This window comes from Panthera uncia, assembly GCF_023721935.1.
Source record: "Panthera uncia isolate 11264 chromosome B3 unlocalized genomic scaffold, Puncia_PCG_1.0 HiC_scaffold_1, whole genome shotgun sequence".
Taxonomy (NCBI): domain Eukaryota; kingdom Metazoa; phylum Chordata; class Mammalia; order Carnivora; family Felidae; genus Panthera; species Panthera uncia.
In genome coordinates, this window is record NW_026057582.1 from 31,759,651 (window position 1) to 31,899,300 (window position 139,650).

General features: G+C 52.0%; 1 protein-coding gene and 1 non-coding gene across 5 annotated transcripts; one reads left to right on the forward strand and one right to left on the reverse strand.

Annotated features, from left to right (window-relative positions):
* Positions 1-319: 319 nt before the first annotated feature.
* TRNAK-CUU (transfer RNA lysine (anticodon CUU)) lies at positions 320-392 on the reverse strand. Its single transcript has one exon. It is a non-coding gene; the product is annotated as a tRNA-Lys (tRNA).
* A 12,280-nt stretch (positions 393-12,672) lies between these two features.
* ACTN1 (actinin alpha 1) lies at positions 12,673-111,368 on the forward strand. Of its 4 annotated transcripts, XM_049612592.1 has the most exons (22): positions 12,673-13,084; positions 62,298-62,412; positions 67,094-67,213; positions 74,269-74,355; positions 76,691-76,778; positions 77,292-77,370; positions 81,337-81,418; positions 83,282-83,367; positions 90,552-90,644; positions 91,963-92,193; positions 94,712-94,859; positions 98,108-98,258; positions 98,749-98,857; positions 99,338-99,478; positions 100,283-100,465; positions 100,768-100,902; positions 102,054-102,233; positions 102,978-103,124; positions 104,031-104,111; positions 104,551-104,616; positions 105,820-105,978; positions 107,377-111,368. In XM_049612592.1, the coding sequence occupies exons 1-22, from the start codon at positions 12,980-12,982 to the stop codon at positions 107,533-107,535; spliced, it is 2,745 nt and encodes a 914-aa protein (XP_049468549.1). In that variant the 5' UTR covers positions 12,673-12,979; the 3' UTR covers positions 107,536-111,368. The 4 variants fall into 4 exon arrangements, with proteins under 4 accessions (XP_049468549.1, XP_049468547.1, XP_049468546.1 ...); XM_049612590.1 differs by lacking the exon at positions 104,031-104,111; XM_049612589.1 differs by lacking the exon at positions 104,551-104,616 and having other exon boundaries at positions 12,679-13,084.
* Positions 111,369-139,650: the final 28,282 nt, after the last annotated feature.

Sequence of the window (139,650 nt, forward strand, 5' to 3'; positions counted from 1 at the left end):
CAATAAATATGAAGGGCCTGAAGCTCAGTAGTATCATCAGTTTTGGGGTGAAGTCAGAGAAGTCTTCACAGAAGAGGTGACATATGAATCGGGTTTTGAGCAGAGCTTTACATGGAGAAGCTAGAACAGCATGGACAAGGGCACGGAGATGTGGAAATATGGCATATTCAGAGAAGAGCAAGCAGCTAGGAGGGTCTGAAGCAGGGAGGTTTTAGGAGGGTGGTAGGGAGGGTGCGGGGAGCAAGCTGTGGTGGCTATGTGCCCGATGTAAAGAAATTTGAACTTTATTTTTAAGATTTTTTTTTTTAAGTAATCTCTACACCCAACATGGGGCTCGAACCCACAACCCTGAGATTAAGAGTCTCATGCTCTACCGACTGAGCCAGTTGGACCCCCTCAAGAAATTTGAACTTTTGGACCACAACAGCCATTGGAGGTTTTTGAGCTTACCTAGGACAGGATCGAATTGGCATTTATAAGATGTACATTGGTAGCACGTTATAGGCGGCTGGGTTTTTGTTGCTGTTGTTGCTTTTGCCGAGAGCCATGTTGTAACAGCCATAATACAATTGTGATAAACTCCTGAATAACTGTCAGAACTCTAGTGGTTGCGAGTGACAGAACATCAAGGTTAAGCCAGGTGTGGTGGTTTTCAGATATGTCCACAAATTCTTTGATCTTCCTCCCTTCAAGAGGAGGGGCCTGCTTCCCTCCCCTTGAGCGTGGGCTTGAGGTAGTAACACTTCAGAGTTGCTTCAGGGACGAGCTTCTAAAGGGCACGCCTCACTTGCTCTCTTGGATGTCTCTCCCTCAGGGGACGTCAGCAGCCATGTTGTGAGGACACTCACCCAGCCTCTGCAGAACCCGCGTGACAGGGAACTGAGGGCTCCTGCCAACAGCCATGGGGTGAACCACTGTGAAAGCACATCCTTCAGGCCCAGCCAGGCCTTCAGAGTCCTTGCTACCACCCCGCCTGAAAGCCTGCGAGAGACCCTGAACCAGGATCACGCAGCTTCGAGCACTCCCAAATCCCTGACCTAGAGAAACTGTGAGGTAATAGATGTTCTTTTCAGTGACCGCGTCTTGCAGCAATTTACTGTGCAGCAATAGATAACTAACACACCAGCTTATGCAGCAAAACAGGGAATTAATTGGTGCACATAAACTGGGAAGTTCAGAAGTAGATACAGCTTGATACAGGGGATCAAAATATGTCTCCAGGATTCATCCCTGTGATCTTCCTCTGCACTGGCTTTTTTCTCAGGTTCCAAGTGGGTGGCTCCGGAAAGCTCCAGGCTCCTATCATCTTTACTGCTTGGATCTCCAGGGGGAAAAGACTGTGGCTCTCTCCCAAGGGTGCCCGCAATGCCATTGTGTGTTATTCATTCTGATTGGGTCCCACGCCGAGGCCTAAACCAATTGTTTTGTTCTGATTGGTCGGGCCCATCATTTGCCCAGCCCTAGTGGTTAGGGGGTGGGGTCATTCTACCAGCAGGGGAGACCAGGGACAGGGGAGGTGCCTCCCCAGAGGAATATCACCGCAGAGTTGCCAGGAGGGGAAATGGTTGCTGGGCAGTGAAACAATGGTATCTACTATATATCCAGGTTTGCATTGCGCGCGCGCGCGCGCGCGCGCGCGCACACACACACACACACACACACACACACACACTCGTGCTCGTTGTGTGTTATTCCAAAATAGACACCTGACCTCCTGGCTGTTCCTCAAATGCTTTAGCTTCCTCCAACTCGCTTAGGTCTTAAATGTTACCTACTCTATGAAGCCCCCCCAGAACATGCCATTTTAAAAATGTAACCTCCCTCTACTTCTCCCCTGAGATATTGTGATTTATAAGAACAAATATATATTTGGTCTTTGTCCCCATTTCTGGCACAAAGCTCTTCATACCCTTGGAATTTCCTATGTGATAAGAGCAAGGAAGGTGTCTTGATATTCACAACGAACCCTTTTCAATAACACCAGAGTTTGTGTTAATGGGGTGCCTTTTATTTATTTATTTTTTATTTTTATTTTTTAACGTTTATTTATTTTTGAGACAGAGAGAGAGCATGAACGGGGGAGGGTCAGAGAGAGAAGGAGACACAGAATCTGAAACAGGCTCCAGGCTCTGAGCTGTCAGCACAGAGCCCGACGCGGGGCTTGAACTCAAGGACCGTGAGATCATGGCCTGAGCTGAAGTCGGCTGCTTAACCGACTGAGCCACCCAGGCGCCCCATGGGGTGCCTTTTAGAAAGCCCCTAGGAGTGGGGGCTGGTTGCCAAGAGAGCCAACCATGTGGTGGAAGGCTTAGAACCTTCAGTCCCACCTCCCTGACCTTCTGAGAGAGGAGAAGCGTTGGGGATTGGATCAATTGCCAGCAGGCAATGATTTAATCAGTCATGTAATGAATCCTCCATAAAAGACCCCAAAAAAGATGGTGTTTGGAAAGCTTCTGGGTTGGTGAACATGTGGAGAACCTAGGAGAGTGGCACCCTGTCCCCATACCTTGCCCTAGGCATCTCTTCGATCTGGCTCTTCCTGGATTATATCCTTTTATAATAAGCCAGTCATCTAATAAGTAAAACATTTCTCTGAACTTTGTGAGCCACTCTGGCAAATCAGTCAAACCCATGGAGGGAGCTGTGGGAACCTGGGATCTATAGCCAGTCAGCCTGAAGCAGAGGTGCGATTGGCACCTGAACTCTTGCAGGCCTGGGCACTTAACCGGGGGGACCTGATGCTGTCACCAGGTAGACAGTGTCAGAATGGAGTTGAATTGTTGGGCACCCAGTTGGTATCAGAGAATTGCTTGGTGATGTCAGAAAACCCATATATTGGATCCCCATACTCTGTTCCCATCCCTGCTTAATTTTTTCCTTAATATTATCCTATTATTTTCCTCATTTCTCCTATTATCAGTCTCTCCTATTGGAATGGCAGCTCCACAGGGAAGGAAAGCTCTGTGCCTAGAACATTGTCTGGCACATAGTATGTACTAGATAAATGATGATAGGATGAATGAATGAATGTTCACAGTCATCCTGTGAAGTAGGGAGAATCAAGGTGATTCTCCTTCTCTTGAAGGTAAGGACAGTGAGATTTTGTTTTAAAGATATTTTAATTTTTTTAAATGTTTACTTATTTTTGAGAGAGAGAGAGAGAGAGAGAGAGAGAGAGAGAGCACTAGAGCAGGGGAGGGGCAGAGAGAAGAGAGGGAGACACAGAATCTGAAGCAGGGTCCAGATTCCACATTGTCAGCCCAGAGCCCGATGTGGGGCTCAAACTCACGAACCTTGAGATCATGACTTGGGCAGAAGTTGGATGCCTAACTGACTGAGCCACCCAGGCACCCTGAAACTTTTTAAATAAAAAAAAATTTTTTTAAGTAAATTCTACCCCCAATGTGGGGCTCAAACTCATGACCCTGAGATCAAGAGTGACATGCTCGGGGTGGGGAAAAAAAAAACAAAAACAAAAACAAGAAAACAAAAGTCACATGCCCTACTGACTGAGCCAAACAGGTGCCCCAAAATTAAAAAAAAAAATTAATTGAAGTATAGTTTACATATAATATTATGCTCATTTCAGGTATACAACATAGCATTTCAACAATTATATATATTACTATATACTTAACCATAAGTGTAGTTACTGTCACCACACAAAGTTATTATAGTATTATTGACTACATTCCCTATGCTGTACTTTTCGTCCCTGTGATTTGTTTATTTTATAACTAGAAGCGTGTACTTCTTAATTCCTATTTTGCCCACCCCCCACCCCAGGACATTGAAACTTGAGAGAAGGATCCTGTTGGGAAAAAAATTAAAAAGAACTTAAAAAAAAAAAAAAAAAAAGGAAACACCTTTAATTGTGGAATGCTAATGAGAACACAGGAGAAGGGAACTTAACGCATAACGGTGTGTTCCCTCCAAGGGTTAAGTGATGCCCTGATGCAGCAGTTCAGAGACAGTAGAACAGTCACGGGAAGGCACGCGGGAAGACAGGCGTCCTGAAGGCAAACGGGCCACCTACTCTGTCACCGCCAGAACTTCAGTCATGCTGGGAGGAGCAGTTTCATTTGGGCAAATAGCAACAGTCAAATTTAAATTAAAGCGGCTAAGGTGAGTCTTACTGCTTTTATAGTTTCTTTTAGATGGGAATTTGTAAGCTTGTTTTTATTCTATGTTACTTGTAAACCTAAAACCTTAATGAGTGTGTACCTAGTTTTCTGTTTGTATATATTTAAGGAACATTAAAACAAAAAGTAAGTAATTTTGTGATACTCTGTATCTTTTATAGAGGAACTTGCTTATTTTTTTGTCAATGTTTATTTATGTATTTTGAAAGAAAGAGAGGGAGAGTGAGAAGGAGAGGGGCAGAGGGAGAGGGAGAAGGAGAATCCCAAGCAGGCTCCACACTCAGTGCGCAGGCCAACGCGGGGGCTCAGTCGATGGATCCCCCAACCGTGAGACCATGACCTGAGCCAAAATCAAGTCAGACGCTTAACCAATTGAGCCACCCAGGCGCCCCTAGAGGAATTTGTTTATATTCAAGATTGGACTCAAACCCACTTGTCATTGCAATATAGAGAAGGAGCCTGAGAAAGATGTTCTTAGGGTAGGGCTCAGGGCTTAACCACCATCTGGTGAGTCCAGCCCTCTTACTTTGCAGGTGAATAAACCAAAGCCCGGGGGGCACAGGTCTCCTGGCCCCGAGTCTTCTTCTGAGGTTACCTTGCTGCCAGAAGATTTTTCTCTCATTTCTAGGAAGCGCCCTGGGCAGGCCTCTGGGGCTTAGCTTCTGTGGGAGACCAGTGGGACCCAGTTGCTAAGAGAGGGAAGCTGAGGTTAATCAGACTTCCCTGCAACGCATTCCCCCGGCCTGGATTCTGCCTGCCAGCTCCTAAAACGGGGCAGGGGAGTGTGTTACTCAACAGGGATTTCCTAGCTGTGATTTGCTGGGAACTAGAGGTAGCTGGGGGAGCTAGCAGCCCTCCTTGGAGGACTCAGGTTTGGCAGCTATCAGGCGTGACTATCTCTTGCTCACAGAACCCATCTCAGGGTAACTATCGGAAGTGAAGACTTCTGAGGGTCCTGCCTGGATTTCCTCTGGAATTTGGGGTAAAGATATATGCCAACAGATGAAAAAGAGGGCACCAGAGAGGCCAGATGTTCCATCACTTCGCACCTAAGACCTGAGAATGAGGCAGAGCATGGAAACAAACTTCTGCGTGCTCTAGGCCTGTCCTTTACTAGAGATTCTGCTAGAGGGAAACTGTGTTCTCTCCTCCCCTGAGCTGCGTGTAGTGGGAGGGGCAGGAGCTGGCCTAGAGGCAAACAACCTTTCCCTGGTGGTGAGGAGGTAGGCCTGGTGAGGGCTGGGAGCTGCTGGCTGAGGCATGTGAGCTAGATGGCCACGTCCGTGTCTCCAGCACTGGCTCCTTGGGTGGTCAGAAGACTTAGGAAAGGCTTACATAGGCTATGGCAAAGGACTGGACTTCCAGGGCCTCCTACAGGTTGATGAGGGAAGCTGAGGCACCGAGATGGAATTTGCCTAACGCATTCTTTCATTCAGCAAAGATTGAACTGGAGCACCTATGGTGTTCTAGTCCCTGTGTGGGGGAAGGAAGAGGGATGAAACCACAGTGTGACAATAGGAAATAACATGGGGACAAAGAAGCACAATAGAGAATGCTATAATATATGATATATATTAGAGAGACAACCACAAATGGTGTCTATGGGAATTCAGTGACAAAGGCGTGCATAAATTAGACTGCTGTTGGGACCGGCAATGCAACTGAGATCTCTGACCTATGGAGCCAGAAACCCAAGAAACCATGGTGAGTTCCCTCCCTCCTTTTAGCCTTCTGCAAATATTACTGTCCTTAGTTCTCTTAGGAAGAGCCAGTAAGGAACCCGTGACCATTAGGGTGTAAGGTTAGAGATTTGGGACACGCTGAAGGAAATCCCCAGAACTCCGGGCTGGGAGGTCCACAGAGCTTTTACTTTCCAGAATCTTGCAGATGCTGCTTTTTTTGTGTTTCCTCATGGGGACTTGCACGGCCAATGAATGACACATAGTAGGGTAAGAAAAAGAAACTGCTGAGCATCTAGGTGGCCTGGTGCATGTCAGGCACTGGGCTGGTACTCTACATTGTTTATGTCATCTCACATGGCAGTCCAACTCATTTCTATTCTCTCAGCCTGTCAGTAAGTATCTGATGGATTCTTGGATGATGAATTCTAGAGGCGGAAGCCCATTGTTTGGTCGCAGCTAGTCCAGAAGGTTTGGGAGGAATAGGGCTCTCCTGTGGGTCTCCTAGAATTCTGCCTGGCACAGAGTAGGTGCCCAATAAGTACTCCCAGAGCTCATAGACATGATTTCTTCTTTCCAAGGAAATTGGGTCATCTACTCCAGACCTAGGTCCTTTCAATAGCAAAGCACTTATGGCTTTCTGGGTGACTCATTACCGACTAGATTGGGGCAGAAACGGTTGTCTGCAGTGCTGGTGGTGGATTCGGCTAGTCTCAGAGCCTGTTGCTGCTGAGTCAGGAGATCTCCCATCCAGGGAAAGGCCTGACTGGTGCCTGAAGGGACATCAATGTTGTCTGCCCTGCCATGACTTGAGCAAACTTCTTGAGCCTCAGTTCGTGGCCACTGGCCATGGCAGTGAATGGCAAGAATGGCAAGAATTCTGCCCTCGATCTCCGTTCCTTTGTCATCGCACCTAGAGAAATGCAGAGAATGAATGGAAAAGGGGCAAAAGAGGCCGAGCCTCTGGAAAGAGAGGAGTCAGGACTGCTTCCCAGATAAAACCTCCAATTTTCCTTCATGATCTTACCTCACTCCATTTTGGCTGCCCACATGACCCCAGGGATTTTGTTTTGTTTTTAAAGAGCTGTTTGGAGGGCACCTGGGTGACTTAGTCGGTTAAGCGTCCAACTTTTGATTTTGGCTCAGGTCATGATCTCACGGTTGGTGAGTTTGAGCCCCGAGTCGGGCTCAGCTGACAGCACGGAGCCTGCTTGGGATTCTCTCTCTCCCTTTGCCCCTCCCCTGCTCCCTCTCTCTCTTTCTCTCTCTCTCTCCCATTCTCTCTCTCTCTCTCTCAAAAAAAAAAAATCTGTTTTTTTTCTTAAACTTTGAATTGAAAAGTCACATGAAATGGCCATGGCTTCCCACCAAAACAAGTCCAAAACAAAACAGCTCCCACTAGGGGCTGAATAGCCTCCGGAAAAAATTATTCATGGAATATTTATTAAGCATCTACTGTCTATTCTAAGAGGGACATGACCACTCTTGCATCTTTATTCTCCAGCGCGGTGCAGGGCATAGAGCAATTGCTTGCTAAATATTTGTTGAATGAATTAAATTTGGTGAAATCGATACAATACACATGCCATTGTCTCCTTATCTCAAGGAGCTAATACATTAAGAATCAACTGCTATTAATGACAGCAAGAATGGAAGTTTTTTATTCAAAAGGTTGACAAGCCTATGGCAAGATTAAACCCATAAAAAGAGACCACTCTTCACCCACCATAATGGCTAAAATGAAAACAAAAATTGACAATAGCTTGTAGTCAGAGGATGTGGAATGACTGAATTCCTCGGACCTTGCTGCTGGAAATTCAACTGTTACCGTCAATTTGAAAAAGTGTTTTGGCAATAGCTACTAAAATGAAATATAGACCCACCCTATGACCCAATCCCTTCGTAGGTGTATACCCAAGAGAATGAATGCGTATGGTCACCAAAAACACACATAGAAATGTTCATGGCAGCTTACGTATGGTAGCTCCAAACTATAAACGAGGCAAGTGCCCGTCAACAAGAGAGTGGATACATTACTTGGGATATACTTATGCAGTGAAATACTACACAGCAAAACCAGAAAAAAACAAAAACAAATGAGCTATGGGTACAATACACAACACACACACAAATCTCATAGACATGAAATCGTGTGAAAAATCCAGAAACCAAAGCATACACGCTGTATGATTCCATGTATATGAAGTGCAAAAACGAGTGAGGACAATCACTGGCAGTAGGAAGTCAGAATAATGCCTTCCTACGTGGATCAGGGGTATAGATTGGGAAGGGGCACGAGAAAACCTGAGGTGCTGAGAATGTTGTATCTCGAGCTGGGTAGTAGTTTCATGGGTGTAGACCCAGGAGACATTTCACTGAGCTGTATGCTGAAGATGAGCACCCTTGGGGAATGCATTTTACTGTACATTATACCCTGACTGAAGGAAAAGAATGGATGTTAGAAACACGCATATACCTTAGTATCTGTAAAAAAAATCAGCATGTTTAGTAATTCTGTTTTCTCTGTGGGAGATGGTGTTATATGGAACTAGTATCACAGTGTGATGGCCACCAGTGAGTCCTGGATGGAAAGATCGGTCAATTCCACACCTTCAGTCCATCCTGCGGGGCCTCTTCCCTATTGAGAAGACCAAGATCATCAGTTATTGCTTCAACCCACTCCCGTACCCTCTTGAGATTCACTTCTGGACACCCTCGCCCATCCTCGTCCCCCATCCCCCTACTCAGAGCACCAGGGCCTTTTCCTCTTTTTTTTTTTTTTTTAAAAAAAACGTATTTTTTTAAAGATTTTATTTAAAAAAATTGTAATGTGTATTCATTTTTGAGAGAGAGAGAGAGAGGGAGGGAGAGAGAGAGAGAATGAGCAGGGGAGGGGCAGAGAGAGAGGGAGACACAGAATCTGAAGCAGGCTCCAGGCTCCGAGCCATCAGCACAGAGCCCAACGCGGGGCTCAAACTCACAAACTGCGAGATCATGACCTGAGCTGAAGTCGGGCGCTTAACCAACTGAGCCACCCAGGTGCCCCAAGATTTTAGTTTTAAGTAATCTGTCCTCCCAATGTGGGGCTTGAGCTCATAACCCCAAGATCAAGAGTCATATGGTCTACTGACTGAGCCAGACAGGCACACCCCCTTTGCCCTTTTTATGGGCCCATCTTTTCAGCCTGCACCCTTGAACCCACACGGTCTTGTCTCCTCAAAACTGTGCCACCTCTCACCTTTCACTTGCTTGCCTTTTCAGTTCTTTCCTCTCAACGGAATCCTTCCTCAAGTTTCTCCTATTCAAAGAAAAAAATTCCTCCTTTGGACCCCCGTCTGGGACTTCTATATTCACTGTTGTCCTTTATTCCTGGCTAGTGTCTCTTTAAAGTCACAGCTTTGGCCACATTATTGAAATTCCACAGGCAAAGGACACCAGTGAATTTTCAATGATCACATGCAAAGAATACTTCATTAAGCCTTATTTTCCTGATATATCTGATGTTGCTGACTCCCCTCACTTTGAAACTTCACACCTTTGACTTTTATGACACAGAGTGGGCCAGGCTGTGTTCCTGCTGACCCCTTCCTCTGTCTCCATCAGGGGACCTTGTTCTTTATACTTCCTTCTAAGTGCTGCTTCTCCTGATTCAGCTGTGGTCCCTTCCCAGTCCCGCTTAGGCATTCGTTATTCTTCATGGGTGGTCACATGGGGTCAATACCACCTGTACACAGATGACTCTCAGATCTGTTTCCTCTGAGGTCAGGGCCATGCGGTCACCTGCTTGCCGGACCACCGAATCTGAACATTCTCCGACCCCTTCAAGCTCTGTGTGTTCAATCCGGGATTCCATTCCCAAATCTGAAATTCTTTGTCAGTTGGTCGTACTGCCACCATTCACCAGATCATCCAAACTAGAAACCAATAATTAAGGCAGGGGTTCTCAACCCTAGCACTGTTGATATTTTGGGCTGGATCATTCTTTGTTGTGGGGAGACTGTCCTGTCCTGCTTGTTAACAGATGTTTAGCTTCTGTCCACTGCATGCCAGTAGGGACCCGCCAGGTGTGACAACTAGACAGTGTCTCCAGATATTGCCAAATATCCCCTGGGAAGGAGGGTGTCAAACTATCCTAGGGCTGAGAAACACTGGGGCCAAAGCATGGGTTTAGGTGTCACATGTATGTGTGTTATGTGTATATGGGGCTAGTTAGCTACCTCACTGAGCTTTGGTTGGTTTTCTCTGTAAGGCAGAGACAGCCCTCATCTCATAGTAGAACTTACCTAAGATAATATAGATAAATTGCATGGTCTATTCCATATGGGACATTGGTCGAGAGCAGCAAAGACTCCTCTGTTCTCACACTGAAACTCTGAGGCTGCTCAGTTTTATTTTCTAGGTATTTCTCGTCTATCCACTCTTCTCCATTTGCAAGAGACTGAAGTTCATGTCCCGTCCAAATTCACATGTTGAAATCCTGCCCCCCGCCCCCCCCAGAGCGACGGTATTAGGAGGATGAGTGGGTGTCATGAGGGCAGAGCTCCTACCACCACATGAGGACACAGAAGATGGCTGTCTAGGAGCCGGGATGTGGGCTCTCACCACACCGAATCTGACCTTGGACTTCCCAGCCTCCAGAACCCTGAGAAATAAACGTTCCTGTCGAAGCCACCCAGTTCTACGGGATTCCGTTACAGCGGCCCAAATGGACTAAGGGGCCATGCCTACCCGGATTATTGCAATTGCTTTGCACTTGGTTCTCAAAGCTTCTGTACAGCCTCATTCCCCTCAGATCCACACTTCACACAGTGCACCAGGCCTACGTGGTCTGGCTGCTGCCCATCTCCACAGCCCCATCTCTTGCCCCTCCTGGCCTTGGATTTCTAGTCTAGCCGCAGTGAAATGTTAGGCATTCCTTTTATACCCTGCAGTTTCCTGCCCCCATGTACTAACTCACACCGCTCCTTCTGCCTGGAATAACCTCCCACACTCTTCATCTGGCTGACTCTTGTTTTCAAGGCTCACTTGAATTTCACCTACTCCAAAAAGTTCCACCTGGAGCCTCCCTTCCCCTGCTGGGCTCAGTGGTCAGAGCTGTCTCCTTGCAGTATATTTTTGTTTCTGTATCTGTCTCGGCTGGGCTGCATGGGGAAGGAATTGTGTCTTTTTCATCTGTATATACATAACATCTAGCACATCCCCTGACACACAGACGGTGCTCAGCAAATATTTATTGAGTGAATGGATGGCTACAGCACGATATTACCCTCTATGTTAGGTTTAGAGCCATAGTTCAGAAATGGTTATAAAATAGTCTATAAATCTACCCTCTCTGGCTCCGAGGCAATGCTTCCTCAGCCAGGGGCTGGTGGCAGGCACGGTGCTGGCCGCTGACCGGTAACACTTGCAGAAACGTGAGGCTGACTAATGATACAGGGAGTGACAGCGCAACAGACAACGGCTTACAGCAGCATCAGCTAGCTGTTCTGAGAGTCGGAGGCACTTCACCTTTTCCCTCTGTGGCCTTTCACGTATCCTAATTCACCGCCCTACCTGGCAATGCACTCTTCTAAGTCCTTCACTCCCCTCTGGGGTGACACGCTGGAGTCCCTGAGTTGGCTCAGCTAATCCTCAGGGCACCAATATAAAAGCCCCACCATGCCCATGACCTGTCGGAGGTCGGCTTGCTCCTACTGTTCTTCGATCTGGGATCCCTCAGAGGAACCCACCAGGAGGTCAGGGCTGCCTCTTCCCAGTATCTGTCACAGCCGGGGCAGTGTGTTTAGGCCCTCCTTACTAGGCCTGGGGAAGGAAGCCCAGGCAGGCACCAAGAAATGAGAGGTGTTTAGCCAATCCCGCCCTCTTTCCTCCACCAATAACAATAAGGCTTTGTTTATCAGGCCTAAGGTTACAGGTCAGTGTGTGGAGTCCTGAAAACCTGCTAAATCCCTTTTCGAACCCAACTCTTTGAGCCTCGGTCTCCCCATTTGTCAGGTGTGTGTGTTGGGGGCGGGGCGTGGAGTGGGTAAACCACTCAGGGCCCTCCGTCCCAGTTTTCAGGGTGCTGCCCAGGTGTATACGAGGGTAGATCCGGCCCGTCCGCCCGCGGGGACCGACAGCGGATCCCAGAAAGTTGGGGGACGTAGGCGCTGCCCGGGAAGCCCCTAGGCAGAGCGGTCCCCTGAGACCGAGGTCGGGCCAGAAAGGAGCCGGTGGCGAGGCGGGAAAGCTCTGAGGCTCCCGAGTGCCATTCAGTGGCAAGATACGGGCTCTCTCTCGTAGGGCAGGGGTCTGCCCGGTCGCGACGGGCGGGGCCGGGCGGAGGCGGGAGGGATGGTCAAGAAATTCCCGGGAAATTCCTTTCCATTCCAGCATTCCCTGCCCCCTTTCCTTGGGTGCTGACCTCTCCGGACCCCGGGAAGGAGAAATGAAACGCTTTCCGGGTTTCCTCGCGTCCCTTCTCCAGCCGCGGGCCGCCTGGGGTTTGGAGCGCGTCGGGGGAGCAGTAAGGCCGGCGCGCCGGAGTTCGCCGCCTTCCCGCGGGCGGGGAGCGTGTCCAGTCCCAGGCGGCGACTGGGGCTCCGGGGCGCGCTGCCGCTCGGTCCCACAGCTCGGGGAGGCGTCCCCCGGCTTCGGTCCCGTTCGGCTTAAGCCGGTGTCACATGAGCGGCGGGGGAGTGGGAACCCGGGGAGTGGGCGGGGGCGTGCGCGCCGGGAGGGGGCCGCCCAGTCCACCTATATGCGCCGCGGCCCGGCTGACGGATGCCAGGAATTCCCAATGAAAGGCGATGGGGGGAAGTTTGGGCAACTCGGCCTGGCCAATGGAGAACCTCGGGAGGGCTCTGCCCCTTCCCCCCGCCCCCGCCCGCCTCTGCTCCCGCAGCGCGAGTGTGTCCGCCTCGCTCACTGTGCGTGGAGATTAGGTCCCAGGCAGGCAGTCCGCGAGCTCCAGCAGCCGGCCGCCGCCACCGCCGCCAGCAGCAGCTACCGCGAGCAGCGCCGCGGCGGAACCGGGCGCAGGGGAGCGAGCCCGGCCCCGCCAGCCCAGCCCAGTCCGGCCCGACTCCCTCCCCACGCCGGGGCAGGAGCAGCAGCCGCCACCGCCGCCCCGAGAGAAGGTGGAGGAAGAAATCCAGCTTGTAGCACGCGCGCACCATCATGGACCATTATGATTCCCAGCAAACCAACGACTACATGCAGCCCGAAGAGGACTGGGATCGAGACCTGCTCCTGGACCCGGCCTGGGAGAAGCAGCAGAGAAAGGTCAGCAGCAGCCCCAGCACGCCGTAGCACCCCGGCCCGGCCCGCTCCGCTAGCCGCGCTCCCGGCTCGGAACGGATTCCAGGCTCGCACGAGCGGGGGCGGGGGATGCGCGGCCGCCGCGAGGTGGGGTGTTGGGTTACAGGCGCGGGCGGAAGCGGGAGAGCCCCTTTCCCAGAGCCCGCGAACGCCGGAGCCCAAGCGCGGGGAGGTGGGGCCGCCGGCGGGCAGGTCGCCTTGGGGTCCGCGATTCAGGCCACCCGGCTGCAGCCGCACCGTCCCCGCGTGGGCAGGGGGTGGAGGGCGGTGCTTGGGAGGCTGGGGCTGAGCCGTGGCGCGGTGGCTGCTTGCTCCGGATCGATTTTCCCTTCCCTTCCCCGCCCCCTGGCCGCCTCTCCATCTGGCGTGCGGTGGCAGCGCGCTTCCTGGGCCACCCTGGGCTCCATACCTGCAGGAGGCGAGCTGCACGCGACTCTGCACCTCCCAACCCCAGCCCGCAGGCCGAGGGGAAAGCGGGCGCCGCAGGGGTTGGCAGCCGCCTCCGGGTCTGCCTGGAGGTGGACCTGCTGGAGTGGGTTGGGGCTGAGGAAACTGGGGGGGCATAAGCGGGTTCTCCAGCTGGCCCTGTGGGGGCGGGGTCAGGACGACCAACCGTTTTATTGCTTAACTCAGCTGCCGGCGGAGATGGGGGTTTTGCGTCTGCGTCCTGCCAGTCCGACCCCCGCTTATTCTCGGGAGAAGGCGAATTTGGGCAACTTGATCTGAGTTGAAGGGCTCCAGGGCAAGAGGTTGTTTACTGAGATATTTGGGGTCAGTCAATGGGGAACCCCTGCTCAGCCACCTTCCCCAAGAGTCCCAGACGAGGTGTGCCGGGTTCGCACCCTCCACGGGGGCTGGGCTCAGAGCTGGCGATGGGACCTGGGCACAGTGGCCAGCGGCAGGAAGAGGTCAGAAACCACTCTTGTGGGGAGGGAGAGGAGGGTGCCCCAACCCTGCCTCTGCTTCCTGCCCGCGCTGTGAGCTCTTGCCCCAGGCGGCCACGTACCCTGAACACCCTCCTCTCCCCCCCTCCCCCGCTGTCCGCTCCCATCCGGTCCCTCCTCATTTCATACCCCCCCCCCCCCCGGAGATCTGGGAATGGGGGGGACAGGATGGCGCGTCCCTTTGGATAGTGCGGTTAGGGCTGGGCTTGAGGGAGAACGCTCATGTCCAAAAATGGTAACATTCATTCCCTTTTTTAAACTTAAAAGGGGGGGAGTTTAGGGAGCCGACTGAAGTTTTTTTTTTTTCAGCCAAAGGCATCCTGTATTAGCTCACTCAGGAATCCTAAGCCCTGAATCGGCGCCCTTTTTACTCACTTCATCAGACAAGCAGAGGTAATTTAAAACACACGCACAAAGGGCTTCCTCAAAGCCCTGCGACCTGAGACCCAGGCCGAAGCTTCTGCTGGGCCCAACCCTATAGGGCAACGGCAGAAGGTCCCCGGCTTCCAGCTGACTTATTTACAGTATGGCAGTTGCTTAAACACCCCTCCCCCTCTTCCTGTTGTCCCCCCAGGGGGAGCTGCGGAGAGGCTGTGACAGCCCCCCACTCTGGGGGCTTATTTCCTGGGGCATTCGGGCTGTTGGTGGAGGCTGAGAAATGGAGTGGTAATTTGGAGATTATCAAGAGGCCAAGGCAGGGGGCCCTTTTTAAATTTCAGGGTGAGGCCTTCATGAGACTAGATTTTAAATTGGACAGGAGGGGGAGGGATTAGGGGGGTGGATGTCTTGGGATCTTCCATGGGAGTAGAAGAGACATTCCTGTTTACTGAGCACCTACTGTATGCCTAGATGGGGCAGGAGTGACAGGACTGTGGGATGAAGTTCCTGGGGGGCAGAAATTCCTGTCTCCTCAGCGTTGCCACTGGACCTGCTCACAGTATTCCGTGGTATCGAATGAATGAATACATTAGATATAGTTGGGGAGGAAAATTGTATTGTTTCTATTTGTGTGTATGTATACACATATAGACTCACAAACCCCTGATCAGGGTGGTGGGGGTGTGCACCAGGCCTCTGGGTAGCCAGGTGGGATCAAGGTCATCTGGGAAATGTGGTTATCTGGAGGGCAGACTCAACAGTTGTAAGAGCTGGCTCTGGCTGATGTGAGCCTGGCACACCTGAGGTTGAGGAAATGAGGGGCAGAGGGAGAAGGGACCAGCCCCGAGGCCCAAATGGTGCATGATGGGACTGGAATGCAGCCATGTCAGGGGCAGGAAGCTTCCCCTCACTTGTCCCTTGGTGGCGAGGAAGGCAGGAAAGCTGGGCTTGGCATCCAGAGCCTACAAGGATCTCTGGACCAAGGGGAGTCAACCCGTGCTTCGGTGGGTTGATGGGGTGGGGGCCGGGGGGGCGTGGCACAAGCTCCAGGCCTCACTTTGAAAATCCAAGGTTTTTTTTTTTTGGCCTGCCATTAATTCTGTTACCTTGCATGGGCCTCGGTGAACTTGTCTGAAAATTTCACCTCGTTTTCAGCGGGGTGGTAGGTATATAAGGAAGTGGTATTAGGTGTGGGGGATCGGATCTGAAGTAACTGGCTGCTTTTCACAGCCTCCCTGCTGATCGTGGGAGGTCAGAGTTGAGTGGGATCAGAGCAGACGGGTAGACAGAGGAGGCTGACCATTGCAGATGGAGGCAGCAGAGTGAGTGTATGTGGGTGGGTGGGTGGGAGGACCCAGTGCGGTAGGATAGGAAGGCCTCTGGGTGGGAGGCAGAAGGCCCTGTTTTTAGCCCTGGTGTGTTCACAACAAGAGAGACTTTGGTCCAGTCGTTTCACTTCTCTGAGCTTTTATTAGACTATTCAACACATAACTTTTGAGCAGCTACTCTGTCAGGCCTAGTTCCAAGGGCTGAGGATAGAGCGCTGAATGGTACAGACAGGTGCTTCCGATCTGTTTCCTCCTCGGTAAACGGGCCACATTCCCGTCCTGCCCTGCCCTGCCCTGCCCTGCCCTGCCGATCCCCAGGGCTCTTACGGGCATCAGATTAAGTGATGTGGTAGGAAGCACTTCCTTGGTGAATGGTTAGGCCTGATGCAGATGCAGGTAGAAGTCTGTGCAGGCAGGAGGCATGACTCAAAGACCTGCATTGGTTGGCTGTGGCTTGTCCCTTCTTCAAAGAATGCTTTCTTGCAGCGTTCCTTGGGCTTGACTCCCTGCCTCCAGACATAAAATGCAGTGGATTAGGGAGTTTGCTGGCTTTCACAGTCTTCCTGACCTTTGAGGCTGAGCTCTAAAGCCACCTTTTAGAAGGTAGCAGGTCTGAACGCTCGTCTTTTCGAGATGACTGTAGCCCCCAGTTTTTTCCCTCACCCACAACCTCATGTGAGGCCTGCTGGATGCCAGGCTAGCTGGAAAGAGCATGGACTTTGAGTAGCATCCTGGCTCTACACTTTCAGGCTTGTGACCTTGGGCAAGTTACTGTAACCTCTCAGCCTCCGATTCCTTATTCATAAAAAGGAGCTAATACCCCCACCTGCTGGGTTGACGAAGATTTGTAAAATGGCAGCTTTTGGTTGTTAAATTTTATTTTCTCTCTTAAATCTTGGAGGCTCTGGTTTAATGTGGATTTCCACAGGTGCCAGTCCTGTTTTTTTTTTTTTTTTTTTTTTTTTTTTTTAAACATACGTAACTTAATCAATATTTGTTGAGCTAATGGTGTTGAAACAGAGAGGCATTCACCTGGCAGGTAAATGAAGGTGGTTGTAAATAGTTCCGGCTCTGGAGTCTGTACCCACATCATTCCAGGTCACAGGAATATGTACCACCTTGTTTTTTGTTTTTTTTTTTAAATGTTTTTTCAATGTTTATTATGTTTGAGAGCGAGAGAATAAGCAGGGGCAGAATGAGAGGGAGACACAGAATTGGAAGCAGGCTCCAGGCTCTGAGCTGTAAGCACAGAGCGCAACGCAGGGCTCGAACTCACAGACCGCGAAATCGTGACCTGAGCTGAAGTCGGCCGCCAAACCGACTGAGCCACCCAGGTGGCCCTGTACCACCTTGTTTGTACTCACTGCTGGTCTGCAGGACCATCACAGGAGCTAGCTGATGAAGGTGGAGGCCTGCAGAGAGGGGAGGCCTGTTTTGGAGGGGTTTACATGGGGAGGAACAGGACATCCACCTGCCTTGGAGGTTAGGACTGCAAAAACCAAACTGATGCCTGGTGGAAGTAAAATGTCCAGGAGGAGAGAATTGGCTCTTGTTCCCATCCTCCTACCCCTCACTCTTGTGCTCTCCTGCCTGCTTCACTCCGTGCCCATGGCCATGGGCCCAGCGCTCAGCCTGTCCTGTTTTCTGCTGAATCCCTAGTGCCTCCTGCGGGGTTAGGCCTGTAGGGGGTCAAGAAATAACACTGAATAAATAATTGGCATCAACCTGGGGCTGTATCTAGACATGCTCTGGGCACACTGGGTTCAAATCTCAGCCCCTCCACTGACTACCTATGTGATCCTCGGGGGATCACTTACCTGCTCTGTGCCTGATGATGCCAATGGGGAAATGAGTCTAATAATCGCTCCTGCCTGATTTAGTTGAGTGGAGGTTTAAACCAAGTAATGTGTGTAGGGAATTTAATACAGCACCTGACAGTGCGTGCTCAATAAAAATGCATGTTAACTATTTTGAGGAGCCAGAGTTTCTGTGGCCTTTACCCTGTATTCTTTGAGATAAGGTGTAGTATATAAACCCATCTTAGAAGGAGCCCACTCCTAGTTGGCTAGGAGTGTATGGAGTTGTGTTCTCCTTGACCTCGGACCCTGACGTCATCTCTGGCTCATTCGGTGTCACTTGACCTTTCTGATTGCTCAGTCCCTTCACTATAGAATGGTGTAGAATCCCTTGCTTACCCTTTGCCTACATTTTGGGTATCCAGGAGAAACAAATGAATGTGACATGCTCAAAAGCTTTGTAAGTTGGTCACAGTACAGGTAAAATGACCTCAAAGTATGAGTGTCTTCTAAAGGAGACAGCCTGAGGGCCCCTCGGTGGCTCAGTCGGTTAAGCGACTGACTCTTGATTTCAGCTCAGGTGATGATCTCACGTTTCATGAGTTTGAGCCCGGAGTTGGGCTCTGTGCTGACAGCGTGGGGCCTGCTTGGGGTTCTCTCTCTCCCTCTCTCTGCCCCTCCCCGGCTCACGCTTGCTGTCTCTCTCAAAATAAATAGGTAAACTTAAAAAATACACTAAACTAAAATAAAGGAAATACACTAAACTAAACTAAAATAAAGCCTAGAGTGTCTTCAGGCCCTACAGTCAAATAGCTGAGGGCATTCTTTAGCCCCTGCCCAAACCTCCCGGTAGCCTACCAGCCCTGCTTTGCCCCAGGGAGCTGTCTCTGGCTGCCACCCAGCCTACCCTGGGACAGATGTGAGAAGGCCTGGAGCTTCCTGAGAACCAGCTTGTCCAGTTTTGAGGAATGATGAGATCTCCAGGAGCTGTTGGTCACTGAAGATGGGCTTGTAGGAGTGACAGGCTAGCAGGCTCCTGCAAGGTCCCTGGTCACCAGCCTTTTCAAACGAAAAAGGAGCAAACTTGTTTCCTGAAGCTCATTTCTTGAGAAGGGGCTGCTAAGGCTGTGCTCCGTGGAGTGGGGGTGGGGTGGGAGGAGGCCTGGGCCCCCGGGCCCTTCCTTGTGGGGCGGTTTTAAGTGTGAAGAGGTCAAACCAAAGGGGTGTCTTGTAGTTTGTTGTTTGTGGTTGGGATTTGGGTCTCCCCTTTCTTTCTCCAGGAAGGCCTGGGGCTGGGCGCCTGGCCAGTGGCCACAAACCGTAAGCCTGGCTTGAGGACTTGTCACACAAGACCTGGTGCCTCTTGTGGGTCTGGAACCAGGGCGGGGCGGCCCAAGTCTGAGACTTGAGATCTGCTGCTGGGTGTCTCTGGAGAAGAGCCGATGTCTCTGCTCGTCTACCTTCTAGTCCCTTCTTTGTGTGAGAACATCAGTAATTTCTCTTGGTAGACTCAGTCAGTGAGCATTGGTTGAATCCCTGTTGGGTATCCGATGCTCCACCCACCTGGGGTCGTGGAAAACCCATGGTTTAGATGGAGAGGGAACTGGAAAGGTAGAAATCACACCGGGCAGTGCCACAAATGGCCAGAGATGTGGTGTTGGTCTCTGTGGGGCAGGATTCGAAGGTGCTGCTGGGAAGCCTCCCCTTTCCCTGACATCTGGGCTGTGTGCGCGTGCGTGTGCATGCGTGCATTCGTGTGTGCGTGTGTGTGTGTGTGTGTGTGTGTGTGTGTAAAAGAGGGTAGGGCAGTAGGAGAAAGGAGAAGGCTGGAAGGGCAGACCAGAGGGCAATGATGTGTAAGCTGCTGCAGGCTAGGGAACACCCCCTCCCATTGTTCTCATCCTTTGTCCTTCTTTCCCGGTCAGCTTTGTCCCTCCCAGAGCTGAACTCTCACCTTTCTGAGAGGCCAGTCTGTTTGTACAGCTCGAGAGCCCCACACCTGTGCAGGTGTTGTTGGGACTGTCCCAGCCAGTTAACCCCACCTGAGCTGCCCCAACGTGTAACCTACCAAAGCCTTTTCTAGGATGGGGTGTGCAGCCAAGGGGCTGTGGTCTCAGGGCACCTTCCCCACCAGCCCTACTTTTCTCCCCTTTGTGTTTGCTCCTTGGGCACACAGCTCTGCAAGGGCCCAGGGAGCTGGGCTCAGTTACTCACCAATGACTCTGGAGAGGTGAGGTGGGCACTTTATCCACATTTTACGGATGAGGGAGCTGGCTCAGAGCAGCTGCGTAACTTCCAAGATCACAGAGCCCGTGAGAGGTGGGCAGTGTGGCTCTGGCATTTCCCTCCTCACCGCTTTGCTGCTTATAAAAGAGAGAGATGCTTGCGTGTCTGGAACACTGACCGGAGAAGACATATACAAAAACAAAACCCAGTGATGAAAACATTCTGGAATTAGATAGTGGTGATGGTGGCACAGCCTTGTGAATACACTAAAAACTATATACTAAGTAAACTAAAACTTCCTCTAAATATGTATACACTAAAATATATGTAAATATAATCTAAATGTATCTAAATATACTAAAACCCACTCAAACGGATGACTTTTATGGTATAATTCAATCTTAATTTAAAAAGCCTCAGAAAATGCTAAGTAATACAGAGAAGAAAATGACAATTACCCATCCTCCCACCTCTGAAGCTAAGGGACCTCACGGGAGCTTCTGGTGCTCTCTGCCTCCTTGTCCCTCTTCCTCATTCGTGTCTGTCCACCTGTTCTCTCCTGCTGACCGTTTACTCTAAGGTCGGGGATCCAGGTTCATGGTGTGTGAGTGGGAGAGCCGCCGAAGAGGTAACTAATCAAGAGGGCAGCTTTCATAAAAAGCTTGATGTGACCCTGTGCTTGGAGACTGCTTAAGAATGGATCACAGATAAGCCCAGGCAAGTAGAAGGCTGGGGTGGGGAAGGAGGGGGTGGCTTTCCTCATTTCCCCCAGGTAGAGTCCCCACTGCACCTGCACCTATAGACCCTGTTGGTCTGGGAGTGCTTCTCACCTTCTGCCATTCCCAGGGTTAATGGGGTCCACGTGGGGCAGCTTTCCCCAGTCCCGAAAAGTGGGGGGGGGGGCGCGGTCCTCCCCCAGGAGGCAGCTGCACTGTGCTCAGGGTTGCCTAGCAATAGTAGGAAGAGGTGACTTAGCCCACTACAGAGGCGGGAAGAGAATTAAAAGCAGCTGGGGATGGAAATCCGGAGTAGGTGCAGAGGATGCTGTTACCCTGGAAACTGCCTGCTTGGTCCTTGGCTGTAGCGGGCTACTTTTGGGCTGGTGTCTGCTCTTTATTGAGAGGTTTTGGGGTCCTGTCCAGGCCTGTCATCTCTCACAATGGGGGGGGGGGACCATAGAGAAGCCCTTGTTGCACATGGCTTGTATGGTAGATGTGTTCTGTCGATGGGCCCCATTTAACATTCACAACAGCCTTGTAAGAGATGTGGGATGCTCATACCTGATAGACGAAAATCCTGAGCTTGGAGACATAACATGCTCAATGACTGCAGAGCAAGAAGGGCCTGGGAATGAAGGTACCCTCGGTCCTTAAGGGGAGCCTTACGTTTTGGTTTAAAGCATTGCCTGGGGCGCCTGGGTGGCTCAGTCGGTTGAGCAGCCGACTTCAGCTCAGGTCATGATCTCATGGTCTGTGAGTTCGAGCCCCGCGGCGGGCTCTGTGCTGACAGCTCAGAGCCTGGAGCCTGCTTCGGATTCTATGTCTCCCTCTCCCCCTCCCCTACTCATGCTCTGTCTCTCTCTGTCTCAAAAATAATAAAAACATTAAAAAAAATTAAAGCATTTCCCAAACCCATGATAGGAGATAATGTAAACACTGTCCACCTCCCAGAAAGGAAAGAGAAGGTGAGAGAAGGATGACTAGAAAGGAGAGTTAACTGTTTTGTACCAACCGACCAGTATTTGGTAAGAATGTTCCCCAAATAATAATAGTTCATACTGTTTGAGGGTTGCATGGTTTGGATTACCTCCATCCGTCAACCCTTTGAGGAAGGTACTGTTACTTTCCTTTTTGCAGACAGGGAAACTGAGACTCAGTGAGGTCAAGTGTCTTGCCCAAGATCAAACAGCTAGTAAGCCAGGTTATGCATGAACCCAGGCACACTGACCTTGGAACTCGACCCTTCACTAGAAACGGACAAACCTTTTGCTATTCCGTAGTTTATGTTTTGAGGGACAAGGCTTATATAAATGAAATCGTAAGGAACGATTAAAGGTGCTATATAATCAAGTACTCATTACATGATTCATGATGTTTTAAAAATAAACTCCACCCCCAATGTGGGGCTCAAACTCACGACCCTAAGAACAAGAGTCATGCGCTGTACCCACTGAGCCAGGCAGGCGCCCCATGATTCATGATTTTTAATATTTATGCTTTCACACGTGGTTTTCTCTTCGTTAATCACGATGAGCAAACTTGTCAGGCCTTCTCCCCATTTTGTAGACAGGGCAAATAAGGCTCAGAAAGGTTCAGTGACTTTACCAGGGTCTCCCCTGCAACCTGAATGGAGGGGTAGAGCTGGTTTTGAATCCAGGTCTTTGACTGGAGGGTCTGTAGTCTAAGCCAGGTGAGCAGGACCTTTCTGAAGTTACTTTTCTCGGTTGAAAAGGTAGGGGAGCGTTCTAGTTGTATTTCTACCCATCTAAAGAATAACTGACGGGAATACACTCAGGTCCCCTGAACCTGGAGGGCCCTAGGTGTCCCTGGTGGCCCCTGTAAGAGCTGACTCCAGCTTTTGGGGACTGGCTTCCCTGCTTTCAGATTCAACCATGTCCCTCCTCTGTTCCTTCAGCCTCACCTGTTCATCTTCCCTTTGTTTGGTCACCAGGGGAACAACAGGCTTTGAACCAGGTAGCTGAGGTGTTTGTTTTGCTTTTGAAAGCTTGTGCACATGGAACGTGAAGTTGGAGGTTCTTGTTTAAGCCTTGAGGCTGGTAAAAAGTTGGTGAGGGAAAGTTGGTGAGGCTTAGGTTGTTGGGAGTGAGCCGTTCTGGCTTTTCCGCGCTGTGGACCAGGCCACAGGACGGCACGGAGGGTAGGGCAGTGTCCTTCCTGGCCCCCGGTGTTGAACCTTTCGTCTCAGGGTCTAAATCAGAGGCCCCGGGGGGTTCAGCTGATGGTGGAAAATCGATCCTTGGGGGAAGGGAGCTTTTGACAAGCTGCCTCCTCTCTACCTTGTTTTTCCTGTTTCTTCATGGTTGATACTGTGGGGTTGTTCAGAGCCCAGTCACAGGCCTGTGATTTGAGGCCAGGCCGGGGCTTGCAGGGGAGCATTTTTATGGGCCCAAAGATTTATTTTTTAAAAGCCATGTGTAAAGCTGATTATAAACGGATGGGAACAGAATGGAGTGATGCTGAGCTCTATTTTCAGATCCTCTGTAGGTGAACCGACAGGAGGTGGGGGGGGCACGTCAAGGTGGGTGGCCTGCTTCAGGCAGGTCTCCTCATGGAACTTGGCTTTGCATCTTGGAGGACAGGCCGCAAGCCTTGTGCTCTGGTGGGTGGGGGCTTGTTCCAGCCAGACTCTCTTTTCTCCTTATGTCCAGCGTGGGAATGGCCACACAGCCTGTGGCTTGGGAACGGACGGAAGTGGGGCTTTTACTTCTAAGTGCCAACACCAGGAAGTAGGGTCCCCGCCTGCCCCCCAGTGCAGCGTCTGCAGGGGGGTGCAACTTTATGGAGGTTCTGTGGTCCCGACAGCAGTGTCTGTCCGGCTGTGTGAGCACGGCTGTGCGTGTCGATGTGAGTGCAGGCACACGTGTGTGCCTCTTTGGCTCTGAGAAGCCCCCCTGTTGATTTTGGCCACTGATTTGACTTTGGCAGAGGAGTGGCTCCCTTTCAAACGCCGCAGACATCCTCCAGATAATACATAATGGCACTTTCCAGTAGAGCTCCCCATTTTTCGGAAAGGCCTTTCTTTCCAGGAACCCGAAGTGCTTTTCCAGGCTTGGCTCTGGGAACCAGGAGGAGGCGGCTCATGAATCCTGCATTCCCGGAGCAGGGGAAGCGGGGCCAGACCCCCGGTTTCCTGCCCTTTATCCTGGATCCTGGCTGGGACTGTCGGGAGGTAGCTTTGCCTGCATGAAGCCCGGAGGCCTCTTTTTAATTTAGATGTTTCCCCAAACTTTCGTCTCAGGTGAAAGCCACTTTGTTGTTGTGGTTGTTGTTTGTCTTAAGCTATAGTTAATTGAGAGGTTCATTCTATAATTAACTTTCAAAAAATTAAGGAGTGCCACTCTGGGGTTTCAGTTCAGTGGGCCTGTCTGGAGCTCCTCTACTAGGGGTGGTTGGCACAAGCATTAAGGCCACAGCGGGTGCAGGGGGGTCAGGCTCGGGACCGGCCCCTGATTACCTTTTCATGGAAGCCCCTGGCTCGGAAGGCCCCAGCTTAGGCCCAGGCCCAGGCCCAGGCCCAGGGAATGCGGAGCTGAGCACCCACCCCCAGCACGTGCCAGCCCAGTTCTGTGCCGTGGGCCACGCACACTCTAAGTGTTTCCCAGATATTAATTCATTTAGTCTTTGCAACACCTTATGTGATGGCTTAGCTGGAGGTAACGAAATTTAGAAAGGTTTGCAAAGGCTCAGTTGGTTACAGCTGTTTTTCTAGGTTTTCTGCTTTGGAGGCCAGTTCACAAAGGCCTTATAGGCAGAGGTAGGGTTCTGGTGTTCCTGTCCCCAATGCTGTTCCCTTCCTCACTGGAATTAACCGCTGTCCCGCATTTGGTGTTTTCTTTCCTCAGCGTTGGTTTATACAGCTCCTGCCTGTGTAGTTGTCTGTATCTTTGTGCCTGTTGAAAACTACATAAATGGGGGCGCCTGGGTGGCTCAGTTGGTTGAGCGTCCGACTTCGGCTTAGGTCATGATCTCGCGGTCTGTGAGTTCGAGCCCCGCGTCGGGCTCTGTGCTGACAGCTTGGAGCCTGCTTCGGATTCTGTGTCTCCTTCTCTTTCTGCCCCTCCCCAGCTCATTCTCTCTCTCTCTCTCTCTCTCTCTCTCTCTCTCTCTCTCTCCCTCCCCCTCTCCCCCTCAAAAATAAATAAACATTAAAAATTAAAAAAAAAAACCAACTACATAAATGGTGTCATACCCAACGTAGCAGCGTGCTCACATGCTGTTCTTTCTGCTCACACCGTTCCTGTGGCCTGGAGCTGTGGAGGTTGGCCTGGCTCCGCCCTGTTTTGTGGATGAGACAACGGTTGAGGCCCAGAGGGGCTGGGGGACTTGAGGGACTTGTCCGAGTTGCACAGTGGCTTACAGATGGCAGGTGGGACCGGAGGCTGCAGGCGGCTCTCTGTGTTATACCTGCTGCCATGAGCCCCCTCGGGGTTCGGAGACTCCCTGGTATTTGAGGAGGGAGGGCAGAAGCAGCCAGCCTCAGTTTCTTCTTTTCTTTCTTCCCACATGTGTTTTTGGCACCTGGCTCCCATTTCCTGGGTGGGGGGTTGGGGGGACCTACACCCTTGCCCGCTGCCCTCTTCCTGGGGCTCCAACAGTCAGCTTCTTAGGGGCTCACTGCTTTGCCAGTTTTTCTCCTCCCAGGATAGCAGTTGTGCTTTTATTGCTTCTTGATGAAGCAAATCTGTAATGACAGAAAGCTACTGTGAATTTGGGAATGCTTCTAAATGAGTTTGCATTTTATGTCTCACAGTGGTATCTTGCAACATTTGGAAGTCAGTCGTTCTCTGCACATAGAGTTTTGGAAGAGGCAGAGGTGGGGAGCCACAGCTGAGCCCTTCTTGGCCGGGGCCGGGGGGCAGCCAGTGGGATTCCAGTTATGTCTCCCTGTCCATGCCTGGTTTCCTGGCTCTGGCCTTTTCTTCCTTCTCTGCTGGCTCTTGGCCACCCAGCCCTTGCCTCACTCACTTAGCGCCTGGGTAGAGGATGGGCAGGAGGGAGCTGGAAAGGACAGGCGAGTTGGCAGCCTCTTGGCAGTCCTCATCAGAGTCGCTTTGGGCATTGTTGTGAAACTCTTGGCCCTGAGGACATTTGGAGGGTTCTCAGGGGATATCACCGATCTATGAATGACTTGGGGCTCCTTGGATGATTGGAGGTGGGTCTGGGGGTCTCGTGGGAGCCCCCCTAGTAGGGGGCTTCTGGAAGGCTATGCCACCGGGATCCAGACACATTCAGGCCACCTCATCTCAGAGCCTTGAAGCCTAGAAGGGTGGTTCTCAAACTTGACCGTGCATCAGAATCACCCAGAAGACTGCTTAAAATACAGATGCTGGACCCCATCCTCAGGGTTTATATAGGTCTGGGGTGGGGCCTGAGAATTTGTATTTTTAACAAGTGTGAGGGCACTGCAAAGCTACTCGCAAAGAAGATAGATACAGGCAAGGGAAAGCATTGGGGCTACTTTTGCAATCTGCCCTAGAGGTCTTTATGTAGATGGTGACTTTGCTGGTATTTAGTACCTCGTGCCTCCTCCCTCTTCCCCCCCTCCCAAATAAGGGGAAGTTGCGTTCTTTCTCTGTGGGGGGCGGGGGGGCCTGGACCTGGGGTGGGAGATGTGCTCCTGTACCCTGCGAGGGCGACTCCTCAGGAGCCTCCTGCTGGCACACAGTAGGTGCTCACCAAATATTAGATATGCTGAGCGGTGACCGTGGGTGCCTTAGAGGGGGTGGGGCAGCCACAGTCCAGCCGGAAATGTCTGGCGGATGCTGAGGTGTTGGGTGGCGATAGTCCAAGGCACCAAGGGCCGCTTTGGTGATGGGGCTGAATTGAGGTCCCAGAGGGAGCCCATGCTGGCTTCGCGGGCTCAGAAGTGTGCCCCGGAGTCCAGAGGAGGCCGGGGAAGCTGGTCTTATGCTTGAGCTGGGGTCCGAGCTCAGGATGACCTCAGCCCTGCCATGCTGCTCGACACCCCCTCCCAGGTGTCTGACCGAAGCAGGGTGGCCGGGAGCCAGCGCACCCACCCCCCTCCCCGGCTCCCTGGCAGGCAGTCCAGCTGTGTGTTTTCTTCTTTTGGCCAGCGGCCCACTTCAGATTCCTCTCCTGAGGTACTGGCCATGCTGACACGTCCTTCTGTTCCCTGCCCTTGTTGGATTTGGCTACGGCCCCTACTTCAGAAAATCTTAGGGAGTTTCTGGTCCTCTTATGTGGGCTTGGGGGCCTCAAAGGAAATAAAACCTTCCAGCCCCAGCACTGAGGGTTCTCTCTTCGGCGGTGGACGTCAGCAGCCTGCTGTCTTTAGCCACAGCAGCCGGGGGGGCATGGAACCAGACAGAACCTTCAGACCCCCCCAGCTCCCCAGCATGTGGGGCCCAGCAGGACCCTGGTCCACCTGCCTCCTGCTCCCTTCCTGTTGGGACCCTGGTGGGTGGCATTTAGGAAAGGACTAGATATGGAAAAACTGTCCTCTTTGAACTGTCAGTCCAGAGAGCTGCCTGGGAGGACCCTGTTCTGTCCCTTCGGAACAAGGACAGCAGTTGTGCCTCAGGTACCAGGGCCACAGGAGACCCGAGGTCTGTTTTTAGAGCTGCTTATGGCTGCTGTGTGATGCTGGATAAGCCACACCTGATCCTTACCTATAAAATGAGAGGACTGGGTTGAGGGGAGTGCGATGTTGGAAATGCCTTGCCTGGATTAGCACATGGAGATGATCTCTAAGGTCTGGGGCCAACGCCAGCTTTCTGTGTTTCTGTCCCCTTGATGGGGGTTGCTCAGTAGAGCCAAGGGCTTCTGGAGGTGATCTTGAGGTTGATTCCTGGGCTTCCCAGCCTGGCCCTGAAACTAACTATTCTGCTCATACACGGACTCTTATCTTTAGGAGTCTTCTGTGTCCTCAGCTGTCAGGAATTTGTTCCTACCCTCTAGGGAGGGTGTGGGTGGGGCCCGGTGAATGAGCTTCCCTTACGGGATCCGGTGGTGCTCTGTGTCTTGGGATCTGCATGCACTCACTTATTCTGGAAATGCCTGCTTAGGGTGTGGCCATGTGGGAAGCCAGGTGCCTGTGGAGGGTAGGCAGCCTTATTTGGGATTGGTGAAGGGTCTCTTAGCTCTGCCTTCTAGCCTGGGTGCTCCAGGTGTGGTCCTGGGGTGGGGAGAGTATCTGGGCCCACTGCAAGGTGGGCTGCTCATCATCGATCCGTCTTTGGTGTAGGCTTATCTGGGTCACAGGATCGGTGTGAGGTAGGAGAGACTGCAGGCTGAGCGGAGCCAGGGAGCAAGGATTTCAGCCTGGAATCTGCCCAAGGGACTGGTGTCAATAGGCAGCCTTGTCTTCTACTTTGTTTACTCCCAGGACCCAGCTCTAGCCCTTCTTTCTTCTGGAGCAGTTTGAAGAAATCAAGTCACAGAATGCCAGAGCCCGAAGGGAACTCTACCGTCACCTGGTCCTCCCCACTTAGATGAGGAGACTGAGGTCCACGATGGTGATCTGACTTGTCCAAGGATGCTCTGCCATGAGTTCATTCCTTGTGGGGCTGGTTTTGTAAGGACTGTTTATTCCAGGCACATATAAACCCTCTTCTGAGGTCATACTTGTGGGTGGGCTCCAAACACCTGCTGACAGACAGGCAGCGTGAGCCTCTGTGCTCTGAAGGCAGATGGATGGAGCCGCTGCGGTTCTGGCTAGTGTGTGGGTGGTCGAGTTCAGGTGAGTTTCACACATGATGGCAGCTGTCCTCTGCCAGGTTGGAGGTGGTGAATGACAGGTGGGTCCTTTGCATGGCTGCCCTTGTACCCAGATGTTCCCGGGACTGGCTCCTGAGATTACAGCTGAGGAGGGGAGCGAGAAACGAGCCAAAGGGACAGGTGCCGGTCCTCACATTAGCAGCTAACGCTTACTACATGCCCAGCCCTGTGCTAATTCCGTAACGTGCATTATATCAGTCATCCTAACCGCACTGTCAAGTGCGAGTACTGTTTCATTTTCATCTCCACTTTGCAGAAGAGATGGAGCTTTGGTGAGATTAAACCGTTTGCCCCAAGCCACACAGCTCTTGAGTGGTGTTCCAGACTTTGAACTCAGGGCTGCCTGGCCAGAGCACACGGTCCTCGCCAACTGCCCTGGCTGTCCCCTCCCTGCCAGGTTCCCTCTGCTCGGCAGCGAGCACCAGCTGTCTGCCCTGACTGCAGACCGGAAGCCCCTCACTAGAGATAGAACTGGGTCTCCACCCTCCTTGGGCCCCAAATACCTCTCTTCTGACACACACATTCCTGCACTTGCCTGTGGAACCCGGAAGTGGTCCGTTCATAAGAGCTGTGCCTGTGGCTGCTGTGCGATGCTGCACAAGCCACACCTGATCCTCACCTGTAAGATGAGGGGACTGCGTTCCAGGATGGTGGGCATGCTCTGTTGTAAACGCTGCGGGTTCTGGTCCCTGACACTGCAAGCCCCGGTGCCATGCCAAGCCGTGGAGGTGGGGCAGCTCAGGGCTAGATGGGGGCTGCTCCTTCGCCTCTTCCTTTCTTCCCCGTGTCTCTTCTCTTTCCTTCTTGCCTTGCGTGGCACCCCAGGCACTGGCCACCCCCAAGGAGGGTCTTGGGATTGAAGCTGTACTGGGGAGGGGCAGATTTCCTCGCCCTCCTGGGAGCACGGGGGTGCTGGTCATGCCTTTGCTGGCTGCCCCCGAGTATGGCACCTTCTTGGCCATGACAGGGTTGGGCCGGTTCTGTGGCTGTGGGCGTGTTCCAGGCTCCACCCTCTGACATAGTCACGGTGGTTGTAGGCCCTGTGCCAGCTGTTTGTTTGTTTCACATCACACTATTATTTCATCCTCAGAGCAAGGTAGGAGGCATTAGCTCTGCTTACAGGCGAGGGGCTCAAAACCCTGAGAAGTCAAATAACACGCTGAGGCTGGCATACTGCAGGCTGAGATCCGCACCCAGGTCTGTGGGGGCTCAAGTGCTCCTACCACCTAATGCCCAGGGTGAGCAGAAATTGACAGCTGGCTGAAAAAGACAAAAGCCCTGAACAGCAAGGACACAGTGCTCAGCCGGGCTACAGCACCCTGGGTGTGGGCAGGCTGGGGGTGATGAAGGGGCATTGCTGGCTTCCTCTGAGAGAAGAGGCCAGATGGAAAGCATTTGCAGGCTCGTGGGCACCATTCACCCATTAGGCTGTGGCTGCGGCTGCGGCATTGCTCGGAAAAGCTCAGGCAGACGAACATAATGGTGCAAAGACAATTGGAGCCAGTCTGTGCCTGTCTCTTGAATCTGGCCTTGCCTCTATGATTCCTTCTTTGCATTTCAAGCTCCACTGTCACCTCTGCCTGTTAATAGGCCGTGGGGGCCTGATGAATAATACTAATACAGGAGTCATAACAAAGTAGCTCTTCTAATGCTGCGTGCCTGGCACCGTGCTTAGCTTTTTGCATCTAAGCACCAGGATGAGAATTTCCCATGCGCTGACCCATAAGATTCTCACAACAACCCCGTGAGGCGGGCAGTATGTCCCCATTTTACAGATGGGGAAACCGAGGCCCAGAGAGGTTTAGTAATTTACCCAGCGTCCTGCAGCTGGTAAGTGGCAGGGCTAGGATCTGAATCCTGGGATTTCCAGTCACTAGAACCATGATTCCCTTAAGTCAGGGATGTCTGTGTGGCCTTTATTTCTATCTCCGAAGCCGGTCTCGTACCTGATACTGAGAGGGCTTTAGGAGAAGTTGTAATGACAGAATGAAGGGTGTTTGGATCCTGCCCTTTGAGGGGAAAGCTGTCTTTTGCAGGCTTCCTGGGGGCTTGTGAGATCTGCAGCAGCTCTGAGGCCCAACCTTGGTGCCCTGTGGCCACTTTCTGAATGGGGGGGTGCCCCAGTACAGGGGGAGACCCTGTAGGTGGAGGAGGCAGGGCTGGGGAGACAAGCCCAGGGGACACAGTTCCCAAAGCCCCTTATCGGTCTTCTTCCCTCCGGGGAGATCAGCATCGTCTTGTCACAAGTGTGGTTAGATGTTAATTTTCAGGGAAGGTTAAGATAGTAAGTAATATAGAATTAAAAAAAAAAATGTTTATTGATTTTCGAGAGAAAGAGAGCCAGTGCAAGCAAGTGGGGGAGGGGCAGAGAGAGAGAGAGGGAGACAGAGGATCCCAAGTGGGCTCCACACTGAGCGCCGAGAGCCCAATGTGGGGCTGGAACTCACGAACCATGAGATCATGACCCCAGCCGAAGTCGGACGCTTAACCAATTGAGCCACCCAGGCGTCCCAGTAATTTAGAATTTAATAAAGTTTCAATTCATGGCAGGGACGGGGGAGGGTTGTTTCTTATTTCTCTCTTTAGCCCTGATGTCTGAAATGTGGGAGGCACTTAGGGGATATTAGTTGTGTGAATAAGTTAAAAAAACAAAACGAGGGGCGCCTGGGTGGCGCAGTCGGTTAAGCGTCCGGCTTCAGCCAGGTCACGATCTCGCGGTCCGTGAGTTCGAGCCCCGCGTCAGGCTCTGGGCTGATGGCTCGGAGCCTGGAGCCTGTTTCCGATTCTGTGTCTCCCTCTCTCTCTGCCTCTACCCCGTTCATGCTCTGTCTCTCTCTGTCCCAAAAATAAATAAAAAATTAAAAAAAAAAAAATAAAATAAAATAAAAAAAAAAAAAACAAAACGAAACCTAATTATCATGGAGAATTCAAGTGCAGGAGTAGAGGATAGTATAACGAATCCCGATTTCCCCTTTCCCCAGCTTCAGCGCTTAGCCACAAAACCTCCCTGTCCTGTTTAGCCATCTGGGCTAGCATGCAGTGAGATTAGCTGGGGTGAGCTGTGTTCTCGCGAATGAAAAGGACAAGCGGAGGTGAAACGATACGCCAGGACCAACGCAACCTCGCCCGTGGGGCCACCACTGTGCCGAGCACGATGCAGACGTTCCAGAAGGTTTGAACGGACTACTTGGCAACTGGCCAAGTGGCATTCCTCCAGCCCCAGGGTGGGGGGAAAAGTTTCTGAAGGATGAGTTCAGCCAGATATTTGAGGTGGGCAGACATAACCCGCACCAAAGGCACGGCTGCCGACGATGGTCTACCCTCTCAATTCACATTTACTGTGGATCATTTTATTTTTTTAAATGACATTTGAAATATAAGAAAAAGTGTAGAGAACACCACAGCAAAGACCTATGTGCTCACCACCCAGGTTTAATAAATACGAAGCACTTGCTCTTTCCAGGTCAGGGCAAGGTGCTCCAGAGGCCAGTGGGTGACAGACCTATGAACCGCATTTCCTTGTCACAAAGATGTGACGTGCAGTATAGTGAAGCGAGCCCAAGGAAGGCCCCATCCCACCTTGGAGGAAATAGGGAAGGCTTCCTGGAGGAGATGATAAAAGTGAGCTAAAAATCAAATCTGGAGTATGTCTGGGTGAGTCAGGCAAGGGGGGTGGTGGCAAAGGGCGGGGGAGGTGGGCCAGGCAGAATGTGACCAAAGGCATGAACAGTGAGTATGAAGCTCTGGGAAGGGCGGGGCAGGGGATGAGTGAGAAGGAGTGGGCTGGGAGCAGCTGGAGAGAAAGAGGCCTGGGGGTGGGTGACAGTGGACCCGGTGAATCATCGGACGAGCTCGGCCGTCATCGGGGCAGCGGCGGGCTCTAGACTTGTCCTGAGTCCTGCTCAGTGCTCGGCTGTCTGAACTGGACCCTGGACACTGGACACTGCCCGGTGGGGTGGGTGGGAGCCGTGTCAGGAGTAGTGGAAGGAGCCTGGCTGTGTAGACAAGGCTGCAGACCACGTTGGGAGGCCCAAGGGGGCAAAATAGTACTTGTGGGGGTTGTGTGGGAGATGGGAGTCTAGCTCAGAGCTTCTAACCGTCAAACTTTCCAAAGAAGGAATGAACTGTGGGGTCATGAGTTTCCTGGTCTCGGGTGTGTTGGGTGGACTTGTCGAAGCCGGTGGGGGCGGTGGAGGGGGGAGGGCTCTGCCGTGCCTGGCCCCCAGGGCCCCGGCTCGCTCTGTGCTCTCGGGATTCGGGCGGCGGAGGGTGGGCTAAGCGACCCTTGGCACAGGGCGCAGGCGCTCCAGGGAAGGCGGCTGTGGAGGAGGCGCTGGCCAGTTGCCATGGGAACCACCTCTGCTGTGGGCTTCTGGTTCGAGGATGCCCTGGAAGGGAATGAGCTCACTCCACCTGCAAGGTGGTGAGTCAGCCTCCGAAGACCTACTTGCTCTCCAGGGCTAGGCTCCCCTGCCCCACGTGGGCTGCTGTCACTGGAAAAGAGATGGGTGCAACAGAGACAGCGGCCAGCCCCTCTGGCAGCCCCGGGGATCCTGAGTCCAGTGGAGGGAGGAGGAAGCCTCTAGTCCAGTCGCCCAAACCTTGGTCCTCAGCAGAGGCTGAGCCATCCTGTCTGCCGGCCATTTGGCTCATGTGGCCCAGGTGCCATCTGCAACTGCGCCGGCCTTGGGCTCGCAGTCCCCTGGGCTGGACGCACCGAGGACGGGGTTTCAGGTGTGTCAGGGGTTCCGAAGGAGACGTGCAGGCTGTGTGTGAATGCCCATCAGTCAGGTGCGAGGGTCTGAGGATGGGGGATGGAGGAGGGATGGAGGGGACGGAGGAGGAAACCTTCCCGGAGGGAGCAGCGTTTGATCTGACACGGGAAGGCTGAGGGGTCGCTAGTTTGCCCATCGAGTCCTAGGCATGTAGAGGTCAGAGGTCGTGGCTTATGGCTCCTGCCCCTCCCCCCAACCATGTGTGCAGGTGTCTAGTTTGTTGTTCTTATGAGGGTGTGTTCGGAACATGCCCGCTGATGGGTAGTGAGGACAAGAATTTCAAACCGCTGTGATTTCAGGGCACCGGGCATCTTCTTCAAGACCCTAAGAAGTCCAGCCCACCACCTACTGGGTTCCAGTCTCTTAAGGAGCCACCTATTGGGGCGCCTGGGTGGCTCAGTCGGTTAAGCGTCTGACTTCAGTTCAGGTCACGATCTCACGGTTCGTGAGTTCGAGCCCCGCGTCAGGCTCTGGGCTGATGGCTCAGAGCCTGGAGCCTGCTTCTGATTCTGTGTCTCCCTCTCTCTCTGCCCCTCCCCCATTCATGCTCTGTCTCTCTCTGTCTCAAAAATAAATAAACAAAAAAAAAAAAAAAAAAAAAAGGAGCCACCTGTGGGCTTGTAGCCTGTCTCCACCCCCCAATGTGGCAGCCTTGGGGACAACATGGGAAAGGCCAGGGAACACTGGCTTTTGCTTGCCTACTTGATGCACCTACCTGGGCCTCTGTTGCCATTGGAGAAGAGAAAGCACTTCAGAGGGGGCAAAAAAGATGACATTTTAACCCTCTCACCTACACACCACGATTTATCGTTTCAGAAACCTATTTTCGTGTTTGTCCTCATACGTGCGTTACTTTCATAGTGGCAACCATAGCGCGTACGCAGTTCAGTTCCGTTTTTTTATTTCTCCACGTGGCTTTTTATTAAAGATTTGTTTTTTCATATATAGGAACACAGCCTTTGCGTTCCTCCCCTGATGAAAGTGAGATCCGGGGATAGAGTTTATTTCATGAATATTTTTTTATTTGTGCTTTTCTGCCTCTTTCCAAAAAGCATTTGAGGAGAGCACATCCAAAGGCTCATGTATAGCTAAGGTTTAAAGTCGGAAGATCTGAGCTTTGTCAGGGTGAGGATGAGGTAACTGTTAAAAGAGGTTAGTTTTTCTTAGTTTGCCCTGACCCTCATTCCAAGCTTCCTGGTAGCCACAGCAAAAGGGGAAATTGGAATTATCATAACATTTATTTCCTAATGAAAGGAAGCATATCAGTTCATGGGAAAGAGACACTTCTAGTAATGACTGACCACCAGGGACTTTTCCATTTTATTTTTTTTTTAATTTTTTTTTTTTAACGTTTTTTTTAATTTTATTTTTGAGACAGAGAGAGCATGAACGGGGCAGGGGCAGAGAGAGAGGGAGACACAGAATCGGAAGCAGGCTCCAGGCTCTGAGCCATCAGCCCAGAGCCCGACACAGGGCTCGAACTCACGGACCGCGAGATCGTGACCTGAGCTGAAGTCGGACGCTTAACCGACTGAGCCACTCAGGCGCCCCAATCCATTTTAGAGTCGTGTTGTGCTTAATGCTGTTGGTCGTAGTTTCACGGAACACACAGAGACCTTTTTTGCATATCGGTTCTTTCTTTCTTTTTTTTTTTTTTTTAAGGTTTTTATTTTTAGGGACACCTGGGTGGCTCAGTCAGTTAAGCATCCGACCTCGGCTCAGGTCATGATCTCACGGTTTGTGGGTTTGAGCCAGGTGTCGGGCTCTGTGCTGACAGCTCAGAACGTGGAGCTTGCTTTGGATTCTCTGTCTCCCCCCCCCCCCCCCGCCCCTCCCCTGCTTGTGCTCTGTCTCTTTCTCTCTCTCTCTCCGTCAAAAATGAATAAACACTAAAAAATAAAAATTAAAAAAAAGATTTTTAGTTTTAAGTATCTTTACACCCAGCATGGGGCTCAAACTTACGACCCCGAGATCAAGAGTCTCATACTCTGCTGACTGAGCCAGCCAGGCGCCCCTGCATATTGGTTCTTAAATCAACCCTCAGTAGAGCCAAAGGCATGGTGTTAAATCACACTTGTGTGAAGGCATTTCTGTGAGAAGCTGAATAATGAAATCTTGTCCTCCTGCTTCGAGAGGTCCAGCTGAGGCGAGGCCTCACCCCTTGCTTGTCACTGGAGACCCTCCCTCCCGGTTGTTTGCCCAGGGCTGGGCTCCTGGGCCCTGCGTCTGTTAGAGGTTTTCCGAGGCCTGCACAGAGAAGGGAACTGTTTGAGGTACCAGGCATGTGAGGACCAGAGCTGCTATTTTGTTAGGAAAATGAGAGGTCGGGGCTGGGCCTGGCATCTACCTTTTCAGAACGAAGGTGGTGGAGGCCAAGGCTGTCTTCTGGAAGCACATTTGGATTTGCTCCGAGTCTCAGCAAGGTGCTTCTGGCCTCAGGCTCTTGGCCACAGAGCAGGGATGAGGTCCCCCCGGGAAGGAAATGGCTTACCTGTCGGGGCTGGGCCTGGCATGTCACCTTTACTGGCTGCCTCTCTCCTCAGTGAGGTGTTACTCCTCTCCTCTTCATTCTCCCGGCATTGGACATCTCCATGGTTTCCAGTTTTTGGCTATCCTAGGTAATGCCTCTATAAGTAGTCCTTTCCTGTGGACGTTTTCTTGCCTTTCAGGTTCATATCTGGGATCTGAGTTAATTGGTCAAGAGAGATGACCATTTTACGTATTCATCAGTTGCCTTTCTAAGACGGGCTGACTTAATATGCCACCGGCAATACACAAACCTGTTTCTTTAATTAAGAAGGAACGTAATGTTTATTGTGAAAAATACAGCACAGTACAAGGAAGAAAATAGAGATTGCCTGGAATTCTCCCACGCTGAGAGCATGGAGGTGTCGGTTTGGGGTGCTGCTGTAGTGACCTCCTGCCTCTTGTCAGGCAGGAGTAGGAGCTGTGGCGGTCCCGTTAGTCCTACGTGCCCTCCTGCTTGGCAGGGAGGGCACCCGATTTTCCTCTGACCCAGAATATCTTAGCCACTGGCCTGCCTGGCTGTGGGGCTTAACATTTCTAACCTGAAGTCCCTGTTAATATTTCAACCTAGTGCTAGATATGTAGAAGGTGGTTCAGAAAACGGTCAGGACTTAAATATTTGGGAGGAAAATGTGAAATATGATCCTCCGCTGGCAACTTAGTAGATTCTTCAGTAGCTACCACCTGCCAGGCGCTACCTCAGGGGCAGGGCACAAGGCTCATGAGCCCCAGTGTCTGGGAAGGTTCGCCCTCCCCCCGGACCTGGCTGTTGACCACATTGTTGCAAGTTCCTGTCTGTCTGTGAGGCTTGTCAGAAGAGCCAGGGTTCTTGGTAAAGTTGAAGGGAAGTGGGAGAAGTCCTAGAACAGAACCTAAACCTGCCGGCTCTGCGCCCGGCTCTCACTTCCCCCCTTCACTTCTCTGAACCAAACATTCCATGGCCCAGGCGACCCTCTCCCATACTTCCATCTGTAGGAGGAAGCCTCAGGGTGGAAGAGACCACTTCCTGCTCTGGCTGGGCCCTTGATGAACTCTCGACTGGGGTTGCCGGCACTCCTCAACCCGGCAGGGTTACTTCTGTCCCCGGGCAGCTCCACCGTCCCCTGAGCAGTGACGTATCTGATGAAATGCCCCTGATGCTGGGCTGGGAAGAGGAAGCTGGACTGTTCATGAAATGGCTTGACCTGAAGTAGGGAACGAGGCCTCAGTCTCTGGGAACTCTTAAGAGCCAGCTGAAGATTTCTCAGGTGGCTTCAAATGCCAACATGGGTGAATGCATGAGGGCACCTGGTGCTGTGCCCACACTAGTGACACACTTGGATGTTTGTGTCATTTTCAATATGGAAGAGGTGATGCGCAGAAGCTTCCTTTCCCCTGCAGCTGTGGCTCTCCCCTTGTTTCATTTTAACCTAGTGCTAGACGTATGGAGTCAGGTGCGCTTTGGTTGGGGATCATACCTAGAGGTCCATAGATGGAGTTGCAATGGTGGCTTCTTCGAGCCACCCTAGCCCCCATACCCACGTGTGGGACTCTCAGGCTGTCTTGGAGGTGCACCTAGAGCATGCTTGATGTCCCTAATGCTGAGTGTCCTATGGCCGGCCCCTCCGACACAGTGGCAGACTGTTTTCCAATGTCCAGGGGCTGTGGATGATCAGAACTTTGGAGCCGTTTCTGGATTCACCAGAGGGATTCTCGGTGTTGGGGGCACCGAAGGGGGAAGCCACTGGAATGTCTCAGCTGCTATTTGAGTTGGTTAGGTCAAGAGCTCCCTGTCAGGGCCTCATGGTACTCCAGCTTGTGGCCATGTGGACAGGCTGGGATTGATTTGTTCTGTCTGGTTTGTTAGACACTCTACCCTCTCTGTCTCTCCCTACCCAGAAACCACAATGAACTGTAAAGGCTGGTCCAATTAAGACTCATGGTCGTTGGGAGGGCAAGAGGGACTCCTGAGGAGACAACAACATGTACTTAACTTTGCTCTGTGAAGGAGAGGTTCCTTTGCTCTGAGGAGGGGAGGTGGGCAACAGCAAAGGACGTTCTGCCCACACTGTATTAATTGAGCACCCGCTTCAGGTGACCACATCTTCCAGTTCTGGTTCCAGTGGGCATGTCCACTCTCTACCACCCAAGTGGAGAATTTCACTCCGATGCCATATTTACTAAAGGGTGGTCCACGGCCCACTGAGGCTTCATGTATGAACTGTAGCCTCCTGAGCCTTGCCCAGACCTGCCGAACCAAATGCTCTGGGCTCAGAGCCCAGGAATCTGCATTTCTAGCAAGCCCCCTACTTAATTTTTAGAGAACATCTAGGAAGGCTTACGTGGGAGTATCGTTGCTCTAGTCTGAGTGGTAGGAGTATCCCCAAAATGTGAACCAAGTGTCTCTTCTGGACCCTGAACCCATATTATTACTTAGAGGGAGAGTAAATAAGGAAAGGAAAGAAAATCTGTTCTTGCTTCCCTGACCGTAAATTGTTTTTGGCTTTGGAGCAAGAGGGCCAATAAGGCTGCTTTAAAGCAATATTGCGGTGCTAATGGTGGAGGCCATGTTTTTCTCACCCTGGGCATTCTGAGGGGCCACTTCTATCAGACAGGTGGCCCTCCCTGCTCACCCAGCACAAACATCTGTGTCCTTTAGTGACTGTCCAGCTCTGTTTGGTTTCCTGTGGAGAGAGGGCTTTTCAGCGCCCCATATGCTGCCTCGCCCTGTCCCACCTTAGTGACCTCTGACCCTGTAGTCTCAGTTGAGCCAAATTCTGACTGTGCACTGTTGTGTGGGTTCTAGCTTTCATCCAGACAGCGTGACAACAGGGGTTTGGGTTGGCTCTAGACTGTGGACGCCTCCTCATTGCCATGCTCCTGGGTCTTTTCAGCCTGGGGGTCTGCCAGCTGCAGTGTGTTTTGTTGGCATAGACTCCAACTGGCCCAGGGAGACAGGCCCAGGCAACAGGGAGCTGAGAAAGCACATGAGACTCAGTTTGACAGGGCAGTTCCACATCCCTGGGTGTCATTTTGGGGGCTGTAGGTCAAGAACCACCCCCTCTGCCTCTCTGACTATCCGCAGTTTCTCAGGGGGGATGTGGTACCGTGGGAGGAGGGGCACAGTGTAGAAGGGAACCACGACTCTCAGAAGTTGAGGGGGAGATTGAGTTTGGTAGAGCAGGCCTCAGGGGGCCACAGCATGCCTCTGACATCAGAAAGGACTAGGGTTACAAGGGTTGGTATAGAGAAGGTGGGCCTGAGAGCTAAGGTATAAGAAAAAGGACCCTCAGAGCACTTATTCTGGAGTCCTAGAGGTGATGAACTCTTCCAGGCAATACGTGTAACTGAGACACAGTTTTGCAAAGAGAAAAAAATCCAATCAAGGCAAGGTTTTAGATGAACAGGTGGATGGACTCCTTTCTGAAGGCTCTAGGGATTGTTGCAACTTGTGGGTTAGCATCGTGGCTCATTTATGTAGCAAAAGCTGTGAAAATGTTCATATCCTTTGGCCTGGTAATTCCACCCACCCACCCCCCCCGCCCCCTCCCCCGCTCCACTGGCCTCCAGGATTTTGTCTGAAGAAAACTGTCCAACTGAGACAGAAATGCCTAAGAATATGCTCTGTGCCATCTGGGGAAAAAAAAAAGCTTCCGTGTCTAAGCAACATTAGGGGAGGAGTTTAACAAACCTTCCTGATACATGGTAGTGGTGGGACATTTTTTTTCAGCCTTTAGAATGACATTTATACAGATTATACAGGAATAGAATATCCAATAGACTGTTGAATGTTAGAGTAACACTATATGCTATATGCATTATAATCAGTTGCAACCATAAAAACCAGTGTAAACAGGTAATACGCAGAAACGAAAAAGACTATGTTGAGGTTGTAGGATGAACTACTTTTTAAGAAAAAATAGTATTCAATTTAATAGCAAGTCAGGGAATTTCTCTCTGAAGCACCATCTCTCCAAATATATATATATATATATATTATTTATTTATTTATTTGTTTATTTATTTATTGCTGTAACCTGTCCTTTGCTTGAGTAATGGCAGCTGCATGAGATTTAACCATCTGTTCTGAGCACGCTCAGTGTGTGTTGTGTGCTGCTAGGCGCTGTGGAGTGCATAGAAGGTGTAAGATGTGGTCCCCTGAGCTTAAAGGCAGGGGATGGATGTGTCCCCTTGCTGTGGAGACAGGATGTGCCTCTGTAGGGCCAACTGATTAGTGCTGGGTGCTGAGGCCTGACCCTAGCATAGGGGGCATGGGCAGGTGGGGGGGCGGTTAGGTGGATGGGTGGATGGGATGGTCTGGGACTTCGGCTGGGGTTGGAAGGATCTGTAGGACCCAGGTGAGCTTTTAGGACAGGGGAGCGACCAGCCTGGCAGCCCAGCAGAGTCCAGGTCTCTTGAGGTGGGCTCTGTCTGGACCGTCACAGCCTTGCATGAGATCAGAGATAAATCAGATACCTGTTATTCATCCCATTTCTAGAGACTGCAAACTCGAGTCCTGGAAATGGACTCTTCCAGGAATCTCCAGAGTCCCCTAGGGACAGGAGTGATGCTCCCTGTGAGCTGACTGCCCCTGCATGTGCAAACCCTCTCTGTGCCGTCCCCAGGGGCAAATCCCCAGGCGCGGGAACCACTCCTGGAAGGTACCTTTGGTACCTTCTGGGCCAGTGATAGAGGATCAGCATTTCTTCTCCAGTGACCTTTCCTTTTAAATCTGTCCCTGGCCTGCATGGGTGCCAGGCACTCCTGGGGGGCCGCCCCATCCACACTTGCCATTTGGGTACTTTGACATTTTGTTTAAGCGGGGATGTGATTGAGAATGTGTGAGGGTGAGAACCGGAGGTGCTGGCTCTTTAAGGCTCGGCCTTCAAGTGAATTTTGGCAGAGGAGACACTGAATGTTTAATTTTAGGGCCAGGAGGGGGTGGGGGAAAGTCCCTACCACATCTGGTTTATGTTAAGCCCTTCCCTTCAGAAAAGGGCTGTGTTTATGGTTCAAATCCGGCAGAGATGGGGCGGGAGGGGCGCCACTTTCCCCTACTAGGCAGTGCGGCACCGAGAATGCAAGAAGCTTCCTTCTGGTCTTCTGACCCCGTCCCGAGCTAAACAGTTCCAACTCTGAGAAAGCCGAGACACCCATTTGATCCTAAAGTTACAGCAGACGTTTGCCTTCAGACGGCCTCTGGCAGCTGGGCTTTGCAGGGCTGAGCCTCTGTCCCTGGTGCCGCATGACTCTCCGGAGCTGGCCGACCATCAGCTCCGCTTGTCTGGAGTCCACGGGGCCCAGATGGTCGGGGTCAGTGGTGCTGCTGGGATCCCGGGATCCCAGAGACGCCCAGGCTGTCTGAGCTGGAAGGTCGTGCAGAGACCAGTCCCAGGCCTCTCTTGACAGATCAGGAAACTGAGTCCCAGCGGGCTGAAGAAGCTAGTCCAAGGTCACACAGCAAATTGGCGGCCGGTGCGGGATTCAAACCACGCTTTCCCTGGCTCTCAGTTTGGTTTGGTGCACTTCTCAGGGCCCCGTATGGCTTCCCCTTCTGCCGACTGTTCGGATGACTGTTCCAGGCTCTGCTTCCTCAGAGGGCTGGCCTTGGGGACAGGGGGTGGGGTGGACACAGTCACGAGGCTGTGAGTGCCTCGAAGGCTGGGCTGCTCGCCACTGTTTCCCACTGCTGGCTCGGCCCCTGGCCCAGGGTGAGAGCTTAGAAAATATGAAATGAATGGCTGGGCGGTGTGGTCTGAGGGTGGGGGTGCTGGTGCTCCAGTTAGAAGCGCTGCGTCCAGGAGGGAGACCAGGCATGGGTCCCTGGAGGAGGCTCTCCTTGCTCCAAGGCCATGTCTTGTCTTCCCCAGCCCTTTCCTGGTTCGGGGACATCACCAAGCTCAGATGGAAGCCTTCAGTTTCAGAGCTGAAAGGCAGGAGCCGCTGAAAAGAAGCATTCCATCCGTTTCAAGTTACAGATGAGGAAACTGAGGCAAGGCCACATGGCCAGTCAGTGGAAACATCAGGACTGGAGCCTGAGTCTGCATCTCTCCTGGTGTCTTCATGGCAGGATTGAGGGTAGAAATTGGAAAGGCCCCTCTTGTCCTTTGTGCCTCCCCCATCCTGTAAGGCACAGGATGGACGTTTTCCTCCATCAGGTGGACGTTTTCTCCGTCTCCCTCTTCGCTGCAGCTTCCTGTCCCCCTGCGGTGGAGGATGGGAGGTGATTTCACCAGAGTCCCGTGGAGGAGAAGGCCGGGCATGTAGGGACTGGGCTCAGTCATTCCCTTGTGCCTTCCTCGAAGGGGAAATAGGGCAGGGTGGCTCATTTCCTTCCAAAGCCAGAGTCACCTTGGAGTCAGAGCCTAGGGAGGGGCACACCAGTTACCCATCGTCTCTGGCCCTGGGGGCATTTCCCTACTCCTGTTTTCGTGAAGTGGGGAGGGCTGGGGAGGCCCCGTGCGTCATTGCTGGCCCCCACCCCAAGTCTGCCTTCACTGCTTTCAAGGGGGGTGATGCTCATCCCTGTCCCGCCCGGCAGGCTGTCGCTGGTGGCAGAGAGGAGTCAGGTGACGACATTGCCTGCAACATTGTGTAGAGTGGGCAGTTCTCAGACACCGAAATGGGTCACGATTCGAAACGGTTTTGTTGAGAAGTCTCCAGGGTCTCTTTTGGTTTTATTAGGAAAGTGTAACATGTTCACGGTAAAAACAAACAACCCAAAAAATGCTTCCCCACAGGTAATAGGGTTATTTTCCGATGCCCACATGCAAGTTTATGTTTAACCTGCATCTCTATGCATATATATATATATATATATAGAGAGAGAGAGAGAGAGAGAGAGAGAGAGGGAGAGAGAGAGAGAGAGAGAGGGAGAGGTAGTTTGTGGTAAAATATATATAACATGAAATTTATCATTTTTGCCATTTTTAAGTGTGCAGGTCAGTGACATTAAGCACATTCCCACTGTTGTGCAGCCATCACCACCGTCCGTCTCCAGAACTCTTGACGTCTGGCCAAACCGAAACTCTGTACTCATTAAACACTCACTCCCCATCCCTTCCTCCCCCAGCCCCGACAACCAGCATCTACTGTCTTTGAGAATTTGACGGCTTTAGGTACTTCATCAAAGGGGAGTCAGACAGTATTTGTCCTTTTGTGTCTGGCTCATTCTCTTAGCATAATGTCCTCAAGGTTCATCCATGTGATAGCATGTGTCAGAATTCCCTTCCTTTTTATGGCCGACTAATATTCCATTGTGTGTATACACCACATTTTGTTTATCCCCTCTTATTTATTTATTTATTTACAAGGTGTGAGTGGGGGAGGGGCAGGAAGCAAGGAAGACAGGGAATCCCAAGCAGGCTCCGTATGGTCAGCGCACAGAGCCAGATGTGGGGCTCAAACTCATGACACCATAAAATCATATAACCTGAGCCAAAAATCGAGTCGGACGCTTAACTGACTGAGCCATCCAGGCGCCCAGCTGTTTGCTTATTTTTGAGAGAGAGCAAGCGAGCAAGGGAGGGGCAGAGAGAAGGGGGACAGAAGATCTGAAGTGGGCTCTGCCCGACGGCAGCGAACCTGCCAGACCCTTGGGGTGCCCGAGCCCCTCACTTCTGTGCCAGGCATTCTGGCTCAGAACTCTCCCCCAGTTAAGTTGCTGTGTGATTGTGCCTTAGGTGGGTCCCCCTACCTTCCTAGTTTGCAGACTCCAGGATCCCTGTCTCCCTCCTATTTGGGGACAGGAAATAGCAGCCTCCACGTCCAGGCAGTGGAGCGCCCCTTTCTCCTGCAGGATAGAGTGGTGGGGACCAGCCACGCATGGGTCACGTCCAGGCTCGGAGGAGGGGAGGGGGGCAGTCCTGCCTGCAGCTGTCTCCTTTCTAACCCCTCCTCCCCTGCCCCCCTTCTCCGCAGGAGAGTCCATCTTGTGGGGGCCACAGGGTGTTGAGCAGAGTCAGCTTCGGTGTTGGCACTTCTGGGGCGAAGAGAAGCCCTCTGCCATCTTACTCTTGTGACCTTGAGCAGGTCCTTACTCTGAGCCTTGGTTTCTTTTTCAATCTATCCTGTAGGGTCGTTGCCAGGACTAAATGGGATGAGGGATGTAAACCACCCAGGTTAGTGTCTTGTGCCTGGTGGGCTCCCCAAGTGTGGGCAGGGTGGTGATTTTATGTGTGCACAAAGCCAAGGAGGGCTTTCCGCAAACTCCTCTTGTCCTTCTCTACGCAGGAGGGGAGGTGATAGAGACTTCCTCCATGTTTCTCCAGCCCAGAGTTGCCCAAACTTGCTCGATTATAGGATTCGCTTGGAGTGCTTGTTACTTGTTAAAATTCTGATTCATGGGTCCCACCCAGAACTCCTGAACCAGAGTGCCCATTGTTGGGGTGGAATCTGCATTTTCAGCATGTTTTATAATTAGGTCAATTTGGGAAACTCACATTCGCTGCTCTCAGAGTCCTCTCCCAGTGGTGGTATCATCTGATTTAACAAGAGCCCATTAGGGCAGCTGGGAGGCAGGTATGGCCCCACATAAAGTGGGAGACTTTGAAGTGAGAGTGTGAGGCTTAAGGGGCAGACCCGAGGCCCTGCGCTCCCTTGTGGTGGAACAGAATTAGAACTCAGATCTTCTAGTGCCTGTGTCCATTGTGTCTGCAAACATTCTACTAAGGCATGGAAAAGGTGGGGGATGAAGAGAGGTGGGGTGACAGGAAGGAGGTGAGTAACATGCCCCAGTGGTGGCAGAGGGGGAACAGGGGCATCCTTCTGCCCCTCGAGGGAGGCCTGCAGAGACCAGCCATGGTGCACAGGTGGTGGGGTGGGGGGGCACCCACCAGGACGCTTCCCCAGATGTGCCTTCTGAAAGCCAGGGCCCACGTGAGCAGGGTGAGCCGTGGGCTTTGTCCCAGAGCCACTGGGATCCACAGATAGAAGGAGGGTGGGGAGGCGGCACGGGCCAGGTGGACTGGGCTCAAACACCTTCTCAGGGACATTGGGGGAATCCTGGAACTCCTGAGGGTAGGTAGTGACCACTTCTCCTGCCCTTCTCCCATTACGGTTCTGTCCAGAAAGACTTCTAGAAGCACAGGCAGGGCCGGCCCCCCGGCTCAGATGGTGGAAGCAAAGTGTGCAGGAAGTGAGGAGTGGTATTGCCGGGGTCAGCCAGCCACTCGAGGTGCAAGGGCTATACTGCCTCTCCTGCTTCCTTATTCCCCAGGCTGGCTTGGTCCGTTAAAGGAAGACCAGTTTAGGTCCTTGGCGTTCCCCCCAGTTTCCAGTTTCCCCTTTAGAGGCTCTTAATGATTTCAGCCTGATTTTCTCTGGGTTTTGATGGAGAGGCTTCCAGGGGAGAGGGAGGCCCTGTACTTGTTCTCTTCAGGCTGTTCTAAGGCCAAGGTTGTCCGTCCTGACCACACAGTAAGATCACCTCTAGCTGGGAGCTTCAGGCACTGCCTGTGCTGGGCCCACTCCAGGAGGGTGATCTGCCTGGGTTGGGGTGAGGTGGGCTGGGGGTGGGGGGCAGTGAGAGGGGAGGAGCCTCACTCTGGGCTTGTGCATGTGGCCTGCTGCTGGGCCTGGGCTGGCAGGGGAGTCGAGGGAGCGGAGGTCCAGGCAGACTGAGCTTGTGGTTAGAAGCAGGGGCTCTGCAGCCTGAATTCTGGCTCCTGTGTGTACTGTTCGATGTGACCTTGAGTGACTTTGTGAGCTTTCTCATTTGTAAAATGGGATTAATGATGCTACCTACCTCATAGGGAGATTGGGAGGATTGAATTGTGCTGCTACTGACAGAGCCCTCGACAGTGGGCTTGGGACGGCGTTCTGCTCTCTCAGATCCTTCCATTCTGACCTTCAACTCAGACTGTCCGGCTGAGGGCTGTGGACCCTCTTTTGTAGCCGTGGTGAGCGGCTTGCAGTGTCTGGGTGGGCAGGGGAGTGTGGTGGAGAGCTGGGCTTTAGTGGATGACATCTTCGCCCATCCATCCATCCATCCTTCCATCCATCCATGCATCTTTTGGCTCAGGTGCCAAATCTGGGGGTGAGGTCCCTAACCCCCAAGTGTACTTGTCCGCCTGCTTCTCTGTCTTCACCCTCCCCACGCCCCACCCCAAGTCACCTTTATCTCTTGCCTGGATATTCGTATGGTCTCCTGATTGGTGTCTGCTGACATTCTTGTCCGCCTCTGATCTGTTGTTCACGCCAAAACTAGGAGTCTCTTTCCAAGGTGCCAGCGTAGTATTTGTAAACCAACACCTGATTCCTGGACCCGCCTCATTCTCACCCCCGACCCTTGGCTGAAATCAAACAGGGCTCTCCAGTGGCTTCCATTGTTCTCAGGAGAAACCGTCCTAACATCATGCACGAGCGTCAGGCCCCTGCGGCCTGCTGACCTCCAGCCTCTGGCCTCCCTCTCCCCTCCTCCTGCACCAGCCCCATGGCCATTTTCTAGTGGTTTGAGCCGGTGTCGTCCCTGAGGACTTTGCCCTTTGATTTCCTCTGCTTGGGCGGCATCACCCTCCCGACCATGCCCAACCCCACACATGTGCGTAGGGCCACCATATGTCTTGGTTTGCACCTGTTACCCTGATGTAATTATTAATAGCCCCTCCTTTTGTTTTTAAGTGCCCTGGTTTGGATGATAAATTATATGATCTCTCTTCACATTTACAGTCTTTTCATCTAATTAAAATTCCTCGGCTTTAAAAATTCACTGACTTCCTCAGGGCAGCAGTTGGGTGTGGGTACACACACCTGCTCACACACACATACGCACGACGGGGTTAGGGCCCTGTTTTAGCCTTACACCTTCTGAAACTTTTCCCGTATGCCTTTAAACTCAGTTTGCAAATATACAGTCATTGATACGAGGTTGTTTTTTTTTTTTTTTTAATGTTTATTTTTGAGAGAGAGTGCACGAGCTGGGGAGGGGCAGAGAAAGAGGGAGTTAGAATCTGAAGCAGGTTCCAGGCTCTGAGCTGTCAGCACAGAGCCCGACCCAGGGCTTGAACTTGTGAACTGTGAGATCATGACCTGAGCCAAAGTCAGATGCTTAACCAATTGAGCCACCCAGGCGCCCCCATTGATACAACTTTTTGATTAACATTTGGCATCCCCGGCAGACTAAAGGCTCCTTGAATTAGGAGCTCATCGTGTGACCCCCATGCGAATCTGGCTCCTGGCTCACAGGCCGGGGGATCCTGGAGCCTGCGCGAGTCAGGAGCACCCACAGTGGACCGCTGTAGGGGAGGCTGCTGACATCAGGCCAGTCCAAGCCCCAACAAGCCAGTTGCCCACACTCTGGCATACACACCCCCGCCTTGGCTGTCATTTTGATTATATTCCTGGTCTCTCTCAATGGGCTTTGTGTTCAGAAAGCCAAAAGAGACAGGAGTTCAAACCTCTTTCCCCCTCCCTAAAACTGAGACTTAGAAGAAAAACTTGCCCAGCCCATTCTGCATCCCTTGGGAGCCACCAGGTCCAGGACCTTCTCTCGTGGCTGGATGAGCACTGGGGGGGGGTGGGGGTGGGGGGGGGTGGTGATTCTTAGCCTGGTGTCCTGGGCTGCCCTTTAGCTACCTCCCTGATCCAGGCCCAGGGACTGCCTGAGGACAGCCGCACAGGTACCCGCGTGGCTCTGAGCAGACCCGGGACTGGTGCAGGATGGTGGGCAAAGCTGGGTGGTGGGGGCAGGTGGTGCTGTCAGATCCCTCATTACTTGCCACTCTGAAGGTAGAAGGCTTGCCTGGAAGCCTCAGCACCAGCATAGTGGACAGGGCTCAGGCTTGGGTGTCCTATAGACCCCTGTTCAAATGTCAGTTCTGCCTCTGCCTAGCTGTGTGACAGGGAAGGTTGTGTAACCCCTCTGACCGTCAGTCTCCTCCTCTAGCATAGGATTGTTGAGCAGATTTGCTGAGGTGGTAAATGCCTCTCTGAGTGATAATAATAGCCAACATCTTTGATCTCCTTCCCTCTCTCCTCCCCTCTGGACCGAGGTTTGGGGACGGCTGTGGTGCCCACTGGCTGTCCCTGCTCCCTGCAGCTTTTTTCTCCCACTGCACAGTTTCTGAGGGTAAGTCCTGTGCTGGGGGACAGAGGGGTGTAGATCTCACAGCTTCAAGGAAGGCTCTGAATACATTCACTCAGAAGCCCCCCGTGTCCTGCGCTGTCCCAGCAGAGTTGGAGGGTCCTGGTCAGATCTACCTGCAGCAGCCCTTTCTCACCCTTCTGGAAATGTGGACTTCTCTGCAGACACATTCCTGTTCCCCAGCCTCCTGCTTCCTGCTTCCTGCTTCCTGCTTCCTGCTGCTGAACCCCTGGCTGCCCTGTCCCTCGAGCCGGGCTGGCCACGCTGACTTGTTGGCTGGCTACCTGGCCAACAGGCCTGCTGTGCTGGCTGCCGGTTCCCACACTTCTGACAGGTCTAGTGGACAGGCTGCAGGGATAGTGACGGCAGTAGGCCACATCGGTCTGGGCCTGGGTGGGGTTTTCCTTGGCTCACGTGTTGTCTTTGGCCCCTTAATAAAGGGGTTTTGGGATTTCTGTGTTGCTTTATGATGTGCTGATCTGTGTTTGGGTTTGGGGAGAAGAAACTATTTTCTTGGACTTCAAGTAAAGAGAACGGACTTAATTAGGCCCTCGGCTCGTGGCCCACTGTCATTGCAGGTCTGTGCAAGGTCATATGAGTCACATTTTTACCCCACGGTCTTCCTACAGTGAACACGGAAATCGTCCCCGAGCCCTCCCCTGCCAGCACAGCTAATGGAATGATGAACATTCTCCTACATACCCAGCGTTCCCCACGGGAGGATTTCTTGGAGGGGGATGGATTTCCTGGCAGGAATTGTGGGTAGTGGGGTAGGTGCACATCCTATTTCACAATATAGTGCTAGACTGAGCTCTAGAATGGCTGCAGTGTGCCCTCCAGCAGGGCGTGAGGGCTCCTGGGTCCCTCCACCCCAGTGACATCCTAACTGCTTACCAGTCTGTTCCGTGTAGAGAGATAAATTATTGTTTTATATGCAACTCAGGAGGAACTCAAAGCGCCACGCCTCTTGTTCCCTTCCTCCATTCAGTGCTTCAGGAACCAGAAACTTCCTCTTAGGCAGAGGGTAATTGCTGTCATAGATGAGAATTATGGAGGTTTCTGTCACAGGGAGTGGCAGGGTATAGACACGGTCTGTTGATGCCTCTTAGGAAGTCTGTGCTCCACCCCACCTGCCAGGCCGCCAGTCACTGGGGTGATTCCTTGTGGCTTGTCACACTTCCATACTTGTGGGGCTCTGAGCTTGTGCCCCAAACCCTGCTTTCTTCGCGGGGTGTCTCTGCCTTCCTGAGGGCTCTGGATTCCCCCGGAGCTTTGAGCTTTCCCTTGGGAGGCCATGTTTCTACCTGTGTTTGGCGTGAGGTCCTGTGGCTGCTGGGTGGCAGGTCCTGAGGAGGGAGGTGGTAACACTGTGGCATTGGCTTAAGTCTGGGGTCCTATTGGTCATGTGCCCTTGACTGGGTCAAGGAGTCTGGGGCCGGGAGGAGCTGGGGCACAGTGCCTGCTAGATCCTGCTGGCCCAGACTCAGGAACACTCCAGGCACCGAGGTGACCTTTTGGCCAGCTGACCATTTCGAATACAGTTTGCTTCCTTCCTCTTGCAGGACCATTTCTGCTGAGCGTGCTTTCACAGATCGAGGCTCTGAGATATGAAGTCAAGGGGTCACCCCTCAGCTACGCAGAGGAGTCCAGTTAGGGTCCACTCAGTCAGACCACAGATCCCCATATTTTCTGAATGCCAGGCTGGGCCAAATCCTTTGTCATCCGGGAAGTTTTCTGTGGAACCGAGTGGCCCATAGCTGTCAACATCTGAGCCAGAAAAACCAAATGACCTCACTTTTGGGTGGCTTTTCCTTCTTTGGGAAAGGAATGCGTGGGCTACTTCTGTGAGCTATGGCCTGCCGAGGCCTGTGCGTTATCAGACCTGCAAGGGCTCCAGACGTTGGACTCCAGACATGGGGGAGGTGTTACAGGCGGGACCAAGCCCAGGGGCAGCGGTGGGGGCAGGTTAGGTTGTTCTCACGGTGGCCTCCAGAGCACGGTGTCGCCCTGCTGTGGACTGGTGTGAAGTGTGGCCCGAAGGAGGAGATGCCCCGGGCTGTGACCTGCCCTTCAGAGTAGTTCCTCCTTGGGGAGGCTTGGTCAAGGCCAGTGGTACCTCAGGCTCACAGTTCAGGCCTGGCTCAAGTGCTCCATGTGGCCAAAGATGAGAGCAGCCCCTCTCACCTTGGAATCTTCATCCTCGCTTGCTTTTGGGCCACTGTCAGTAGCTGGGTAGTCCCATCAGTGACCTCAGTGCCTGGAGAGGGGGATGGTCCAGGGCCTGCCTTTTTGGCTGGTTTCTTGCCAGTGGGACTAATGGGTAAAGAACAACAACAACATCTTGGTAAAAGGCTTAGTGGGGTCTGGATATTTTATTTTATTTTATTTTATTTTATTTTATTTTATTTTATTTTTTATTATTTTATTTTATTTTATTTATAATAACTTTTTTGAGATATAATTTACATACGGTTCACCCATTTGGAGGGTATGGTTGAATGGTTGTTAGCATATTCATAGCTGTGCAACCAGCACCACTGTTCGTTTGAGAACATTTTCATCACCTCAAAAAGAGACCCCGTGCCCCTTAGCTGCACCCCCTTTCTCCCCTGCTTCCAGCCCTAAGCAACCAGTACTCTGCTTTCTGTGGATTTCAACATTTAGTGAGCACTTCATGTGTGTCCAGCACTGGGCTAAGACCATTGTAGTAGCTCACACAACACTCCCTCACAACAACCAAGTAGGAGAGACACTCAGATGTGTCTTTGTCTTACTGATGTGGAAACAAATCAGTGAATCCGGTTTACAAAGGCCATAGTTGACAGAGCCTGCTGATGGCTAGATTGTCGTCATTTGGTCTCTGGAAGAAGCCAGGCCAGGCTGTGGAGGTGGTAGATTGGCGGGGGCAGCCGACTCTTACTGGCTACGAGCTAAGAGGACAGTCCTTGCTGCTTCACTGAGATCATGTGCCACCTGACTTTTTTTTTTTTTGAAATGTTTATTCATTTTTGAGAGAGAGAGAGAGACAGAACACAAGTGGGGGAGGGGCAGAGAGAGACGGAGACACAGAATTTGAAGCAGGCTTCAGGCTCTGGGCTGTCAGCACAGAGCCCAATGCGGGGCTCAAACCCACGAACCGCAAGATCATGACCTGAGCTGAAGTCGGACACTTAACCTACCGAGCCACCCAGGTGCCCCACCACCTGACTTTTAAAACGGCTCCAGATTATCTCAGGAGCCTGCAGGTTCCATCCACACTGGCGGAAAGGTGCTGAGCTATCCAGGCCACGATCTACTTTCTGGGGTCCTTGTCAGGAAGGGGGTGCCTGGGCTCTCTAACCGGAGCGTGTTCGTTAGGTCAAACCACTTTGCAGGATGAGCCATGTGGCCCCCTTACTCCGTGGTGACCCTTTTGTCTCCGGACATGGGCTACAGGTGGACATAAACCAGGAAACAGGTTCCTGCTCCCCTCTCTAGTCTCCCCACTCTGGCTGGGAGGCTGGTCTCGAGGTTTCCCCATCAGTGGTGAAATAACAGGACCTCTTTCCTTCGGCCTGTGGAGCTCTGTGAATGATTAACCTTGATTGAACAGAAAGGGATGGGAAGTGAGAGCCGTGTGACCGCGGACATTTCTGGGCTCTGGCTCTGTTCTGTTTTGCTTCCATTGCCCTCATTTTGACAACAATCTGCAAAGTAGGGATATTATGTGTCCCCATTTGTCAGGTGAAGCGACTGAGGCCTCGACAGGTTAATTAAAGTCACGTTGCCAGCGAGTGACAGAGGCCAGCTGGGTGAAGATTTTTTTTTTTAATTGTATTTAAATCCAAGTTAGTTAACGTATAGGGTAATAATGGTTTCCGGAGTAGCATTTAGTGATTCATCACTTGGATTTAACACCCAGTGCCCTAATCCTAACAAGTGCCCTCGTTAATGCCCATCCCCCATCTAGCCCATTCCCCATCCCCCACGCCCCAGCAACCCTCAGTTTGTTCTCTGTATTTAAGAGTTTCTTATGGTTTGCCTCTAGATTAAAAAAATTTTTAAGTGCCTGCTGTGAACACAGCACCAGGATGTCTTTAATTGAGCTTGTGAGATATAATTTGGTCCTTTCTGATGCTGGGCTGTGTAGGTCTTGTTATTCCCATTTTACAGGTGGGCATCTTGAGCCTGAGACTGAGAATCCTGTCCAAAGAAAGCTAGTGAGAGGTGAACCAGCTCCGCCCAGTTCGAAAGTCTAGCTAGCTCCCTTGGATGTCCCCGCCGCCCTGAGTTTCCAGGACCCCAACACTTAGATGACCTGGGGCGGGGGGTGGGGGGGCCAAGCTGTTAGAGGTACCCTTTCCAAACAGAGGAAACTGCCTGGTGGTTCTCAACTTCGTCAGCAACCACTCCCAGGTGGGGAGAAAGTAAATAGATCTGGGTGGAGATGTTCTTGAAGACTCTGCTTTTCATCTTTGAGCGAGCCAGCTGACAGCTTGCTTTGAAAGGCTGGCAGTGTGCCCTTGATCAGTTAACCAGATACTCCTGTTTATGTTACCAGAACAGCGGGCATCTGAGATCACTTCCGGGCAGCTCTTCGCCTAGAAACACCAACCAGTGCCCACGCCCTGGCGGCACTGGCAGCGTGTGGGTACCAGAGGGTCTCTAGGGTGGCCCGAGGGAGAGAAGGTACCCTGGCTGTGCCGGCAGCTGCTGCAGAGAACTGAGCCCTGTGCACGTGTGCTGGCCTGGCCCTTTCAGGGGGGCCCTGGCCTGACGCTCTCCCACTGCAGCCAGCGGCGGCAGAGGAGGGGTGGACCCAGGCTGGCATCTGAGCACCCGCAGGGCAGGGGGGTGGGGGTCTCGGGGTTGAAGACCTGACGTTTTACTTAGAGCCTAGATCAGGTTCCTGGTTGTTCTACTGCAGGGAGGGGGATTGAGAAGGAGAAGCCATATTTCATCTTTAAGACGCTTAGATCCTAGATGGGGGGTTTTCTGGGGCCACTTGGCCAGGGGCGTTTTGCCCTTCATCTTCCTCCGCAGTTAACGGGTACTGACTATCAGGGGGGTGGATGGTTTATCCTCGTCTTCGCCCCTAACGATGACTTTCTTGGTAATAGTTGACCCTGATGAAGCACTTGAAAGTTTTTCACATCCATGGGATACTTTTTTCCTTTTTTTTATCTTTTTTATTGTTCTTTTTTATTTTGGAAATTTCTGTGTTTCCCTCCCCCCCACCCCCCGATAATACATGAGCACTGATCCCTCTCCCCCACAAAAAAAAAATTCCCAGAGAAATGGGAAGTTCCCTATATCCTACCCCAGAGGTCTGACTTAGATAAGTGTACATGTTTTCAGGCAGACTTTAAAAAAAAATTTTTTTTTTTATTTTTTTAGCATTTATTTATTTTTGAGAGACAGAGAGAGATAGAGCATGAGCAGGGGAGGGGCAGAGAGAGAGGGAGACACAGAATCCGAAGCAGGCTCCAGGCTCTGAGCTGTCAGCACAGAGCCGGACGTGGGGCCTGAACCCACGAACTGTTAAGATCATGACCTGGATTGAAGTCGGATGCTCAACCGGCTGAGCCACCCAGGCTCCACCTCCCCTAGGCACACTTTTCTAATATTTGCGGAGCTCTTTTTTTTTTTTTTTTTTTTTAAACTAGGTAATGACTGTGTATGGTATAAAATTCAAAAGAAACAAAAGGGTATTCTGTGAAAAGCAAATGTCCTTCCCTCCTCAGCCGGGAGGCCCCAGATCCCTTCCCTGGAGGGAGCCACTGTTGCAGGTCCTTGTGTGTCCTTCCAGGGATACTCTGGCGTAAAGCCTTCGTGGATGATCCTGTAAACTACTGACAGTGTCCGCTTGTGAGGGTAGGAGCTCGAGGTCTTGAGACTGAAACACTGATCATACTTTGAGTCCTTTGAGATGAGACTATCCCTATGGAATTTATTGGCCTCTTTTGATAAGCAGTGGAGCCCGCCCATCAGAATCAGCCCTACACAGGAACAAAAGATTGTCCCTGGTGCTCTATTTGGCTGTGCTGTCTTTTATTGTTTAATTGAAGTCTAGTTGACACACAGCATTCCATTAGTTTCAGGTGCACAATAGCGATTCTTGATAATTCTATACATTATGCTGTCTATACATCACAGTGTAGCTCCCATTTGTGCTGCTTTTATTTTTTTTATGTTTATTTTTAAATTTTTTAAAAAAATTTTTTAACGTTTATTTATTTTTGAGACAGAGAGAGACAGAGCATGAACGGGGGAGGGTCAGAGAGAGAGGGAGACACAGAATCTGAAACAGGCTCCAGGCTCTGAGCTGTCAGCACAGAGCCCGACGCGGGGCTCGAACTCACGGACCGCGAGATCATGACCTGAGCTGAAGTCGGACGCTTAACCAATTGAGCCACCCAGGTGCCCCTATTTTTATTTTTAATTTTTAAAAATGTCTCTCTCTCTATATATATAGAGAGAGAGAACGAGAGACAGAGCACAAGCTGGGGAGGGACAGAGAGAGAGAGAGAGAGACAGAGACAGAATCTGAAACAGGCTCCAGGCTCTGAGCTGTCAGCACAGAGCCTGACGCAGGGCTCGAACTCACAAGCCGTGAGATCATGACCCGAGCTGAAGTCGGACGCTTAACTGACCGAGCCATCCAGGTGCCCCTGTGCTTCTGTCTTTTAATCAGGCATGTTATGCTGGGGAAAGTTGCTGGATTCCAGCCTGCAAGGTGTGAGGGACTTATTTGGGGTCCCGTAGCTGGGAGGGGTGGAGGTGACTTATCCGGGATCGCACGCACACCTGGCTGACCAGGTTTCCTGACCCCTGTCCTCTGAACAATAGCTCCCCCAGAATGATCCCAGGAGAGCAGGAGGATGTGCCTGGGAGAGGCGTGGTCAGCACGTGAGCCTGGGCCCCGGCGGCTCAGTGAGGCGGCGCTGCTCTCCCCCCACCGCCGCCAAGCCGGCCTTATTTGGCTGCAGGTGGGTTATCTTGTTTACTCTGTTGTGCCACCAGTAGAAAAGGCACCTTTGTCAACGGAGGCTTCTCTGGTGAGGTCAGCCAAGAGCGGACGGCCTGGATTGTGCGCAGAGGTGAGTAAACATCAGAAAGGAAAGTGCTAGCAGGGGGAAGCAGATCGTTAACAACCAGCGACGTTTGCGGACGCCTGGACAAGGGAAGCAGACAAAGTCACGGACATTAGTTACTGGAGTGCCAGCACTGTGCACGTTCGGATGTGTTTTGTTTCAGGTGCTTTTCCTGCTTGTGTGATCACTCACGTAGTTTCAAACCCGCAGCACACACAGTTCTGTATCCTGCTTTTTGTTAATTATATCTAAGGTTTTTTTTTTTTTTTTTCCCATAATAGTCTATGATTTCAGAACCCCTCATTTTGGCTGTATAGTGTTCCACTGAGTGGATGAATCATAATTTACTGATACTTTATTAATATAATTTGGGGCCATTTCTAATCTCTTCCTCTCCAGTAATGCTGGCAAAAACATTTTCACACGCGTGGTCTTTTCTGTCTTCAGCGTCATTTGCCCAGAATAGTGCCCCCGCCCTGGGCATGAGCCCATTGTAGTTCTTTCCCCGGGGGTTGTACCCAGTCGGCCCACTGTGACGTGTTGAGGCCTCATCACTGTACACGCCCTGCGGTGGGAATTAGCAGAAACTGATTTTTGCAAATGTAGTAAATGAACATTGGTTCCTTTGTTTCAGTTCACAAAGTGTGGCGGTGTGCGTGGCACATCTAATTGTCATCCCTGGTGACAGGGATCAGTCCTTGATCAGGCCCAAATGAGTGGAGCCCCTGCTACCTCTGACAGGAAGTCCCATCAGCCTCTACTGCCAGATCCCTAGATGGCTGGTGTCAGCTGTGGTGTGAGAAGGGGACTGTGCTAAGCACTGCTGTGTTCTTGTGGTCAACACACTGGATGTTCCTGCGTGTGCTGCTGCTTTTGTTAGGAGACTTACAGAGATTTCATGTTTTCCCACTGTGGAGCCAGAGACCCTGAGTCTTTTCTTTTTCTTTTTTTTATCAAAAAAAATTTTTTTAATGTTTATTTTTGAGAAAGAGAGACAGAGCACCAGCAGGGGAGGAGCAGAGAGAGAGGGAGACACAGAATCTGAAGCAGACTCAAGGCTCTGAGCTGTCAGTACAGAGCCCGATGCGGGGCTCAAACCCACGGACCGCAAGATCATGACCTGAGCTGACGTCGGACGTTTCACTGACTGAGCCACCCAGGTGCCCCTCCTGCCTTTTAAAAAAACATTTTATTTTTAAGTAATCTCTACATCCAGCATGGGTCTTGAACTCACAACCCCAAGGTCAAGAGTTGCATGCTCTATCGACTAAGCCAGCCAGATGCCGTGGGACCCTATGAGTCTGAATTCAGAGTTATCCTGGTGACAGCTTTTTGGGGGCTTGTGGAATGTCTTATTTTTAAATGGTATGAGCATTTAAAAACTAGGGGATTCATATAAAAGGGCCGGATTTCTAGCTCCCCTTCATTGGAGAGCTGGCAACCGAGGGCCCATGTTCCCATGTGAAATGGGGCAGAGGCTGCTCCTGTCCCCTCGTCACCCCCACTCTCATACTGAAGCTGGGTTCCAGTTGTCACCTGCCGTCTTGTACCCTGGCAACCTCTTCTCTGTGCCCATGTTGCTGTCCCCAAGAGGGCCAATGTTTTAAGAAAGACGCGTGAGCGTACGTGGCGGTGAGGACTAGCCAGTCCTACTTTTCTTACATTTGCCCCTTTTGCTCATGCATTCAACCTCCTTGAGCCTTGGTTTCCTCATCTGTAAAATGGCAAAGAATAATAGCACCTGCTTCGCAGTGTTGCTGTGAAGATACAGGATTTAAAGGGGGTACAATACCCAGAAGTAAGTAATGTTGCTTAGGCGACGTTAGCTGCTAATCTTATTATTTAGGGCGTATGTTTGTCTTCTGTAGGTTCTCAGCTAGGGGTGAGTTTTGTTTGTCACAACTTGAGATGGGGAGTTGTTGCTGGAGTCTCACAGGAGGGGCTAGGGATGTTGCTGAACATCCTGTGATGCATAGAACAGGTCCCCCACCCCTAACAAAGAAGTCACCAGCCGCAAATGTCAATAGTACGGAGGCTGAGAAGCCCTGTTTAGACATTTAAGTGTGACTCTTGGTAACTGAGCTCCTTAAACATATCTCTAAGGGAACAAGGACTGCCTTGGTCTCTCAAAGAATCAGAGTTATAAGGGACCTTAGTACGGCCCCCAGGGGTGCTTGGATCCTTTCCTAGCACCCTCACCAAGCACGTACCTTTGGCAGATAGCACACTGTACATCCAACATTAGGTCTGTTTATTACATTGAACTCCAGCCTTCCCGGAAACTTCCTGTCCTCCACCTAGTGACCATTCATTGACCCTGATGTGTGCGTGGTTGTACTTAGCAGTTGCCACGTGTTGCTGTATTGATCCTCACCATCCTTCAAGGTGGGTTCTCTTCTTATACCCATTTTACAGATGTGGAGATTGAGGGTGGGAGAAGTGACGTCCCTTGTTCAGGATCACTCAGGGGCAGAGCTGGGACTAGATGCAGGTCAGGCTTGCTCTTTGCTTCTGCCTTGTCCCGCCTGGGGCTGCACCCAGCAAGCTGATTTGCTCATCCACAGGAAGATCTTTCAGCTATTTGGGGTGGCCTCTGAGCCCTCTCTTCTGTCCTCCTGGTCAAAGAGCCCCAGTTCCCAGAGTTCCCTGCAAAGACGTGTTTCTGATCCGCTCACCATCCAGAACGCTTTCCCATGTCTTGGTGGTCACCTGCCTGTGTTGTGGCTCTGCTCCCCTCACCTCTCTCCACCACACTGCCCCCGGCCCCCGGAGAGGCTGCCCACCCCACGCCAGCTCTGTTGACATTTCATCAGCTCAGACTCTGTGCCAGTGCTGACCGGAGTCATCCAGATCCTGTCTGGTTGGTATTTTCACTTCATAGTGACCCATTTTCAATGATACTCCACAAGATTCAGCCCACCTGTACCTGAATCTGAAATCTACGATGTCCTGGTGGAACAGAAAGTGTGTGGGGTTGGGAGTCAGGAGGCTGGCTGGTTTGTGAACACACCCAACTTTGTGGCCTGGGAAAAGCCACTTGCCTTCTCTGGTCGTGTGTCCTCCATTGTGAAGTGAGGCTTTGACTTGGGTGATGTTAGCGTCTTTCCCAGCTCTAACATTCTTTGGTGAAATATGTTGGGCAGCAGGAGCTTGCAATAACTCCAATTAGTGTGGTAGCAGTAATGATAGGTAATTATTAAGCAGTCACTCTCTTCCAGGCTCTTTTCAATGTTTTGAACAGATCGTCTTACTGGCCCCTCCAACCCCATGCTCTTATTACCCCCATCATATTACCCCGCATTCTACAGATGAGTGCCTTGAGGCAGAGCCCTGTTGTGTCACTGGCCCAAGGTGCCCACCTGACCAGAAGTGGTTGCATTGTCTTCTTTAGAATGAACCCTTCCAGGCTCTTAGATGCTCACTCTGTAGAGTGACCTTCCAGTGCTTCAGCATCTCGTGTTTTGCACTCCCTTCTTCCACCAAGATCAAGGCTGTGAACGCCGCTGGACTTTAAAGGTTCAGCCTCCGAGTCATGCCTATGGGGTAATCCAGATGGGATACGGGTAGATAATTCAAGGTCAGTGAGAGGTTGAACGGGGTCCAGGTTCTCCGCTAGCCCCCCTCTCTCTGTCCAGCACCCTCAGAACTTGCCGCAGGGCTGGAGGAGGGTGAAATGGGAAAGGGAACCTGCGAGCACTTCCAGCATGGCGCCCCAAGCATGTTTCCCGAGCCCATTTCTGCAACTGCGTGCATCCACAGAAAGCCCACTGGTTCCCTCTATCTCTTTAGTCTGTGAGCCAAAGAGGGACCCAGTGATGATGCAGTTGGAGCAAGGGGAAGGTCCAATGGGGCCTGGCCTGGTGGGGACTAAGGCAATAAATGGCCCTCTGCCCTTCATTTGAATGAGACTGGACCATAGCCCTGCTGGGATAGCACTGCTCCCCGTGCTTGGGGTCAAGGGGCCCTGGGTCTCTAGCCATGGACGTCCATTGTGGCTGCTGGTTTTTCCTCCTTGCTGGACCCCTGGGGCACTGCTAAGGGGCAAGTGTCCTCCTCGGTCATAATGTTGGAGCTTGAGCGTCAAGACCAAGGTCTGTTCGTGCGTCTTCACCAGCAATTGAGACACCTCCACCCTTCGTGTTTCTTGTGGAAATTACTTGAGCTCTGGGCTTTGAAACCACAGTTTAATAAATCCTTTACTAAGGAGCTCCTGAAGCGCTGCCCTGGCCAGGGAAGCGTGAATCTTCAGTGTCTCAGACACAACAGGTGGGGCCATACGCTGGAGGAAAGAATATCACTGCGTGGTGTGCCTGGATGCCCACGTTGCTGGTGCTGTACTTCCCCCACCTTGCTCCCCCGCGCTCCCCCCCCACACACTCTTTGCCCTATTAGTCTCTCCTCTGTTGAGGAGTCACAAGGCTGCTGTCAAAGTCACATGCTTTCTGCACCCCACACAATGGTAGTCCTTTCCCGTAACACATCCGCGTTCTCAGACACACTAAGTGTCTTCTTGGGAACCCAGGGCCGCACTTTTGGGGTGGGCCCCAGGCAGAGTTTGGTGGGAAGGCTGCAGGCTGGGACACAGAGTGGTGGGTCCACCGGGAGGTTCAGGGGAGCTACCCTTTCTCCTCCTTTACCATTGATTGTGCACTTTTCTAAGTGACAGGCACTTTCTAAGTGTTTTCTAGTGAATCCTCCTGACTTAAAGCATGCCGTCACTTTCTCTCTTTTACTGTTCAGGAAACTAGAGTTTAGGGAGGGTAGTCTGAAGGTCACGCAGCTTGAAGAGAGTAGATCTAAGCACTGAATCCAGATCTGGTATATCTCGAAGGCATGTTCTCGGTCACCAAGTTACCTCCGCCATTTCCTATGTAAGCCTGAGTTGCGTGATGGGTGCTGCTTGTTGGTGGAACTGTCTTATTTGGGAGGTGCTCAGACGCCCCTTCAAGGCATCATCAGTGGGGCCCGGGATGCAAGACTGAGGGTTTTAGCGAAGCGCAGTCCCGGAGGCCTCAGAAGCAGGGTTTTGTGTGGGAGACGTGAGCAAACACAGGTGCATTTCTGTCTCCCAGGGCTCTGAGCCTGGCTTCCCCAGGAAATGGGGCTGGCTGCTTTCAACAGCATTTTCCTCTTGCAAAAGCAGTGTCTTTTTTCAAAACCAGCCTCTTCCTCTCATCCCCAACCCCTCTCCACAATTGGGTGATAAACAGTGAGATTTCACAGGCCCCAGCTGTGCTGGTGATTCCCACCAGGACTCTGGCCACATTAGGACTGAAACTGTCCCCTGCTTGGGGGGGGGTCGGAGGGGTGTGGATCCACTTACCCTCCGGTCTGTAGAAAACTCCAGGCACTGGCAGAGTGCGGGCCTGGAAGGGAGATGAGAGCAAGGCGCTGTGGAAATCCAAGATGGTGGTAAATGAAGAAAGACTCCCACCCCCCCCCCCCCCCCCCGCTAACTACACAGTGTGGTGACATCCGGGCAGTAGTATATGGACAGGTGCAGCTGGGGGAGAATATGGAACCACAAAATAAATTATCTTCAAGATAAAAAATTTCTCTAACACTCTAATTTTACAACAACCAAAATAGTCTTAACAAAATGAAGATAAAGGCTAAGTGCCCTCTCATTTCCTGCCAGGTTGTAGCACCAACACAAAGGAAGGGCACCCAGTAAATATTCCTTCTTGCCCTTTCCTCTGAGCTGTCGTCTCACACTTCCGGAGGGTCCCTGAGGGCACTGTGTGGCCCCCTGCTCTGATACCATCCGGCATCACCCACAGGCGCAGTGGGATCATCTAGGCCCCCTCACTTCACATCAGCTTCTCACTGGCTCCTTCCACAGTTGCCCAATTTTCCACTAGAATGTCCGTTGCACAGGGCAGGGGTTTTTGCTCTTTTGGTCACTGCTGTGTCCCTGACTCTGTGCCTGGGACTCTGGGGAGAGCATTGAGTCCACACCTTCAGGAGCTCCCATTCTGGCAGGTGGCCAGGCAAGGAACATGCAGTGGGATATGGGCAATGATGGAGTGGGTGTAGGGTGCTTTGGGCTCTGTGCCCCAACCCAGATGTGGCAGTTGGCTGTCAGGAAGGCTTCCCGGAGGAGGTGATATCTTAGCCTGATCTTGGGAGATGAGCATGAGCTAGCCAAGCGCGACCTAGAGGATATTCCAGGCTGAGGATTCGTCTAGGCCCCCTGCCCACCCTTAGCCTATGTGCCACCTTCGCAAAGCTTTTGGAGAGCACATACGCGCCTCTTCTCTCTCACGGGAGCAGACTGGCCTACAGAGTGGAGGTGTGTTTGCAGAGACAGAGAAGTAGCCCATGTTGGTAAATTCCTAGTGAGGCATGGTTTAAAGGTAAGGTCAGAACTGGGGGTGTCATAATACTGCCTCTTCTCCCCACCTACGTGAACGGTTATCCCTTCTTCCTGCTCACAGGCTCTGTAATTCTTCCCTATAAACCTAAGCAACCATTTCTTTTCCCCTGATGGTCACCGGTGTGGCGATCTTCCCTTCTGCCAGTTCATTGCCACTTAACTGTTCCTCCGGGGCAAGAGGAAGTGGTGGGGGAGGGGGGGGTCATGAGTCTGGTGACCTTGCTGAGGAGGGTAGTTCTGGGGCGGCTGCTGCTGCTGAGTAACACACTGCTCACTGTTGCAACTTCGCAGGGCAGGTGGGAAGAATGCTGACTGGCCCTGCTGTGGGGGGCTGGACGTTGGCTCTTGAGCCCCCATGTAGTTGAGTGCCGTTTGGTTGATGCATGGAAGTGTGGAGTTGCCAAGAAGTGGATTGGATCTGAAGCAAGAGAGTTCGTCTCTCTGTTTCCCGTGGAATGTGGCAGCTGGGGAGAGACCCCTGCCCAGATTTTAGGTGGGCGTGGGAAATTGAAGCACGCGCTTTTTTTTTTCTCTCTGCTTGTTGAGTCACCCTGTTCCTTGTTTGAGCCACAAGGTGGTGCTGTTGGCACAGGACTGCTTGGTTGCTACAGAAGAGGCTTCAGTGTTGCTGCTCTGTCCCCACCGGCTAGAAAATTACAATATAGACGGTCTTTCATTTTCTCTCCTTAGATAACCTTCCTGGAATTCTTCCTCATGCTCTTGCAGCTTGAGGTGGCTCTACATCCCTACCCCAAACATACACACACGCGGGCATCAGGATGCTCACCATTTTCTCCTTTATCCTGATCCCGGGCCTCTGAACTCTGATCCCGACAAGACTTACTAAGTCTTTCCCTTGTCCCTGCCAAGTGGACAAGGATTTAACGAACTGTTTTGCCCTAATTAATTAGTGAGGCTTAATGTGTTACCTCTGGGGTAATCTGCCTTGTAACTGTGAAGATCGAAACTAAGCCTTATACCCCAAGAGGTAAGTTGCTGGCCCTTCTGCTGTGGACGGGGTGGTGTTTTTGGAAGAAGGTTGGTTGGGGAGGCGTTAAAGGACGTGTTGCTTTGTCCATCCCACTGGTGCCAACACAGCAGCTGGAAAGGGCATGAGGCAGGTGGGTCCTGGGGACCCCCGGAGGCCCCTGTGAGGGCTTCAGAGACCATGGGGCCTGTGGGGAGCCTGACGGCCTGCTCGTCTTTCCTTTGCCCAGACGTTCACGGCATGGTGCAACTCCCACCTTCGCAAGGCGGGGACGCAGATCGAGAACATCGAGGAGGACTTCCGGGACGGACTAAAGCTCATGCTGCTGCTGGAGGTCATCTCAGGTGAGGTGGGCCGCCCTGGCCGAGACGGGGTGCTGCCTGCTGGGCTCGGCCGCTTTGGGAGCATTGTCTGCCACCTGCTTCTGCTCTGCCTTTGGTCGTGGTGAGCTGTGGGTCTCTTGCAAGAACTCAGGGGCGACCTGTGTGAATTAAGACGAGGAGACCGGGTTTGCTTCCGGCTCTGCTGCGGCCAGCCGTCCATGTGTCACTTGGACATGTCACTGCCTTTCTGCCTTAGCACCCTCATTTGCAAAACGAAGGCGTATGGAGGGTGGTCTCGGAGGTCCCTTCCCCTCCAGAGTGCTTGGACTTTGGGGTCATTATGTAACCATCTCCAAACCTCAGCTCCACTAGAACTCATCTGCCTATATCCAGATGATCCCACTCGCTTATCTGGCCCCCCGTGTAGAATTTGGATGTCCAGAAATCTGGAGGGGCAGCTCCCTTTGAATGCACATTTCCACTTTCTTATGAATACCTTTCCTCCACCCATGCCTTAGGGGTCGGTGGTTCCAACATTCTCACCTTGGTTCATACACTGGGTAATCATAGCTACTCTCTTCACTTTACCTTCTACCTTGACCCTAGTGAGTCCCAGACCTGGTCTCAGTCCAGCCTTTTCTCTCAAACCCCATCTCCACCCACATGCCCCCCAGGATCTCCTCAGTGTGTCCCAAACTGCGCTGACCAGCCCTGGCCCCGGCAGACCTCTTTCCTCTCATCATCTCCATCTTGTCCTTCTTCTTTTTTTTTTTTTTTTAATGTTTATTTATTTCTGAGACAGAGAGAGACAGAGCATGAGAGGGGGAGGGGCAGAGAGAGAGGGAGACCCAGAATCGGAAGCAGGCTCCAGGTTCCAAGCTGTCAGCACAGAGCCTGACGCGGGGCTCGAACTCACAAACTGTGAGATCATGACCTGAGCCGAAGTCGGTCACTCAACCGACTGAGCCACCCAGGCGCCCCTCCATCTTGTCCTTCTGAACCTAATGTAGGAATCAAAGACCGCTCTTCCTCTGTCTCCAACTGGGCATTCGAGTTCTGTCCGTTCTGTTATCCTTTCTTTTTTTTTTTTTTAATGTTTATTCATTTTTGAGAGAGAAAGAGCGGGGCAGGGGCAGAGAGTGAGGAGAACAGAGGATCCAAAGCGGGCTCCGTGCTGACAGGAGCAAGCCCAGTGTGGGGCTCGAACTCACGAATCGTGAGATCATGACCTGAGCTGAAGTCGGACGGTCAGCTGAGCCACCCAGGCGCCCCTTGCTGTTATCCTTTTAACCTCTGCTACCGTGGTATCAGTGTGGCCCTGGGTCAGCTCTCACCTAGGTGGTCCACAGAGGCCTGCAACCCCCACCTGGCTCCTTCCCCGCCGCTGCAGTCCATCACCCACAGTGCAGCCAGAGGGACCATCTGACGGCCCAAATATGGTCTCCCTGTTCCCTGCTCAGAGCCCTTCAGTGCCTCCCCAGGGCTCGAAGCCTGTGGCCCGCATTCCTTAGCATAGCTTGAAGGATCCTTTGTGAGCTGGCACCTGTTTTGTTTTCAACTAACTTCCCAAAAAGGTATCAGACCTCAGACCCTCTGCCACCCCAAGAGACATGCAGTCCTCACCAATGACATGCTTTCTGGAAACCTCTGGGCTTTTGCATAAGCTCCAACTGACTTTTCCCCCCCAATACTTCTAAATAACCCCTTGCAGGTGAAATCTGTGCATTGGGGGGTGGGGTGGGGAATTGTGTGTGTGTGTGTGTGTGTGTGTGTGTGTGTGTGTGTGTGTGTTAAAATCTGCATAACATAAAATTTAGCATTTTGAACATTTTTAAAGTATTTATTTTGAGAGAGACAGAGACAGCATGAATGGGGGAGGGGTAGAGAGAACGGGAGAGAGAGAGGGGGAGAGAGAGAGAATCCCAAGCAGGCTCTGCACCATCAGCATGCAGCCTGATGCGGGTCTCAAACTCACGAAACTGTGAGATCATGACCTGAGCTGAAAGCTTAACCAACTGAGCCACCCATGCCCCCAACATTTTGAACATTTTTAATTGTACCCAGAAGTAGTCAGTACGTTCCCAGTGTTGTGCTGCCATCACCACCATCCATCTCTAGACTTTTCCATCATCCCATGCAGAGACTCCAAGCCCATTAAACACTAACTCCCCCATCCCTTCTCCCTCGAGCCCCTGGAAGCCACCATTCTTTTAGTCTCAGTGTGTTTGCCTGTTCTCAGCACCTCATAACAGTGGAATCATACAGGACATGTGTCCTTTTGCGGCTGTCTTATTTCATCGTAACGTCTTCTGCGCTCATCCGTGTTGTACCATGTGTCGGAATCTCCTTCCTTTGGCAGGCTAATATCCCACTGTATGTACGTGCCACGTTTTGCTTATCCACTCATCTGATGGGACATTTGGACGGACGGCTTCCACCTTGTGGCTATCGTGAAAGATGCTGCTGTGAACATGAGTGGATGATGTCTGTTCAAGTCCCTGCTTTCAATTTTTTGGGGGTATAAACCTAGAAGTAGAAATGCTGGATCATATGGTAATTCTATGTTTAACTTTTTGTAGGAACTGCCATACTGTTTTCCTTTAACTGCCTTTTAGAGCATCCTTCCCTGCCTCCTCTTCCAGCATTTCTTCGTTTAAACAAACCTGGTGTTGTTCTTTTTCATTCTTTAAAACTCGGCTCGGGGTTTCCCTCCAGGAAGGCTTTCACCACGTGAGTGGCTGCCCTCCTCTGGGCTCCTGTCACACCCCATTAATTCCTCTATTGTGTTAGTTTCCCCGTGGCATGATCATTTTTGGCTCACTTGGTTTTTTTCCCCCCTTTCTACCCTGAGCTGTTTGGGGACAGGGATGGTCTCATCTCTGTGTCTCAAGCGCTTCAGATTGTACTCGGCATGTAGGTGATGCTTGGCAAATAGTAGAGTGACCGGATGCCCTGAACTGGGCTTTTCTGCATAGCCGCCAGTGTGTCCCCACTGAACGGGACCGGTGTGCGTCCGTGAAGCAGGCTTGTCTCTTCCCATGGAGTGGGAGGAATGGAGTCACTGAGACGTTGCCTTTTCTTCCTTGAGTGTCTTGAGGTGCATAGAGTGACGGAAGGAAGGGGCTGCTGCCTGCAGAGGTTCTCTGAGAAGCGTCCCTGGGCCACCCACACCAGAGTCCACAGGACTGCTTGTCAGCCTGCAGATTCCCGGAACACGCCCCAAACTTCCTAAATCAGAAACGTAGGAGGCAGGTGAAGGCTGGGTGTCTGAAGTTCGAGAACTGCTGGCCTGACCGCCTCCGCCGTCCTGTTCCAGCCGGTGTGCACAGCCGTCAGCTGGCTGGGGAGCCCGGGCTTGGTGGGACCTAACGGCTGGGTCTTTAGCAGGAGGGCCTTCGGGGCGGGGGGCGGGATGGGGTACCGCTTCCATCCATCCTGTGGGAAGATATGGCGTGTCATCCTCCCGGGAGGACGGCGGGGTACCTTGCTGGAGAGGCTGAGCAGCGGCCACGAGTGGAAAGTCCTGATTTAATCACAAAAGCCCAGCTGTGCTTCCCTGGGAACTGCCTCATCCCATCTGTAGCAGGAAGTCTGTTCCCTAGAAGCTGGGGGGCCGGGAGGCCCCCTGCAGAAGCGCTGCTCTGACCTTGTGGCCGCCCAGCCCCTTGAGCTCTCTCAGCCAGGCGGCTCACGTGCTTGGTGTGGCACAGAGGGGTGTGCAGCTGGCTGTGCTGGAGACCGTGGCAGGTGCAGGCATACTGAGTCTGGGGCTCTAGGATTGTACTTCTCAGCCCTTTGGTGCCCCTGGCCTCTTAGAGACTTTACTGCTCTGTGCCCTTCCCCCAGTATGGGCGCGCATGTTAGGCATATGAATTTTTCAAATAGTTTCGAGAAGGCCCCAAGTGCCTCTGTTCTGAGCCGAAAGTGCTCTTAGTGGGCTGTTGGGGGCACCATCCTCTCCCCACAGCTTCTGAGCCTGACACCTGAGTTGGAGGAGGGGGTGGAGTGAGGGTGGGGGGGTTGACTTGGAGCCAAGCCAACGATGTCCCTGCGGGAGGCAGTGGTTTCAAGTGAGAGAGGGAGGCTGTGGGCAGCTCCATTCAAATGCCAGGAACTTTTCCAGAATATTCGAGAGTGCCGACACACCTTCCCAGGCCAAACGTTCCAGACTAGAAGGGATTCAGGGCCTTTGTATGTGCTGTTCCTTTTCTGCCTTGAACATCACTCCCTGCCGTCCTGGCCTGGCTGCCCTCCCAGCCTGGCTGCCCTCCCACTCACAGGCCTTCCCTGACTTCCCTAAGCCCTTTGTCCTCCTCCTGTGCTCCTCTGCATCCTTTTGTTAAGTATTTATCCTTCTTGGTGTTTGCTCATTTGCATATACTTGTGTGTTTCTCTGTTGAATCTCCTCCTGGTCCGTAAGTGCACAAAGGCAGGAAACAGTTTCATTCACCCCTCTATTCCTAGCACCCAGCCAAGTCCCTGATTGGGTGGGGGGGGGGGGGCGCTTACTACAGATCTGCTGGGTGGAGGCAAGCAGTTCAGGTCTGAGAAGTGGCAGAAAAGAAGCAGGGTCGGCTCTCTCTGTTGTTTCCTGCCAGCGTGGCCCTCGCTCGCAGCCAGGCGAGGGGGTCGTGAGAGCAGCATCCTGGTCCCCGGAAACAGCATCTCACCCTTCCTGCCCTCCCTCTTGGTCTGTATTCAGGGGAGCGCTTGGCCAAGCCGGAGAGAGGCAAAATGAGAGTGCACAAGATCTCCAACGTCAACAAGGCCCTGGATTTCATCGCCAGCAAGGGAGTCAAGCTCGTGTCCATTGGAGCTGAAGGTGAGTGAGGCCTGCTGGTGGGCTGGCTCCTCTGAGGAGCCTGAGTTTCTGCTCTCTGCTCTCCTGGCCTTTTCTGCCCTGACTCCCGGGGTCCCGCATCGCTGGGGGCATTTGGAAGTGAGGCTGCCAGCACCTCCATCTGGTCGACCTGTGGATTCTGCATGTAACAAGTACGCTTTCCATCCAGTCTCTGTGCCCCCCACCCCCGGGTCTGCCTCCTGGAAAGCCAAGGGCCAGCTCCCTGGTCCTCACCCCAGTGCCAGCCCCTCCTCCACACTCCCAGCCTAATCCTGGTGCCATGGGGTCCCGTGTGAGCGGAATGCTACTTCCCTCACCCGAAGGCCTGCCTGCACTTTGCTGCCCGGGGTGGGGAATCCTATTGCCTGGAGAGTGTCAGACACGGACTGGGTTGGACAGCGAGGGCTGCTCCGAGGCCCCACAGAGTCCCGGGAAGACTGATGTCCAGAAGCCTTCCGGGACATTCAGGGACATTCCGAATAGCATTCCTCTGCCTATTAGCTTCTTGACTCTTTTTTTCTTCACTTGAGAAAAACAAAAAAAAAAAACTTTAAAGCTCAGTATAAATTGTTATTAGCTTGTTCTTAATGGTTTAGAAGAGGCAGTGCAGTTTCTTGTGTGCACTGGAGCGGCTCTGAAGGATTTGGGGAGGGTGGAGGTGATTAGAATAGGACACCCTAACCAGGTCGTGTCAGGACTGTGTCCCAAGGACTCAGCCGGGACTCAGCGGGCACCTGCCGTGCAGCACCAGAAATCTAGAGATGGAAAGAGTCTCCGTCCATTCATTCACGATTGAAGGTGTGTGCACGGCTGCGATCGCTGAGCACATACGCTGGGGAGGGGGTGTGCCAAAGCCCCGTGTACCAGTGATCTCATTTAACCCTCACAGCGGCCCTCTCTGGTGGCCCCAGTTATCCTCACTTGATGAGAAGGAAATGGATGCCCTGACGAGATGAAATAACTTGCTTAAGGTCCCAAGGGCAGTAAATGGCAAAACCAGAACTCAGACCCGGTCCGCATGACCCCAGAGAGATGCCCCTGGAGAGCGGCCTTTTCTTAAAGAGGGTGGGGGACTTGCTCCAGTAAATCACAGGAGCAGATCTCTCTTCTGGTTGATGAATTTAAAGCCCCTGGCGCCCTTCTTTTCTAGAAATTGAGGGATTGAATATTGCTATATCAAACACAAATGTTAGCACGGTGTTGGCAAAGTGTAGTCCATGATGTCAAATGCGGCTGACACGGGTTTTTGTAAATACTGGAACGCAGCCACACCTGTCTGTTTGCATATTATCTGTGTCTGCTTTCCCGCTACAATTGGCAGAATAGTTGCGACAGAGACCATATGGCCTGCAAAGCTGAAACTATTTCCTGTCAGGCCTTTTACAGAAAAATGTTGCCATCCCCTGCCTTACTGGGGACTCAAGCTAATGCTTGAGCGGTCATGGGTAGGGCCTTGTGTGGCCCGGCACACCTTCAGCTGTGGAGCAAAGACTGCATCTTCCACATCCGTGTGGCGCCGGCTCCTCACAGCGTGATGCACATAGTAGGTACTCAGTAAATGTTCGAAGGACTTGCACACGGCAGGGTACCTGGTTTTCTGAGTGGGGACGTATTCTCTGCTTTTTAACAAGAAGAAAAGAAAAGAGCAGGTTGGTCTGTTAGGGAGGAATAAAGACGTGGCAGAAAAAGTTTCAACCAAGCAGGGCTGGGAAACCAAAGAAAATGGCACTCAGCTGGTCTGGAACAAGCACACATGTCCCCTGGGGCCGGGAAGTGAAGGATGGAGAAGGTGGGTCAGGGATGACCGTAGGGATGGGTGGGGATTGTGGAGAACTGGGAGAGCATGTCCTTCTAAGCGGGGCACCTGCCATGCATCTCTAATTGTTGCTCTCCGGGAATGTGGGTTCCAGCATCGCCACATCTTTCAGTGTTTTAAAAGAAGCCAGAAATCCAGATTTTTAGAAAGAAAAATTTAACAGCTATCTAACAACAACAAAAAAAATGTTTGTTTTTTTTTTTTTAAACTCTGAAGTCCAAAGGGGAGGAGGGAAAGGGCAGATGGGAGGGAATAGCGCTTGGTTCTGGCTCTTTGCCTGGTTGGACAGGATGCTTTGCATGGGATATCCCCTTTGACCTGAGGGCAGGCCTGTAGGGTGGGTATCACTGGCCACATTTTACAGTCAAGGCAACAGAAGCTTACAAACGTTGCTAGGGTTTTGAACCCAGGGGTTCGGGCTCCAGAGCTGAGGTCTGAACTTCTTCCTGTCACTCCGGACACCCTTGGAGTCCCATGCGGGGGCCAAGGATAGGACTGTCCCATCGGCAACCAAATGGCGGGTCAGGTTGGCTGTGCTCCCCCCAGCGGGGGGTGGAGAGCAAAGACAGACACTGGCTCAAACTCCACCCAGCACCTCTGGCCTTCCCAGAAGTCTGTTAACCAAGCTGGCCACAGTTACCAATTTTTTTCACATGGGCTCACTCCTCTAAAGATTTTTATTATTATTTTTTAAAGTTTATTTATTTGAGAGAGAGCACACCCGAGCAGGGGAGGGGCAGAGAGAGGGAGAGAGAGAATTTCAAGTAGGCTCCATGCCATCAGCCATCTGGAACAAGATGCTGGGCTCGAACCTGTGAACCATGAGATCATGACGCAGGCTGGAAGCTGGACACTTAACTGACTGAGCCACCCAGGCGCCCCTCCTCTAAAGATTTTTTAAAGGGTCCTTTAAAATGAGATCATCCTTACCTTCTCTCTGCCTGCAGGAGTCAGGGCTTCAGGCTGAGCCTTCCGCTTTGAAATCCTCTCTCCCGTTTCATGGTGAGCACTGAGATCATGCTGTGATGGCTGCCCTGTGGTGCCAGGACACTGGACGAGGCCACACGTGGGCTTTGTTTATTTTAATGAAATGAAGTTTACCGCTGTAGACTATATAACAAAACGCGGTGGAGGGGATCACCCGGAATGAGCTCTCCTGGGGGCTGGGCTGGGGTGGGGGGAGGTGTTGCTGGTTGCCCTGAGGAGCCATTCTGGGCCGAGGGGAGCAGGCCTGGCGTGGGCAAGACCTTTAAAGAACTATCATGTGGTGCAAGGACTAGACTCTGGCCGAGCCCTGAAGGGCAGAACCAGGCCCGGGAGCCCCCCTGGGCAGGCTGATTCTGCATAATGGGCAGAACCCACGGGAATGGAATGGGTGCTCTCCAGCGGGGGGGCATATGGCCCCTGTCCCTGAAGGTGTTCAGATGGAGGCCGAAGGCAGGGAACTTCCGTACATCCCGGAGGGATTAGGATAGGTCCTCACGGTTTCCTTTACCAGACTTGGTTTAGTGTCCAGACTTCATAGAGTTGAGGTTTGTCCTAGGTGAGTGGTTGGGATTTAAGCAGGTGAGAGGACCCGGAAGGATTTATGTTAAGATCTTTGGGCAGGGAAAGCTTGATGGCTTTGGGGGCCAAGAGCCTGGCGGTGCTCTTGATGATCTCTCACGTGTCCTCACGGTGGAGGGGGTAGTGGGTGCAGTAACTAAAGCATCGGTCTGGGAGGTGGTGACATCCAGGTCTAGTTTCTGTCAGGTGGAACGCCTTCATTCTGCCCTCTGAATCGTGTGCAGGCGACCGCATCCCTGGAGTGGGGGCAGGGGGTAAATGCAGGATGTGAGCAGCTCCTTGGCTGACCGTAGACCAGAAATTCGGAAACATGCCGCTTCTTCCCACACCCGTGGCACACATTGTAGTCTGTCATTGTAGTTTTGTCCACAGGGCCCAGTGGTGGCCTTGGGACCCTCCTTTTGGACCCAGCATGCGTGGTAGCCCCCTGCTGGTGAGATGGGGTGTCCCTGCTCCAAACATACAGATGCCTGGGAAAAGGGTTTGTTCTGGCGGTCCTCTGGGAAGGGCTGTTCTCTGGGGGTGGGACAGGGAGCCAGTGGGCCCTGAGGCTGGGGTGGTGCATGGGGTGGTAACACCCCCCCCCCCCTTTTTGCCTGTACTTGGCTCTCCTCTTTCCCGGAGGATCTGGTATGAGAATTCAGGGAGCAAAACTCCCTGGGGGTTTCTAGGGGAAGGAGGGAGAGAGGAGTAAGCAGGCAAAACCCAAGAAATAAGGCACTCTGTCTCCCTGAGCTTGTCTCCCTTAGTGCTGGGAGGGCGCTGAGCTCCAGGCCAGCAGGAGGCACGGGTGTTTGGCCTTCACGATTGGGGCAGAGGCGGGAACCCATGTAGCAGCCTCTCTTCCGATGGGAAGGTCACGTGGCCCTGTTACCACCAGAGCCTCTTCTAGGCTTTAAAAAAATGCCCCCTGTATTTGAAACACCGTCCCTGAAATTTCATACTTGCTTTTTCCACTTTCCATATTACAAAGATTTCTTCAAGTCATTAAAAAGTCATGAATGTAATATTTAGTGGCTGTGTTAATTGTTGAGCCCAGCTGTGCTCTGTCCCAGACCTGGGTCCTGCCCTGGAAGAGCTTGAGTGCGGTTATGTTCTCCCAGCCCCAGGCCTGGGTGACCGCCACCCATTCACCCACATGTGTGTAGTGACTTCCAGTATTCATTCATTCATTCACTCATTCATTCATTCAGCAAATGTTGATGGAGGGCTTTCTCTGTGCCAGGCACCATGCTGGGCTCTAAGCAGCGATGCAAAACAGAAAGATTATTCCCCCCTTGGAGCTTATGTTCTGGAAGGGGAATAGAGAAAATACACACATACATGCGTCAGAAGGAGAAAAACCAAGCAGGGAGTAAGGTGGGAGGTTTCTAGGAGAAGATGCAGTGGAGATGGGAGGGAGGTGAGGGACAAGTCACATGGGGGCCATGTGACTGGAGGAGATGGGGGGACCGTGAGGGCCTCCCTGGCCACTGGCTTTGACTCCGAGTAAGGTGGGAAGCTATGGAGGTTCTGAGCATGGGGGTGCCAGGGGCTGGGGATTTACTTAGTCACACCTCGAACTTGGTATATTCTTGAAGTTTCCAACTTGGGGCCATGATAAATGACCCTATGACAAACTCCTTTATGCAGTAACCTTACTCTGCATTTCAGATCATTGGCTAGGGACAGATTCCTAAAGGTGGATTTCACGGTGAAAAAAGTCAAACAACTTCAAGGTGCTTGATCCTGTTGCCAAATTATTTCCCAGAAAGTGTTTTTTTCAACCAGTTTATACTTCTAGCCACAGTGTGGTAGCCTTGTTACCATCATGGTGTGTGTTCCTTGTTTTTTAACTTTGCTTATTTAGTAGCTGGGAAAATGTTATCTTCTTTTTTTTTTTTTTAATTTTTTTTTCAACGTTTTTTATTTATTTTTGGGACAGAGAGAGACAGAGCATGAACGGGGGAGGGGCAGAGAGAGAGGGAGACACAGAATCGGAAACAGGCTCCAGGCTCCGAGCCATCAGCCCAGAGCCTGACGCGGGGCTCGAACTCACGGACCGTGAGATTGTGACCTGGCTGAAGTCAGACGCTTAACCGACTGTGCCACCCAGGCGCCCCAAACGTTATCTTCTTTAATTACAGGGAGAAGGAACATGGTTATAAATTGGTTATATTTCATATTTTGTGAAGTATTTATTCATGTTTTTTGCCTATTGTGAATTTAGATTTTTTCCTTATCAATTTATATAAACTCTTTTATTTTTTAAATTAAAAAAATTTTTAAATTTATTTGTAATGTTTTATTTATTTTTGAGATAGCGCAAGCAGGGGATGGGCAGAGAGAGAGGGAGACAGAGGCTCCAAAGTGGGCTCCGTGCTGTCAGCACAGAGCCCGATGTGGGGCTCGAACTCACAAACCAGGAGATCATGACCTGAGCCAAAGTCGGACGTTCAACCGACTGAGCCACCCAGGTGCTCTCCCTGTATAAACTCTTTAAAGTTTACAGATACGAAACCATTGGAAGTCACTAGTGAAAAGGCATTTTTAAAAAACCAAATCTTTATGAACTGACTCCTGACTGATTAACTGCCTCCACCCCCCCCCCCCCCCTCCCGCCAGCATGCTCTGCAAAGAGCTGGCTGGTTCTCTTACCTGTTAAAGAAGATGGTGGTATGCTACTCAGTTGTCTGTCTCTAACCCAGGTTCTCCGACTCGGGTCTGTGTCCCGTGGGTATCTGGGGCTCTGGGAAGGGCATTTAAAGCCGTCGTTAGCAGGAAGGGTTACATCCTGTCCCCTGTCTGACGTGGACACTGTTCCTTCTAGACCCCACCCCCCATGCAGGCTCCACAGAGTTACCCCCCACCTCCCGCCCCCCGCCAGGGAGCAGCAACACTGCTCTGTACCTTCTTGGTCACATGGCAGCATGCAGTTTTGCCCTCACTTTGGAGGGGATAAGATGTTAGAATCTTAGAATGTCATCTCCTTAATGGAATCTACTCTTGTTTAAGGGGTTTGTGGGAAGCAGACCCTAGTGGACATGGGCTCAGGATATCGGGAGTTCCTGGAACTTACTCCTTCTCATGGTTCTGGTAGGTTTGTCCTACAGTTAGCTTTTCAGGTTGGAAAAAAAAAAAAAATAGATATTCTTTGGATGCCAAACTCTTAGCTGAGAGTACCTTGCCATGGGGCCGGGTTACTGTCTCCTGGTGTGGAAGCAGGTGAGGGTTAGGGATCTATGTTTGTTGGGTTGATTACCTTCTGATGTGGACACTGGCTTTTTGGGTGTGGGTGGCTATTTTGAGAGCTGTGATCGCCCAGACTTCCCTGACTCACAGAATTGCCAGAACATTTGCGATGATTTAGAAACATCTCCCTTTTCTCTGTCAGGCTGGTGAAGACACCGTGTCCCTTCTCTCTTGCCTTCCCAAATGTACCCCATTGGAATTGATCACACCTGCCTTGTGCTCAGGGTCACCTCCAAATAGATTTCTCTCCTGTCACCTGTGGTACCTGGTTGTACTTTAAAAACCCATACCCACTTTTCCCTAGAAGTGGAGCTGTGTGGTCCTTGATTTACTACATGGTACACCCATGGATGTGGGCACTCGGGAATTTTAACTCTGTCCCTGCCAAGAGCCATCCTAACATGTCCTGATGCCATTTCTGTAGAAATCGTGGATGGGAACGTGAAAATGACCCTGGGCATGATCTGGACCATCATCCTCCGCTTCGCCATCCAGGACATCTCTGTGGAAGGTGGGTCTTCTGCTCTGTTCCATTAGTCCCTGAGCCCCCTCCACTCCCCTGCCCTTGCCATCACATCTTCTTTCCTGGACTCAGCCTGGAGAACTCCCTGACCCCTGGCAATGGGGGCTTAATCATGGGCCACATCTTGGGCTTCTGACCCTTTGCTGTTATCTGCCCTCCCTCCTAGTCTGTAGAGAAATAAGAACTGATTGGGGTTCTGGTTTCCACTGGTATGTTGGCCCCTGGGGAATCCCCCTGACGCTAAGCCTGCCTGAGGTTGCTCTGGGGAACTGGAAACCCCACCTGGTTTGTGGGCTATTAAATCCAAAAAGGTAGGGAGATAGCAGCGTGGAGGGAGTGTCTTGGGATTCTGAGTTGACCCCAGGTCCTCCATTTTGCTCCCACAGCACCCTCTGGTGGCCACTTCGCAGATCTTTAAGAGGCCACCATAGTTTGGGGCTGGGAACTCTGAACTTTTGGTTTTCCACACTCCAGCAGTTTCTGAGCTTTATATCTGATATGCGTGTATTCATTTTGTAATAAGTTATATTTGTGTATTGGAATTCATATTATGAAACCTATACCAAAACAAATCTCAAAAAGATGACACGAAGATAATATTTTTAAAATATTTTTTATTCATGGGGCGCCTGGCTGGCTCAGTCATTGGAACATGTGACTCTTATCCTGGGGTTGTGAGTTTGAGCCCCACATTGGGTGTAGAGATCACTAAAAAAAATACACTTTAAAATTTATAATTTAAATTCATTTTATCGGCCAGGAATCTTTTTTTTTTTTAATCTTTATTTATTTTTGAGGGAGAGATCACAAGCAGGGGAAGAGTAGAGAGGGAGGGAGAGAGAGAGAGAATCCCAAGAAGGCTCCACACTCACAGCACAGAGCCCGTTGTGGGGCTCAAACCCACGAACTGTGAGATCATGACCTGAGCCAAGACCACAAGTTGGATGCTTAACCAACTGAGCCACCCAGGTGCCTCTATGGCCCAGGAATCTTATAAATATTTTTATTCAAAGTAATTTTTTTAATGAGAATAATGTGGATTAAATTGTTTTCTTATAGAAATCTTGGTTTGACACATGATGATACAGCCATGTGAAGGTCTGAGTTTGATTTATAGATACTTGGTATTTAGGGCTGAAATGGCTAAAAATGTGTCCACAATAGTCACTTCGAACATGGTTCTTTTTAGTAATGATGGATATAAATCCATTTTCAAGTTGCCTTCTTGATAAGTTTGATTTTTTTTAAGTATTTATTTATTTTTGAGAGAGATAGAGACATAGCACGAGTAGGGGAGGGGCAGAGAGAGAGGAAGACACAGCATCTGAAGCAGGCTCCAGGCTCTGAGCTGTCAACAAAGACCCTGACACGGGGCTCAAACTCATAAACCACGAGACCATGCATGACCTGAGCGGAAGTCAGATGCTTTACTGACTGAGCCATCCAGGCGCCCTGATTAGTTTAATTCTTTGGGGCTGACCTTGTTGGCTCTGGTTAAATTGTCGTTGTTTTAATCTTGTAATATAGCTGATGAAAAGCTGGAGCTGAGTAGAAGCATTAGCTTTGCTGATTTTTTAATTGTGTGCTTGAAATATTATCTTTGCAGGAGTCATTTAATGTCATTTTAAAGTCCATTTTGTGAATTGAAAGGAAAGGAGATCATTCATGAACCCTCTTTGCTGGGTGCTGTATCTGCAATTCACAGATGTGAACACGTGGGGGCAGTGTCGTTTGCAGCCCTTCTGTGTTGGGAGCTCCTGCGGTCCCCTCAGATACCTGCCTGCTTTATCTTACAGGCACCTGTCTGCTTCACACGTGCAGCAGTGGTGTCAATCCGTGCATTAAATACAAGGCAACTTTATGTTTTAGATGATCCTAATGCTTTTGCCCCGTATAGCTGTGTGTACTCTGCATGGCCTATGTACCATGTACCCCTGTCTGGAGATTCTGGGACTTCAGATTTCATAGACCAATCAAACATAGACCTGATACAGCTTGCTGATTGATTTTGTAATGCTCCCATGTCTTTGAATAACAGGGAATGATGGGGGAGACCTGAAAGTTTGAAAGGTCATTGTCTCAGTGTTTGAATGTGGAACGTGGCCAGCCCTGAAAAGCTGCCTAGTTTGCTTCTTTGTTTCTCAAATAGCTACTCAGACTTTGTCAAGGAAATAGACTTGATGGCCTGGAAGCAGCAGGGTTGCCATCTAGGGGGTCTTTGTACGGACCCTGGGGTCATGGTGGGGCCTCCCCATGAACCAACACCCCTCCCTCCACCAAGCCAGCCCGCTGACCTCTCTGTCCTTCATCTCCCTCCTCACAGAGACTTCCGCGAAGGAGGGGCTGCTCTTGTGGTGTCAGAGAAAGACCGCCCCTTACAAAAACGTCAACATCCAGAACTTCCACATAAGGTGAGTGGCCAGGGGCGGAGGGGCTCTTGCAGAGCATCAGCTGCTCCCCCAGGCCCCTTTGGCTGGGTTAGCCTCAGCTCCAGAACAGAGCAGGGGTCCTTGGGGAAGAAGCTGCTATCTCAGGGTGTGCCGCAAACCCTTTGATGTGGCTGCTTGTACGCACTTTGGGTCGACACCCCAGCTGCTGGAGAGCTCCCCAAGGAGCGTGTCCTGTAGGTTCCAGCCTAGGGCACTGGAACAGAGCAGGAGGGACAAAGACCTTGGCGGAGAGGATAGTTGGATATGACAGGTGTGCGAACGTCCCGCGCCCCACAGAATCTTGACTCCAGAGCCTGGGATTGTGGCCAGAAGGAGTGTGCCTTCCCATCCTGTCTTCTCACTCCTGCTCCGAAGCACTGTGGGTTCACCTCTGGTAAAAGGGAGGGGACCCCCACGTCCTTGTTTAGAGATTTACCCTTAGAGCCCGGCCCTACTCACCAGCTTGCCCCCCACCCTTCTCTCTCCCTTGGGCAGCTGGAAGGACGGCCTCGGCTTCTGTGCCTTGATCCACCGACACCGGCCTGAGCTGATTGACTATGGGAAGCTGCGGAAGGTATGTGTGCTTCCCTGACTTCTCGCTGCCAGAGCCCTCTTGCTGGGTCCCTGCCAGGGGGTGGGGGTGAAGCGCAGGACTAGGCCCTTATTCTGAGGGTCCATGGCCATGGTAAGGGGGGCGGTTGGTCTCCTTAGACTAGTCCAGGAGATAGCCTACAAGAGAAAGAGAAAAACACCTTCCCTGTGAGGGCCGCCGGGGTACCCTCTGTGCACAGCACGCATGTACTTGCTTGACCCGAACAGCTCACAGAATGTCCGAACCCCTGCAGCCTTTTGCTGGGGTATTGGAACACTAATCAGCATCTCCCCCTTCTATTTCCTGGGTTTTGCAAAGTGGATATAATATTTTAAATTTAAGCTGTTTGCATATTCTTAGAGGCCTTTACCCCCATCCGTGTCCAAGAGTTGCTGTTGGACGGTCCCCACAGGTTCCTGTCACTGTTGACGTTTGGCTGGACGATTTTCTTTTTTTCTTTTTTTTAAACTCTATGTATTTTGAGAGAAAGAGAGAGAGCACGAGCAGGGGAAGGGCAGAGAAAGAGAGAGAGAGAGAGAGAGAGAGAGAGAGAGAGAGAATTCCTCTGCACTGACAGTGCAGAGCCTGACTCGGGACTTGAACCCACGAACCATGAGATCATGACCTGAGCCGAAACTAAGAGTTGGACGCTCAACCGACTGAGCCACCCAGGTGCCCCATGGGTGGGGGATTTTCTTTAGCTGCTTCTTGATTTCACTTAGGGTCTTGACATGAAGCTGGTGGATTTTCCTGAGCACACGTATGTGTTGTGGAGCAGACCAGGGCGTGGGAGCTGTGTTTCTAACCTCGAGGTGGTTCTCGTGTCTGGGCCGGCCAAGACCTTGGAGAGGCCTGTCTGGGACCACTCTGACCTCACTCACCAGCTTCCCTCTCAGCCCATCCCAGCACCAAGAGGCCACCCCTGGAGCCCTCCCCACACCCCCAGTTGATGATCTAGACCTTGGGTTGGAATGTCACCTGTCCATGTGTGTGAATCTCTTGACAAGGCAGCTGCTAGGAATGGCTCTTCTTGTATTTCTCCACTTGACCTTGACACTTGGAGAGCACAGTGTTCCGTGAAGACCCCCATCTGGCCTGTGCCCCCAGAAGCAAGGCTGTATGTTGCCAGTACGGGAGCTGCTCTGGGAACTCCATGATGGTGTCAAGCCCTCCGTTTCCAGGGTGTCGGGGAGGAAAGGAGCAGACTCCCACCCCCTCCAGTTTCTCTAAGTCAGGCCAAAGCCTGAGGCTGGGGTCTTGGCCCACCTGCTGAAGGAGAGAAAGCCTCCCCGCTCCTGCACATGGCTTTGGACAGCTACCCTCTTAATGGGTAGGAGGGTCCCTGCACTCTAAGTCAGCTGCCTTGCAAGGAAGAAAATCAGGTTGAGAACCCCCTAACTTACCTGAACGCTGTGTGGCCACATCAAACAGAGCTGAGGCGAGAAACCCTAGAAGCAGTGATTTTTTGCTTTAAGTGGCACCCTCACATACTGGGGCGCCTGGGTGGCTCAGTCAGTTAAGCGTCCAACTTTGGCTCAGGTCATCATCTCACAGTTGGTGAGCTCGAGCTCCACATTGGGCTCTGTGCCTCTCTCTCTCTCTCTCTCTCTCTCTCTGCCCCACCCCGACTCGTGCTCTATATCTGTCTCTCAGTGAATGAATGTTAAAAAAAATATTTTTAAGAGGCATCATCGGGGCGCCTGGGTGGCTCAGTCGGTGAAGCGTCCGACTTCGGCTCAGGTCACGATCTCACGGTCCGTGAGTTCGAGCCCTGCGTCGGGCTCTGTGCTGACTGCTCAGAGCCTGGAGCCTGTTTCAGATTCTGTGTCTCCCTCTCTCTCTGACCCTCCCCCATTCATGCTCTGTCTCTCTCTGTCTCAAAAATAAATAAACGTTAAAAAAAAAAAATTTAAAAAAAAAGAGGCATCATCACATACCTCCTTACTGTTTGCCTGATGTGCTTTGGTGACAAGCATGCATGGGGTGCTTTGGTGACAAGCGTGGGGTGACAGCCACTTAATCCAGAGCTGTTGGCCACCCCATACAAAGTGAGGTCCTGCTGGCTGTGACTCTATAGTCCCTTCCCCCATTCCACAGACTCCAGGAGCCTCAGCCATTCCAGAGGTGAGGGTCTAGGGGCCTTGGTCTGATACCTAACCAGCCACCCACCCCCGTGTGTCTTTTCTTTTCTCCCTGTTTCACTGTGTCTCCCCTCTCCTTAATTCAGCAGCATCAGTAAAATCCAGCCCAAATCCTAGCACAGACCTGCTCCCACTGAAGTGTGGATGCTTTCCAGAAAACACAGGTTGCCAGAGCCAGCTGGCATTGGGACACAGGGGAGAGCCATGGGCTCTTGACTGGGAAGCTCTTCCTGCTGTGGCCTTAGGTGGGCACGGGGGCCTGGCGGTCCCTGGGAATCGAGTGGGGCAGGCGGGTGTGCAGGACTGCTTGAGGCCCTGGACGGAAGTGACTTTCACTGCTTGGCAGTGGTTTTTAAATCATTCTGGAAGCTGTCAGAAGCTTTCCCAGAAGAACTCCACCTTCTCTATTTTAAGCAGTTTCTTCCTGAAAGTATCCGGAGGGAATGTATTGATTTCTTTGTAACTTTGTGATTCTCATCGTAGCAAATGGGGAAACGGGGTCCCGGGCTGACAAAACCAGGGGGCACCGAGACGTGGAGGGGGGAGGGTCAGCAAGGAACTCCCATCACCGAGTTGTGTGTTTTCCCACGTCAAAAAAAAATTCTTTTAACTGTGGTAAAATGTATATAACATAAAACGTAACATACGTAAAAACGCAGAACACGTATAATCTAAAAGCTTTAACTGCGTCGAGGCGTATGGGGTAGTGACAGTGCATTCACCTGACTGTGCCGCCATCACTCTCCGCCTCCAGGGCTCTCTGCATCTTGCACAACTCCAACTCGGAACCCGCTAAACCATCACTCTCCCCTCCCCCTCCCCCAGCCTCTACCTTCTGACTCTATGAATCTGACTGTAGATGCCTCGTGTAAGTGGCATCGTACGATATTTGTGTCTGGCTCATTTCACTTAGCGCGATGTGTTCAAGGTTCATCCTGCTTGTGCCGTGTGTCAGAATTTCCTTCCTTCCTTTTTCAGGCGGAGTAAGAGTCCGTTGTATGGATCGCACAGTTGGTTTATCTCTTCATGTGCCAGTGGGCTTTTGTGTTATTTCCACCGTTTAGCTCTTGTGAATAATGCTGCTGTGAATCCGGGGGTACGCACATCTGCTTGAGTCCCCGCTTTCAATTCTTGGGGAGATACGCCCAGAAGTGGGCCTGCTGGGTTACAAGGAACCCTGTGCTTCACTTCTGGAGGACACTGTGTTCCACAGGGGCCGCACCGTTATATATTCCCACCAGCAGTGCCCACGGGTTCTGATTTCTCCACGTCCTCGCCAGTCCCCAGTTGAGTTTTCTGGATGTGGCGGCAGAAGCCAGAATAGTCAAAGGTTGTGGCTGTGCGAAGGTGCCCTCAGATTTTGTGGAATGTGAGCACCAGAGGGGCTTGAGGGAACCTAGTCCAGCTCTTGAAAAACAGCTGGGGAAGCTGAGGTCGGGTTACGTACCAGTCCCGCCGGCTGGTGGCAGAACTGAAGCCAGGAGCCAAGAAGGACGATGCCCAGGCCAGTGCTCTGCTCGCAGCATGTAGTTCCTAGCAGTTCTTTCTTGGGCTGTAGGCCAGTATTCTCCATCCCGTTTCTGACAAACTGAGGCTTGAGGGGGAAAGATGGCATTTTAACTGCCCACACAACAAGCCCCGGAGGTGAAGCGAGCCTTGTACACACAGAGCTATACCTTGAGGACCACACCTTGGGGGAGAGAGGACTGCAGAAGTCCCCTCTGCCTCCCAGTCTTTGGTCACCTGCATGGGGGTAACCAGTGACTTCTTGGGCCTCTCACATGCCTTCATCCTCTTCTCCCTCTAGGACGACCCACTCACAAATCTGAACACAGCCTTTGATGTGGCAGAGAAGTACCTGGACATCCCCAAGATGCTGGATGCTGAAGGTAAAGGCATCTCTCTCTGTGCCTCTGGCCCTTTTCTCACCCGGGAAGGGTGGGGCCCGGCAGCCCGAGGTGGGAAGAGAAGAGGTCTGGTCTCTGGGACCTCATCTGGGGAGCCTGGGGGTCACCTGCCGCCGGGGATTCCTCGTTTCCCTGGGGTTTGGAGGGGAGGCTAGCTGGCGCTGAGAAGGGCTTTGAGGCCGTTTCTGCATCAGCTGCCTAAAGATGGTTCTCATCTCTGTCTTGGACTTGAGGTAGAGGGTGCTGGGGTGGGGCACCGCGTTCCTCTGTTGTTGTAGCCAAGGGAAAAAATCTTTCCCCTTACCCTCTTAGGCTGTCCAGCTGGGATCCTGCACACTAGACTGGCAAAAGACGGATTAACGGGAAAAGCAAACAGAGATCTCTTAACAAGTGCACCGTATACACATGTATACACATGAGAGCTCTGGGTGATGAGTCCTTCATGGGGTGGTTAGGAGTTTGGGGTCTATATCCATACCCAACTTGTAGGGGAAATGGAGGGGACAACTGGCATTTATAGAAAAACAAGTGACTTTTTAGAAAGATAAATGGGCCCTTAGGAGAATGGGAGGGAGGGTTTGTGACAATGATAGTTTGTGACAATGTGTGTCTGGGACCGTTTTCAAATATATGCAAAAGCAGGGGGATAGTGTAGGAACTTCCATTTACCCAGCATATAGATAAAACAATTAGATTTTGTCACTTTTTTTCCCTTTTGTTTTCTTCATTGGAAGATTACCAAATAAATCCCAGACATCACAGCATTTCACCACCACATACCTTAAAAATATTCTTACGTAACCATAAAACAAATGTCATGCCTAGGAAGGCGACTGTAAATCCTTGATATATATTGACTGCCTAATCCAAAATCAAATTTCCCCGACTGTTTCTTTTTAGAGTTTTATTATTTTATTATTTATTTTTTTTTAATTTTTGAGAGAGAGAGACACAGCACAAGCAGGGCAGCGAGAGAGGGAGACACAGAATCTGAAGCAGGCTCCAGGCTCTGAGCTGTCAGCACAGAGCCCGATGTGGGGCTTGAACTCCTGAACAGTGAGATCATGACCTGAGCTAAAGTCAGATGCTTAAGATACTGAGCCACCCGAGCACCCCTTAGTTTTTTTTTAAGCAGCATTTTAAATAAAACATACTTTAGAATTCATTTTAAATAAAACATACTTTAGAATTCCCTTAAAAATCATATTTATGTAGGGCACCTGGGTGGCTCAGTTGGTTAAGTGTCCAACTCCTTTTTTTAATTTCAAGTTTTTATTTATTTTGAGAGAGAGAGAGTGCAAGAGGGACAGAGAGAGAGGGAGAGAGAGAGAATTCGAAGCAGGCTCCACACTGTCAGCACAGAGCCAGATGCAGGGCTCAAACTCATGGACCGTGAGATCATGACCTGAGCCGAAGTCGGACGCTTAACCGACTGAGCCACCCAGGCGCCCCTAGAGTTGGTTTGTTTTAACCAGGATCCAGATAAGGTCTGCACATGGCGTTTAGTTCTATTTCTTATGTCTTTTCCAATCTGTAGTACTTCCCTCCTTCCTTCATCCCTTTTTTATTCCTGCCATGGAACTTGTTGCACAGACGGGGCCAGCTGCTCATGGAATGTTCCTCATTCTGGGTTTGTTGTTTGCTTCCTTGGGTCACTGTTTCTCTCCTCCCTCTACCTCTCATGTTCCTGTAAGCGGAAGGAAGCTGAGTCCAGAAGCTGGTGAGATTCAGGCTCAGCCTGTGGGCCAGAAGACTTGGTGGTTCTGCAAGCTTCTTTCCACATCACATCAGGAAGTGCATCATGTGTTCGCCAGCTGGCTTTTAACTCCAGATTTTTCTTGACAGACATCGTCGGAACCGCCCGACCGGATGAGAAAGCCATCATGACTTACGTGTCCAGCTTCTACCATGCCTTCTCTGGAGCCCAGAAGGTACCCGCCCCCCCCCTTCCCCTCCTTCCTTGCGCAGCACACCTCGGGCCGGGACCCAAACCATGCGCCCCCGCCCCCTCCCCCCCCTACCGCCCCCAACCCCCCCGCCCCCCCCCCCCCCCCCCCCCCCCCCCGCCCTCCCTGGCAGCAGGGTCTGGATGGCGCGTCTCTCTGGTAGAGTTAGCTCCCGGTGCCAACGCGGCGTGCTGCTCTCGCTCGGCTCCTCTCCCGCCCTGCCCCTCTGTTCCTCTTCTCCTCTTCCCCTGCAGTCTCTGAGAGGACTGGGCTCGAGCTCGCCTTCTGGGGCCCAGAGGGCTGGCTTGAGCAGGAAGAGCTGCATGTGTGGAATCAGCCTGGGGGTTCTGGACTCCTGGAAGCTGCAGTAGGCAGCAGTCCCTCCGCGCCCACCTTTGTTGAAGCCACAGGCTTTTTAACACAGCAGCCGGGCTTCCATTAGGGAGGCGTCTCCTGTCCTCACTGACCTGTTTTGCAAAGGTGTCGTGAAGCCCCCACCTTTCTCCCACTCATGGGCATGATGTAGCAAATCTGTCCACAGCTTTGTTTTCGGGCCCTGATGCCTTCTGTATCCTGCCGGAGACCCACATGTGGGGTCACTCTGCATGCTGTATTTACAGACATAAGCACAGCCCCTTGGAGGGGGATGGGAGGAGGTGGGCCGCTGTGAGCCCCTTCAAATGTCCCGGCCCAGTTTTGCTCAGGGAGGCCTGAGTTTAAAGTCCAGTTGTGCGGGTTGCACACTGTACAAGGGTACCACAACTAAAGAGCGCTGAATATTTTTGTTACCAGGCTTAGCTCAGGCAGCAGAAGCCTCTCTCCCAGACCCCACTCACAGGCAGGACCCTGGAAACACAACATGCAGGTTGACAGGACCACAGGCTGGGCCTTCACGGTGTCGAGCCGTGGACCTGTCACATCAGGTTGGATGTGCTCAGGCCAATTTCCCACCCTCCGCATGGAGTCTGAGTGACCTGTCTCCAAATGCATGATGGGGGCGCTCCCCCCTCCCACCTCTGCCCAGCCTTCCCCTCTGCTCTCTCTCTCCCTTTCCTGTCTCAGCCTGTGCCCCCCACCTCCTCACCCTTCTCTCCTCCCACCATCTCATTTCGTCTCTCTCTGCCCGTTCCCTCATCTGCTGTCTGTGCGTCTGTCTTGCATTCTCCCTGTCCGCCACGGCTGTTTGGGTTTATTCTGTGCCGCTGCTCCCTTTCTCCTCTCAACCTCTTCTCCTTCTCTGTGCAGATGTGTAGGCACGCTAAGGATGGGAAGGCCATGTGACCTAATGTTTCATGTCACTGCCACGCCTTCTTGGGTGCGCAGAAGGTGAGCTCTCCCTCGGCCTCGACCGCTCTCCCTGCCGCCCTCCGCCCACCTCTTCCTTCCTCCCTGGATGCTCCGGCAGCAGTCCGTGGGGCTGCAGCCCCTCCTCCTCTTGTAGGAGGGCAGGGTGCTCTCTGAACCTTGGCCGGTTGAAGACGCCAGAGAGCCCCAGCCTCTGGATGGCCCCTTGTGTCTCTGACCATGCACACTGGGCTTAGTGGAGGTCACAGATGGGAAAGAAGCTCGTGGTCTCAGCTCCTTCCCTGGACCCTGAGTCAAGAGCCCTTATCCCAAGCGATATGGCTCTGGGCTATGCTTCCTAACTATTCCCTTAAACATTCAGGACCCCTTCATTTTCTCTCCTTCCCGCTCAGTCACAACCATCCTTTCAAATTACCCAGCAGACAGGGCAGGGAGAAGCCTTCCTGCCTTCTCCCTGGTGTCCAGGCCAGAGGCTCAGAGCCCTTCCCAACCAGGCCTGCCATGGACGTGGTGCGGGTTGCGCACTCCACAAGCCTGCCATGTGTGCACCATAGACCATGGAGATTTGGATATTTGTTACAGAAGGAATCCTGCAGATGGCAGTAAAAATATTCTCTAACAGATCAGTATGACAGTTTTCCAATAGGAATGCCTTGGGAAGAGGTGCCTTTAAAAAGTTACACAGAGGCACGTGGGCTTGTAGCAACCCCGTCCCCTGGCTGGACGGGCACCAGAACCCTCCTCACCTTCCTTGCAGGCCTCACTGGCACTGAGACAGGAGAGCTGCCCCTCGTGGAGGCTTCCGTGACTCACAGGTGTCCTGGCCCTCCCAGGATCCCCAGCCCCCTCCAACCCCCTCTCTGGCCTGCCTCTTGCTTCCTCCTGTTTCCCTCTGTCCCATCTCTGCTGCTGCTCTCTCGTCAACTTCTTCTGGCCCCTCTGAGCCCCCACCTGTCAGCCAGGTTGTGAGCAGCATCTGTCCCCTTCCTTGGTGGGCCCCCCCAGCCCTGATAACCACAGAGGGCCTGCTTGCCCGCCTCTGTAGCTAGACTGCTCTCTGCTCTGGGGTTTTCCAGCTCCTCCTCTCTGTCCCCTGTCCCTCCAGGGGTCCTCTCCTGGGCTTCACGCCTGCCGACACTGGCCTTCCCTGTGTCTTGGCTGATGATAATGCTCGGACGGGAGTGTGTGCGTGCGTGTGCGAGAGTGTGTGCACGTATGTGTGCGTATGTGCGTGTGCATTAGCAGCCTGCTTTTCTCCCTCCCAGATCTCATACCACCTCTCCCCACGCCCCTCTTCCCTCCCTCTCATCCTTGTTGCAACCATTTCACACTCCTTTTGTCCACATTCGAGGACAAGGTCACCAGTGTCGGGCTGGGGGCGGGGGGGCGGTGGCGATCATCTCATGTCCTGGGTCGGCGGCCTCTCCTAGAGTTGCCCGTAACCACTTCTAAGGATTCAGGCAACTGCTTAGAGCCAAGCAGACCAGGGGGAGGGGAAGCTCCCTCCTCTCCTTGGAAGAAGGACGATTCATTCTGACTCACACACTCTTCGTGTCTTGGCTGTCTCCGTGTCTGATGCCAGTGGGGGGCCATATTCTGAAACCCATGCTCAGTACATACATGCATGCACCATACGATGGTACACACATGCATGCACACGTGTGCACGCGTGTGCACGCGTGTGCGTGCGCGTGTGGCCGTCCACACACCCAGACAGGGGCGCGTCGTTGGTTTTCCTTGTCAGGTGAGGACCAACTTCTGTTTGACATGTTGGTTTGGGTTCTGACTCTTTCTCAGTTTTCCTTTGCCCTCCTCGTCCCCCGTGTCGATTTAGAATCAACAGAAAGCAGCAGATTTTTGTTTATGTAGTTTGTGCCTTAAAGTTCACGGTCTATTGGGAATGTTGGAGAAACAGCCATTTAAAGCACAGGCTAGATCTGCTGCAGGTGTTTCTGGACGCTTTCAGGAGTAGATGGTGACGTTTGCATCTCTTCGTTTGGCCCCTTGCTTGCTTTTGTCACATCGTGAATCTCCTAAGGGAAGGAAACAGCCATTTGTGCCCTTGAAGGATTATGGTCCATCTGGGGAAACCCTGAAACCTGGAAGCCAACAATGGCTGCGGTCTAGTCAGTGCCTGCTGTGCTGTGGGCCTGAGCAGGGGACGGGCAGGGGGGGAGGGCCACGGGGCTGCACACACGGAGGCTTTCTTGAACAGGAGGCACCTGGTCTTGGGGGTCTTAAGGGTGGAGTAGGGGTCCTCAAGTGAAAGTGTGGCAAAGATCAGGAAGGCGGTCACAGCTTGTGTGACAGCTTTGAGATGTCACAGGTCAGCCTGTGAGGAGACAGCGAGTTAGCCCTGGTCCTCTCCCTGGGGTGAGGAGCACAGGGGGAACCAGAGACAGGGAGCAGGCTGCATGCCTTTGCCTGCGGGCCTGGCTGGCAGGGGTACTGGGGCTGGGTGCTGACTTAGGCACAGGGAGAGGCTAGGCTGTGGGAGGAAAGAAATGGGCAATTCTAGATAGATTTGGGAAATTCTCGACTAAAAAGGTCACAGATGACATTTTTGTGGCATTCATGTGAATCTGTGGCTTGTGGGTGGCAGAGCCATTGTGCGTCATTTGGCCACATTTGGGTGTTAGATGTTACCTTAATTAACTACCTTGTACCAGCGAGTTCGATGCTGCGTGTTAGCACAGCAGTGTGGCTCTGGGATAGCAGAGTTTCAGTTGGGATAGCTAAGTTATTAGTACTCCAGGAATAAGAGTCCATAACTTAAAAAAAAAGTTACTAATATAAAGCCAAACAGATTGTTCTGTGTTAAGCTGTATAATAATATAACTTAAAGTAAGTCATGAAAATATAAACCAAGGGAAGGCAAATGCAGATTTCTAGAAGTTTCCCTTTTTTGTGTGTGTGTTTAGAAGTAATCCTTTTGCCTAGTGTTACAGAATATTTTCTCAGCCCATTTACGATATTTACGCTTCCACCCCTTGTGCAAATTCTGCCAACATCAGAAAGGCCGGGGCACTCTGGTTTTGCTTCTTGGGTTCTGGAACAGCCCATCTCCTCTTGCGGGAACTGCCCGAGGCCAGGACTCTCCTACGGTTGTTTTTCTGATGGCGTTTCAATTTCTGTTTCTCTCAGAGAATGAATCTTTCCTCCCCTAGAACAAATCTCTCCTTTGGGCAGTCTCTTTAGGAGCTGGTGGTGCTAAGTACCTCTCTCCTAAATCCCTCATGGTGATGGCGTTCTTGTGGCCATGGAAGAAACAGTTTCTAGAAAACTACAAAGTGGGATGCTAGGATAAGCCTGGGTCCCACGCTCAAGAGTCCCGCTTGCCTTCCACCCCAGGGATTATGTCCTTCAGGCCTTACCACATTGGTCTTTCCTGCGTGGTCTCTGTGACCTCCTGGGCTGGTGGTGGTGGATGACTGAACCCTTCTTTGTAAAGGGACCTTGTAAAGGGTGAGACTGCCAGCCTGGGGGAGGGAGTTAAGCAGTGAGTGAAAGAGATGGGTCAAGGTCTTGAGGTTTCTACCTTTTTTTTTTTTTTTCTTTTTTCCCCTAACGTCAAATCTGGGTTCCAGGAGTCTGCTTCCTTCCTAAAGGTAACCGTGGAAGCTGGGGTGTCCCTTGAGGGCAGAGGCAATCCAGATGGAGTTTGCAGACAGCTCTCTTAAAGAAAGCTCTCTTGTTCCATGATGCCCGTGCTTTCTTTCCAAAGACAGTTTTCCTGGTTATAATGAGTGGTTTTCTCAGTCTCTGCTGGTGAAGCCACCTAGGAGTGGGGCAGGCTGAGCCGCAAGCTTGGGAAAGAGGTGGGTCTCTGCAAAAAGTCCCCAGGTGGCCCACTTGGGAACGTCCCCCAGACAGCATCCAAAAGGAGCCTCTGTTGATCCTAGAACAGTTCGTCAACAGGCTCTGCGGATGGGCGAGGCTCCTGAGGCTCAATGGATTATCTCCTAAAATCCCATGAACGCAGGCCTCACTCAGTCTGCCAGTTTGACCGACTGACACACAAGTCAAAGCTTATGACCACTGAGCCCAGGTTTCAAGATGCATCGGGGGTAACGAGGCCAAGGAGGGCTTTATCCATGAGACATCACGGTGGCAGCCGCTTCTTGCCTATGATGCGTGGCCACCTCTGATTCTTACCCACTTGGTCAGCATGCTGGGCATAGCTTATGTCAGCACAGAGACCACTGGCCCCTGTGTCCCCTTCCCCGGCCTTCACGGGAAGTGGCCCTGGTCGCTTCAGGCAGATTGCTACCCCCAGCCCTCTTCATGGGGCACATTGGCATGTTTCCCATGACCTTGCTCTTTCCAAGGGCCCCACGTCTTCTGGCACAGTCTCCGGGAAAGAATTTCTCTCCTTGTCACCTTCTGGTATTCCCTGTGGTTACTTGTTAGTTCTTAAGAGGAAGGACAATCAATCAAGAGCTCCATGGAAGAAATGGTCATGGCATCTCCAGGGCAGAGTTAGGTCAGAGGGCAGGGGGGTGAAGGTCTAAGGATGTGACTCCTTGCCTCAGTTCCTTGAGACCCAAGACTCAAAGTGCCCATCTTGGAGGCCCTCTAGCCATTCCCAGTTGCCTGGTGGAGGCCTACCTGCTCTAACACCTTGCCTGGGGCGGGGGGTGTGATCTCCTGACTTTGAGTTTGAAAAGACCTTTATGCTGACCTCATTCTGCACCCCCCCCCCCATTCCCAGCAGCCACTCCCAATCACAGGATTTGGTGGCTGTGTATCCTATTTGAAAAGTTTTGCAAAGAAAAAACATTTACATTTTAATTACTCCTTCTCAGTTCAAAGCACCCTCATTCTCAGGAAGTTCTTCTTCATGCCTAGCCTCAGTTTATCTTGCTGCAGTCAAAACCCATTTTGCCTTGTTTATCAACCAGTTGTGAGGTCCCATCTTTCTATCCCCTAAACCCTTGTCATCTGTAGGCTCACCCTTCTCTAATAGGCATTATCTGCTCCTACTCCCAGGCTGTCTTTTCTATCCCAGGACCCCAAAAAGGCTTTGAGTTCCCCTCCCCTTGGAGTTGGGTTATGATGTACACAAGAAAACAGATGAATTTAAAGGTTACCTGAGCTCCAGGTGATTTAGGACCACCTGGCCCTTGCTGGTGTTAAGTCCACGGTGCCTTCCATGGCCCAAGAAGATGGTGTTCCTGGAGTTTCCGGGCCTTTGCATCTGATTTCCTTTCAGTCCTCTTGTTGCCAAAACCTGTGTCCTGTGTCTGTTTGCCCGGCACTCACTCAGCATGAGGCCTCCGCTTTCCCAGAGGTGCCAGTGCCCAGCTTTCTGGACATTCTGTGCATGCTGGCTTGATCCTGACGTCTTGCCCTTCATGCAGTAGGGGTCCCTGAGTCTTCTCTAATGTTCTTTGGGCTTTGAGCCAGGAGCAGATTCTGTAGGCCCCTTTGTTTCTCAGTCAGCACCTTATTCTGGACTCCCAGGTTTGAATTCCTGCATCTCCTAAGATCCTGGCAAATCCAACCTGAGAGCCTGAGCCTTGGGGACCCCAGGGCCTCCACTTGGGATTGTAGGCTTGGCATGAATTTTTCTGCCCTCTTTACCTGAGCTGACCGTTTTGACTGTATCAGTCATCACATTAGTTACCTCCCAACGTGCATGGTTGGCCTCAAACTCTGGTCCTTCTCCAAGGGCCCCGGTTCAGCCACCAATATCTCTCTTCGGGCTCACTTGACCTGTGGGACCCGGCATGGGCTGGCAGAGGATGAGGAGGAGGATGTGGACTGAAAGCCTCAGGGGCTGACTTCCTGCCGGTAGAGCTGCAGGGCGGGAGCTCCTGCTGCCCAGGGCTGACCGTGACACCCACGCCCTTTCTTGTTGCCAGGCGGAGACAGCAGCCAATCGCATCTGCAAGGTGTTGGCCGTCAACCAGGAGAACGAGCAGCTTATGGAAGACTATGAGAAGCTGGCCAGCGATGTGGGTACCTCTTGAGTTCCCCCAGCTGGCTCCGGCAGGGCTCTGCTACCCCACCCCGGGAGAAGAGGGAGCCCCCAGAGCCTGTACCTCCAGACCCATCCCTGGGGTACCGTCCCAGGCTGGGTGTAGTCCTTGGTCCCAGCACAGCTGACCCAGGGCAGAGGTGGGGCTCATCTCTAGGCTCCAGAAAGCCGAGTCGTAGGCTGTGTTTCTTGCCAACAAACAGTGAGCCCGGGAAACTTTTCACCTCTCTGGGTCTTGGGTTTTTTCCCCTTGCCGAGTGAGAGCTAAGCCAAGGGATCTCAAGGGCCCTTCTAGCCTGGTATACTGTTGTTCTGTGAGTCGCTTGGCCTAGAAAAACAGTATGCCTGGTTCTGAGAGGATGTGATCTGGAGATGGGATCAGTGCTGCCTCAGGCTCGCTAAGCAGCTGGGCCCACCCAGAGGACAGGAGGAGACAGGGCTGGGTTTGCTGTTCTGCCGTTGACTATATTTGGGGTAGGGCTCCACTTGTGTAAAAGAATTCAGCCTTCTGAACAGCTCAGCCCAGCCTCTTGGTGGATCTGCCATCCAGCCTAGTAAGAACGCAGGTGCCAGGTGTAAGCCCAGCTCTGCCATTCCAGCTTGGTCACCTTGGCAAGTCACATAACCTCACGGTGCCTCAGTTTACCTCTCTGTAACCTGGGGCAGGAGTCACAGCACAGAACCCCATGGGATCCCAATCCTCATTCCGATGAGTCCGTCTGGGGGACACGCTGGCACCTTGCAGGTGCTCGTTCTGTTTCCTGTCACCCATTCCACTCCTCCTCCACTTTCTCCACCGTCATCACCTCATCCAGGCTGTTCCCTGCCTATGCCCCAGAAGCCAGCCTCTTCCTTTTTGAGTCAGAGGCCCACATTCTAGAATTCTAGATCCCGGGTGACAAGGGCCTCACGAAGCGGCTGTTATGGTTGTCACCTCCCCGGGACAGAGGACACCGAGGCCCAGTCAGCTGGTGGGGCTGGACCCAGAGCTCGGGTCTCCTCCTGGTCTGGCTGACTTCCTACCAGGTCCACGGTTCTTCCTTGGGCAGAGCTTGAGTTAACCCCTTCCCCTGGCAGAGAAGAGGCTGGTGGCCAGGCTGCATGAAGCCTGTGGCTCTCCCGGAGCCTGGCCTCTACTGCCGGGGAGTGGTAGCTGGGACGGGACATGCTGTCAGGAGAGACATCCCCCAGCTCCCCCTGTCAGGGAAGGGGCCCAAAGGCCGTAGGAGGGAAGGGAGGCAGCCCCTGGCCCCCCTCCCAGCATCCTCACGCCCTCCGCGTGCCCCTCCCCCCAGCTGCTGGAGTGGATCCGCCGCACCATCCCGTGGCTGGAGAACCGGGCGCCGGAGAACACCATGCATGCCATGCAGCAGAAGCTGGAGGACTTCCGGGACTACCGGCGTCTGCACAAGCCACCCAAGGTGCAGGAGAAGTGCCAGCTGGAGATCAACTTCAACACACTGCAGACCAAGCTGCGCCTCAGCAACCGGCCCGCCTTCATGCCCTCCGAGGGCAGGATGGTCTCGGTGAGCGCCGGGGAGCCGGGAGCTGCTCCCGGCCGAATGCGGCACCGTGGGCGGGACAGGGCGGGACAGGGCGGGACGGGCTTCCTTCCACCTGCATACGCTGTTCCAGAAATCGTTTCTCCCTTCCAGATTGCCACCCAGACTCAAGCCCCCTGTCTCCTGACCATCCCAGGTCAGACCTGTCCCGCCAGACCCCTGAATATCCACCCGGGCCTCCTAGCACCCCCTCCCCCCACCTTAGAAAACCATCTCTGCAAACTAAGTGCCTCTGGACATATTGAACCAAAGAGGGCATAATTCAGTAGCAATTAGGATGATTTTTACTTTTTTAAACATTTTATTACTTTATTTATTTATTTTGAGAGAGAGGGAGGATGTGAGCATGAGCAGGGGAGGGGCAGAGAGAGAGACAAGGGGAGAAAGAATCATAAGCAGGCTCCACTCTTAGTGCCAAGCCGACCCGGGGCTCGAGCCCACGACCTTGGGATCGTGACCTGAGCCCAAACCAAGAGTCAGATTCTCAACCAACTGAGCCACCCAGGTGCCCCTCTGTAAAATCTTTTTTAAGCACTTAAAAAAAAATGTGTTACCTTAAGTAATGAGTTGGTGGTTTTTTTTTTTTTTTTTGGTAGGATATTTCAAAGATACAAATCTGCTAAATACAGAAAATAGAAATTACTCATAATCTTAACTATCCAATATCAGCTTAAAAATGTTTTTTGAAATAAAGTGTTTTTTGGAAAAGATTCTTTTAGTCTATGTAAATAGGATTTTTAAAAAAATGTATTTATTTTGAGAGAGAAAGAGTACAAGTGGAGGGAGGGGCAGAGAAAGAGAGGAGGGAGAATCCCAAGCAGGCTCTGAGTCATCAGCACAGAGCCGACGTGGGGCTTAATCCCACAAATCCCTTGAGATCATGACCTGAGCCGAAGTCAGAAGACACTTGGGGCGCCTGGGTGGCTCAGTCAGTTAAGTGTCCAGTTCTGGATTTCGGCTCAGGTCATGATCTCATGGTTTGTGAGCCCTGCATCTGGCTCCACGCTGACAGTGTGGAGTCTGCTTGGGATTCTCTCTCTGTCCCTCTCTCTCTGTCCTTCTTGCACTGTCTCTGTCTCAAAAAGAAATAAAATAAACTTGGAAAAAAAAAAGGAGTTGGACATTTAACGAACTGAGCCACCCAGGTGCCCTACGTAAATATGATTTTTAAGGGAATTCTAAAGCATGTTTTACTTAATAAGCTGCTTTAAAAAAAAAAAAAAAAAAAAAACAAAACTAAGGGGTGCCTGGGTGGCTCAGTAGCTTAAGCATCCAACTTTAGCTCAGGTCATGATCTCACTGTTCACGAGTTCAAGCCCCATGTCGGGCTCTGTGCTGACAGCTCAGAGCCTAGAGCCTGCTTCAGATTTTGTGTGTGTGTCTCTTTCTCTGCCCCTCCCCGCTTGTGTTCTCTCTCTCTCTCCCTCTCTCTCACAAAAGTAAATAAAACATTAAAAAATATTTTAAAAACCCAACTAAAATTATATTGTGAATGGCTTTCCAAGTTGCTAAATTATCTTCATTTATGTTACTTATGTTATTTCCCCTTCCTTCTTGCCCTCTCTCAGACTCAGGGAGAAATGTTATGAGACAGACAAACATGCAAAAGAAAATTTAAAAACCCACCAAGATAGAGCTTTTGGCCTTCAAAATGAGAAATCATGAGAAGGCACGGACATAAAAGGGAAGGGCAGGGAACGGCCAAGCCAGCAAACAGTATTGGAAGCCGGCAGGATCCCAGGGAATCTGGAGGAAAGAAATAGGCCCTTTCCATTGTGTATGCACTTTGGAAAATTGCAGTCTTTTTATAGATTCCAGGCTGCATCTGCAGCTTTTAGGTGGCCAGAGCCTCAGCTGACCAGAGGGTGTTCTGTGCGAGTTAGAAGTGCCCCCTCTGGGTAGATGCGGCCTGTCCCCTGGGCCCCAGGTGGCGTGCAGGCTGGGTTCAGCCCACATGTGCCCAGTGGGTACCCTTGTGCTAATTGTAGAGACGACCCGGTGGGTGGCTCCCTGCCTGAAGGGCTGTGGGTTGTACTTAGCAGCTGTCACTGTCCTCAGGTGCATGGCCAGCTCACCCAGGCCAGGGTCCCTGCAGGCTCCAGGCTACTGCCCAGAGCCCATGAACAGATCCAGAAATGTGGGGAGGCTGGGAGGTTCCCATGCCTGCTTGCTTCATTCAGTTACTGTTCTTTTCCACTGGCTGGCCCTCCAGCCTCTTTGATTGGCCAGAATCCTGGGTCACAGAGGGCCTTGGACTCTTCACAGGGCTGCACACGCACAGCCCAATAGCTGGGTGGCCCACATGGACTTGGGCCTCACTCCCTGCCCAGGAGGCCTGGTATCCAGAAGCCCAGGTTAACACCAGTAGAGGGCTGGGTGGGTACAACTGAGATGGGAAAGGGGCTTCTTCCAGAAGGCTCGGGGCAGCTGTGCGGGTCTTGGGGGCCAGGTGGGGCTGACCCCATGCCTCTCATCCCTACAGGACATCAACAATGCCTGGGGCTGCCTAGAGCAGGCAGAGAAGGGCTATGAGGAGTGGCTGCTGAACGAGATCCGGAGGCTGGAGCGGCTCGACCACCTGGCAGAGAAATTCCGGCAGAAAGCCTCCATCCACGAGGCCTGGACGGACGGTAAGGCCAACCTGACCTCCTGCCTCCTGGAGGGTTCTGACCCTCGTGCTCCGCTGACTGAACTGCCAGGCCACGACTCCTTTCTCTCCTGCTTTTTGGTTTGTTTTGCTTTGTGTCTTACTGGTTGCTCGATGTTAGACAAGTTCATCAGCCCTTTGGTTGCCTCAGTTTCCTCGTCTGTAAAGTGGGGATAATCAGAGTATCAACTTCATAGGTTTATGAGAATTTGATGGATTACTACATCTGAAGCATCGAGAAGAGTTCCTGGCATGGTATGATGCTGTGTATATGTAATTTGTTGATGGTTCTAGTCACCGTGATGATTTCTTCTTCCCTGAGTCCGTTAGGTTGGGGTTCGAATCCCGACTCTACCACCTAGAAGCAGAGTACATTTGGACCAGCAACTTCTGTAACATGCAGATGATCGTGTGTCCTCTCCTGTGTTAGCTTCCTAGGGCCACCAGAACAAATGACCACACACTGGCTGGCTTAACAGAAGCGTGTTCTTTCACAGGTCAGGAGGGGTTCTAAGGGGAAGCATCGGCAGAATTGATGCCTTCTGGAGGCTCTGAGCCAGAGGCCATCCGTGCTGCTTCCTGGCGTCTGGGGTTGCTGGCCATCCTTGGTGTCACTGACTTAGTTCAGTCCCTGCCTCCGTCCCCACATGGCTGCTTCTACATCTCAGTGACGGAATTTCTCTTTCCTTTGCTAGTAAAGACACCAGTCATTGGATTTAGTCGCCTCCCTAATCTCGTATGACCTCATCTTAACTAATTGCATCTACAAAGACCCTGTTTTCTTTTTCCTTTTTTTTTTTTTTTTTAATGCTTATTTGTTTATTTTTGAGGGGGGTGGGAAGGGACAGAGAGAGGAAGAGAGAGAATCCCAGGCAGGCTCTGCACTCTCAGCACAGAGCCCGATGTGGGGCTCAAACTCACAAACAGTGAGGTCATGACCTGAGCCGAAATCCAGAGTCAGACGCTTAACCCGATTGAGCCACCCAGGTGCCCTGAGACTTTATTTTCAAATAAGGCCAGATTCTGAGGTTCTGGGTTGACATGAGTTTTGGGGGACCCTGTTCAACTCAGCATACCACCTTGTAGGCATCAGTATCACAAGTACCTTTTATGCTTAGATTAGTGCATGGCACGTAGAATGTACTCAGTAAGTGGTAGCCCTGGATATTCTTCCTCCACTGCCTTCTGGCCCCCAATTATAGTGACCTAGAGCCTTTTCCCTGTTAGCACAAGTGTGTTTCCATTACTCCAACTCAGAGGCATTTGGGGCCATGTCTGCTGTCTGCTTGTTGACAGCCGAAGTTAACTCCAAAGAGAGAGAATCACACCTGGAATCGTCTTTTCCTCAGAACCTGGGCCAGGGCTGGAGAAGAATCCACGCCGCCCGCCTCCTAGGGTTCTGCAGCCACTTCGGCTGGAGCCCCTGTGGCAGACCCTATTGGCTGGTGGGGCACAATGTCCCCAGACTCCCCCATTGGGCTCCATTGGGCTCCTCCGATCTCAGGCTGGAGACGATTAGGGACAGCCGTACGCTGTGGCCACTCAGGGGCCGCCCGGCTTGGTAGGAGACGGGAGTGTGCTTGACTCAGCCTGAGGAGGTTGGGTTTCGCTCCGTGTTGTAAGAACGCTAGGATGCGAGGTCGCTGCCCCCCCCCCCCCCCCCACACACACACATGCGCGAAGTTCTTTATGTAGGTACGGATGGTGCAGAGTACTAGAAACTGTACCGGTTCACCCATGCGCTTCTATCGTGTCCTCTCCAGGGCCAAGGAACCGCTCACAGAAAGGTACAGAGCAGGGACCCCATCAGCTGGCCAGCCGCCGGCAAGGACATGAGAAGTGCCGGCCTGCTGGCGGCGGACGCGGGCGCAGCCCCTGGGCAAAGCAGTCCGGTGACACACATCCCCACCTAACGGTGTTCTTGCCTGCTGACCTAGGAATTCTTGAGACTGTCTAAAGAATTAACCCTAAATGTGGGGAAATCACACGTCTGCGGATGGTTGCCATGAGACCCTCTATAATAGCACAAGGCGAGGGGCCTGAATGCCACACGGTAGGGCGGCAGGTGGTTACACCACTGGTGGTTCGGCCACGTGATGGAACGCTGGCCACCGGAGGGGGCACGTGGGAAAGCTGGCGCCAAGGCAGAGACTCTGATGGTGTGCTGCTGAATGTTTGAAAAGCAGGAAACAGAATTTACATATACCCTATGGTCTTACCACAGCCTCCGTATAAGGAAAGACTGAAAAGGAGTAGATAGGTAGGCTCATCTGTAATTTTTTCCCCTAAACTTGTCATATTATTATTTGGACTTAAAGAAAAAGAAAGCGGAGGGGCTGCCTGGCTAGCTCAGTCAGGGGAGCGTGCGACTCTTGATCTCACGATCTTGAATTCGAGCCCCACATTGGGTGCAGAGATGACTTAAAAAGAAAATCTTAAAAAAAAAAAAAAAAAAAAAAAAGGAAAGAGAAGTAGAGGGAAGGGAAGGAGGCCCACATGAGGCGCAGTCTCCGGCCTCACGGCCCAGCTTTCGTTTGCTGAGCAGGGCAGAACATCCCTGGTGGACACAGACGTGGAAGGTGGGCGTGTGGGCAAGGCCAGGGCAGCCCCAGTCTGGTACCGGGTGTTTCACGAGACAGCTGGTGGACGTCATGTAGTGACAGCCCCAAGAGGTTCATTTCTCATCCCATTTCCTCCTGGAAAAGAGGGATCCAAGAAATGCAAGCCCTGCCCCACTCCTAAAGAGAGGGCAGTGTCCCTGACAGGGAATATTCTGGCCAGTGGTGGATTATTTGCAGAGGGCACTAGACATGCTGAGAAACTGAGACTGATTCAGGGGAGGGGTCCCTGCAGGGCTGCTGGGGGCTAGCAACAATAGCTGGAGAAACTCTAAAGATGGGGTGCCCCTGAGGTTCCTGGCTCGTTTTTTCCTGGTTACACCATAAGGCATAGCCCTGCATAGCCTTTGTATGTAACTGCTCCTCATGGCCATGGAACATGTACCATGTTCCATGGAAGGTAGTAACTTCCCTTACCTGGCCCCGTAGGGGATGTTCAGTTGCACATCTGCTTTCTCGAACTGCAGACGATCAATAGCTATCTGGTGGACATCTTCTGGGGATGTACTCCCGGAAATGGGGCTCCTGGGGTCCCAAGGGGTGGATGGTTGGGGCCAAGAAGATGGGGGGCCCCAGCTTCCGCTTAGCCTTGTGTCCCTCTCTTTGAACCCAGGCAAAGAGGCTATGCTACGGCAGAAGGATTACGAGACCGCCACTCTCTCGGAGATCAAGGCCCTGCTCAAGAAGCATGAGGCCTTTGAGAGTGACCTCGCCGCCCACCAGGACCGCGTGGAGCAAATTGCCGCCATCGCACAGGAACTCAAGTATGTGAGGCCCAGTGAGGGCTGGGGCTGCTGGGGGAAGTGGGGCGCGGCCGTGAAAAGTGAGGCGGCTGGGTACAGCCAGTGCCCCGGTGGGAAGGGCGTCAATACAGAGGACTCTGAGTATCCCCCAGGTGGAGAAGGAGCCTGTGACCCTTCCCGTGGAGGGCCTCCGGTCCTTCCCTGTAAGTAGTGCAGGACCAGAGGATGACCATGTACACTCTGAGCTCTCACTGGGGCTCAGTGGCTCCCTGCCATTGGACATTGGGGTCAAGACTGCATTGCCTCCAGCTCAGGCGCGGGGGGGGGGGGGGGGCGCCTTAGAACGGGCCTTCATTCATCTCCCAATGGTCCTCTGAAAGCCGTGGAGTTGGGGGTGGGAGGGCACGTGGAAGGTCTTGGTGAAGGGAGCGTACCCCCAGCCCCAGGGAGAAGAGAGCAGGCCGTGGAGGTAACCTGGGTCACCTGACTCTTCCTGTCTCTTCCCTTCCAGTGAGCTGGACTATTACGACTCACCCAGTGTCAACGCCCGGTGCCAAAAGATCTGTGACCAGTGGGACAATCTGGGAGCCCTGACCCAGAAGCGGAGGGAAGCTCTGGAGGTGAGGGGCCCTGAGGGAGATGGCAGCTCTGTGTGCCTCTTTGCTTTGGGCCAGAAGGTCCCACTGCGTTGCCTGGACCTGCCGTGGCCTGTTGAAGGTTCACCCTGGCGCTGGATTGGGCTTTGCCTTAATGGAGACGCCTCCTTTGTGGCCCTGACCATACCTCCCCCTCATCGTTCAGTGCACTTCACAGCCCAACCCCAGCCCTTGGAGAATTTTCCTATCTACAAACCAGACCGGGGGCCAGGCCGGGTGATTCCAATGTGGGATGGTCCGTAGACCCCACATTAAGAAGCAGTGTCCCAGAGAAAGTCTGTTCTTTCGGTCTGACTTAGTCTGGTGCTTCCAGACTTGGACCCCTTGTGGCTGGCCAGGAGGACCTTGGGGGTTCAGGGGTGGGGGGACCAGGGAGTGGTGATTCTGGATCTGACTCTGCTGCAACCCTTCTATCCCCCCCCTCCCCTCAACTGCCATTCCTAGCGGACAGAGAAACTGCTGGAGACCATTGACCAGCTGTACCTGGAGTATGCCAAGCGGGCTGCACCCTTCAACAACTGGATGGAGGGGGCCATGGAGGATCTGCAGGACACCTTCATCGTGCACACCATCGAGGAGATCCAGGTGCGCTGCGGACCCCTCACCCCTGGAAGCTGCACCCCCACCAGACACCCGTGGAAACCTCACTCTGCAAACCTTACTCCTGCATGACTGCTCTCTAGGGAGAGGATGGGGGAATGGAGATAGCGTGCAAGGAGTTGATAGGTTTGGAAGAATTGCATTTTATTTATTTTGACTAGGTAATTTATGCAGATTTTGTAAAACCAAAAAGATAAAAAGAATATTACGATAAATTCTCCCTCCTACCTTTGTCCCCCAGCCCCGCAGTCTCTGCACATGCAGGCAAATAGATTTATTTATTAACACGTTCTTCCCCATACCCCTTTTTAACACAAAAAGTAGCTTTGGTTGGGTACTGTATTCTGAACCCTTTATCTTTAACTAAATATTTTGGAGCTCATTGCATTGTAATAAACCACTTCCCCATTCTTTTATACAGCTGTGGAGTATTAGGTTTAAAAGATTTTGCAGAGGGAGAGCCTGGGTTGGGGGAGGTCACCCGGGGAGCAGACTTGTCCCCGACCTGACTGCGGGGTGGTGCGCACTCTAGGGTGGTCGCCCCTGACTTTACCAGCCACAGGCATGAAGCGGTTGCTTTAATGGCTCTGCCTTCACCTCCCCGTGGCCAGCCCTGCTCTCCTGGTTCTCAGCCATGAGCATCCTCGGTTGATACTCCAGGTCACCCCGCTGGTGTGGGGCCATGCCTTCAGTGGCCTTCCCACCCACCTCTACCCTGGGACCTGTAGGGCTCCCGTAGTTCATCTTGCCCACACGAGGCACCAGTCACTGTGTTTCTCTTGCATCCAGGGACTGACCACAGCCCACGAGCAGTTCAAGGCCACCCTCCCTGATGCCGACAAGGAACGCCTGGCCATCCTGGGTATCCACAACGAGGTGTCCAAGATTGTCCAGACCTACCACGTCAACATGGCGGGCACCAACCCCTACACAACCATCACTCCTCAGGAGATCAATAGCAAGTGGGACCACGTGAGTCCAAGGGCTGGTGGGACATTGTGGCCGAGCCATTGCAAGTTTTATGAGGGCAGGGATTTTACCTTTTTTGTTGTTGATTTTCATTGATTTTATTGATTTATTTATTTCATCATTACATGGCAAGCGTTCATCTGCCAAGTTAATGAATGACTGAATTTCTGGAACAGGTCAACATGTTCACTCTTGTTCTATTTACTGACTGGCCCCTTCCCTTCATGGCTCCTCCATTCCCTGATCTGAAGAATGGGGCAGGTGGCTGGTCCATTCCCAAGGTTCTGTGATTGTTCCCACCCCAGGTGCGGCAGTTGGTGCCACGGAGGGACCAGGCCCTGACGGAGGAGCATGCCCGCCAGCAGCACAACGAGAGACTACGCAAGCAGTTCGCGGCCCAGGCCAATGTCATCGGGCCCTGGATTCAGACCAAGATGGAGGTGAGTCCCATCATGGGAGGCAGGGATAGGGGTTTCCACCCCTTCCCAGCACCGTCCCAGCCAGTCAGGCTTGCCCTGTCTCCTCCTTGGCGAGACTTGTGGAGGAATGCAGTCCTAAATAGGTTCAAGATTGGTCTGCTGCCCTACAGAGGGTGTGGAGCCTGTCAGGGAAGGCCGGTGGGTTGATCCCAATGTCTGGTTCGGGAGCGAAGACCTGCACAGGGATGCCACTGAAGAGCCACCTGAGAAAGTCCCACGGAGGGATGAGTGCCTGGGGAACTGACTAGCTTACTTCGGCTTATTTGGCTAACCAGGCCTCCCTTCCTCCTGAGCAAAGAGGAGGATCTTTCCAGAGAGAGAACCGAGACTCGGGTAGGCATAGAACTTTTTATTGAATCGTTGGGCCAGATATTGGGGTTCTGTAGATCAGGGAAGGGGGCACTGCTAGGTTAGAGCATGGTGTCCCTCCGAGCTCCCTGAGGGCAAAGACCATCTCGAGGTCATGTTTGTGTCTCTCCTGTACCCCAGCCCTATCTGCTTAGCACATTGTGCATAGTAGGTGCTCAGGAAATATTTGCTGGGTCGAATTGAGTGCACAGAAAGGGCTTTTACAAATGTTTGTTTACATGGATGAAGGACAGACAGGAAGGGGGATTAGGCCTGGCCCATGGGGCAGGTGGGATTGAGGCAGGCCAAGGCAGGCATAGCCACTGAGGAGGTAAGTCCGGTGCTCTGAGGCTGTGAAGAATCTGGCTCCCTGGGCACAGAGAGAGTCCCTGAGATGGGTGACAGTTGGGAACAAGGCTTGGGCGGGGAGTTTGAATGGCAAGCAGAGGAATGAGCATTTAGGTTAGCAACTGACCTTGCAGCCCCTTTCTGAGGTTGAGAGCTACTTGAGAGACAGGAAGTATTTCATCTGATGATGACAGTGTTTGTCATACCCCTTTATGATGCTATTTCCATGCCAAAGTGCATCCCTGCTGAATGTGTCTTGCTCTCGACTTAACTAATTACCACTGACGGGTTCCCTGGTGCTGGAGTAGGAACCGAGGAATCATCTGAGGGGCTGACTGATGACCTAGGCACCCCAGTCCTTACCCTAGGGGCGCAGAGTGGGGTAGTCTGACCAGGGCTTCCTTCTGGGTGAGCAGGAGATTGGGCGGATCTCCATTGAGATGCACGGGACCCTGGAGGACCAGCTCAGCCACCTGCGGCAGTATGAGAAGAGCATCGTCAACTACAAGCCCAAGATCGACCAACTGGAGGGCGACCACCAGCTCATCCAGGAGGCTCTCATCTTCGACAACAAGCACACTAACTACACCATGGAGGTGGGTGGCGCCGGCTCTGCTCCTCCAGGAAGGGAGCCCCGGATCCCATTCTGCTCCCTGCCCCCTGGGCTGGGGCAGGGGACAGTTATTCATCTTCCAAGGAAGCTAGCTGGTCATACTAGGAGGACAGACTCTTTGGAGTGAGGGGATACACACTGCTTCTCACTCCTAGAGCTCGGGGCCTTCAGTCCTCAGGGCCTTCTGAATTTCCAGGAAGTTTGTTGAGTATGCAGACTTTCAGGCTCCATCTCCAGAATTTGATTCACGAGGTCTGGGGTGGGGCTGAGGAATCAAAATTTTTAACAAGTACCCTGGTGATTCAGGTGCGGGTGGTCTCCAAACACTGGCTTAGGCACCTGCTTTCCAGGCGATGAATTGTTCGGGCCATGAAGGCACGTACGTGAGGTCACAGAACAGGATATACGGGGAATTACCCAGGCTTCGTTCTTTAATCCTTCCCTCTACCAAACCTGCCCTCCTTCCTGACCTGACCCATGCTGTCAGTTCTGGTCTCTGCTGTCCCAGGCAGAGGCCACCGCCCTGCCTGAACTTCCCTGCTCATCATCTGGGTTCTCTGTCCTAGAGAGTGTGTTGTCCTTGTCCTGGTGATGCTGTAAATCTGGACAGAAGGCTGGATTTGATTGCTTGGGCCATTTTGACAGTTGGGGGAAGGGAGTAGCCAGGAGCGGCCTGGGTCCGGGCCTGGGGGGGCCCTTTGATGACAGGCCCCTCATGCACCCCTAGCACATCCGTGTGGGCTGGGAGCAGCTCCTCACCACCATCGCCAGGACCATCAATGAGGTGGAGAATCAGATCCTGACCCGAGATGCCAAAGGCATCAGCCAGGAGCAGATGAACGAGTTCCGAGCTTCCTTCAACCACTTTGACCGGGTGAGAGCCCCTGCACTTAGAGCAGCCCCCAACCCTTGCCCCAGGGCCCTGGAGGGCACTGCCCAGGGGATGGGCGGCCATGCTGGGCCAGTTCCTGGGCAGGAAGTGCTGTCAACCTGTCCTGGTGTCCTGTGAATTTCCCTGCTTTTCTGAAGCAAGAGCTCATGTAGTGGGTAGAGACAGGCTGTTTGGCCCATGACGCTTGCTCTTCTGCCACGAGAGGTCAGCCCTTGGGAGCAAGGCTACCATGGCCTTAAGGGCAGGCCTGATGTCCCCTGGCTGTGGGGACTATCACTTGCCTCTGCCTCAGGACAGAGGAGCAGAGGCTTCCTCCCCACCGCACCCCCCACCCCCACCCCACAGCCTTCGGGAGACGCTATGGGGGTGTCAGTGATGTTAAGTCATGGGTTCTCATCCTAGCTCAGGGACAGGCTGGGCTCTGTGTGGGCTGCCCCTCCCAGTGCCCTGGGGCTCCGGGGCGGCCAGAGGGGTGGAAGCATGGGGCCAGGTGCTGCCCACCACCTCTGCCTGCTTCACTGTCCTCCAGCCTCTTGGGTGAGGTGGGTGAGGCCCTCTTAGAAAGCCGGGTCTGGGCATTGGGGCTGGTGTGGGCTGGGCACCCCCACGGCTCACCGTGCTCCCCTCTGGCCTGCTTCCCGGAGCAGGGCTGTGTGTGCCAGGGAGAGGGCACCCTCTGGACCTGGTCCGTGTGTCTAACCGTGTGCACTTTTATTTCCCCTCCTCCCCTGCCCCTTCCACCCTCCACCCTCTCTGTCCGCATGCCTTTGTCCCTGTGTCTCCCCACACACACCACCCTCCACCCGGGGCATGGCCCACCCCCCTCCCCTCACGGCCTCCACCTCCCTGGCACCGCATGGCTCGCTGCCTGGCGCACGGCGGCCCCAGGATCACTCCGGCACGCTGGGTCCCGAGGAGTTCAAAGCCTGCCTCATCAGCTTGGGTTATGATATTGGCAACGACCCCCAGGTACTCGCCTCCTGCATGGAGCACGCTCAGGGGTGGCATCCGGGGCGAGAAATAACGCGTTTCTCCTTTTTCTTTTCTCTCTCTGTCTGGATCTCCCTGTCTTCCCTTTCCTGTGGGCCTCGGGGCTCGTCTTCTCCTGCTGTCCCTGCCTGGCCTGCGTCGGGCTCCTACCTCTGACCTCTGCCCTTGGTTGTCTTTCATGGGAACCTGCTCGGGTCCCACCTTCCTCTCTCCTCGTTGCCCTCCATCCTGTGGACCAACTTTTGTACCTCCCTCTTCTTTCTCCTCCCTGTGGATGTGTCTCTTCCTGTGTTCCTTTTCCCCTCCAAACCTCCCAACCGTACACCTTGACCTCCCCTCTGGCCATCTGTTCCCTGTCTTCCTGGCCCCGGGCCGGCTCTTCCTCCTCCTGCCTCTGACCCTCGCTACTGCCCCACAGAAGAAGACAGGCATGATGGACACGGATGATTTCCGCGCCTGCCTTATCTCCATGGGTTACAACATGGTAATGTAAACCCCACCCTCTGTTCTGGCGAGGGCCAGCCAGCTGGCCAGAGAAGCCAAGTCCTGGCCAGGGCAGGCTGGAGGCCCCAGGCTAGGGGCTGCTCTCCCCGGAGGGCCCTCAAGATTCTGGTCGGTGGGGAAGATGGCGCCCTGAAGTCTGGGCCCGGCCTCGTGGCCTGTGCGTGTCTCAGAGGCCTGGCTTTCTCCCCTCCGTCTCAGTGCCGGCATTGTCTTTTGGTACTTACTGTGGAGATGGGCTTTTTCGCTCCCATGGCAGATGGCGGGGCTGACCCCAAGGCCAGCAGGAAGGACTGGTAGTTCGGCCTTTCTGGCCCCGAGTTGGCTCTACTTCATCTTTTCGTGAAGCGAGAGATTTCTGTCTCTGCCCTGGTGGGGGCTCCAGCCACGCCTGCCGCCCCTTGGCCTTCACAACTTTCTCAGTGGTCTGCTCCCACGCAGGCCTTCTGAGCAGAGCAGGGGCCTACCTGGGCGGCCGGGCAGCTCCTGAGCCATGATGCAGAGCGCAGAGCTTGTGGGCTGCCCGGGGCAGAGCAAGGGTGCAGGCTGTCTATGTGGGGAGCCCAGGAGTAAATCCCAGCTCCACTGTCTCCAGCTTGGGGACCAGGGGAACCCTGCAGGCCTGTCGTAAGGGTTAAATGAAGGAACTTCCCTGAGTGCTGGGCACGTGTCTGGCACACAGAGTACGGGGTGGTGGGGAGAGCACAGGCTGTGGAGGCAGACCATCCAAGTTCAAGTCCCAACTCTACTACTTACTGGCCGTGTGACCTTGAGCAAGTCACCAAGCCCGTCCGGGCCTCGGGTTTCTCATGTGGAAGCCTGATGGAAATAATAAATGCCCGTGTCCTATGGTCGTGGTGAGGGTTAAGTGAGATGAAATGTGTGTGGTGGTTAGAGTAGCGCCTGGCGTGCAGTGGTTGTGATTACAGCTGTGACCGGCATTATCAGCATTTGCTCCCCCCGGGAACCTGCAGGGGGCGGGAAGCCCGAACCGGGTCTCCACTCCTAGATGTTGTGTCCCTGTCATGCCCTCAGGACAGCCCAGGTTAGGTCAGAGGGCCGCTGTGCCCCGCCTCTGACAGCCTCAGGCTACTCTGAGCCCCCTGGGGCTTCAGGACCATAGGAGAGATTCCCAGCGGGCTGTGTCAGAGAGGCTGACAGGCCTGGGGTTGGCTCTTTTCTCCAGGGAGAGGCAGAATTTGCCCGCATCATGAGCATTGTGGACCCCAACCGCCTGGGGGTAGTGACGTTCCAGGCCTTCATCGATTTTATGTCTCGGGAGACGGCCGACACGGACACAGCAGACCAAGTCATGGCCTCCTTCAAGATCCTGGCTGGGGACAAGGTGGGTCCGCTATGGCGTGGGCACCGTGCAGGGGCCACTCTGATCTGGAGGGGAGGCCACTTGCACCCCATAGCCTTTTCCTCCCGCTGGGGCCTCCCAGTGCTATCCACTTCTACCCATGTCTGTAATGCCTGGGCATCTGCTAAGGTGTTAGGACACATATTAGCTTAAAGGGGTCTCCTGCCAGGGCGTGGGACTCCTTCACACTTGGGATGGAGTGATGAGTGACAGAGGTGGGTAGAGTGGGGGTCGGGGGGGGGTATGTGACTGAGTGATGTAAGGGTGATGTCACCCTTACGTCACTCTGGGCATAGGTGTGGAAGGTTGGAGGGGAGCAGGAGGGAAGCATGTCTCGCATTTGTCTACCCCAAGCAGCAATCCGTTTTGGTTTCCAAATTTCCCAAGTTCCCTGCCTGGCAGTGGAAAAGTGGGAGCACCAGGGGAAACTAGCAAAGCAGGGATTCTAGGGGCCAGATTTCCTTTAATCCTTAATGCCATCCTTTCCTTTCAGACGGGAAAGATTCAGTTATAAAAAACGAAAGCCAATAGGGATTTATGATTTTGGAAATGCCTCAATCCATAAGGGAAAAAAGACTGAACCTATAGAGGTTCCTAAAGGTCTGATTTAAGTTCAGGGACACCTTATCAGAGTCCTACCTAGAGCTGGAATGACCCTCAGAAACCACCTTGTTGAAGTGACTCTGGGGCCTGGTCTCCTGACTTCTGGAGTGATCTGATCAACCCCACCCTCCTTGAAACTGGTTCCTAGGGGACTCTGGCAAGAAGTAGGGCATGGGGCTAGGGGCCCACCTTGTGGGTCAGATCCTGTGAGTGAGCCCTTCTGGAGCCTGAAGCTCCCAAGAGAAGCAGCTTCCAAGGAGGCCTGTCATGGGGAAGCAAATAACCTGGACCGGGAGCCAGGCCGGGCGGGGGCGGGGGCAGGGGCAGGCCCAAGACCTGCCAACGCAGTGGAGGAGATAGCAGCCGGGTGTCAAACTTGGATGCTCACTGTTTGCTGAAATGACACGACCTCCACAGAGCCCAGCTTGAGTGTGTGTGGGGTCCCCTGTCTTCCACCAGAGTACCTGCTGGTGTTGATCCTGCCCATGGTTCCTGCAGACTAGAGTGGTACATGAAATTACAGGTGTAGTTTCCACTTTGAATTAGCTTGGAAGCGGGCCAAAGTCGGTGTTGCAATGGCAAACAGGAGATTTTAAATGCCTGTGTATTTCGTGGTGTATGTGTATGCCTGTGTATGCATAATAAACACACGTGTATACTTGGTGTACACGTGGATATGTGTGCACACACATGCCTGCGTCTCCAGAAGCGGGAGGGCGGGGCACTTCCTGCCGCCCTGAGTGAGGGTCCCGGCCGCCCCGCCCGCTCTCTCTGCAGAACTACATCACGGTGGACGAGCTGCGCCGAGAGCTGCCGCCGGATCAGGCGGAGTACTGCATCGCCCGGATGGCCCCCTACACCGGCCCCGACGCCGTGCCCGGTGCTCTGGACTACATGTCCTTCTCCACGGCGCTGTACGGCGAGAGCGACCTCTAACCCGCCGGCCCCGGCCAGCGCCCTCGCCCTGCCCGCTGTGCGCCCCCCCCCCGCCCCCCCCCCCCCCCCCCCCCCCCCCGCCCGCCACCCCAGCCCGGGTTTGGTCTCCTCGCGCAGCCTCGAACCCTCGAACCGGGCGAGCCGGGACCCACGTGGCGTCGAGCCGCCCTGCCCGCAAAGTGACAGTTTACAAAATTATTTTCTGCAAAAAAAAGAAAAAAAAAAGTTACATTAAAAAAAGTAAAAACAAAAAACAAAAAAAAAAACACCAAAAAACCACATATTTTATTATAGAAAAAGTATTTTTTTCTCCACCAGACTTCAATGGAAAAGAGGAAAAATTAACTGTTTGCACCGAAATGTTTTTTGTTGTGACATAGGAAAATAACCAAGCACAATGTTATATTCCATACTTTTTATCGATTTTTTTTTTCCTCTCTGTATCATCTGCTGTATTCATTTCGCCAATCTCATGTCCACCTTGATGTGGGAGTGGGGGTGGGGGGTGGGGGTGGGGGGACCTTGTCAAAAGGCACATTGGTGCATGTGTGTTTGCTAGCTCACTTGTCCATGAAAATATTTTATGATATTAAAGAAAATCTTTTGAAATGGCTGTTTTCTAAGGAAGAGAATTTATGTGGCTTGTCTCCTCGTTTTTAAGTCCAGAAGTGTGGTTAGGTTCTTTATCAGCACACACTATTTTCCCTTTAATTTTAATATTGCCTATTAAAAATGGTCAGAACAAGATCGGAGAGTGTGGACAACTTTGGTATTGCTTGTCACACACCATATTAAAGCGACAGCGTTCCCATGACCGCCTTTTGCTTGCTCCTTGCTTACTGTTTTCCAGAAGTGTGTGTGTGGGGTCAAGGATGATGGGGGCCACCTGTACCCAACCTTAATATGTTTATGACCTTGGCATAGTCAATCCAAGAGTTGGATACTTTACTGAAAGAGCCACCCAGGCGACCCCCTTTATTTTAAAAAAGAAAAGGTGGTTTCCTCAGAAGGCTCCTGTGAGTTGAGAATAAGGTCACAGATGTGACCCATTAAAGGAAGGGGCCGTTTAATGATAAGTCCTACCTTTGTTTTCTGTGGCATGAAACAGCTCTGTGACATCTCTGTGCCCCCCTTCCTTGTATCTTTGCTACAAGGGAACGCACTGAGGTCTCAATAACCCTTCCCACCCCTTGCTATTCAAAATGTTCCACAGACAACAGCTGTCCAGCATCACCTGGGAGCTTGCTGGAAATACAGAGTCCCAGGCCCCACCCCAGACTTTCAGACTCAGAATCTGCATTTTTTTTAATGTTTATTTATTTTTGAAAGAGTACAAACAGGGGAGGGGCAGAGAGAGAGGGAGACACAGAATCCGAAGCAGGCTCCCGGCTCTGAGCTGTCAGCACAGATCCCAATGTGGGGCTCGAACCCACGAACTGTGAGATCATGACCTGAGCCAAAGTCGGACGCTTAACTGACTGAGCCATGCAGGCACCCCATAGTCTGCATTTTAACAAGATCTCCAGGGGATCTGTGTGCACTGCTCTGGCTTCTGTAGTTTTTTCTCCTTACCTGTCTCTCCTCCCTGAGGCTTTTACTTCAAGTACAGGGAGTAAAGACAATTAGTGATCATACCAGTAATAACAGTGCAGTAGACTGCCATTTCCCAAATGGGTAAACTGCACTACAGTTCCCTTATCTGTTAAGTGGGAATAATAGTGCTTTTGGAAAGCCATCGCGGTAACACATAGAGCTCCAAGAATATTAGAACATTTTGGAATACTCACTTCCCAGGGAAGGAGGCAAGAAGGCCATTCAGAAGGAAGGACCTGGGGTAGAGGTTGGCATTTGCTTTGGGAAACATTCCTGTCAGTGTTACCACTGGCTGGTAAAAAGTCCAGAAAATGCTCAGCGTCGGTCCGCTGTGGGTATAGCTGCACGGGGAGAGCCGTGGAACAAGGCCAGAGGCTGGTCTCTGAAGGTCAGAGTCCTTTGAGAGAGGCCAATACATAAGATGGCTTCTTTTAGCTATTTATACGCAAGTCTAACCAAGGGTACAGTGGGACAGGAGTTGAAGAGAAGGGGAAATCGTTCCAACCAGAAAGTTTCCTAAACCTGGGGTGCAAGCACTTTACCATACCACAGTTTCCAGAGGTACAATCAATCAACCTTTTCACTGCTTGCTTTAAAAAAGAAATTGTGTAAGAGTCCTTTCAATGCAAGTATGCTTACTGAGTTATTCCACATCCTTTAGAGAAATTCCCTTATTTGATTTTTTCAATATTCAAGCGTGCTTGTATGTGGGCAAATGACTATAGTTACTTTAAATGTTCAATCTGTTAAAGAGATAAAAATTTTAAAACCTGTTTCTTAAGCTTTCTAGGTCACCACACTTGTCTTAATATATTGACAATATGATTTTTTCTGTAAAAGTAAAAACACTCTTGCTTGTCCTAATCATTCATACATCTTAAGTTAACCACCCACAAACAACCCCGTTTAAATTTCCCAGAATAATTAAGTTCCTTTAAATATTTTAAACATATTTACGAATTTTCATTCTTTCCAGTACATCAGACTCCCACCAAGGCAAATTCAAATTGAAGCAGCAAAGTCTTAGCACAAAGCAGTTGAAGTATTATAAATGTAAATCAAGTTCTCTGGAGCAGTGCAAAGCTGTTTACTAACAATTCTCTTACACCTCCAAAATTAAAATCATGCATTTAATTTCAATTACACATTCCAGATGAAAATCCCAAAGCAGATAGGTGCTGGGCTCTCTTATGTGTTCAAACTCCTTAGATTAAGCCACAGGTTGTCACGAGTATAAAACTGTGTAACCCCCCCCCCCCCCCCCTCCAGAATCTTAATACTGAGAGTCTGACTTACTTCATCCATTTACTTATTTCTACATAGGTGATTTTAAGTTCCCCTGTTGCTCATTGCTGAGTTTTCGGGTCACAGGTTCAGAATTGTGACATCCGTCATGTGGCGATTCCAAACCAGGACACAAGATGAAGTGCTCACCCACTTCTAGATTTCACCCAAGGCACCGGGGAACTCATGACCTTGACTCCAATAGTCAAGTGCTGTGTGCTGTGCCCCGAGCCCATGCCCCTCACCTGCTGGTCATCTCTTATGTTTCACCTTTTGCCAATTTTCGTTGTAAACAATTCCAGCTTACTTGCAATGATAGGGTAGGTGGAATTTTCTGTCCTGATGCAGGTGGCAGTTGGTTGTTCCTGCATCCTTGGGATAAGCTCATTGACTCTCTTTCTTGCCTATGTAGAGCATGCATTTCTCTTGTATTTTTATCTGCCTCTGTCCATACATTTGGAGGGACTTTGGTGACAGCCTGATGAAGGCCAGTCTACGAAAATAGCTCCTCTCTCTCTGGCCTGTCAAGCGTTTGGTTGAGATCCTGTGACCATTCCAAGTCCCAGGCCTGTCTCAGGAATCTGCTGTGTCCTCCATCACTGGACCAACTCAAAACTGTCCCCTGGACACAGGACTAATGCTCAAAGGGTACAGTCAGTGTGGTGAGTGAGTTACCACAACTGAGAACAGTTAAGATTTCCTTAGGTTGGAAGGGGATCAGAGGCTCTGCCAGTACCTTGGCCTGTGCCAGGTAGGGTTGCTCAGTATGGAGGGTGTCCAAGGGTGGCGTGTGTGGTGAGGGGTGCCTCTGAGTCGTCCCACCTAAACCCAGCCTTAGACTAGGGTCTGCCTTCCTGTCACTGAGGGAACGAATACAACCTCTTTTGACATCAGTGCCTTTCAAAGGAGACACGTGGGCTCAGGTGTGCCCTCCTACTCCCCAGCTAGGTAAATAACCTCCCCAAATGGCATCAATAATGCCACTTACCTTTTGTGCCTGGCACACGATAGGCATTTAATAGGTGACAATAAGGATTAATATAGTTTTTTTAAAAAAAAAAATTAGCTGTGCTTTGTTATGCTATTTTAAAAATTCTTGAGGCAAAAGGCCTGGTTCTAGAAAGATACCATTAAGGGGAGTCCTCTTCCGGTCTTTGAGCTCTGTGGTGGGCTTAATAATAGTCCCCAGGAGACGTCCCCGTCCTGATCCCTGGAACGTGTGATTATGCCACTGCGCATGGCAGATGGCACTTTGCAGATGTATTGAAGGATCTTGAGATGGGGAGAATATTCTGGATTATCTGGATGGGCCTTCCTCAAGAGGTAGGGATGGTGGAGGTAGAGATTGGAGTGCTGTAGAGCTATAAACTGAGGGATGTGGATGGCTAGTAGAAACTGGGACAGACAAGGAAATGGATTCTCCCCTAGAACCTCCAGAAGAAACGCGGCCCTGCTACTGACTTTGTATTTCTGATCTCTAGAACTATATCGGCTTACCTTGTTTTATGGCACCTCACAGATACCGTGTTTTGTACAGGTTGAAATTTTTTGGCAGCCGGGAGTCGAGCAAGTCTCTCGGCGCCATTTTTCCAACAGCATTTGCCAACTTCATGTCTCTGTGTCAATAAAGTATTTTAAAATTAAGGCACATGCATCTTTTTTTTTTTTTTTTGACATAATGCTATCGCACGCTTAATAGGCTGCAGTATAGTGTAAACATACATTTATATGCAGTGGAGAACCAAAAAATTCATTTGATTTGCTTTATTGTGATATTTGCTTAATTGTGGTGGTCTGGAACCAAACCTGCAATATCTCTGAGGTAGATGCCTGTATAAGATAATAAACTCGTGTTGTTTGAAGCCACTATGTTTGTGGTAATTTGTTACAGCAGCAGTAGGAAACTCACACCTGCTCCATTGTTCAGGCCTCATGGGAGCCTGGTTGCCTCCCTGACGCCAGGGGCCCATGTTATAGGCTTGAGGCTCTGGAGAAACCTCTCCTGCTTCAAAAGCTTGAGTTTGCAATGTTGGCCCCTGGGAGGCTGCCACAGCTGTTGGACCAGAGCCCCTCACCCTAAAAACACTAGTCCACAGAGGAGGGAGATAGAAGCTACAAAACCCTGAAACCCCAAAAGGGCCAGAATGGCCGGGCCCACAGGAGGTGGGTGGACTGTTTAGCGGCCCTGGGCTGAGGGACTGAGGGCTTGCAGGCAGGACACAGTCTAGGACACTGAGTTCTTTGGGAAAATTAGGAGCTGAAGTTTCATCTCAGTTTCATTCTCTGAGGATCAGAATTAACGGAGATGTCCCCTCGTCCGTCCAGAATTTCCCAGGGAGCCCTCCCAGGCTCTACTCACTGCAAAATTCTTTTTAGTTCTAAATTTAGAGCCAGTGGTGAAAGCAGCATTTCAGGAAGAAAAGGAGGAGCCACTCCTCTTCCAAGGTAATAGCAGGAGGGGTGGCTGAGAGACGTCCAAGGAAGCTTCAGTGGGCCTCAGTGATGAGCTAAATGTGGGATGAAGGGCAAAGATGTCCATGGAATGTTAGTGTTAGAGAACCGAAGAGGTCACAAAGTCCAGCCTTTCCATTTGACAGAGGAGAAGATTACAGCCTGAGAGCATTGGCTTGCTCGAGGTCACAGGGGTAGGTTGAGGCAGAGCTAGGGTGAGAACCCAGGTCTCCTGACCCATAGCCCAGTGCCCTGTGCAGAACAGCCAAGTTTGGAGCCAAGGTGCGTGGGAGGAGAGAGAGGCGGGAAGAAAAAGAGAGAGAGGGCTCTTTTGTTTCCACACACAATCAGCATGAGATAATTAGATGTGATAACTTATTACCCAACCTCGAATCATTTGTGGATGATAATCAGGAGCTGCTGGGTGATCTAACGATTAGGACACTTGCCTGCAAGAGTCACGAAACCCAACCTACGCTGGTAAAGCCAGAAGGGTCGTTTCACTGACTTGGATAAATGAAGTGTCCAGAGGTAATGCTGTCTTCCCAGGTGCCTGAGGCAGGGGCTCACCAAGGCCAGCAGGACGTGGTTTCCCTGGATTGACTCCATTCTCAAACGGGCTCTCCTTCTGAGGTGGCAAAATGGCCAGGGGCTCCAGCCTCACCACCTTGCAACTTCAAGTCTAGCGAAGAGAAGAGACGAAGAGACGCCCTTGAGAAGAGAACGACATCCCCCGGAGGTATGTCACATGTTGGCCTCAGCCAGGGCAATGAGATTTGCTCACCGGCTTCGGCCTGGCCTGGGTGCTCAACCTAGATTGGAGGGCGCAGCCCTACCCAGGCCACCTGGACTCAGAGTGGGCATGTCAGGACTCTACTGCAAGCAACAGGAAAGGCTCTGCTTCCCCGCAAAACTCGCATAAGGAGTGGGTTCTCCCGGTGCTGATGCTGGCCAGCCAGCGTGACATCATCCACGGAAGTGGGAAGGAAGGGGTTCCCACCCCAGATCAGGGGCTGGGGGCAGGGGGCACTGGGGTCAGCACGACGGCCAAAGGCAAAGGCAGCCTCTAGCAGCTGCTGGCACTGCCCCGCCCATACCCAGCAAACTTCCACCTATGGTTCTTGCATCTCTGTGCCTGGGGACTTTCCCCCCAGAACCGCAGAAGGAGACTCGGCCTGAGGACGAGGCAGGCTACCGGGAAGTAGCTACAAGGAAGAGTGAACACCAGCTCCCTTACCCCTTGGATGGGTTGATTGTGACGCACGGGTTTTGCAACTGTTTCACAGCGTTTCTCCACTCAGTCCCGCTGCCCACGGAGCTCACAGCGCAAACAGCCATCTAGAGGCTGCTTTGGGAATAACCCAAATAAACACACAGCCCATTCTCAGGGAGTGCCTGGAGTGTGGCTTCACCTGGGAGCCCGGGTTTAGACCCGAGATGAGCACCAAGGGGGTCCCACGCCCAGTCCGAATATGGTTCTAGAACGCTTGGACCTGTGTTGGAGAATCCATCCCTGCTGCCACGTCGAGAAGGGAACACCAAGCATGCAGGGAGGGGCTGCCGCCTCCCCCAGGGCTGCCTGCGTGTTCCTTCATGTGCAGCCAGCAGCTGGCAGGGTGAGAAAGAGTCTTCTGTGTGCCTGCAGAGGGCTGGGGGATCCTGGTGGCCAGGCATGCGGACACTCAGAAAGCTATCACTGGGCACCTGTGGGAGACCCCAGGTTTAGGAGCAAAATTCCCCTTTTATAATTCAAGGCAACGGGAAAGCAGTTCTTTATGCCAAACTTGTCTCTACAGGTTATATTTTAGGGCACACCTATGCACTAAGCGCTGCCTGGAGTAGAGTGGATGTTAAGTAATGCAAAGAACCCCGATTCCCCATTAAGGCTTCCACCCTCCCACACTACTATCTGAAGATGCTTTTTGAGAAAGCAGGTCTTAAAACGAGCTAGGTGGATGTTGCCCTCCAGTGGCCAAGTGTGTCTTTACAGCGTTTCACAGATGAGAGCCGCTGAGGGCGATACCAAAGCTCTCACCCTGACAGCCTCCCCTGTTTTTGTTTTTCCTGCTCCCAACATGTATCAACTGAGTAATTGCTGGGATGGCAAGGGGCCTTGATCTGTGCCACAGAGGGACACCAGATGCAACCAGGAACACTTAGCAGGAAAAAAAATGGCTAACATTTATTTGACCACTTATTTTGTGCTAGCCCAAGTCTTAAGCAATTTACATGCATATAATCTAATCTCCACACATACTATTCTTGTCCCTTTAAAAACCAGGAAATCAAGGCATAGACATTTTAAGTTAGTTACAGAACTGGGATTTGAACCCAGGTCTCTCTAATCCCCAGAAGCAATGTTTCATTCGCCTTACTAGTGGTTCTCAAACTCGGCTGTGCTCAGGAATCATTTGGGAAGTTTGTCAAAGAGTCCAGGGCTCTGCCCCCTGAGAACATGATGGAGTAGGTCTAAGAGGAGCAAAGGGAACTGGGGATCTGTCCCTAGGATGTTCTAGGTAGAATCCAGTAAGTAATCCAAGCAGGTTCACGGGCCACACTTTGGGAAGCACCAATGTAAGACCTCATCATTGTCTGGAGAAGATTCTGTCTGGATATAAAAAAGAACTAATAGTCATAGATGTGGAGTCGATTAATGTCCACAGGCCAACCATTGTGACAGGTGGCTTTATATACACAGCCTCAGTTCCCTTCCTTGGTAACTCTTGGAGATCAATGTCCCCAATGTGCAGATAAGGATGCCTCCAAGAGAGAACCGGCCCTCCTCTCCCTGCTCTCTTCTACTTGGGGAATCCGTTCATTTGGCATTCCGCCACCGGTTGACGGTGCATCTCCCAGGACGCCGCTCCAGAATAGGCCATTTCTACAGAGGGATTATTCTGAACTGAAGGCGACTGAGAAGCAAAAGCAGATACAAGAAAGGCTCCTTGTCCTCCTCCTATCTGCCTGAGTGTGAGTGTCCCCTTCTTCCCTCTCTACTAGGAAAGACAGAAGTTAGTCACCAGAGAGAACTCTATATACCCTTATCTTCTGGCACGTGGCACCAAAGAAACCTATATAACAAACCTGGCTGGGACCAGCCCTTGTTTAACATACTTCTCCTCATTTGCCTTCCCACAACTTGCTGCCCTAGAAACTGAAAGCTCTTTTTCTGTGTTTTCTTGCTTCTCTAAATATGTATTGTTCTTCAGTCAAGATGCTGTATAAGGTCAAGTTCTAACCACCTTCTTTTTTTTTATGTTTATTTATTTATTTATTTACTTACTGAAAGAGAGAGAGAGAGAGAGAAAGAGAGACAGAGAGAGAATACCAGCAGGAAAAGGCAGAGAGAGGGAGAGAGAATTCCAAGCAGGCTCCACACTGTCATCACATTCCCATGTGAGGCTCAATCCCACAAACCTTGAGATCATGACCTGAGCTGACACCATGAGTTGGACCCTCAAATGACTGAGCCACCCAGGCGCCCCTCCATCCTTCTGAGTTATTCAACTCTGAGTGCTCCCATGTGTATGTGGGAGGACTATGTTAATAAACTTCTGTTTGTTTTCCCCTCGTTGATCTGTCTTTTTTCATCAGAACTCCAGCCTTTGTCATTAACTTACATTTACTTGATTTGGTACTTCAAAGAGAAAGTATAACTTGGTATATTAAAAAGTTAATAAAGATTAAAAATGGTCTCAATTTTCTTTATCTGCTTTTTAAAGCATTAAGTGAATTTCTTCTGTGTTGAGGCCTTTTCTCTGAGGTACAACGATCGTTATTTCAGATTTGTGATATTCACAGAGAAATATGGATTGAATCATTAATCATCCATCTGATTTAAGGAAGATCTACCATTTAAAATAGACAAATACAAGGGTGCCTGGGTGGCTCAGTCGGTTAAGCGTCCGACTTCAGCTCAGGTCATGATCTCATGGTTCTTGGGTTTGAGCCATGCGCCGAGCTCTGTGCTAACAACTCAGAGCCTGGAGCCTGCTTCGGATTCTGTGTCTCCCTCTCTCTGCCCCTCCCCTGCTCATGTGCTCTGTCTCTCAAAAATAAATAAACGTTTAAAAAAATAAAAAAATAAAATAGACAAACATCTGAATCATTCCAGAAGATCTATCATTTGTTAACTTTTTTTTTCCAACTTTGTGAAGTATATGTTAATTTTTTTTTTTTTTTTAAGAATCTGAGTCCAAATACCCATGGAAACAAAACCCAGAAGAAAATTTTTGTTCTAATATTACATTTGCTATTATAGGAGTAGTTCTACATAAAGCGGAAAATACTTCTGAAATCAGTCTTTTGTTAGCCTAATATGCAGAGCCATGAACCTGAGATGGGTAGAGAAAAAAAAAGTTGTTGTTTTTTTTCCCCTCCCCTACACCCCCATGGAAATTAGGCACCTTGATGTTGGTGGGGACTTTTGCATTGTCTGGCAAGGGGCCCAGAGTAAGGGCAGGTAGTATTGTTGAGTTGAAATGCCCCATCCCGCATCTGGAATAATCCCTGGGACAGGCCCCATGGTGGGGGGGAGGGGGTGCGGAGATGAGGCACTGTAACAGGCCACTTGGGAGCCAAGTCCTGGTTGCTGGGGGGCTGCTTTTCACGAAGCCCTCAGAATGCTCTGAAACCAGGACAAACCCCTGCAAGGAAGAGGTCCTGTGAGGTAAGCTGAGCAAGCAGAGCGGCAGGCAAGGCTGGAAAGCAGAGGGGCGGGGAGGAGGGAGGCCAGCTTGTTCACAGTTCAGGCCCCACCACTGCTGCTCCTGGCCACCAGCTTCCAAATAAACCCCTGTTCTTCAGTCCTTGACTCAGGGTCTGTTTTTGAGGGAGAACTCCAACCAAGCCAGTGGCTCTCCCCGGGCCCAGGGTCCCTGCTAGTACACGGTTACCATCTTGCCGTCTAGCAAACAAATAGAGCTCTGGTTTGCAGCATTTGCTGATCTCGGTGGCATAAGCACTCCCCCGCCATGGCTGATTTCCGTCTACTAAGTTGATGGCCCCGACCGCAAGGTGGAGAAGAGGTGCCCGCTGCTGGCTCTCGGGGGCGGGGGGTGGGGGGCGTGAGCCTTCTCTGCACAGCACTGCCCCTGTAACACCTGCCATGCTCTACTGTGTCTGCTCCTGCTCCTTGCCCCCTCTGTGGTGTCCTGTCATCTCAGCACTTGACAGAGCGTCTGCTCGTCCTGGGTACAAATATTTGTTGAGCCCATGGGAATAGCAAAGCCACAATGGTAGTAGAGGTGAGAACTGGTGCCAGGATGTGTGTCCGGGCAGAGGGAAGGGGACCCTTAGGCCTGGGAGAGCCAAAGTCTCTTCTGGCCGAGACTTGAGTGTCCAAGCATAAGCTTTGAACCCACCAGGCCTGGCAGGGAGCAATTGAACACACAGGGGTCATCAGGAAATGAAGCCCAACTGGGGGGTAAGGGGCACGTGTGGGAGGTGCCAGGTCTTTGGGGTGCAGGTGGCTGCAGCATGGAGGAGGAGAAAGGAGAGGTGTCCTTCGGTCTCTGGGGGACAGCGACCCTGGTTTGATCTGCGATCCCACTGGCTCTTCCCAGCCCCCACGGCTGGAACCCAGATAGGCCTTGCCAGTGACCCCTTCTGTCACCAGCCGTTTTGAACGTGGAGCCCTGACCTGGCCATCCTACTAGTCAGTCCCAGTCTGACAAGAGAACTTGCAATTAGTGTCTTTCGCCAAACTGCCATCTTTGGGATCTCCTTCAAGCTGCTTTCCCCAGGGCCTGCGGTGGGCAGAGAAGCAGGGAGTAAGCTTGGTCAGTAAAGACCCAGTGGGGCTGGGAAGGCAACAGGAAACCCACAATTAAAGCCTGGGAGGATGGGCAGTGGAGACAGGTCAAGGAGGCCAAGCTCACTGAGCTGTGGCAGAATCAGGTGAGCTGGGAGCCATGAAGCAGGGCTTCTGGAAACTTCTGAGCCTGGAGCTGACTACTAAGGATTGAAACAGAGCAGATGACAATGACCTACTGCTCCTGGAGAATTAACCAGGGCCTGAGGACAGAAATGACAAACTGGCTTTGGCCTTGCCCCTCTCACTTTATCTAGAAGGCAGGAGACTAGGACAACATAATGGGAAGCATAGGGGCCCAGCAAACCTGGGCCCTGAATCCTGTCTCTGCTGCTTACTGCCTTTGTGACCCGGGGAAAGTTATTTCACCTGAGTCTTGCTTCTCCTCTGTGATGGAAGGCTCCTGGGGTTGTGTGCTCCCGCACGCTAACTGACCAACATGTGCCGGCAATATAATTAGGGCTCAATAAATAATACTGGATTTCATTGACCCTAACATTCATCAATTTTTTTCAATTTTATTGAGACATTATTGAATGCCACCAATTGTAAGAGGCATCTTTTGGGGGAGAATCCTTTTACAATGTGTACGTGTATCTTACACACTTTTTAAATTTGTCAGTCATGCCACAATTAAAAAATAAAGTCATATTTATTTATTTATTTATGTTGAGAGTGGGGGAGGGGCAGAGGGAGAGGGAGAGAGAGAATTCCAAGCAGGCTCCGAGCTATCAGCACAGATCCTGACGTGGGGCTTGAACCCATGAGCTGTGAGATCATGACCTGAGCTGAAATCAAGAGTCAGACGCTTAACCCAGGTGCCTCTACAGTCGTTTTCATCTTACGCTCTTCTAAGAAAGAAAACAAAGCTGCCAAATGAACTGACCTGCCATCAATTGTAGGTTTGAAACACAGACTTCAAAGATAATAAAAAACGAAAAAACTGTGCATCTTAGCGTTGATGAAATGTTGTAGTTCTTTTTTTCTTCTCAGTTGTGGTTTTTATGCTTCTGGACTTTTTTGCCTCTGGAATATTGTAGGGTGCAGTAACCCCTCACCGAGCAACACCCCCCACCCCCGCCCCCGTCCCACCTGCCCCCAGCTGGGCTGAAGAAGTAGTTTCCAGTCCTTTGCCCTCTCATCCATTTGCATATGCTGCTGCCCTCCCACGGCTTGTGCTTGGGGCCTGGGGTCTGTGTGTGGTTTCCGACTGCTGTGAATGTCCGTCTTGACATCTGTTTCAAGGGGCCCGGGAAGTCAAGGTCTGCAGTGGCTAACACTGTCCAGCGTTTTCTGTCCTCCTGGGGCTGTGGATGTTGGCCCACATGGGTCTCCCATCTTTTGGGAGGCTGACAGGCCTGTCTGATTTCTCCCAGCTACTGCATGCAGAAGTTTAGCATACATTGAAACAGGCCACAGGCTTCCTTGAGCCTCAGCCCTGATGGTTTGTGCCCCAGGGCTGATTAACGCATGTGGTGCTCTCTGGGCCCGACTCCGCTCAGAAACATGCCATGATTTGGCTTTCCCTTCAGTTCTGTCCTGATATTTTCTTCTAATACCCAACTCATGACTTGACTTCCCTTTCGCTACACGCTTAAGGTAAGGCTGATGGCTATGAATCAAAACTCTGTTTCCGAAAATTTTTTGTGTTTTCAAGATATCTTGGCTAAATGGTTGGTGGTTTTGCTTTTTGTTTTTGTTTTTTTCCCTGTATGAAAGCTATGTCTGCATTTCAAAACCTATTGGCCAGTTCATGGAGCTCCTCAGTGCATTCTGAAGCCCTAACTGTGGCCCTGGATGCTCAGACACCTAGAAAAGTGGATTTCTTTGGAAAAAGTACGGTAGCTTTTTAAAAAAAAATGCTTATTTAATTTTGAGAGATTGAACGTGAGCAGGGGAAGGGCAGAGAGACAGGGGGACAGAGATTCAGAGCAGACTCTGCCCTGAGGATCCAAAGAAGGGTCTGCTGACCTCAGTGAGCCCCACGTGGGGCTCTAACTCATGGACCATGAGATCAGGACCTGAGTTGAAGTCCTGTGCTCGACCAAGTGAGCCACCCAGGTGCTCCAAGCTTTTTTTTTTTTTTTTTTTTTTTTAATTGAAGCGTGTGAGTGTTGGAATTAGATGGATGCTTCCTGGTGTTTTGCTGTTATTAATGAGGCTGCCGAGGAAACCCCTGAACATTATCTTTGTACCCATGAATGTGGATGTGTCTGTAAGTTTCATTACCAGTAATGGGATTGCTGCATTGATGAGTATGTGCTTTTATAATTCGATAGACTGAAAATTACCTCTCATTTATGTTCCCACCTTAATGTTTGGGAGATCCCATTTGTTTAAAGACGAGCTTAAGATAATCTAATAGGATTAAAGCTGCATAACTAATTTGATATAAGAAGTGCTAGGGATTATCATCAATTAAATGTCAGCGTATTTGTGTGTGTGTGTATACACATACCTAGTCTTTTCATTGCCTAAGGTTTATAAATTGTGTGTCTGGTACTTTAAAAAAAAAAAAAACTACTTGATTGAGGTCTGATTGATAAACAGAAAGCCGTGGATATTTAACGTATACAAATTGATGTGCTTGTGTCCGGTACATTTGAAGTCTCTCTGTCCCTGGAAATCATTCAATTAATGTATGTGGGGGCCAAAATATTAGACATCAATGTTGTCACGGCGCTTTTAAAATGAGAAAAATCAAGTCCGGCAGGGAGACTCTTGCCGCAATCTTTCTTTGGGCCAGCAGATGGCGCCTGTGCTCCCCAGTGGCCACCCCGCTTTGAGACTGGACTTTAATATAGTAACCAGATGTTGCCCCGAACATGTAATTTTCAAACCTCCTATCCCACCACAAGGAAAACCTCGGAGGATTTTCTTCTGGGAAGAGCAATTAGCCTAACCTCTTAGGAGGAGAAATTGCATCCCCGAGCTTGACTGGGAAAGTAAAATATCCTCCCTAAGCGGTCTTGGTGGGGGGGGCGTGGAGAGAAACCGCCAAAGGCCTTTGGGATGGAGGGTGTGCCGGGGAGGGCTGGGAACTGCAGGACTGGGGTGAGGGTTCAGGGTGGGTAGTGCCTCGGGTCTGAGGACATCAGTCTCCAACCTGTCAGCCTCTGGGTTTAGGTTGGAGGGTGACGGAGACACTGAGGAGTGGCAGGATTACTTGGGGGTAGGTGAGGAAGGTGCCTCTCATCTGAGTCAGGTGCAGATCTATGGGGACCAGGCCAGCGCAGGAGACCTCATTATGCCACCCCCCACGCCACCCCGACCCCCCATCTATCTACAGTGAGCAAATGTCCCTGGGGATGCAACAATACAAGGTGGGTCTGGGCCTGCCTTCACAGAGCCTATAGTTTGGGGTGGGAGCAGAGCAGTCTTTCGTGGGGTCTCCTCCAGGTCAGTGGACCCCAGGTCAGCTGCTTTAGACTCTGGACACCCTGAGTTTGGAGAGAAGATTGCAGGAGTGATCCGAACTGGAGGGGATGGCCTAGAAAGACCCACATAGCAGGCAGAGAGCTAGCTACAAGGGATCAGTGGGGGCGAGTGGGGAGCTTGGAGCTGGCGGTGGGCGGTGGGTGCTTTTTACCACAAGGCTGTTCCATAATTAGAACCAAAGGAAGCATCCACACGGCCAAGATTGTGTGACCTTGGGCGAATACTTAGCCTCTCTATACTTCAGTTTCCTCATCCATAAAATGGGAACGATATTCGTACCAACCCCATAGGGCTACTAAAAGGGTTAAACCTAAAATAATGCTCGTAAAGCACAGAGCACAGTCCTTGGCACCTAATAAGGTCTCAAAAGGTTGTTGTCGCTATCATTTATCATCATCATCATTATCAGTTGTCATCTGCTGGAAGAGGAAGGATGGATGGGAAAAGGTAGGACATGGATGGGCATGGAGAGGACAAGTCATGGCGTGGGGAGGGCAGAGCAAGCTGGAGCGTGAGGAAACAGTGGGAGCAAAGGCTAAGAGGTGGAAATGTCAAGTGACCGACGCAAACAATTTAGTGATGAGTTCGGTGTCTTTCTGTGGATGGGGGTGGGGGGAGAATGGTGCCGTACAATCGTGGAGCAGTCTTCCTGAGGGATTTGGGGCAAGGGTTTTACGCGGAAACAGAGCATGATTGGCTCCGAGGCTGGGGATTCCCTTAAAGGCTAGCAGGCCGTATTTCCCTAGGGTCAGGTAAACGAGCCACCGAGCCAGCGAGTGCAGAGTTGGAGGACTGTGATTGGTGTATATCCGGTTTCCTGATAGTGACACATTTCCTGTTAATTGCAGCCTGACTTGGGTTTAGATCTGTGATGTGGGCCAGGCCACTGGGGTGGCCTCTATTTTGTGGGTCCCGATATATGAATTACCTTTATCAGAAGGTAATATTCTAAGTCCTCGCTACTCAAAGTGGAGCCCAAGGACCAGCAGCGACACCTGGAGCTTGTTAGCAATGCACACTCTTGGGCCCCAGCCCAGGCCTTCTGATTCCGAATGTTCTGCTTAGCAAGCCATGCAGATGATTTGTTTGCATGTTGGCATCTGCGAGGCACCCTCTCAGCCACCACTCGTGGGCGGAACCCGTTTGGTGGGGCAAGTCTCTGGAGAGACAGGTTGGGACCAATCAGTACACTTCCCCCTGAGTACCCCCACATGCAACTTGTTAATTAGGATTCAATATCTGTAGTGGTTTTCTTCCCCCCTTTGAGGTAAAACTTATATACCATGAAATGTACACATTAACTGTCCCTTTGAGTTTTGACAAATGCATTTTGACAAATGCATCTACTGATGAAACCAGACTCCAATCAAGACATAAAACATTACCAGCAACCAGCGAGTTCCCCCATGCCTCTTCCCAATCAATCCCAGCCCCAGCCCCCAAGAGGCAACTGCCCTTCTGATTTCTTCCACACCACCGATTATTTTGCCAGCTTTAAAATATTTTTTTAAGTTTATTTCTTTGAGAGAGAGAGAAGAGGGGAGGGGCAGAGAGAAAGGGAGAGAGAGAATCCCAAGCAGGCTTCACACTGTTGGCGTGGAGCCCCATGCTGGGCTCGATCTCACAAATCATGAGATCATGATCTGAGCCCAGATCAAGAATCGCACGCTTAATGGAATGAGCCACCCAGGCACCCCTGTTTCGCCGGCTTTAGAACCACATATAAGTAGAATCACACGGTAGGTCTCCTTGGCAGCCCTTTCTTTCATCAGCATAATGTTGTTGATACATTCATGATGCCGTGTGTGTCTGTGATACGTCCCTTTTCTTTGTGAAACCATATTCTGTTCGGTAGGGGTGCCACAGTCTGTTTGGGGTTATTATGAGTACGGTTGCTAGGAACGTTCCTGTACAAGTCTTTTTGTGAACATATGGCTTCATTTCTCTTGGTTACATACCTAGGAAGTGGAATTGCTAGGTTATAGACGAGGTATATATTTTGTTTTCAAAGAAACCACTAGACCTTTTCCAGAGTGGTGGTACCACTTTATACCTTTACCAACAATGTGTGAATGTTCCAGTGAACATTCTCGTCAGCATTTGGCTCTGTCAGGCTTTTTGATTTTCACCATTGTGGTGAGCGTAGAAAGGTATCTCACTGTGGTTTTATTTTGCACTTCCTAATGATGACTAATAGTGATGACTAATAATGACTAATGATGTTGACTATCTCCTTTTATATGCTTATTGGCCATTCACATATCTTCTTTTGAAATCTTTTGTCTAAATCTTTTGCCTATTTGAAAATGGGGTTATTTGTCTTTTCATTACTGAGTTATTACTTCTATATCCTGGATACTAGTCCCTTGTCAGATGTGTTTTGCAAATATTTTCTGTGAGTAGATTTTTTACAGGAATCCCAGGTACTGGCTTTGGCCCCAGGTGGGGGTCGTGTGGGTATGGGGCTGGAACTTGAGTGGACCGCTGACTTTGGGGGTACATGTTGTATGGGGCTACGGGCCCCTCCCTCACAGGGCAAGTGTGAAGGGATAATGAGACAACAGCCCAGGTAAAAGTCCTTTGTAAAGTATAACGAGATAAGCAAGGGCTTATCACTGACACTTTATAACCACAACAGAAGGAGGGACCGTTTTGCTGTCTTTTCCCCGACAGCGGCAGCGCAGTCTCTCTTGGGAGCAGGAGACAGGAGAGAAAAAGCCACCCTTTGGCTGGAAATGGCCTCTCTTGTTAAGATCCGAGTGGTTATAGTGGAGTGCCTAGAACACAGTACAAGTTTGGTGTCACATCTAGGCTCAAATCCACGTTCTGCCAGATACTATCTGTGTGCTCTTGTGCAAGCCCTCATGTCATCAGGAAACTGGAAATAACACCTACCTCAGCCCGGTCGTCGTGAGGATTCAAACAGCTTTTTCCTCTTGGTGTTATTATTATTATTTGCAGAACGTGGTGCGAAGAGGGCTGCGGATGTCATGCAGTCCTCACAATGACTCTTTGATGTAGGTTGTATCACCTTAATTTTTGGTTTTAGGCAGTTGCTGGTTGCTCCGAAGATGCTCCTGGAGCCTGTGGGAGGCTGCCTTGAAGCTGTGCTCCCTTGAGTCCCGTCTGGGGCGTATAGCTCTATGCGCCTGTGCCACAGGAAGGCACCAGAGGGCGCTCGCGTCCCCACTCTGGGCCCACGCTGAGACAGGGATGGGAGGTCCCCATCCCCAAACTCAGCTTCCCACCGCCGCCCTGCTCTGTGTTCAGACTGATCTCTGTGGCATTTTCTGGGATGGAGTGTAGTCTCCAGAAGGTCCCTATTTGGGGATATGGGGCTAACTAGCCCAAGGGGCCCTGCACCGGAAGGCCAAGGAGGGCAGTATTGGTCTCTGTCCCCCGAAAGGGTTCCTTGCGGCAGGGGGCTCATGCAAGGCCAGAGGGCACAGGGGAGGGAGCCAGGCTGTTTGAGCAGCTTTCTGTGTGCCCAACCCCCACCCTTCACACCCCCTGTTACCTCCCTGGACCACATGTCCCACACCCCCACATGCACCCATTGGAGGTAGGGATACAACTCATGGCTAGGCAGGGCTGTGCCTGACCAGGCATGACTCTGGGTTGAGGAGTATCTGGCATTTGTTCTCCAGAGATTCTTGGGCTCCCACCTGCCTCTTGCTTACTTCAGTCTCCCCCAGAGAGTTGACTGGGGGTGGGGGTGGGGGTGGGGAGTCCCTCTGTGTGCCCCTCAATGCACAGAATTGTCCTTGACTTTCCCTTTGGGTTTCATGGAAGGTGTTGGGAGGTAGGCTCATAGACCCCTAGGGGCCCCTCCCTCCAGCTCTAAGATACCCAGCCTCTCATTAGAGCAACAGCCTTACCCTCGCCCCCTTTCTCACACATTATCTTTATTCCTGGCTCCATCTAGCCTCCCCCACCCCCAGTCCAGAGCCCAAGTGGGGCCTTACCCCAGAAGGAGGGGCCCTCGGCTCTCCTTGGCCATGGCAGTGAGCCACTTCCATGCCAGCTTGAACCCACCCCCTTAGGCAAACAGGCCAGGGCACTGACCCCAGGCCCAGTGGCCAGTGGACAGGGTGGCTATCCCGGCCAGGCCTACCTGCCTGTGCAGGGCAGCGGTGAGGGCCTCTTGGCCACCCACCCCCACCTACACCTCAGGCAGGGCCAATGGGTCTCTTGCTCCTCTTTTCCTCCCAGAAGGGGTGGGCAGGTCGATACCTGGCCCAGGGTCCTCTTAAGCAATTGAGCTCTCAGTGGCCCGTTGATGATTGACCAGGCCAGCCGGATACTTGGTCATCGAATGTGCATGTGTCTGGCAGGCAGAGGCCCTGGGGCCTCCAGAGCCCCTCGTTCTGGAGACTTGCTGTCTAGGGAGGGAGACCTGGGGGGTATTCACGGTGAGCCAGCCCGCCACTGGGCCACCCAGTTTCTCAGAAGCCACATTCCTTCCTCTCTCCCAGAGGCCATGTGACAGCAGCAACTGCTTTTCCCTCTGGCTGAGGGCTGAGCCGTTAACCATCCAGCTGCTGGTTTACTAGTTTACTCTCCACTTCTGATGCATTGGTCCCCTCCCTCCCTCACCCACTCATTCACCTGCCCACTTGCTCACCCACTGGGGGCTGTGGGACAAGTGGACCCACTTCTCCACTTACTCATCCCCATGCCTGTCCACTTGCTTATTCACTCCCTCCCTCATCCGGTGAATGAACACCTCAGGTGCCAGGCCAGTGCCGGGAACAGCCAGCAAGGAAGTGCTAAGTGGTCAAGGGCAGGGCCTTCGGGGCCAGAGGGACCAGATGTGAATCCTGATTGTATTGTTTCCTAGACGCGTGACTACGGGCACATTCTCAACATTTTTTTTTTTTTTTTACACTCTCAAACTTCTTTTCTTTTTTAAAAAATTTATATATAGAGAGCACATGCATGAGTGGAGGAGAGGGGCAAAAGGAGAGAGAGAGAAAGAGAGAGAAAGAGAATCTTAAGTAGGCTCCATGCTCAGCAGAGAGCTGGAGGTGGAGCTCGATCCCACGATCCTGGAATCATGACTTGAGCTGAAATCGAGAGCCGGATGCTCACCCGACTGAGCCATCCAGGTGCCCATACACTCTCAGATTTCTGAGTGCCAGTCTTCTCATATAGAAAACAGAGACCCCATGCACCTTCCTCCTCCCAGAGTGGATGTAAAGACTGGCTTCAGGATGAATTAAAGTGCTTGAACCAGAGGCCAGGAAATGGGGCTGTGGTTACTGGGCCTCTCGGTGGCCATGTCTGGCTCTGGGGACTGCACTTGGCCTATTTCCCCATGGCTACCCCATCTCATCCCTGCCTTTCAGTCAGGCTATGCTCCTTGGGCAGGTGGCCCCCACGCCCAGCCTTGACATGGAAGGCGATAATCACTGCCTTCCCACACACCCCTTCCCTCTGCCTTCTTGCCTGAGGGGCACTCTGGGGTTGCATCAGGTCAGCCAAGACACCTGGAAGATCTAGCTCCCTCCTTCCCTTTTTGCTGCCAAGTTCGCCATGACAGCTGTGGGGTGGGGACGGACCTAGAGCATCTGATCGCTCGAGGGGGTCATTTCAACTCCCGTCTGAGGCCCATACCTGGCCAGGACTCAGCCCCAACCCCAATCCCTTCCGCAGGCTTGGTGTGGACTGTTCCCTTCTGCTGCTCTGGGGGCTCCTTGGGGGCAGAAGGTGCTTTCTGGCTGCAGAAAAACTGGCTGAACTGGAAGGGTTAGCTGGGGCGGGAGAGGGGAGAGGGACAGGAGCAGGGTTGAAGTGGCCTCTGTCTGAGGGATTTCTTCCCCTCCCCCACCCCACCCCCACCCCCAACCCCACCCCCACCCTCAGGCAGCCTGGCCAGGAGGCTGCAAGTATATGGGGGCGTGTGTTGTGCTAGCCTTGGCTGGGGAAAGCCAGTAGAACTGTGGGTGTGGACTCTGGAGTAGGTCAGACCAGAATGCAAATCCTCCTCCAGTCCTCTGACATGGAGCAAAGCACTGGTAAAAAATCTCAGGGGTTTAAGACATGTGCTGCGCGTGAAGTGCTGAGCATGAGCCTGGCACCTGGGAGGTGCTCTGTCATCAGGGGACGCCACAGGGGGCAGTGGCAGCGTACCTGCTTGGATGTCCCCTGGCCATTTGGCTCAGCCCAGCACCCCTATGACTGCCTCCTGGAGCCTGTGATGGGCTCAGCCCGTCCTCACTGGCACCTTTAGGGGAGCTTTCCTTGCTGGGAAAAGCCTTCTGCATCCTGAATGGGGGTGCCGGTGGGGGGTGGGGGGTTAAGGAGCCCCAGCCCACAGGCCCGTGTTTTCAGGCTAATTTACTGAATGGACCTGCCTTGGGGGATCGATTCCAGTCTAAAGATGGGCTCAGCTGCGGGATCCACGCAAACACACATGCACCCACATTTCAGCTGCAGCTGCCCACGCGGTTGGGGCCTGGCCTCTGGGCTCCTCACCCCCGGCCATGGGGTCATTCCTAGTTTGCTTAGTTGGATTAGTTCACTCACTTTTAAGCTTCCAAAGGACAGGGGCTATTTTTTCTTTAAACTTCTGCATCCTCGTTGCCCAGCAGTGTGACTGGCACTGACTGAATGGAATGAATGGCCACTAGGCAGGGTCAGAACAGGGTCAAGGGGGAGGGAGTACCATTTCTTGCTTGGGTGTCAAGTGAGCCAAGGTGGGCATCCCAGGCGGGTGTTCTAGACTCCTGTGTGCTGCCTGCCTTGTGCCCTCTGTGCTGAAGCGGGGGACTCTGGCAGACCCAGACTGTGTGCAGCCTTCTTGAGTGAGGTCAGGGATTTCCTAGGCCCTGTTCCTTGGTCTTAGCACCTGCTTTCGATTTGGGGGCTGGCACCCTCTTCAGAAAGGGGCTGCTTTAAAGGCCTGGCATAGATAAAGTGCTTAATACACGCTCGTGCATTGAGGTACCCGCAGCTCTGCCCGGGGAGCGGGCTGGGGAAAATGCTCATGACGTGGCCTGCCCACCAGGCTAGCCCCAGGGCTGAGTCACCACCCAGCCTCATGACCCAGTTGAGAGGGAGGGCTTGAACCCCATGAGTGCCCTCGCCTGTGGTTGGCCAGGAGCTGGAATTTCCCCTGAGGAGGTGGCCTCTTCAGCCATGCTCTGGCCTTGCCTGGAGCAGGGTGACTGGGAGGCCACCTTGCCCACGCCTGTGAGCCTGTACTGAGAAGAGGCCAGGTCACAACAGGGGGGAGCCAGCATGTGCCAGCAGCAGCCCTCCTCTTGGGACAGTAGTGCCCGGGTGCCAGCCCTCTGGGGAGCAGGCCTGCTCGAATGCATGTTTCCACAGCGGGGACTCGGGCTGCTATCAAATCCCGGTCGGCCACAGATGGGCTGTGACCTTTGGGTGTTGATTATTTGCCCTGAGTCTGTTTCCTCATCTGTAAAATGGAGGTGCTTACATACAATGGAGCATTATTCAGCCATAAAAAGAAGCGGAATCCCAGCCCGTGCCTGAGTGTGGATGAACCCTGAAAACACGCTAAATGAAAGAAGCCGGGCCCCAAAGGTCTGGATGTATGGAGTATCAGAAGAGGCAAATCCAGAGAGACAGAAAGTAGACTGGCAGTTTCCGGGGGCTGGGGGGCAGGGGGCAGGGGGAGCAGCTGCTTAATGGATAGGAGTCTCCTTTTGGGGTGAAGATGATTCACAACCAGATAGGGGTCCGGGCCGCACAACTTCGCGCACATGCTAAATGCCCCCGAATCGTTCACTTTAAAAAGGTTCATTTTCTGTCACGGAAGTGTCACCTCAACAAAGATGATGGGGTTGCTACTGCCCCAGTAGGTGGCTGGGAGGATCCAGAGAGAAGGTGCGTGTGAGGCGCTGGCTGGAGGAGATGAGGGCAGGTGGCTGAGGCTGGCATAGCCCGTCTTCCAGGGGAAAGAGGGGACTTCGGTGGCCGCTTCAGCAGCTGTGGTTGCGGTTCCCGAGCTGCCGAGTCAGGCTCCAGCCTCCGATTTGCTGGACAGCTTTGGGCTGACCCTTCAACCCCGGTGCGTTTCTTAATCTGCTCATACCTGCTTCTACCCGCCTTGGAGAGTGTATGTGACCGCTGCGTTCGGCATGTCACCCTCGTCACATCCCTGTGTCCCATCTCTCGTCATCTTCACGGTGCACACCGTTGCCGGGCAGTGTATCAGGAATCTCCCGGTTCTTGTGTTTCTTATGTGTCTTCCATATAGAATGTGAGTTCCACAGGAAGAGATCCTTGATCTCTTTGGCTCACGACTGTATTTCCAGCGCCCATTGCCTGGCACATAGCAAGTGCTTGATAACTGTTGACTGAACAAATACACGACTCCTCATTCTTTACACAGTGGGTGCCAGGTGCTGCCTGTACTAAGTGTTGTCGGTGAATAGCTGTGAGGTCCAGGCTATCCTTATGCCCACTTTGCAGATGAGGAAGCTGAGGCTCGGGGACATGATGTAGCCACTGTGGAGGTGGAATCTCCACCCAGCAGCCTGGCATCCGAGTCCCCGCTGTGACCCACCCTACCCTAGGCTGTCCGCCTCCTGCCCTCTAAGCTCCTGGTCTAGAAGGCAGCCTGGAACCTGGAGCATTCTGCCCCCTCAGCCAACTGGCACCTCCCACTCCCAGGACCTGGGCGGCCCCACACCCACCAGCCGGGAGCCTTTTTCTCAGGCTCACAACCACCTCAGCCCAGCTACCTTCCCTGAGAATCTCTGTCATAAAGAAGGCGAGGCCCTGATCTGGCCTGTCTCTCCACCCCCGGGGCCTACCTCACCCAAGGGAACCTGGGTTATAAATATGGGGGTCACGCCTTGCATTTGTATTAAGCACCTTTCATCTGGGGAGCTCCTGGCTGTGGGGAGGCTAATTAGCTGCTCTCTGGGAAGAGTGAGTAAGAGCTGACGTCCCAACACCGGCATTGGCTAACTAGACCCGAGGCTGGCCCTCCTGGGGAGAAGTGGGTGTGCTGTCTTGTCCGGCCGCTCACCTCTCCGGAAGGGTCCCTTTTCTCTGGCTAAAAAACGAAGGCCACCATTTATTGAGTGCTTACCGGTTCCCAGGGCTCACTAAGCTCCTTCTACTGAAGGTACCCACTTGTACAAAGCACTGGGGGCCGCTGTGAAATGGTAACAGTAAGGCTCCCATGATCAAACCTCACTCCCTGCGGCACCTCGTGTAATGGATGAGAAGCCCTTAGCGCAGGACTTTGCATGGAATAGGCACTTGGCAAATGGTAGTTAGTACTCTATCTTCAGAACGACCCCATGTGTGGTAGGTACTGTCCTGTCCTCATTTCTCAGATGAGGAAGCTGAGGCTCAGAGAGGTTAGGCCACTTGCTGGAGATCACACAGTGAGTTGGGAGCAGGGCGAGTATTTGAGCTGGATTCGTTTGACTCTAAAGCTGCATGTATTTTTTCAGGTGTTCTTTCCTCCCTCCCCTTGAGGCTATTAATCCAAAGGCCTTCCTTCGCATAGTTGTAGGGTCACTGAGCAGGGGCTTCTATTCATCCATCCCTCTGACAGTGTGCTGGCAGGCTGGGCTTCGACCAAGACACCTCGGGGATCATCTAATGATGAGCAAACCAGGGAGGGCAGTGACTGTGCAAGCTCAGTATCTACCTTTTCTCCTCCTCTTCTCTGAATGTTGACCCTTCTGAAGAGGCAGGTCTCTGGGACCAGTTGTGCTGATCTGGGGGGGGGGGGGGGTGGGCCCCTCCCCGCCCCCCCCCAGCTCTGCCCCTCCAGTCTCTGCCCCTCCACAGCTTCTCCCTGCTCTGCCTGCAGCCACACCCCTCATCCTTTCCTCCCCAGATCTCTCCCCTCCTCCTTCTGGCCTCAGTTTAAGGTTTCCTCAGGGCGGTCTTCTCCAATAGCCCATCCCAAATGGAAACCAGTCCCTCTCATCAAAAAAAAAAAAAAAAGAAACCAGTTTCCCATGTATATATGTTCTTCGAATGCTTTATTTTCTTCCTTCATGGGAATTTGAAAACTTTTTTCAAATGGAATCTTATATCTGTTTATGAAATTATTTGTTTAAAAAAGTCTATCTCCTTTGTCAGAGTAAGCCACACAAGGGTGGGAACTTGGTCATGGTCACTTCTTGTCCTCAGTGCCCAGCAGGTGCATTATATATTCAATGAGTGATGCCAGAATCCCCAGGAAAGGATGGGCAAACTGAGCTAGTTGGTCTGTAAATGTGGCCCCAGGACCAGTGGCAGCAGCAACCCCTGGGAACTTGTTAGAAATGCAAATTCTTTGACCCTGGGTGTGGGACCCAGCAACACGGGTTTGACCCAAGTGGGGGGGCGGGGGGGGGGGTTCCTGGTGCATACTTAAGTTTGAGAACCACTGGAGCAAGCAAGTCCCCTGCTTTTCCATCAGTGTGCACTGTGGCAAGGGGCAGCTTGGGCCGCCTGTAAGAAGAACCGCGGGTGAGCAAGGCCACGTGTTCAAACGTAGCAGAGGGGCAGCCCTTCTTTAAGGAGATAAGCCCGGAGAGGGGATCCACGCCGGCCCCCGCGCGCTGTTTGGCCGGCTGGCCACTGGAGGGCAGTGCGACCACGTTCATGGCGCCCCTGCGAAGGCGGCCGGCAGGAGCGGGAGCAGCCCTCGGAGGCCGGCCGGAGACCAGCTGGGGTGGCTTCAGCCCGGGGCGAGGAAATGCTGGGATAGCCGGTCCAGGCAGCGGCCTCGGCCCTTCGTCCTCAGGCTCCCGGTCCCCCGCGTTCCTAGGGGCCGAAGGGCACAGCCACACGCAGCCCTGGCCCTTGTCTCCCCGACGACGGACCTCCCTGCCTCGCCGTCCAAGGCCGGCCTGGAGGCGAGTCTGGCTCGCCTTGGGCCTGGAAGGTTCTGCGGGACTGCAGGACACGCAGGGGAGGAGATACCGTCAGGCCGCCTGGGGCATAGCGCCAGAGAGGGCGGCGGGACCTTGACAGCCTCCCCAAGGCAAAGGGCAGCCTCCCTCGTGACCCCTCCGAAGTGCAAAACAAGTCGGCCATCTTGGCGGCCGCTTAACCCCCTCATGGCCGGGGGGGGGGGGGGGGCGGCGGACTCAGGGCCCCGGAGACCCGGTCGCCGCGGGAAGGAAAATTCTAAGAACTTCAGGAAAACCTGAAGCCCTGGCATCTTCCCCAGGGATGTTTGGAAATCCCATCCCACTAGCCATTCCAAAAGCCAGAGCTTTTGTAAGTGAATTGGATTCTTTGCAGGGCACCCTCTTTCTTCTTGCCCCGTGTTGAAAGAGCATGAAGTCAGAGGCAGTAAAGTGGCTCCTACTGGTCAGCAGGTGTTGGTCTGGCAACCCAGAGTCAGGATCTGAGAGGAGTGTGTATCCAAGTGTGGTATCCTGTTGCTCACAGCATGAAGTGCCACTCCTTCCCAGATCACACTGGTGTCCAAGCCAAGGGTCAAGGACTGGCAGCCTGGGGCTGAATCTGAGTGGCAGTTTCCTTTCAGCCCCTCTCCACCCTGGGGACTTTCAATGCCATTCTGAATGCCACTTGAGGAGCCACAGCCCCTACAGGCCACACCACTCCAGTTGTCTTATATCGGACCTGGTTCACACGTTGATATTGTCTGTCATTTGGTACTTGTCAGCATTTAGAATATTCCTTGTAATATTGTCAGCCCTGCAAGGTCAAGCTTAAATATCAGCTCCACCAAGAAGCCTTCCTCAGTTTTCCTCCCTCTGTTGCCAGCAGAATGTGGCCCTCCCCTCCTCTGCCCACCTATGGTACCATTCATTAGCCTTTGCCACCAGGACTCCCCTGTTCCCCCCACCCTCTGCATCTTCCCCCACTGAATTGTGGGCACCAGGACAGGAGGGACCATGTGGTAGTTGGTAGTGGTCTTTGTGTCCCCTGTGGCACCTCACACACCAACAGGAAAGGGTTGTTGCAAGAGAATCCCTGAAATTATTGAATGGGTTTTGATGTTGGAAACAAAGTTCCCAAGCGTTTTGAACCTTGGGAGAAGGAACGTGGAATGGTGTTTTCTTAAGCCCTGTAATGGAATCCTTTTGTGTTTTTAATTGCTTTAAGTTATTTTTAGTGGAAATGTCAGGGTGCCATAGGAACAAACACCATGGGTCTAAGCTTGATCAAGAAGACGAACTACTGAGCCCTGTGATGTTGCTTCCTCTGTGTGGCCTTGGGGTGGGAGCCTGGGACAAGGTTGCCAGGCTGCAGGTCAGGCCCCAGGGGCCAGCCAAGAAAGGTCTACGCTGGACTTGAGGTCATGATTTCAGGCTGAGATCTCCAGAGAAGGTAGAAAAGAAAGTCTTAGAGGAAGCTGAAGCCAAAAGAAGACTCCTTTTTCCTTCCAGAAGAATAAGCCTAAGTTACTTCATGAAGGACTCCAGAAAACCCCTTTCATGCCCCACCCACAGATGATTTGCTGAACGCTCATTAAGGGGAAAACAAAGAGGTGGTTTTGTTTATTTATTTAAGGGGAAAAATGAATGAGCTGTGACAAAACAATCTGAAACCAGGCCCCTCCGAGACCTGGGCTTTCACTTCCTTGATGGGAAGTAAAACAGAGAATCGAATCCCCCTCCAAATAAAAGTGAAGTTAATAATCAGACAGCTAGAGCCCTGGCCACATCCTGTGTCAGCTCCCTCCCTCCCTTGGCTCACTGTTTATAGCTGCAAAGCCTCCCTCCCAAAGCCCAGCGTCGGTTTAACTCTTTCCTTCCCATCCCAGAGAAGCCCAACCCTTGGGTGCAGGCCTGGCCTCGGCCAGACTGGCTCTCCCCGGGCCTGTCCCCCACCCCCCTCCGTGGGCCTGTCCCCCACTGGGCAATCAGCCTGCCTCGAGGCCTCTGGCTGATGAGTTTAATACGCCCTGCTTTCCAACTGAGTGATGTTTTCTGTGTGTCCGACACAAAAACCAAAGTGGCCACAGGAGGGCTGCACCCAGTCAGTATCCCTTTCCGTCTCCACCCATCCAGGGAAACACTAGGTAACATTTCTACTCCAGACTCAGGGCCTCTGCCCCATGCAGCCTGCGTAGCCTGGTGGTCTCCGGGAGCTGCATTCTGATGGAAAAAAGCACAGCTCTTTGGGGTTTCTGATTTCCGTGGAGAAGGGTACTCTGTGCATGTCCTTGAGCCACTTTCTATGAAGATTTTAGGCCTCCTTCCACTACCTTCCCACCTTGTAGCACAGGTATTTCTTCCAGGAAACGAGGGGTTGTTGGTTGTGTGTCCTACTGGGCTGAGGAGGAACCCTTGCTAATATTTACTGAGGGCTTCTTCTGTCCAGCCATCACTGTAAGCCCCAGCTCTGCCCTATAGAGCCATCTGTTATCCTCATTTTACAGAGAAGACTGAGGCCCAGAGGGCTGAGTACCTTGTGCTTTTTGGTACAGGCGGGGGAAATAGCAGAGCTGGGCTTCAGGCTCAGGCCTTGTGGCTCCAAAGGCTGTGCTCTTAGCCTCTACACTCAAGGTCTCACGACAGAGAGTGCTCTCTTCTCTGGAACCAGGGGACTTTCAGAGAGCTTAGAATAACCCCATGGATGCATTTCATAGTTCCCAGAGCCCAAGGACTTTTTGAGAGTGTTAAAATTTTGTGTAGGGCACCCTCCCTCCCTCCGTTCTGTTTCTTCCTAGGGTAGAAGGTGCAAAGAGCACGCAGCCGTGTTGGGTGGACGGTGGTGTTAAGGAGAGACTAGGGCACGGAGCAGGTTGGGATGGGGCAAATACTTTCATCGCTTGGCTGGAGGTTGTAGAGCCAGAATCTCAAGGCTTGGGGTGGCTGCTTTCTCAGTGACAGGACTACCTTCTGCTGTGTCCCCTGTCCCGTCCAGTCCTGTAGCCCTCACCTAAAGTCACAAACACCCACTCCTGGCTGGTACCTGTCTCTAGAAAGCCACTTATCAGTTGCCTGGGGACAAGTGGCGAAGACTTTCGAATTGGCTCTGTGGGCCACCTGCCTCTCCTGGGATCCCTTCCTCTGGACACCATGGCTACTTAGATTCATTCTTGGAAGGGTGTCAGTGGTCCAGTCACCTTGACCATCCACTTGGCACGTCCCTCTGACCTGGGAGGGTGTGTTCTGCTGCCCTTTGGGGTCTGGAGGCCTCCATGCTGCTTGCCTATAACAAGCTGGGAAGGTTCCAGAAGCTCCCTGTAGCGGGGAGCTGGTGAGCGCAGGATCTGCTGTCCATCTGTACCCTGAGCTACCTGCCTCTGTGATTGGGAAGGAGATGATCGGCTGTATACCTGCCTGCTTAGGATGCGTTTTGCCATTCAAAGGCACGGCCTGGAGTGGGGAATGCCCTATTCCTCATTTTCCAACTCATTCTTCAACCAGAAAGCGGTGAGGGCTCCATCCCAAGTGGCCTGTTCTTCCCAGAGCAGGGGTGGCCCCTCGGGGAACGGAGAGGACAGCAGGGGCTTCTGTGATACCCAGTAGGATTCTTGGCCCAAAGAGGGCTCAGAGTAGGAATGCTTTGACTTTTATTTAATTCAGATGTTGAAGTGAAGCCTCTGCAGTTGCAACAGAACCCCTAAGGTGGTCGTGAGAGGCTAGAGGCTGGCATTTGTCGAAGACCCCTCAAATCAGACCCATCGTTTATCACTTAGGCACTTCACGCTCATTAATCTCATTTCGCCTCACACTCTAGCAAGCGGGGCATGCGTGACTCTCCCCATTTTCCATTCGAGGTTGGAGAGGTTGCCCACTCTTCGATAGTAGCTCTCTATCGGCCAAAAAAAAAAAAAAAAAAATCATTGTGCTTTAAAACACATTGAAACCAACTGAAAGATAATTTTCACTGAGTTTAAAAGCAGTGCAAAATGAACACCAGCCTCTTCGAATGTTTCTTCCCAGCCTGGGAGGCCCTGAGGGACGGGACACCACTCTTGATTCTCATGTGTGTGTGTTGGGGGGGGATGGGTGGAGGGTTTGGGGCGCTTTTCTGCCCCATGGATGCTGGTCTCCCTGCCTGTTCTCTAGTCCTCCCCACTCCTGGCAGGTCTCCCACAGGCTCATCTCATGTCCAAGAGCACATGTCCTCAGGAAGTAGATATCATGTTACAAGACCCAATAAGACAAGAATCCCCGAGTTAAGGTTTTTTTCAGCTTTTATGAACTGAAGACCTTTTATTATGGAAAATTTCAAACATACACGGGAAGAGACAGAGTAGTATGATGAATGTACCCACTACCAACATCACCAACTCTTGGCTAAGCTTGTCCATTTATACCACCGTCTGCCTCTCCACCTCCCATATAATATTGAAGTAAATGCTATATATCAGAGCATAGCATTTTACCTGCCAGTATTTCAGTATGTATCTCTACATAAAAGGGCCTCATTAAACTTAGCCGTATTGTCTTTATCTCACCTAGAAATTAGCAATAGTCCTTAAATGTTAACAAGTTTCCATTTCGTGTTCACATTTCCAGCACATTTCTGAACTCTTTGCCTTTCCACTTAAAGAAAGAAAACTGGCCCTGAAATAAGAATGTCTCAGCATTTGGTCATATCCTCACAGTCTGGCTCCTGAAAGGGCAGATTTCTGAATTTGGGCAGAAATGCCTGGTCATGAAGTCTCTGAGGCCAGTGATCCCTTAGTAACCTTGCTCCCCCTACAGCCCTGGGCTTGGCTGGTGCTGTGCACCTAGTGGGAGCTAGTGCTGGGTTTCGTGTAAGGGTGAACCCATGCAAGGGTGGGGATGCAAGGACTTGAGCTAACGCAGCAGGACTGGAGTGCAGCCCCCACGCTCTGAGTGGCTGTCCTTGGCTCTCCATGCAGTGCTCCACCCGCCAGCTGCCTGAGCTTCCTCTGGGACCCTCTTCTCTCTCTTGCTTGGGATACTTGACTGTGTTCCAGTGACTCCGTGGAACCCCACTTGGTGGGGCCTCCAGCCTTCTCCTTAGTCTTGCCAATTCGCTGCTTAACATACAGCAACAGTTGACTGGGGTGGGGGGGGGTTGCTGGGAGGGAGGGGGGCTGCTCACATGTGCCAAGCGCCTCGCTCATCTGTCCTCACAGCAGCAGCCCCGGGAGATCAGGATTGCTGTCATTGCCATTTCATAGTGGAGGAGACTAAAGGAGGCAGGTAAGTGCCTTGCTCGCCTAGGAAGTGGCAGTGAGGGGTTTGAATGGGGTCGGCCCGCACACTGGGCACTCTTTGCTGCAACATCGGTTCCCAAATGTTGAGACTCATCTGGCAAACTGCTAGGCAGCTTGGCCTAGGACCAGGCACTTACCCTTTTGAGGACAAATCTCAACAAGTTAGGATCTGCAATCACCATGCGCTTTCCCCTGCAATGTTCACATCTTCCAGAACAGATATAGCATGACTTATTATTATACACACCCTTATTAGGAGATTAGCTCAGTTGAATGGAATAAATTTTAGGTCATTCAGCCTCTAATTTCCTGGTTTGTCTTTTTTCATGGTTAAATAATAGTTTGAGTCACAGATTATACGACTGTGGCAGGTTTGAAGGTTAGGAGGGATGAGAAGAAACCGGCTTGAGTATCTAAGGCTACAACCTAGACATCCCTTCTGTCCATTGTGTCACATCCCTCAGTTTTTGAGCGAAGAAAAATACGACTTTTGGAACGTACAGAACCAGGGTCAAGCACTTAAGAATTCTTGGGGAGAAGGGCTGGTGCAAGAACCGTTTTCTTTGTCCTTGTCAGTCAGAGTTCAGCCTGTGTGGCTTCCCCTCAGCTGAACTTTGGAGGAGCGTTTCAGGGGGCCTGGGGAGGCTCAGACCCCCTTCCATCAGGAGCCTGCCACCCCCACTGCAGACAGCCCCAACGCTGGCCGCTAAACCAAACTCACTTACTTCCTCTGCTGCTTGATTTTGCCTTGGTTTGTTTTTAGCCTTTCTCCCTACTCCTGCTGCCCTAGAGAAATGGAAGAGTGGGCAGAGGGGGAGTGATAACCTAAGGGAAACGAACGACCTAAGCAGACACAGACGAGAGACACTGGCTGACTCCAGAAGAGAAAGAGGCAACACAAGGCTGAAAGGCCAAGCCAACAAAGGGAGAGGAACCAGAATCTTCTGCCGGTGCTCATGGAGTTTATGAATACAAGGCATTAAAGGTGAGCTTCAAGGAGCTGTTTGCCAACCCAGCAATGGGAAAACTGTAGCTATCTTTAGGTCCCTTTGGGAATGCCTGGAAACTAAATCATCTAAGTTGTTTCCAAAAGTTGCATTTGCTGGGACTCCTCTGGCTTTGCATAGAGTTGGGGATGCTGGTGCCCTGGAACCCCTGCTGTTCCAGGAGCCCCTCTGTTCCAGGTTAGCCCTGGTCCACAGAGAGGTGGCTGGGGTAAGCCCCTCCCTGGAGGATGAAAAGCTGACAGCACAGCTGCATCACAACCCGGTGCTTCTCCCACCACAGGGCTCCTGCTGCTCAGATCCTCCAGTGGGCCCTCCAGGGGGCACCATGATGGAAGCCACCAGAGTCTGGAGCAGACTGCAATGCTTTTCCGCCTTGCCCCAGGGAGATGAGCTCTACCCCTGAAAAAGAGCAACAGTGGAGGTGCATC

Bases quoted from the DNA above. Each gene is read 5' to 3' on its own strand.
- ACTN1 (XM_049612592.1), top strand. From the start codon at position 12,980: ATGGACCATTATGATTCCCAGCAAACCAACGACTACATGCAGCCCGAA. The intron at 99,479-100,282 runs GTGCGCTGCGGA...TCTTGCATCCAG, and splicing joins ACACCATCGAGGAGATCCAG to GGACTGACCACAGCCCACGA. The intron at 100,466-100,767 runs GTGAGTCCAAGG...TTCCCACCCCAG, and splicing joins TCAATAGCAAGTGGGACCAC to GTGCGGCAGTTGGTGCCACG.